General features: G+C 42.6%; 1 protein-coding gene and 1 non-coding gene across 11 annotated transcripts; both read right to left on the reverse strand.

Moving 5' to 3' along the window:
- Positions 1-11,654: 11,654 nt before the first annotated feature.
- On the reverse strand, positions 11,655-100,701 carry SLC4A8 (solute carrier family 4 member 8). Of its 10 annotated transcripts, none has more exons than XR_013521888.1 (25): positions 84,561-84,640; positions 72,322-72,468; positions 71,686-71,821; positions 70,234-70,394; positions 67,376-67,564; positions 66,256-66,347; positions 64,784-64,941; positions 63,629-63,716; positions 62,472-62,618; positions 61,227-61,327; positions 54,990-55,164; positions 54,248-54,381; positions 53,227-53,472; positions 50,307-50,412; positions 49,568-49,729; positions 39,635-39,748; positions 36,644-36,805; positions 35,535-35,786; positions 31,953-32,021; positions 30,653-30,826; positions 28,959-29,096; positions 22,985-23,076; positions 21,167-21,262; positions 19,306-19,387; positions 11,655-11,752 (listed from the first exon to the last, which is right to left on the reverse strand). XR_013521888.1 is itself a non-coding variant. In XM_002752480.8 (25 exons), exons 1-25 carry the CDS (start codon positions 100,542-100,544, stop codon positions 19,375-19,377), a joined length of 3,282 nt encoding a protein of 1,093 aa, XP_002752526.1. In that variant the 5' UTR covers positions 100,545-100,701; the 3' UTR covers positions 11,655-19,374. The 10 variants fall into 10 exon arrangements, 7 of the variants coding, with proteins under 7 accessions (XP_002752526.1, XP_054094508.1, XP_035112625.1 ...); XR_013521889.1 differs by adding an exon at positions 46,318-46,397 and having other exon boundaries at positions 11,655-19,387; XM_002752480.8 differs by adding an exon at positions 100,497-100,701 and having other exon boundaries at positions 11,655-19,387; positions 84,561-84,642.
- Positions 58,392-58,522, reverse strand: LOC118144681 (small nucleolar RNA SNORA24). The gene has a single exon (XR_004729431.1). It is a non-coding gene; the product is annotated as a small nucleolar RNA SNORA24 (small nucleolar RNA).
- Positions 100,702-133,311: the final 32,610 nt, after the last annotated feature.

Consider the following 133,311-nt stretch of genomic DNA (forward strand, 5'->3'; position numbering starts at 1 on the left):
GGTGTACTGATGCCTCAGCTCAGGTAATCGATGAACCAGTGACAGATCAGTCTGAAGTCTGAGAAGCAGGCAAGGGCAGTAGTAAGGATGGAAACAGGAATTCAAGAGGAAGCTCCCAAGGGGTGATCAAGAGGTCCCAGAGTCCCTGAGACTCCCTCAGCAGAGCCAGCGCCTCAGATTCTGTTCCTTGTTTCTGTATCTCAGCTCCGCATCAGCTCTGTTCATACCCAAGAAATGCTTGTGGATTCAATACAGAAGCCCACTCTCTGTGAATGCCACTGGGATGATATTTATGCACCATAAAATAAACATTAAACACTCAATACATCTATTGCATTGTAGCAAAGTAATTTCAGATGTATCATAAAATGACAGGGATAAAATGAAGTGACCTTCACTTCCTGCTTTTTATAGAAAAGGAAACTTATACGAAAAGTATGGAAGTGTCTTATCCAGGATGGGTCATATAGCTAGTGAGTGGCAGAGCTGAGATGAAGAGCTGAGATTGTGGTCAGCTGCGAGTGGAGTTTGGACCCAGCAAAAGGCTCACCTGTGGTTGTGTGGCAGGCCTTGCCTTTGCCCCTCACCTGTGTAGCTGAAGCTGAAAGGAAGTCCTCAGCATGCTCAGTACTGAGGCAGAAAATCTCCTCTCCATGATGAGAAACTCAAGAGGGAAGGGGGAGGTTGTCCTCAAATAAACCAGTGATGTGTGTGGGTGGGTTTTCCCTGAAAAATGTAGCAATTTCCCAGAATCCAGGTGCAAGTTTTCTTTGTTTTTTGTTTTGTTTTGGAGTCAGGGTCATGCTCTGTCACCCAGGCTGGAGTGCAGTGGCACAATCATAGCTTACTACAGCCTCAAATTCCTGGGCTCAAGCGATCCTCCCACCTCAGCCTCCTGAGTAGCTGGGACTACAGGTGCATGCCATGATGGTCAGCTAATTTTTTAATTTCTTTTGGTAGAAATGGGGTTTTGCTATGTTGTCCAGGCTGGTCTTGAACTTCTGGGCTCAAGTGATCCTCCCACTTCAATCTCTCAAAATGCAGGGATTACAGGCATAAACTGCCATGCCTAGCCAGGTTTTCTAAATTTCAAAATATTTACTGAAGTTGCTATTTGTCTTGAAATGCACTTGTTCTGTTCTCAAACAGCAAGTAAAATCTAGATGGTAGGAACCCACTCTTTCTTTTCTCAGTGTTGAGGTGCCTGGAGGAGGCCCTAGCCCAGATTGACGTCTGTTGCTTTTTCTGGCCTGGGGGAAGGCTGTACTTCTCCGTAAAGATTTTGCTCAAGTCCTGGTTGCTGATGAAGAATCTGGTCTACAACTACCTGGTTTGGGAGTTGTGGGGGAAATGAGGGGTCTCAGTCTGGCGAAGAGCTGGAGAGCCTGCTCAGGGCTGCTTGATCATCTCTACTCAACCAAAACCCATGTGGTCTAAACCATCTCCCGCTGCAGCAAAACAGTATGCCCATTCCCTGCCAGGGGGAGTCCATTGGTTCTGTTGGGGAAAGCAGTTAGTTCGACAGTAGTATCAAGAGCTTTACAAATTGGCATATCCTTTAAACAAATCATTACCATTACAGAATCTGTTATAAAGAAATAATGTGACAGAAAAACCTTTACTCACAAAGATATTTGTCACAATGTTGATGATAGGCAGTAAATTAGAAACAGCACAGATGTCCAACAATAGGGAATTGGTTCAATAAGTCATTGTGTATCCCTGGGTAAGAGGCTATCCAGTCATTAATCATGATGTTTGTAATGACTTTTTGATGACATGAGAGTGGCCAAAAAAATCCAGATTCTTACCACCAAAAAATTTGTAAGATAATTATGTGAGATGGTGGATATGTTAATTAGCTTGGTATGGTCATTTCACAGTGTCTACATATATTAGAACATGGAGCTATACACTTTATATGGTTTTTGTTGATTTCACCTTAATAAAGCCGAAAAAAATGGATTCAAGTGGCACATACAGCATGATTTTAATAAACAGAAATATGCTCAGAAAATGACTAAGTAGAAATATATCAAAATGTGGTCTTGAACTCATGGCCTCCTCTGAGCCACCTGTCTTGGCCTCCCAAAGTGCTGGGATTACAGGTGGGAGCCACTGCGCCTGACCAAAAATAAGTATCTTTATAGTTGTATTTAATTTTATAATTTTCAGTAACTTCTAAGTATTAACAGTGCTGTCAATTAGAACTACCTGCAATGGTGGAAATGTTGTCACCAGTGCTATCCAATCCACCAGCCAGTAGCTACACGTGGCTATGGAGCACTGGGAATGTGGCTGGTGGGACTCAGACATGCAACTCTTTAAAATTTCATTTTAAATAGCCACATGTAGCCAGTGGATAGCATACTGGACAACAGTTCTGTACTTCACTCTTATGATGATTTTTTTTTTTTAATCTGGCCTATTTAACAAATTGCAGGGAAATGTCCACTTGGAAAGGAAATGGTGAGAAAATGATCACACCTCAACAGAAGGCATCGAGGTACAGCAGGGACAGCACTCACTGGCCTTCTGGCCCTGAATGTTCTTATCTCTAGAAAGGAAATCACAATACCTGCCCTCAGTTTCAAGGGTCAGATAAGATGCTGCATGCAGAAAGGCGGAGATGAAGTGAGAAGCCAGGCCTTATCTCCTGTCTGGTTCTGGCCAAATTGAAGGGAAGAGAAGCTGCTTTCTGGGGAACCTGGGTGCTTTCTGACTCAGATAGCTCAGGCTAAGGAGACAGGAAGGATGAGCTCCTGTGCTCCATGCTAGGGCCCCTGGAAGCTCTGCTCTCTTGTGCTGTGACTGTGGTTACAGCTGAAACCTGCATGTGTGCGCTCCCTATCGAAGGCACTGGCAGACACCTTTCTTTCTGGATGTGCTCTTCTGGCTGAGTGCAGGGGAATCTTGGCTCCTACCCAACTGGAATCACACTTCAGGGCAGCTCCTGGCCCTCAGGAGCTCGGGTGGGGGTGTCGAGAATCTCTTCCTGTGAATGCTCACAGCAGCCTCTCTGGGAGCGGGTGATGGTGAAAAAACAGAATCAAGTGGGAAAAGCACAGTTATATTATAAAATAATTGTGGCCGGGTGAGTGGCTCACGCCTCTAATCCCCGCACTTTGGGAGGCTGAGGCAGGTGGATCACCTGAGGTCAGAAATTTGAGACCAGCCTGGCCAACATGGCGAAACCCCGTCTCTACTAAAAATACAAAATTTAGCCGGCTGTGGCAGCATACGCCTATAAGCCTAGCTACTCAGGAGACTGGGGCCGGAGAATTGCTTGAACCTGGGAGGCAGAGGTTGCAGTGAGCTAAGATCATGCCACTGAATTCCAGCCTGGGTGACAGAGTGAAGCTCTGTCTCAAAAAATAAAATAAAATAAAAGTAATAATTGTGTATTTGAATGATAAAAAGTTTACCTGTTTTCCTAATACAAGCTACAGAAATTGAAGCTAAACAAAATCTCCTCAGCTGGTGGGGCAGAAGGCTCTGGGAGATAAACAAACGTGGTGGAGGCCAGGCACAGTGGCTCACACCTGTAATCCCAGCACTTTGGGAGGCCGAGGCAGGCAGATCACTTGAGGTCAGGAGTCAGAGACCAGCCTGGCCAACACAGTGAAACCCTGTCTCTACTAAAGATACAAAAATTAGCTGGGCATGGTGGCAGGTGCCTGTAATCCCAGCTATTTGGGAGGCTGAGGCAGGAGAATTATTTGAATCTGGGAGGTGGAGGTTGCAGTGAGCCAAGATTGCACCAATGCACTCCAGCCTGGGTGACAGAGCGAGACTCTGCCAAATAAATAAAGTAATGGAAAGAAAAAAGAGCTTTGAAGGAGATATGCTGCTTAATAGCTGTGTGACCTTCAGAAAGTTGCTTCGCCTCTCTGAGACTCAGTGTCTTCATCTGTAAAGTAATTATACCTACTATATAGTGCTCCACAAAAGGTATATTTTACTTGAAACTATGTCTAGCCCAAGAGCATCCATGTACCTCATCCAATTCCAATCCTCTGGGGAGGACAGGAGCAGTGGGCAGAAGGGAAAAGAAGCTGGCAGACTTACTGGGCATGCACTGTGGGGATCCATGTGAGCAGAGACTTGGGGAGATCTGGAGTTGGGGCTTGACGAGGAGAATGAGGCCCCAAGCATTCCCTGTACATGAGGGGAGCTATGGATGGGAGGAGCCAGTAGTTGAAGATACGGGGAGGGGCTGTGTTGGAGTAGTCAGTGGAAAGAATGGGACCCAGAGGCAGGTGCTTGATTTCTTCCATTGCCTCCTCAAAGCAGGTGGTGAGATAATCATAGTGAGGTATTGGCAGTGAGATATTTGTCATTGGAGACAATGAGAAGCTGATCCCGAGGCCTAGACAGGCCCCTCCTTCCTCTATGGGCTTTCATTTCTACCTTCCTGGGTGGGATTTTGTCCGTGGGATGAAGACTCTGGTTCCAGGGATTTGATCTGCAAGGTCACAGTGTTGTCTGAGGGTGTGGCTTATCTCTGCAGTAACATAATGCAGATTCTCTCTGGTTAGATTTTTCCAATAACTCATTAAAGGACATGCAAAGCTGTGTCTGTGACTGAGTGATAAGATGAATGGAGCTGTCCCTTTCTCTAGGCAAGGGATTGACAACTATGCGAACCCTTTACTTTGGACCTTCATCAATGGCAATATGCCAGAGCTGGGAGACCAGTCAGGGACATGGGTACCAGTCTGCCCTAACAGGGTCCCTGAAGGTCTAGGTCCTGAGGGGCTTCTTCCTCCTGGTGCTGCTGCCTCCAGGTCTCGCCTGCTGGAATCCAGACTCCAGCTTGCCTGGACCCTCCTGAATGTCTCTGGGCCCCTGAGCATGGTTCCCTGGACTCACATCTGTCCAATCTTCCTTCCTCGTTACACCTCTGTGGCTCTGGCTCAGCATACCTAAGGCCCAGGGAGGATCCTGCCAAGCAACTCCTGGCCTTATTATAGACTCAGAGGATATTGGAAGCCATCTTAGTGTGTCCCCTCGTGAGGAGACTGGAGTCCAGAGAAGGACACTGAAGCTAGTAATGAGCAGAGTGAGGACCAGAACCAGAACTGTATCTCTTGACTTCCCCCCGCCAGGGCTCTGTGGCCAACCATCAGTCTAGGGGTCCCATACAAAGGTTTTCTGCACTGTGTGTTAGTGAGATCGGCCTCTTCCTCACTGTAACACACTCATTTTGGTTGCTCCTTTCTGGACTGGAAACTCTGAGTTATTCACCACTGTGGCCTAGGCATGAGGGACTGGGGCTGGCACAGAGCATGTGCTCCATCATTTGTTGATTCAATAGACAAGTCAGTGCAGATATGGCCAAACCAAATACTTAGCTCTCGAAGTGATCTTCTTGGCCTAGAAAACTAGATCAGCTAAACCGGTGTGGTCAGAACAGTGATATATATTTGAGCACAAATGTGCTTTGGACTAAGAAAGACCTAGGTTGAAATCTTAGCTCTGCCATCTACTGGCTGTACATCATACAAATACTAAACTGTTCTTAACCTTAGTTTCCACACCTGTATAAAAGGAGTCACAATGCCTCCTGTTGTGACAGTTAGATGAATTACGCACTTAAAAGTTCAGTGTTTGGCACATCCTGAGCACTCAAAACATATTACAGATGACACTCATTGCCAGTCCTACCCACACCTCCATCTAGGAGCAGCCCTAATTCACAGCCTCCACCATCTGAATGACCCTGACACCGGCCTCCACTGATTGGACCTGGGGGAATAATTAGCAGTAAGGGTCAACCTGCTCGGTCCTCTTCTTTGTGGGACCTGGGCCTTCCAGGCAATGGCTACCTTGCAGTGAACTCTCTCCCTCTGGCCCATTGGAGAAACCACGGCAACTTAGCTCTAGAAATCCACTGGGGCAGAGGGTGCCTCAGTGCAGGGGTGGGAGGAAAGGCTCTTGACTCCTAGATCAGGGAAAACAGCTCAGCACTGTGGCACTGAGGGCCCCCATGAGCCAATGCCATCAGCACATGGGTACTGGCCCGGTGCAGGGTGGAGTGACACAACATGTGGGCAATGAGTGGTGGAGCCAGTGACAGTACAGAGTCTTACTAAGCAATGGGAATGACACAGAGAGCTGAAACTGGAGCCTGGCACAGGGAGGTTGCCATTGAGGTCAGACATTCCCCCCTAGGGGCTTTTAAGAGGGTCTGGATGTCCTACAATGACAGCCAGAGGTGGGACAGTCATGAAAAATACTTTCCTGTGTTTTTATGAAACGCTATTTTTTTCGAGACAGAGTTTTGCTCTTCCCAGGTTGAAGTGATTCTCTTGCCTTAGCCTCCCAAATAGCTGGGATTACAGGCATGCACCACCATGCCCAGCTAATTTTGTATTTTTAGTAGAGACAGGGTTTCTCCATGTTTTTCAGGCTGGTCTTGAACTCCCGACCTCAGGTGATCCGCCCACCTCGGCCTCCGAAAGTGCTGGGATTGCAGCCGTGAGCCGCTGCACCCAGCCAAAACCCTATGTTTTTAACCTAGGCCCACAAAACCTGGGTCCCATGTCACTCAAAGATCCAGCCTCCAAGCAGTGGGGACTCCAAGTGCTGAGGCCCTCATCCACCTGCTGGGCCTCAACTGCAGACAGCCTCATCCCACCCATGCTTTCTTCCCCGCACCCGTCTGCTCCCTTCTCCTAATGCAGACATCTGTTCCCCACCCACTCCTTCGTCACCACCCTCCCATCTCTCATCCTGCTCCCAGGCAGTGTCTGTCTGCTGCACCCTCTCTGTCCCTGTCTTGAAGTCATGGACCCTCAAGTCCCACACCTGCAGCTTCCTGGCATCCTCAACCCTGGACACTTGCTGGTACCAGGGCAGCCAGTTCCTTTCTTGGACAGCATTAGCTGTGAGCTCCTCACATTGCACCCAAATTTGCCTCCCAGAAGATAAGTTGGTCCTGGTTACATCCTCTGGAGCTCTGTCAAATGAGCTTAATCTTTCTTTCACATGACAGCTTTTCTCTCAGACGCAGGACATCGGGGTGCTGTTTTACTCCACGTGCGCTTCCCACTTCCAGTCACACACGGGCTGCAGGCCTGTTGTTTCTTCGTCTCTGTATCCTCCTCTTCCTCTCCATCACCACTGCTCTGCCCTGGCCTACCTACATCGTTTTTCCCTCTTGCAATTCTTCTCCCTTACTGCTACAAGATGAATTTTTCCAAAATACCAGTGAGTACATATCTCCCTTCCGATGGTGCCTGGAGCTTACGGGATAGTCCCCACCCCATAACCTGGTATTTAAGGTCTTCTTTTCTTGGTCTCCTATTTTAAGCACAATTGCTCCCTTATACAAAACGCTTAACTGCAAGCAAACCAGTCAGTTAATGGTGATGCTGCCTGTGAGACCCAATCTATAACTTCTTTTCCTCCAACTCTGTCTGCTCTTTGACAGCCTCCCTGGCTCTGCAAGAGTCCCCTCCCTGATGCTACAGAACCCACAGGCCTCACCACTGTGCTTTGCATATATGGTCTCGTTTTTGATGTGAGTCCAACTGTAAATCCCAGAGAACCCATTTCACCTTCATGCCCTTCAAAACTCATGTCCTCAAACATAAACCCAGCTGCCAGCACTCCCTGTGTCTCTTCCCCATTTCCTTCAGCAGCTCTTCCTCAGGGCAAGCTTTGGGTTTCTCTGTTTTTCCAGCAGCCCCTGAACAGACCTCAGTGATCTCTGTGGGGTCTGACCATGGTCAGGTACAGTGAAACCACGGTACCCTTGAGCACAAAGTAGGGAAACGGATGCAATAAATTATGATGTGACAATTAAGCCATCAACATTTATTTATTTATTTAGGTTACCAAAATATTTGATCAGTGCTTGAGTTCTTCACGTCTTAATGAGTCCTATGTTTTTCCTGGGAAAACTTTTCCAGGACTGCTCAGGAGCAGGGACAACTTCCTTTGCTCATTCATTAAAAAAAAAAAAAATGTTGCATATCTACCATATTCTATGAATACTTTCTGGAACAAATTCTAGAATGTGAATTTGTTGAATTGTTCCAGAAGAATTTGAATTCTTACTCACTTTCTCAACTTCTGTTGCTATTCACAAGTGATGTAACTGGTAAGTTCTCCAATTTCACATTTCCCTACTGTTTTATTTTTCAGTATGCCCTTTAACTTTTCTGTACATACCAGGTATGTGTTTTAGATGCAGCCCTCACAGTCATGATCCTGTAGTCAGAGCCCTTATGGAGTTAGCAGAGAGGGGAAGCCAAGATCACAGATTCCAGACAAACAAACATGGCTTTGCCCTGGGCTCTGCCACTTACCAGCTATGTGAACTTCAGTATCTGACTTACCTTTCTGAGCTTCAGTTTTCTCATCTGTAGAAGGAATAGTGCCCATTGCATAGATGGTGAGGATTAGATGAGAGAATGTATTTGTGACATGCTCATCACACACACACACACACACACCCCAAACCAAAACACAGGTGCTGTCCACTACTGCCAGTGATTCTCCCAGTGAAGTGCTTTGACCCTGCATGGTAGGTTATGAAATGCCCAAAGCAGGCCTTTGACGATGATGACTGTGATGATGAACCTGTTGAAGTGGACATGGAGGCCCTTATGACTCAAAACTAGTGCTAGAATCACACAGCTCAAAGTTACTAGAAAACTGGTTTACTACTGTTTTGCCTGGGTAGTGAAGGCCAAAGTGCTTCCTCCTTGCCTACTGTGGCTATAGGTAAATCTGGTGATGATAATGCATTGTGTAATTTCTAAGAGACTGGAGGGGCTTTGGGGACTATGGTAACAATAATAATAGACAAATGGTCACTACCCTTTAGCGTATAGCACTATTTCCACTCCCACCCTCCAGTCCCAAAAATCAATGGCCAAATAAAGTACTGACAATCTTACAACTTAGGCAAACATTCCCTAGCTCCAAATGAAAGATGTAGGTGGAAGTCACACTGGAGAACGTGGCTTAGACTAGGAGGCCCAAGCAAAGTCTCTCTTCCCATGAGTTAATATCTATAAACCACATGGACAAAGGTCACAGTGACCACAACTTCTTTCCCCTGGACTCCAGGGGTCAACTCCACCACACAGCTGCAAATCCAAGCATCAGAAGGGCAAGAGGAGGGAGGACCTGCTGCTACCAGAGGCTCAGAGGGCACATGGAGAGGGGACTGCCTTGGCATGCGTGGGAATTCACTGACTCTTTCTTATTGAACCTATAAAATAGGTAGTATTATCACTCCTATTTTGCAGATGAAAAAACTGAGGCACAGATGAAGCAAGTGGCCAAGGCCATACAGCTATGGAGGCCGAGCTGAGACTTGAACTCAGGCAGGCTTGTTCCTGATGGGCTTGTTATATATTATACACTGTCCTTGCTAAAGGCCTCAATCATGCACTTAGCCTCCCAACAGAGAAGCTCTGTGCTTCCCTCTATCCGTGACCACTTGTCACAAACAAGTGCAACTGTGTGAAGTGTGCTCTGTCCAGGGAGCAATGCAGTGACTTGCAGGTTGTTCTTGTAAGTATGTGCCTGTGTGTCCTTGTAATTAAACACAAGCAAAAGGTAAAAGGGCTAAGTCTGTAGCCAGGTCTGTAACAGGGAACAGCCTTTGGACATCACTAAGATAATTTAGACACATTGTTACTATGTCTCTCTGGCTCTTCTTTCCTTCTAGGGGAAACTTAAGTCGCAACTCTGACAAGGAACACCCTTCACCTGCCACATTCTTTATCACCTGACTCTCACTCTTCCCCAGTTGGCCCAAAGGTGGCTTCAGAGCCAAAGGCCCCTAACCCGTAGGCTGGCCAGGGACTTACAGTGTGGCCTGCTGAGAAATGACAAGCAATTGCATTCTCAGTCTTGGGAATCTGACTTTGGAAATACAGAGGCAATGAAGCTGTGAAGAGTGAAGGTTGAAGCTGAAAGAATCTGGAGGTGGTTAAGGCTATGATCGTCTAGGCAGGAGAAGCTGACACTGTGGCAGAGCTGAGTATTGTAGAGTGGAGAGTTAGAAGTGAAGCAGACACAGAAAAGCCTGGTCAAGGCAGAGGAGCATTATGGCAGCTGATGTTCAGCTCAGCCTGCAGAGGAATCATCTGGAGAGGGTTTCACAGATATTGGTGCCTGGCTCCCCTCCAGAGAGTCTCTGTAATTGGTGTCGAGTGGGACTCAGATTTCTACTGGTGAGTTAGAAATCTCCCCACTGACCTTCAGAGGAATTTCTTGGCCTCCTGTCATGCCTGCTGCTGAGTTTCGTGGCTCTCTACACTCCAGCTCCAGCTCTGCAGAGGTCCCGTGGTGCAGGTTCTCCTGGGTGCACTGACAGTCACTTTAGGACATGTAATCACTTGCAGCTCCTGCCTATCCTTTGCTAACAGAATCCTGATTTTGTACAAGTATTAGAGCAGCAAAATGGTTAAGGAAGATGGCCCCAACCCCACAGGATTGAGTCTAATCGGTCCAAACCAAACATGGTAATTCCATCCTCCTTTTCCCATCTTAGAGATGGGTATGTGATTCAGTTCTGACTGATGACATGGGAGGAGATGGAAAGGGGGAAGCTGGAAAACCCCCTCAACCTATCTGCATTTGCAAATTATGCTGCAGATGTGATACTTGAAGCTTCAGGAGCCATCTTGTGACTATGAGGGAAAAACCAAGAGAACTGCAGAGAAGCTGACCAGATCCCTGGTAGGATTATTGCTGAATTAACCAACCCAGGAATCACCTACCTCCAAATTTTTTATTGCTTACTATGTGCTTACCATGAGCCAGGTGCTGTTCTAAGCACTCTTCCTGTATCAATTAATGGAATCCTTAACCAGCCTGGGTGTGCGAATGATACATGCCATCTCTCTGCACCTGTACCCCAGCCCCTCCACACCCAAGGCATCAGAACTGGCTCTGTTTCCTGCAGGAGCAGCCTTCCCATACTCTACTCAATGCAATCTAAGCGTGTCTCTCTGTGAGACAAAGGGCATGATGTGTACACTGTTGAGGGAAAGAATAGCCAAAAGATAGCAAAAGGCCTCAGAACTAATGGGCTGTCTGTAGGCCACAGGCCGTGCTGGCACTGGCTGTGTAGTATATGTCCACACGGTGCCACGTGTTCAGGACGTTTTCAGGGGATGCCTTTCTTGGCACTCAGTAAAGCTGCTGCCTGGCTCCCCCACCCTTTCCTTTCGCCCCCTCACTGGCTGCTCTACTCTCACTCCATTGCTTCCCTCTCCCTCTCCTCTCTAAGTCTCCAACAATGGGATATGAGAGAAAGAGAAACACAACACCCCTCCCCGACCCAAAAAAACAATTCTGGAGTGACCGCAGAGCTTTAAAATCTGGATTTCTAGGCAGCAGAGTCCCTAAACATTAACAAGTTCTCTCATCAGCCTCGTTGTATCTTCGGAATAAGCTTTCTTTCCAGGCTGTCCTATTCCCCCAACACAAGCTTAGCCATCCCAAGAGAGAGGCCCTGACAGCCTCCTCATGCTCTGCAGCAGGGAGAGGAACACAGCCCTTCTAGGGCACTCTCAGCAGCCACCACGCTTTTCCTCCCCCATCTTCACACTGTCATTCACAAGCTCTGAAATTGGTCAGCATTAGCTCAGCCCCTTCATTTGGACTCAAAGAACACCACAGGTGCAAACAGTTTATACAGACTTTATTTTTCATCTGTTGAGATGAGCACACAAAAATCTGGGCAGGCAGAAGTCTGTGAGATGCAGTGTCACGGTTACCTGCCCTGGGTTACAGACACAGACCATGAGACTCGGTGGTGAGGGAAAAGGGTCTTGTTCCTACCACAAATTGCTATGGGATTATCACAATGACACATTTATTCCTGGTTCTATTTACATCATGGAGTGTGGAGAGGGTACATTTCTTACACTAAAAATATATACTTTGGAATCTCTAAAACAAAAATATCTCTATCTCTACATGAGACCCACTAGAAAGAAGAACATAGAAAACAAGGGAAATGTACCAGCACCTCGAGTTGTCCCCTTCTGAGGAAGGTTGCTCTGCTCTCCACCTGACACCATTAGCTTGGAAGAGCAGCCAAATCTAACCAATCAGACAGACAGACACAGATAAACAAGAGGGAGGCTTTATGATCCTGGAGGAGTGAATATAGGAGAAATGAAGGAGGAGGAGGATTTTGGCCTCTTCTACAAAAGGAGTAATTGCACAATCAGTTTGGTGCTTCTGTTTCCAACATTATTGCACATATGAAAAGCCTGCAAGTCGAAGTCAATTGTAAACCTGCTAAGAGAAGCCCAAGCTCTGCTGATTTCTGCTGGGCTCAGAAAAGTACCATGGGTAGGTTATCTCTCTCAAGAAATATGAATGCCATCAGCTAGAGAAAAGGTTCTGTATTCTCCAATGCTGAAACTGGGTTAGGTTTAAGAAAAATGCTATTCCTTTTCTCTTTGGAAGGATCAGAAACTATTCCCTTCCCTTTGAGCACAGAATCTCCTAAAAGAATTATGCCTATGGATGAATCATTCCACTTTCTGAATTTCCCTATTGAAAAGGTTCACATAACACCCCTTTCCTCTTTTCACACTTCAGGCAGTAATATAGTTCCTTTACATCTCTTTTGGTTATGAAAATTACCCTCCTTTCTGATGAAAAGACGTTAATTAACTCAACTGCTCATTCTCTACAATTAATATTAAGAGACCAAGGGAGTCAAGAATCATAAAGGATAGACTTAATAGAAAGTCACTTCTATTTGGCTTTGAAATGTGCTTTTCTGCTTACACTGAAATATGGATGAAACTGAAGCCTTGAGAATTCTTAGTCCCTCATCCTAAATAAGGGAAATAACCATAAAGTCCCCTTTCAAAAAAGCCCCAGGACTGTCCAACCTCCTCATCATTCTCACCACCCCCAGCTGGTGGTGGTTTTAGGACCTCTGACCAAGAACTTCTTTCCTCCAAAGAGAACTAGACAGACTGAGGAAAAGGCAGAAAAGACAGGAGAAAGGAGTTCTTGAAAAAGCTGAGACAGTAAAGGAGGGAGGAACTTGGATGATGTCATATTTGGCCATTTTGATTCTGCTCAAAGGACTTCTACCTAATGGGAGGTCCAACACCTATGACCAGGAGAAAGCCAAAAGGACTGAGAGGGTCAATGCAAGGTTCTCAGATGCCCTGCTAGGATGTGGCTTGGGAACCTGAGAAGGTCAAGGAAAACCCAGTAACAAACTGGCAAAGACAACCATCTAGAGGTCCATGAAGGAGCTGCTGACCCCCTTACAAAATAAATTTAGAGAAGCTGATCAAGTGACAGAGAGAATATATTGATAGCATTTCTGATTCTCATCAAAAAGAAAGCCAGGAGCTCTAAGGCCAAGCCTGCTCCTATGCTTTGGGAAAACTCAAAACTCAGAACATGGACATGGAAATCAACAGAGAAGATTCAGGGAGAATCAGGAATTCCTTTACTATGAGGGAAGTCTGGAGAGTTGAGTGGATAGAAAATAAAGTAGGACTAGGAACTATCTTTTTTGGACAACCAAAAACTACAGATTCCCCAAGTCAGAGATTTCTTGAAGGTCACAGCTATCATAGCCTGAGAGATCAACCAACCCTGAGACTTAGCATATACCAGATTTTTATCAAACATTTAGGACTAATTTAAAAGTCAATCACTTCCCAGACAAAGAGAAACAGCGACTTTTCACGTCATCTTTTGGAAATATATGGTTTACTACTCACTACCCCAAATGCGAGTCTCTACACATAAAGAGATAGGGACAGGAGCTGTATGTGGTAAAGACCACATCTCTTGGCAATCCTGTCTTCAGAAGTTGGAAGTCACATCTAGACAATAATAGCCAGGCTGTGTTTTCTGCAATCAAACATATTTGACAATTTCACAGTATATTTCTGCTGGTCTTCACCTTCTCTCCAGACTTCCCCTTCCCTAAAAGTTATGGCTAGCAAGTAATCCACCGATTTAGTAAGTCCAGTTCTTTTCATTTAGAGCTAAGATCCTAATCATCACTTTCTCTAATCTCTGGCCTCCCTCCCTTCCTCCCTCTCTACACCAGCCTATCAGGACATTGGCCTGCCAAAACTCAAACTGTTTCTGAAATCTCCCACTGTCAGGAAAGAGGTGGACCACTTCCCTGGCCCAAGCAAATGTAGGCATGGAAATCACATAACTGCTTGTCTTGCTTTCCACTCCAAAATTTGTTTCTCCTTCATGCTGAGTTTAAACATCTTTTTCCATAGACTAATCTGTATTTGTCCTCAAACTACTCTTATCAGAGAAGTCTGAGATGGGCACCACCTAGATGGGAGAATGGCCATATTTTTTTAATGTTCCTCCAGCTAGGTGTACAAAGACTAGAAGTAACAATGAAATCTTACGGCTATTCTCTCATTTGTCAACAAATACACATGCAAATGCGCGTGCGCATACACACACACACACATACACACACACACACACTGCTGCTGCTTCACCTCTACTCATTTCCTACCCCAAACACTGCCCACCTTGACTCTGGTGCCACTATCACCAGCCACAGACCTAAGCAAGAAAGCAGCTAGGACTCGGGTTGGGTGGTTGTGGGGAGTTGGCAAAGAGGAGGGAGTAAGATAAGAATACAGAATGGTTCCTACCACAGAGATGAAGCAGAAATGAGGCTGGCTATTATTTGAGAAAAATTTAATGGCCTAAAAAGGTTGGTATGGCCTTCAGAAGTAGCTGATAGACCCTACCAAAGGAAACCAAGACAGGCCCCCTCAAGATATGGAGCACGCATCAGTCTCCATATCCATTGAGGAAAGCCTCCTACTCATTCCAGCATGAGTCGCATGTGCCATGCCCCCTATAGCAGAGGGCCATATTCCAGCCTTGCTAATTCTGTACAGTGATCGTGTGCAGCACTGCCATACCATACTAACCATGTGCGCAACGACTGTGTGCAGCCTCATACCATCATTATGGCAACATTTTCCTGTTGATGAACATCTAAGCCAACCTGATGGAAAGTCTGTAAGCTGGTTACTAGCAGGATATGGAACAGACATAAAATTCTGACAATCCCTGATGATGCAACTCACAGGCTTGGATTGTGTCATACAACACTACACATTCTTATTGCTCTTTAAAGAGATTTTGAGAGATAACTCCTGTGAAAGGTCTGCTAAAAGCGATTTAATGCATTCAAAGCTGCTCCAGGAATCAGTGACACACAAATCAATTACCTGCAGCTTGGTGTTTCTGCCTATGTTGGTGTCATAAAACCCTGATTAGAATACTGTCTCAAAAAGTTGGAGGATCTGGACAGCCACTAATGGTTCAGGTTCATCTAGTGGCTCATAAGTCACAGATGACAACACTTGTGGCAATAAGTAACTTTCTTAAAGATTTCGGGCTGGGTGTGGTGGCTCATACCTGTAATCCCAGCACTTTGGGAGGCTGAGGCAGGTGGATCACAAGGTTAGGAGTTCGTGACCAGCCTGGCCAATACAGTGAAATCCCATCTCTACTAAAAACACAAAAATTAGCTGGGCATGGTGGTGGGCACCTGTAGAACCAGCTACTTGGGAGGCTGAGGCAGGAGAATCACTTGAACCCAGAGGCAGATGTTGCAGTTAACCGATATTGCACCACTACACTCCTGCCTGGGTGATAGAGCAAGACTCTGTCTCAAAAAATAAAAAATAAAAAAGATTTTGACTCTGCACTCATTTTAATTCCAGGGGTAACTGATGAAATCCCCAAATTCAGAGATGCCATCAATCCCGTGTGGTTTCCCCATGCAAAGGCAGTTTGTCATCTGGATATATGAAAATCACTACAACAGCCTTGCTTTGCCTCCACAGCACTGTACCATGCCTCTGAAACAAGCTCCACCATGAGAAATTACTACCAAGGAAAACCAGAGGAATTCCTGAAACTAAGCTCAAGGATGCCTCTGCCAAAAGCTCAGACAGGTTAGCCAATCAACATTTACAGACGAGCAATGGGAAATTCTGCAATCATGTGGAGTGACCCATGAAATCGTCCAGGCAACTCTTAAAGACAAAGAAAAAGAAGAAGAGAATCACTATCATTTGCAACACGCAACGGTCCATAGGGACTCATGGATTAAAAAAAAAAAAATCAAACCTCACAAAGAGATCCAACAATCAGCTAATGAATTGAAGGCTACAACCAGTTTCCAGTGAAAAGCAATGTCAGACCATGAGGATGACAGGAAATCACCACGATCAAAAGGACCGGACTACACAAAACCACCCACATCCCTTGAGCACTTGCCATGAAAGATCCTGGTGCCGTCTCTTTCGTTAGCCACACAGGAGGAGGCCTGCACTTCCAAGACAGTTTCAACTGAAGAGTTTACCCTTAAAGTCTCTTGAATGAAAAGAAAGAGAAGGGACAAAGCCAAGTCTGATGTCAGTAGCGACCTGACTGAAACACTGGATTGATCAAAGGACTTTAGCATCTTACAGACAGCAAGTTTGATGCAGTGCACTTGGCCTTCGACACATTAACAAGCACAACTGAGAAAAAAATCAAAATCCTTGATGGACAGGTCAAGAAACTTCAAACTGATATGTCACCCGTGCATTCGAGAGCCATGCAAGGGACACCTCCTGTTGGGAAGTTTTGTCCTGCATCACTTGCAGGGATATGAGACCCTCCTCCAGCTGTCCTCGTACCAGCTGTGCAGGCTGCTGAAACACTGTTGGGACCTACAATCCCTAGAGTGACTGGTAACCACCATGCACAAAGGTGACCTGCAACTATACCAAGGCTACTGAGCACCACACCCACAGAGCCAGGATCATGCAAACCATTAGCGCCAACCCCAGCCATCACCTCATGGCAAAACCACCCAGTCCTTTCCCATCTTCACTCACAGTCCCCCAACAAGTTTACCTCAACAACACACCAAACCACATTTTTTAAAAAGTAGCTCACATTCTTAAGGTGCAGTGATCTGGGAGGGTCTGGCTTGAGAAGTACCCAAAAGTGCACACATGGTCCTGTACCTACACTACACAGAGTTAATGAAGGCTCCTCCTCTCGAGCAGTCAGGCAGCACAAGACATGAGTGTATTAGGAGAGGCATTCTTCTGAGTGATACTGTCACCCAGTTTTGATACACTCCTTACTGTGCTGAGGCTAGGGGAAGAGGTGAAATGGTCATCAACTTCCCCACACACAGGTGGCAGGAAAAGATAGGAGGGGCAAGATAGAGCAAGAAAGCGGGGATATTCTCAGGGAACAATGAAGATGAAGAAGAGGCAAGTTCAAGGAAGCAGTCAGAAAGGGACAAGGGAAAAGTCTGCAAGAAAGCTTACCCTACTGACAGGCTGCCTTTTAATTTTTCCCAATTAGGTAGGCAAATGAGTACAATTATTACAGTTACCCTAAAGTGATAAAATGTGAAGCTTTGGCTCATGGAGATTTTAATGCCCATATAGTTCAAATAATCATGTCCTATCCTGTCTGCACTACACACACACACACACACACACACACACACACACACACACACACATATATGTATATATATATATATGTGAAAGCAAGCTAAGGCTGTCCCCAAAACATCCTTGTGATAGAAATGAGACAAAACAGGAAGAATCCCCACGATTGAAAGGGACATCATTTTAATATCTGAAAGTAGCATAACGTTCAGCCAATAGGCATTGGTACAACCATACATACTGCTTGTTTACAGCAGGCATCCCTTATGAGTGGTTGGCATCTGTCCTATACCAGTTGTTAAATATTTTGAAAATCATCTCTGTATTAAAATAATTGTGGCCCTATGAGATAGGGAATATGAAAGAAATGCAGAATTCCCTTAATATCAACGGTATTTAGAGTAAGACTAGAATACATTAGTATATTTTAAGAGTTTAAGAAATGCAAAATTCAATAAACTGATATAACCAATCCTTCACCTAAGAAAGAAAAACACATCAGGGAACTTCCCACTCTACAAAGATTTTCCAGGATGGGAAACTAACATGATAGGATTCTCTGGGCGCTAATGGGCTTGCTAGTTACATTCTGTGCACAAAGGAGGGAAAGGTTTCTAAGCACTGGATCTCAAATACTTCACATTCATTGTAACATAGAAGAGAAGAGAAAACCATAAATGTAGTTTAAATTAAATACCAAAACTAATTTCACCACTTACAGTTCATTTCCTAGTGTGACTTTTTGCATCTCAGAACCAGAATGTTTGCCAACCAAAAGAAATCCATGATGATGAAGAAACCACATGGCTGAAAGTGATTTTGGTCCATTGAACTGATGATCGTTCACTACTAAGGCAGCTAAGGAGACAGTACATAAGCACTTGGATCTCGCCAGGATGGAATTGGAATATATCCTCAAGAGACAGCAGCAAGAAGTCAAACGGTCCCGCAAAATGGGCAATAAAAACATCACATCCTCCTTTCTATTCACAAACACTATTACCAAATCTTTCCCAGATATCTAGAAAGCAGACACTATGACAAATCTTCAGGCTGGTATCTAAACTAATTCCTTCTGTTGCAATCTAAGCTCAATCTCTCACTCTATCCTCACTGAAAACCAAGAGTAGCTGCTCATCCTCACTTACTATTGATTTTCCCCAGATTCTTTTCCTATCTAAGCCAAACAACTCAAATGTCCCTTCTTGGCCCTTGTATCATCCAAGGTTCTTGCCAGTTAATGCAGGCTGCTGCTAGGGAATGATGGAGATGCACCCAGGTCAGAGGCATCTTCCTGGCTGTGGTAGCAGGCACTGCCAATGCCCAGATCATGGATCTTCCTGGTAGACGACCTCCTGACAACCTCTGGGTCTGACCAGCATCCCCCAGGGGAGGTAATCAAATCAAGGCCCAGGGCTGCCTAGAAGCCTGCAGACACTAAGAACACTGGAGAGCCAGAGAGAGTTTCTTCTCTGTTCCCCTCCTACTACCCACTCCATCCTTTAGGAAAAGGGACCTCACTGAAGGACTCCTCAGTGGCAGAATGAATCCATATGGCTTGGCAGGCCAGCAGAAAATTTCAGAGAAAATGTCTGGAAAATGGGAAGCTACGTCTTCAATGGTGGCCATTCTAAAGAGAAAAAGAAGGAAGAAGAGGAGAAGAACCAACAGGAAGTGGTCTTCTGCTTCCACATTCACATCTGGCGACTGGCTGCTGGTATGGGGATAGCTGGATGCCCTCCAGTGCACACGAAGAATAACTGAATGCTTCGGCATGGCTTTGAGATGACCAAGGACAGGGCCAGATTTGGTCTTGCTTCTTCTCTGAGACACTCACCATTTTCTCTGTAACCAGAACTTCTCTGAGGCACCACATGGCCCAAATCTTCCATCCCAGCAAAGACTCTTAGTTGAAGAGACTGAATAAAAGTGTTACAATTAGACGAAAAGGGAACATATGATTCATTCCTCCTTTTAACACAATACTTTGAAGATGTCACCACAATTTGGATCTGGCTATATTTTAAGTTCATTTACAAGTAGACTAGTTCTCAACTAAAAATAACCATGTGCGTTATACATTTCGACAGCTGCCTGGATTTTCCTCTGAAGGAAACAAGATTCTATATTTCACTCACATTCAGCAGAGATTTATTTTAACCCATTCGATGAAGACATAAATCACCACTACCACCCACTGGTGGCTGTGACTTCTCAGTGCACTTCAGTCTCTCCTCGGAGCAGCCTCAGGAGTGAGACAGTTAGTTATTATTATCTCCATTTTCCTGCTGAGTAAACGGAATGCCAGAAACAGTGGTCTGCCAAGTTATACATGGAATTAAGAGAAGGACTAGGTCTCCTCACTGCTAGCTTTTTGTTTTTTTAACTAGAAAAGTTGACTTTAAGAAGGCTTCAGATTTTGTGTTCAGTTATTTACATATACTTGAATGGTATTTGGACTAAATTATTCAAGAAATTTGGGCATATAGCCTACCTCAATGCAGGCAAAAATGCCTCAAGCTCTTCCACTGTCTTCATTAACCTGACTAAGGTTGATCTATGCTATTAGCAAATGATATACCGTATTTGGTTTCAAAACAGAAGAACAGTTATGGCTGGGTGTGGTGGCTCATGCCTGTAATCCCAGCACTTTGGGAAGCCAAAGAGGGAGAATCATTTTCGTCCAGGAGTTCCAGACAAGCCTGGGCAACACAGTAAATCCTCGTCTCTTAAAAAATACAAAAATTAGCCAGTGGGGGTGACATGCACCTGTACTCCCAGCTACTTGGGAGGCTGAGGCAGAAGAATTGCTTGAGGCCGCATGGCAGAGGTTACAGTGAGCTGAAATTATGCCATTGCACTCCAGCTTGGGAGACAGAGAGTGATTGTCTCAAACAAACAAAAAAAGAAAGATAAAAGTTACAATTTAATATTTCAAATATATTTCTCATATATAACAAGTTAAATAGGTTAAAGAATGTCTCAGTACTATCAACACTATCGGAATATTTTAGCCATTTTCTTGTTTGTGTGGTTGGTTGCAGTAACCAGAGACATGCCCTTTAGATTCTGAAATGAGACTAGAAAGAAGATTAAAGGAAATCAACAGGCAAAGCAAATTTATATGCCAAAATAATCCTATCCTGATTTTGGACTTGCATAAACAGGCTGCTTAAAAAAACACCGTGACCAAATATTTAGAAAACATTTTTACTTTTTTAAGGCTTGTAGCTGTTTTTGTTGTTGTTTGTTTGTTTGTTTGTTTTGAGATGGAATCTCACTCTTTGCCAGGCTGAAGTGCAGTGGTGCGATGTCAGCTCACTACATCCTCCACCTCCCAGGTTCAAGCGATTCTCCTGCCTCAGCCTCCCAAGTAGCTGGAACTACAGATGCCTGCCACCGTGCCCAGCTAATTTTTGTATTTTTAGTACAGACAGGGTTTCACCATGTTGGCCAGGATGGTCTCGATCTCTTGATCTCATGATCCGCCCGTCTTGGCCTCCCAAAGTGCTGGGATTACAGGTGTGAGCCACCATGCCCAACTGGCTTATAGGTATTCTTATGGGATTAGTGGCAATTCCTGGAAGTGCTATTTATGAGACAAATTCCATTTTACAACTAAAACACATTTTATCTTCAATATTGCCATTGTCAAAAGCCAGAAATAAATAAAAATCAGATGTTACAGTTGTCTTTACCTCTTTTCCTTTGCATTTCCAGAATTCATACTGAGAGCTTTCCAGACTGTGGTTTTAGGCATTTCATCAGATATATTAATCTCAGACGGGTCACATCTGAAATCAATGATTAGGACAGTGAATGTCAGACATACAAGTAAAATACATAGCACAGTCTATAATGATCACTGTCCCACCAGAAGGGAAAAGATGGGGTTTGAGACCATCCAGCTAACAGCTCTCAGGAACTCTGGGAACAAGATGGAGTCTGATCTTTCTTCTGCAGCCACTGAGGTCGGAATGGGAAGAGGCAAGGTGGCCCATGAGGTGGTGCTGAAGGCTGGGCTGGTGTGCCAGGTGGCAGCCAATCCTATCCCCAGTTGTGCACTCCTTCGAAAGGCCTCATTGGAGATGCTGATGACAATGCTACGTTATCAATAGTGAAGCATCAGGAACTACCACTTACTGAGCACTTGCTGTGTGCCAGGCACTTTTCATTCATTTTCCCATATACACAGCCAAATCTCTTCTATTCGTAGTTCACAAAGGACTTTCCTAATATCTTAACTATCACAGCAACAGAGTTTATTAACATCCTCATTTTGAAGGTGCAGAAACGAAAGCTCTTGGAGCTAAGTGACTATCCAAGGTCAAACAACAGCGTCAAACAACAGCAAGTAGAGAATCAAGACCTTGAACCCAGCTCTTGGTTTCCTAGAGACAGAGTAGTTTGACGTTTTCTGCAAGCCAGATTATCTCCTTCTAAAATGACAAAAGAAGAGGCAGCATCCTGTTAAAAAGGAAACATTGTTCCTACTTTGCCACCAGATAATTCAAATCTCATGGCTCCTTTCAAAACAAACTGTAGAAAGTTTATTAAGAACCAAGACTATTATTAAGAAAAAGGCTGTCCTAATTTCCCCCACAGTATAAGCCACAACCAACTCAATGATTCAGCAGTAAATTTTTCAGGATCTGAATGACCCAGATATCCTGCTCTCTTCCTTCTCTGCCCCTTCTTGACCGCTAGACTTTTCAGCCTTTGTATACTTCTTCCAACTCAGAAACAAGACGCCAGGAATAAAACTACAAATGCACCAATTAAGCTTCCTGTCATTTGTGATGATGAATAGGTTTGATAGAGGAAGTGGCTAAAATCATTGGCAGAAGTAAGGAATTTTCATGATCCCAGTTCAATTCCTCCTTGCTCCCAGGACTATAGATGCCACAAGCCAAGCTAACATTGACTATTTCTGCCTATCCCCAAAAGCTTGCCCACACATTGGAATTTCATGCCCACTAGGCTGAGAACTCTCTGGAAATAAAGACCACATCCTTTTCATCTTTGGAAGGTGGCAAAGAAAGGCAAACGAGCACTGGTTTAAGGAATAGAAGAAGGACCATGGGGTTTGAATCCAAATCTTTCTACTCAGCATCATTATAACTTTGGATAAAATTACCTAAAACCCTCTAAGACTTAGTTTCTTCACTTGTACAAATGAGGGTAGTGATATTCATATCAGTACAATTAACTGACAAAACATAAGTAAACCTTCTAGCACAATCCCAGCACAAAGGAGGCACTCAGTACATTGGTTTCCTTACCTCTCTTCTCCTTGTGATTCCCAGAACCTGATATAGTATCTGGTATATAGCAGGTATTCAATAAACAATGAGATGGAAAAGGTATTTTCAGAGGGTGGAACTGGGAGGCTCAATGTTTAGCCCTTTATGCTAGAGCTGCATTTGTGACATCGCCACTACCACAAAGCCAGTGTTCTGTAAGAACACTTATAGAATAACCAAAAAAGTAAACTCCTTGGTGTTTGAAAGTTTTACCTGCAACTGTTGTTCTTTCCAGGACTACTTAATAACTTCCTGCTCTCTAAGGGGAACTTGTCTCCCCCAATTTCTAACATTTTCTCAGCCTCCTGGAAGAAAAAGAAATATCATTATATCTTGGACCAAGTAAGACCGTAAGTTCACCAGCCCATTCTTCTACCACCACAGTTTCTACCTAATTTCATTTCACATTTATTATGAAGAATATAATTAGTTTCTTTCATAGATTTGAGTTATCACAAAATGAGAGACAACCAGATATTTATACATGTGGAATAGTATTTTTAAAAAAAGTCAATCTGATAAACCTCTCGATCTAATGACCAATTTACTACAAATATAGAGGACAGAAGAACATTTTGAATGACACCAAGGGAAGGAACATATTTAGCAAAATCTAAATGGTGAGAAGTCCTAGAGGTTTCTTCAATTAAAAAAAAAATGGAAAGGGAACACCTAAAAAGATTTAAGAAAGATATCAACCAATTGCAATATATGGCTCTTCTTTGGATGCTAACCCAAATAACCAAATTATTAACAATAAGTCTTTTCTTTCTACTTCTGTAGGTTTAAAATAATCCATAAGGTAAAAGATCTCTACAAAGAGAACTACAAAACACTGCTGAAAGAGGTCAGGCTGGCCGGGTGCGGTGGCCCAAACCTGTAATCCCAGCACTTTGGGAAGCTGAGGCAGGCAGATCACGAGGTCAGGAGTTCGAGACCAGCCTGGCCAATATGGTGAAACCCCATCTCTACTAAGAATACATAAATTATCCTGGCATGGTGGTACACATCTGTAGTCCCGGCTACTCAGGAGGCTGAAGCAGGAGAATCATCTGAACCCAGGAGGCGGAGGCTGCAGTGAACTAAGAGCATGCTACTATACTCCAGCCTCTGGGTGACACAGCGAGACAGTGTCTCAAAAAAAAAAGGTCTGGCACAGTGGCTCATGCCTTAACCCCAGCACTTTCGGAGGCCAAGGCAGGCAGATCAATTACTTCAGGTCAGGAGTTCGAGACCAGCCTAGTCAACATGGCAAAATCTCGTCTCTACTAAAAATACAAAAATTACCCAGGCATGATGGAAAGCACTGTAATCCCAGCTACTCAGGAGACTGAGGCAGGAAGATCGCTCAAACCCAGAAGCAGGAGGTTGCAGTGAACTGAGATCACACCACTGCGCTCCAGCCTGGGCAACAGAGCAAGACTCCATCTCAAAACAAATGAACAAACAACACACTGCTGAGAGAAATCAGAGATGATTTCTTTTTCAGAGAATTATCTCTGATTTCTTTCAGCAATGTTTTATAGTTATCCTTGTAGAGATCGTTCACATTCTTGATTAGGTGTATTCCTAGGTATTTCATTTTCTTTGTGGCTATTGTAGTTGGGATTGCGTTCTTTGTTGGACTCAGCCTGGGTGTTATTAAAACATAGAAGTGAAAGGGCAAAGGATATGAATAGACACTTCTTAAAAGAAGACATACACGTGGCCCATACGAAAAAATGCTCAACATCATTCATCATCAGAGATGCAAATCAAAACCACAGAGACTCCATCTCACATCAGTCAGAATGACTATTATTAAAAAGTCAAAAAATAACAGACATTGGCATGGTCATAGAGAAAAAGGAGCACTTCTACACTGTTGGTGGGAATGCAAATTAGTTCAGCCCTGTGGAAAGCAGTTTGGAGATTTCTCAAAGAACTAAAAATAGAACTAGTGTTAGACACAGCAATCCCAGTACTTGGTATATGCCCAAAAGAAAATAAATTGTTCTATCAGAAAGACATCTGCACTCATGTATTTATTACAGCACTATTAACAACAGCAAATAAATAGAATCAACCCAGGTACCCATCAATGGTGGACTGAATAAAGAAACTGCAGTACATATACACCATGGAATACTACACAGCCATAAAGAGAACAAAATCATGTCCTTTGCAGCAACGTGGATGCAGCTGGAGGCCATTACCCCAAGTGAACTGATGTGGGAACAGAAAACCAAATAATGCATGTTCTCATTTGTAAGGGGGAGCTAAACATTGGGTACACATGGACACAAAGATGAGAGCAAAAAGCAATGGGGATTTCCAAACGGGGAAGACAGGGGAAGGGTTTTCAGGTACGATGTTCACTACTTGGGTGACAGGATCATCAGAAGCCCAAAGCTCAGCATAACTCAATATACCCATGTAACAAACCTGCACAGGCCCTGAATCTAAAATAACTTTTTTTAGAAATCCGTAATAAAATGTTTGCTTAGAAAATAATCCAACTAATTTGAAGAAAATAATTACAGAGAAAAAGCTATCTGTACAAAGATGTTTAAAGTAATATAATTAATAATAAAACCTAAAACAGTTAAAAATTTTAACAAAAATATTGAAATTAAATATGAGATAATACTATAGGACATTTATACATCCATCTAAAAAACATGATCATGATATAGACAAATAGAAACATGAAAGTGTCTTATGAAATCAGGTTGAGGGGGAAAATCAGAATATATATGTGCCATATATATAGATATAAACTCACAATTATATAATTATCATAGTTATATGAAAACTATGTCAAAAAAATGAAAATAACAAAGAAATGAACATAGATGTTGGATATGAGGTGGATAAATTCTGGGGGACAAGTCTTCATCTTTTTCTTTTCTTTTAGCTTTTAAAATAATTTTATAAAGTAACACAGGTGTTAACAAATACGTGCTTACTTCAAGAATTTTGGAAAATAAGGAATGTAATGTCTACCAGCCACCTCGAACTTAACATCCAAAGGAGATCTCTTGATTTTCCTCCTAAACCTGCTGTTCTCCTTGGTCTTCCTCATCTTAATAAATAGCACAATTATTCATTCAATTGTCCAGCCCAAAAATCTAAGAGTCATACTTGATTCCTCTTTCACTCATGCCCACCATCATTAGCAAAATCGTCAGCTCTATCTTCAAACAAGTACCCAATTCAGCCACTTTCAGCACCTCTCCTTAGCCTAAGCCACCCTCCCCTTTTGCTTGAGCTGCTGCCAGCCTCCTAGCTGGTCTCCCTGCTACCACTCTGTCCATTCCAGTGTTACTAGATTTCTTGGTTTTCCTCAAACATACCAAGCTCATTCTTCCCTTCAAGACCTTTGTGTTTTCTGTACTCCTGGCCTGGAATGTTCTTACTCTCAGATAGTCTCATGATTTGCTTCTCACTTTATTCAGGTCTCTGCTCAGATGTCTCCTCAGAAGTGTCATTTCTAATCATCCTAAACAAAGTAACTCCCTCACTCCTACCTTCTTAAAACATATCACTACCTAAAATTTTACATAATATATATGTAAAAGTATAGCACTATAACCAAGAAAACAAATATATATTTCTTTCTTTGTTTATGGTGTCTCCTCCATGAGAATGTAAGCTCCATGGGGTCGGTCAGGGACTCTCGCTGTCCTGTATACTACTGTGTCTGGTACAGTGACAACAGACTAAGGATTCAATAAATATGGAAGAAAGAAGGAAATTAATCAAAAAATGCATAATCTTACTGCCTAGAAAGATATAGAGAACCACAATAAACATTTTGGTCTATTTTCTTCAAATCTTTTTTGGGTGTGCGTGGGGGGTGGGTGTGCATGCATACATGCATGTATGTGTGTGTGTGTATGATATGTTTATATGTTTTAGTGAAAGTGAGATTGACATTCTTTCTGTATTCTCCATTTTATATTCTCTATGTTTTTCACATAAAATATCAGAAACATATCCACATATCTTTTCTTTGTTTCTTTTTTCTGAGACCAAGTCTTGCTCTGTCACCCAGGCAGGAGTACAGTGGAGTGATCTTGGCTCACTACAAATACCGCCTCCCGGGTTCAAGTGATTCTCCTGTCTCCGCCTCCTGAGTAGCTGGGAGGCATGCACCAACATGCCTGGCTAATCTTTTTGTATTTTTAGTAGAGACGGGGTTTCACCATGTTGTCCAGGTCTCAAACTCCTGACCTCAGGTGATCGGCCTGCCTTGGCCTCACAAAGTGCTGGGATTACAGGTGTAACCCACCATATCCAGCCTCTTTTTTTTTGAGACAGGATCTGTCTCTGTTGCCCAGGCTGGAGTGCACTGGTGTGATCTCAGCTCACTGTAATCTCCAGCTTCCAGATTCAAGCGATCCTCCCACCTCAGCCTCCAGATTCAAGCGATCCTCCCACCTCAGCCTCCAGAGTAGCTGGGATTACAGCACATGTCATTAAGAATTTTTTTTAATTTTATTTTTAAACTGTTGTACAATATTCTATTGGAAAATATTTACTCTAATTTTTCTTTTTTCTTTATGCCACCACAATTTAAATATTGTGTCTACATTGCTAATTATATCCTCAGGATAAATTTAAATGTTAGAGTTACTGGGCCAAAGGGCATATACATTTTTAAGACTCTATGGTTAAAATGCCCTCTAAAGAGATATATGCAACTTTTATTACCATTTTTAGTGTATGAGAAGCCCATTTGAATTACAGTCTTGACAACGCTTGCTTTTATCTTTTAAAAACCTTTGTCAATTCGACAAGTTAAAAAGTGTATTCTCCGTGTTTAAATTTTCATTTTTTTTTATTTTTTACACTTGATCTTAGCTAAAAGGCCAAGAAGCAATCACTTTTTTATTTTTTAATACTGATTTTCATTTCATAAAATCCAGATGCTGCACAATCATTTCTTTGATTATTAGTAAGAATGACATTTTTGTCATAAGGCAACTGGCTATTTGTATTTCTTCTTTCGTAAATTATATATGTCCATTGCTCATTTCAAATTCATATTACTGTTATTAATTTATAAGAATTATTTGAATAGTAATGATATTAGCACGTCTCAACTTATCTGTTATTTTAAAATTTTGTGTACAGAGCTTTGGATGCCTGAAAGCATCACATTTTCCATAATGAATTCTATCAATATTCTCTTTAAAGTTTTCTTCCATTGATTTTATATTTTACAATTGTTGAAGCTTATTTAGAAATACAAGGTTTTTAAAGTTCAACATATTACGGGGAAATAAGTCTTTCTTTTTTTCTCAAGATAGGCTCTCACTCAGCCTAGGCTGAAGTGCAGTGGCATGCTCACTGCTCACTGCAGCCTCGACCTCCTGGGCTCAAGGTAACCTTCCACCTCAGCTTCCCAAGTAGCTGACTACAGGTCTATGCCGCCACATCCAACTAATTCTTTTGATTTTTTTTCTGTAGAGACAGGGTCTCATTATGTTGCCCAGGCTGGTCTCAAACTCCTGGCCTCAAGTGATCCTCCTGCCTCGACTCCCAAAGCCCTGGAATTACAGGGATAAGCCACTGTTCCTGGCCTACAAAAAGTCTTTTAAAAAGTTTTTTCAAAGGACACTATTTTAGGCACTAACTGTATTTGGAAACACTTCCCAGCTCACTCATTTCTTGGTCTGGTATTTTCATTTTGCTACATTTTCTTTCTTTGTATATATAGGCCATTTATTGAGGGTCCATTGACAAGATGCCAAGTGCTGAGGGAAATGAAAAAAGAAAGTCCTATGCAAGTTATCTTTGCATGGTGCCAACCACAGCACCATTTGCATTTAGATACATTACAAACATTCTAGGAAATAATGGGTTTTATATATTTGTCAAATTAGACCTTTTGAAAGAATGGGAGCCACTGAATCTGCTAATAAGCCATGAATCTGCATATCATATATTCACATTCTAGGTATGAACCCGATGAGTTGGTTGTAGACAAAGGAAAAAATAACTGGTTGTCAAACCCAAAAAAGGAAGTACAGACAGGAGCAAGAATCACTAATCCATTCTTAGCTGAGAACATCTTTAGAGTAATCTTCCCAGCTCCTAAATATAACCCTTGAGATTTCAGACATGCTGGCTTTTCATGTGACCCTTCCTATAGTCTGTAATTTGAGGGCCCCAGGTATACAGTTGGTGCAAGGACTCCGACCTCTTCCTCCTTGGCCTTCTTTTTAGCATCATCCAACTTCTTCTTTTTGCTTTCAGGCATGAGATCATCTAACCAGCTCAGCTCTCGCTTAGAGAAACAGAGATCCATGACTTTCCTGACAAAAACCAAGGCCAAAACCTGAAGAAAAAATCAAGAAAGAAAGTGAATGAAAGGGACTAATTTCCTTCCCAGACTTAAAAGCAAAGCCTTATTTTCATGGCAGACTAGGACAGTTCAAGCAAAATCAAACTCATAATAATCATAAGAGTCACCATTTATTGAATGCTTTCTTTGTGCCAGGTACAATACATACAGTATTTTACCTATCATCATAATAGCTCTACAACTTAGAGAGCAGCTATCTGGATTTCATGATTGAAAAGAGGAGCTCATCATCTTCAGATGGTTAGGGGTCAGCAGCAAGGCTACAGGACAGCAGGGGGGTAGAAAGCCTCTTCAGGCACTGGGCCATGGTGGGACCAGCCACAGCCAGCCCAGGCATGCCTCACAGTGGGATGATGGGTTCTTAGAGGATCATCTTTATTCCCTCTGATCCTTTGCCTATTCATTCCCCTATGCACATCCTTGCTTTGGGCCTGCATCATGTATCTCTAGGGGTTTTTGTCTCTGCTCCCTGGCCTGGCTTGACACTCACTTTATAAATGAGGAAACTGAGGCCCAGAGAGAGAAAGTGACTTGCCTAAAATCTGACAGCTGATTTCCCCAGTAAGGGCAGGTCCAGGGCATCCCAACCGCTGCTCCACTTTCTCATGAGGGCCATTTTAGCCAAAGGAAAACAAAGAATTAACCCTGTCTGGGTGGACTGGTGTTCATCAGCTATCCTTGGTGACTGGACAAGAAATGAGGCCATCCAGGCTTCTTAAACTCAAGTACATTTCTCTCTAATAATAGTGACTAGTTTCCTAACATATCTGGAATTGATAGGATCGCTTCTATGAGTTCCCAGTAATTTGCTATTTTTTAACCCATGAACATAACACACAAATGCAAAGCCTTGTATGTATTCTGACAAAATTGAGAAACCCACCAGGAGGGTGTGGATCTAGAGGATTAGAAAAAAATTAAAGATACAATTTCCATATGACCCAGCAATTCCACTCCTGGTATTTACCCCAAAGAATTGAAAACAGAGACACAAACAGATATTTGTACACCCATATTTGCAGCAGTATTACTCACACTATCCAAAAGGGAGAAGCAACTCAAGTGCACATCAACAGGTGAATGGATAAACAAAATGTGGTATCTGCATACAGTGGAATACTATTCAATCTTAAAAAGGAAGGAAATTCTGACACATGTTACAACATGGATGAAGCTCGAAGACATTAAGCTAAATGAAGTTAGCCAGTCACAAAAGGACAAATTCTGTGATTCACTTATATCATGTGCCTAGAATAATCAAATACACAGAGACAGAAAGTAGAATGGTGGTTGCCAGAGGCTGGGAACAGGGGAGAATGGGGATTTAGTGTTTAATAGGTGCAGAGTTTCAGCTTTGCAAGATGTAAAAAGGTCCGGAGCTAAAGGGTGGTAATGGCTCCATAGCAATGTGAAGGTACTTAATGCCACTCAACTCTACACTTAAAAATGGTACATTTTATAGTTAGAACATTTTACCACAATTTAAAAATTAACAATGATAATAATTTATTTTTTAAAAACCACCTTACCATCATTGGGAAAACAATGGCTGCTGGAGAGGCCTTGATGACCCAGAGCAGGACGAGACAGGTCAGCTGAATGAGGGTGAAGAGGTGCACTTTGCGCAGTGGCACATGCCTCAGGTAGATAAAATCTGGCTGGTGCTTTGCGGGCATCCCAAAGAGCTTTAGACGATCAAAGAACTGAAAGGAAGGAACTGGCATTTATTTTCAGGAGGAGTCTCTGGGTCAGAAGCCTTGTTAGACCCATTCATGTCTCTTACATCACCTGCTATGAAAGGCAGGTCACACCATTTCCACTGGACAAAAATGGAATCTGAGACTTTAAAAGACCAGGCAATTTAGCCAAGGTTAGTAAGCGGCAAAGTCAAGATTTGAATCCATCTTTTCTAATTCTAGGGTCAAACTTTTTTCTCCTATCCCACTCTGTGGCTCCTAAGAGAGCTCTTTCTCAGGGACTGTTGAAAACAAAATAAGCCAATTACATCTTTTTGCTTATTATCAAAACCAAATCTCTTACTTGTTCTTTTAGGAGTTTGGAGATATTCATTGATTATTTATAGTGAAGAGATAAAGTGAAACTTCTTAACATCCTAGATACAAAAAAAAATCATCCTTACAAAAAGGAAAAAAAGAGAACCAGAGATTAAATAATCTGCCCAAGTTCATATTAGAACTCAGTATATAAAAATGGCCATTGGACATGCCATTCGAACAAAGAGTAATCAGCCTAATTTATTGTCTGGAGTACCTAAGGGATCAATGGCAAGCTCCTCATTTTTCTGTTTGAAAGACTTAGCGCAATGAGTTGATAGATGCAAAAATGCAGAGTATAACAGGAAGTGACATCTGCTTACCAGGAGCAACTCCCATTATTCCCCCATCTCTTCTGCTAATGTACCCCCAAAGTTAAACACCTCATTTTTACACTTTAGCCTGGCACTAACCTACATCTGTCCATGAGTGAAAGCCAATTTGGTTCTTGATCAGCCTTTCAGATCCAAGCTTACTAGTACCTGGCAAAGCACCTAATATTTAATACATGCCAAAAAATTGTCTGTTAAATAATTAATGAATGACTGGAGCCATGACTTCAAGCCAAGACACCCTGGAAGGTTCTGTACTCTCCTGCCAACATGACTGTTGTCTTCCCTGTATTCAAATAAGTGTCTAAAATAGCCTAAGTGGCAAGTCCAGGAAATAATTTTATCAAGAACTAGTTGTGCTTCTCTTGGGGAGCTGTCCCTCCTGGGACAGGATATGTGAACCTGCAGTGAGAAGAAACTACCTTGACTGAACCACACAATACCTGAATTCCCTGTAGTGAAGAAACTCCCATGTAGAGGAAAACTCCATAGAGTACTGGCATTGGAATAAACTGAAGATAAAAAGACAAGAAAGACCAGAAATTAAATTTGGTGTCATAGTACACTGAAAACTATATAAACTTTTAAACCTCCAGGAATGAAACAAAGTCACAAAATACCTGCAGAAACATTGCATTAGTTTCTGCTGCCTGTGAGTGATTTAGGAGTAGAAGCAAAAGCAGAAGCCGACAATGATAAAAATCATTTTGTTCTGAAATGAAATGATTACATGTAAGTTAAATCACAGGCCTCCCATCTCAGCTGTCTGGCTCTTCCTCCTCCATGGGGATCGGCACACATACACATACACATACACACAAACACACACATAGACACACCCCTTTCTTATAGAAATAATGCCTTTTATATCTTCTGATCTCACAATCATCTCCTCAAGGATTTGATGTATTTTAGCGTGAACCAAAAAAGTTTCCTTTTTTACTGACCAGTGGCTTGAGGGCAAGAGTGGGGAGGTATCTTATCAGAGAGGGAAGGTTTGGGGATAAACACCAACATAATTATATTGCACTTGAAGATCCACACAGTATTTGAGTATGACTTTCCGATCACATCATGTCTGTCAACCTTAATAATTTTCAGATTGACTCTGAGGTAGGGAAATTGGGCCTAGAGAATCAAGGCAAGGAAAGTCTAAGAGCTGAAAACTAAATTGGACTTGTTTCTATTCTAGCGCTAAAGAATATTCCCAAACCTATTTCTTAGAATTAGAAAATCCCTCAGCAAACTAACACAGGAACAGAAAACCAAATACCGCATGTTCTTACTCATAAGTGGGAGCTGAACAATGAGAACACATGAACACAGGGCAGGGAATATCACAAACCGGGCTTGTTTGGGGTGGGGGGCAAGGGGAGGGGGAGCATTAGGACAAATACCTAATGCATGCAGGTCTTAAAACCCAGATGATGGGTTGATGGGTGCAGCAAACCACCAGGGCACATATATACCTATGTAACAAACCTGCACATTCTGCACATGTATCCCAGAACTTAAAGTAAAATTTTAAAAAAAGAAAGAATTAGAAAATCCCCCATTGGATTTTATGTTCCAGCTGTAGAATGACTAGACATCCCAACTGGATGCTGTCTGTGGAACTACTGAATAGTTGTCCTAGAAAATCCCCCATTGGATTTTATGTTCCAGCTGTAGAATGACTAGACATCCCAACTGGATGCTGTCTGTGGAACTACTGAATAGTTGTCCTAAGAGAACTGTCCTGAAGCAGTTAGAGAAAGGCCCGGTGATGGCCACTGCCACACCTTCCGGGTTCTATCGTGGAGAAGCAGCAACGTTTGGGCTCTTCCAGATGGTGCCTTGACCAGGTGGGAGTGGGAGTTAGGCTGGGGACTGGGAATATGAGGGGGAAAGGGGCGTGAGGAGGGGTGGGTGGTAAGGTTGAGTGGAAAGTGAGGGGATAGGAAGATGGTTCAGAAATCCTTCCCATCCCCTCAGTTCTCACTCTTGAAGGGCATTTGTGGTATAGGCTGGGGTGGTTGAAGGTTTGCCAAAAAGAAGGAAAGAGGAGGCAAGGGAGACAAGGCAGTGCTCCAGAATGGTTGGTGCCTGGTAATACAGCTGTAGAGTTTCCTTCTCACCCCAATCTCCCAGATGCAGGCCTTCCACCCACAAAACATTTTTTTAATCTTCAAAGAATCCTCTATCTGTACCAAAGAAATAAAAAATAAAAACCTCTTTTAGCCCCACTTCTCATACTAGCCACTGCCATTTTTCTATTCTGCTTAGCAGAAAAACCTCTTGAAAGATTTGCCTACACTTGTACTCTTTACTTCCTTATCTCCTACTCACTCTTTAGCCACCTATAATTGGATTTCTACCCTATAGTTCCACTGAATTCCTTCTCTGGTAAGGTACCCCCAACTCCTGCCTCAAGTCACTGGACAGTAACATAGTTTCCAGGTTGAAACACACTAAATCCCTAAGGATTTGGAGGATTTTTGAGATTATGGAAGATTTAAAAGGCACCATTTCTGTTAAAGAGGGGTATGTGTGTCTGTCTGCCTGTCTGCCTGCCCATTCCCAGATAGGGATGGAGGAAGAGCCAGACATGGAGGCCTGTGATTTAACTTACATGTTCGTTTCAGAACAAAATAATTGTTATCACTGTCAGCTTCTGCTTTTGCTTCTACTTCTAAATCACCTACAGGCAGCAGAAACTAATGCAATCCACTGACTCTGCTCTTGTCAAATGACCTGAGGCCTCCAATGTTGCTAAACCCAATGGCCTTGGCTTAGTCTTCATCTTCCTAGTTGTGTCTAACCAATTCCTCTTTCTTGAAACACTTTCCTTACTTGGCTTCCCTGATACCACACCCTCCTAGTTTTCCTCCTACCTCTCTGGCAGCTCCTTCTGAGACTCAGTTCTATCTCTTCCTCTACCTAACCTCTAACTCTGCTCTTCTCTTACGTCCCACTTCTCTTTTATGTCTACTTTCTTGGAGTTCTCTCACCGATTCCCTTCACTTTCAATACCACCTATGTGCTGCTGACTCCCAAATTTATATTTTAATCTGGAACCCTCCTCTAGCCTCTTCACTTAGATGACCAGACATCTCATTCCAAATCTGATCACAGTCCCAACCCTCACAAAAATCATACAATCTTTTCCATATTATAAATGCCACACTCTTCACCAGATGGTCAAGTCAGAAACCTAATAGGCTTCTTCGATTTTTCTATTTTCTATTTTCTTCGAAAATAGAAAAATATGTCACCCCATTCCACATCCAGTCAACCATTAAGACCTTTGAGTCTGCCTTCAAGCTATACAGAGGCCATGCCTTTTTATCTGTCCCTGCTACCAGCTTCCTCATTCAAGCCACCATCATCTGTCACCTGCAACAGCCTCACTGGTCTGTCTGCTTCTATTCTGCCCTAGACATCAGCCAGAGTGATCTTTTTAAACTAGCTGGATCATGTCCCTCTCCTGTTAAAACCCTTCAAAGATTACCTTGCCCACTGTCGACAAGGCCCCACATGATCTGTCCCTCCCCCTCTTTCCTTCTCATCGCACTGTGCTCTTGCCTTGATTCAATACCCATGAGCCATGTGGCCCTGATATTTCGTAGAACATATATTACTCTTTCCCACCACAAGGACTGACTAGACCGCTTTTCTCCCCGCCCTCCGTGCTACCTCCCACCATCTATAGCATAGCTGGCTCCACCTCACCTTAAATAGCATCTCCTCAGAGAGGCCTTTTCTGACCATCCTAACTAAAAGAGATCCCTCTCCATTCTCTTTAGCACCAGAAAGCACTATGTATTTCCTTTATATCACTTACCACATTCTGTAGTTATCATGTTTGTTTTCTTAACTAATTTTCTTAACTAAATGTTATCCATCTTACCCCTCTAGAAAAAACTATTTCAGGGCAGAGATTGGCATGTATATCTGTTTGGCACCACTGTATTTCCAGCACCTGGCAGGATTCCTGGCACATATCAGGCCTTTGATATTTGCTGAATGTGTGAAGAGATGATTACCTTTAAGATAGCCGTCATGAAGACTGAGCAGCCCATCAGCACAAAGATCATAAGGCCTGTCACTCTCTGTTCTCGGATGCCTAGGAACTTGGGCTGTTCTCCAGGAGCAGAGCATTCAGATTCTAGCTTGAGGCTGTTCACATGTGTGATGGACAAGACGGTTGCAGCTACAAACCAAGGCAGGCCCATGATGGAGCAGACACCCAGCATGATTGCCACCATCAGTAGGTCCAGGTGGTAGCCACAGCCTTTCTGTGGGGAAACAGAGTCTCTGTCACCATCGGTAGGCTAGCTGTAGTGGGGCACAGAACAGCAAGTTAGGGGTCTCAGGCCCAAAGCAGGAAGGGATGAAGGAAGGGCTCAGGGATTCAAGAGGAGTCTTGTAGCCCCTCCTTGTTAGGAGGAAACAAAGAAGAAAAAGGGGAATCTTAGCCTGTCCTATATATGCCAATATTCATTCTTTTTCCAAGTGTCTCCAGCTTACTCTGTCTTACACATTCAAGGATCCATTCTTCTCTGGAAGAGTAACCAAAGATCATGCCATATCTTGACCATTCTAGATGGTAGAAACTATAGAAATTGGAGATATATGTCCTTATTGGCTTTCTACCACATACTCCCAGATGCTTGACAGACTTGGACGTTGCTTGCCTGCTCTGCTACCCTCCTAGGATCCTAGGGTTCGAGTTTCCATCTGGAAACTATAGTAACAGATATCAATGAAAGAATATCTGCCTCTAGGAAACAGTGGCCCAGGCCCCCACCTGAAGGAACCCCAGGAAGACAAGCGGTACAGTTGTTTGACCCAAAGCATATAGTTATATAGGGACCACTAGGAATTCTACCCAATCACCTTCTCCACAGATGTGAGAGGAGAATAATGAAGTCCACATTTCTTTGATACCATACCGCCATGCTCCACTCTAGTCTCATCTCCAAAGCAATCTTGGTTATTAATGGAGGGAATGGAAACCCCTTATGAACCCCTTCTATGAGTGTTTTTATCCAGATTCTACAGTTTCTGATCTAGATGACCTTACCCTAAAAAAAAAAAAAAAAAAAGGTAACAAGTTGCCATAGCAGTCTTCTAGGTCAGAGCCTCTTTTTACCTTGAGCTTATGTTCCTTTCTGTTAATAATGACGGCTGTGATCTGCTGATCCATGAATATCAAGATAGTGCAGAGAAGAGCTGGGATAATTGCAGCTATCACAGTCCACCAGGGATTGGGGCCAATGGGATTAATAATCCATCCTCGATCATCCCTTGTTGGCTAAGGGGGAAAAGATACTATTTTTATATTTTAAGTTAACTATAGTCATTAGAGTAAAACATATTAAACTTAATCACAATATCCATATTTCTTTTTTATTCTTGAGAGAGGATCCTTTAAAAAAAAAAAAAAAAGGCATAAAATACAGCAACTCCTTAGAAAATCTGTGACCTTGTTCTGAAACCATTCCCCAAAGAGTTAAAGACACCAATGACTAACAGAAATTCTTGGTTTTACAGGATGGTAGATAAGAAAAGAAACAACTTGCTGAAACCCCTTTGGCACATGGGACCAGAGGTAGCATGAAGAGATAAATATGAATGACTACAGACTTTTCAGACCTCCCTTTCCTTCTACCAATCATCTTCTATCCCAGAATCCACCCCCAAAACCTATTCTAATTATTTCAGTAAAGCCAGTGCAGGCAGACAGATTTGAGCTGAATTCCTATCTCCTTGTTAGTAAACTTGAAATAAAAAGCTTTTTTTTTTTTCTCTCAAAAACCTGGTATCATAGTACTGGCCTCTAGCACATTGGGCAGCAATCCCCTTTTGCTCAGTAGTAGTTCCAAATCCCCTTTGAAACAGTCAATCTCCAATTATCAAATTTCTTGTGAAATATTCATTAATCCTGCACTTCCTTCTACTTACTTCCCAAACCTCTGGGTAGAGAAAAAACAACTGCATCTCAACATTAACCCAAGTAACATATAATTAACAACTATATGTGTTGTCAAAGAACTGAATGACTTCCAAAGACAAATATAAATAACTTAGACTATTCTCCTACTACTTCTCTCCAGAGCCATATAATGTGTGTCTACAGCATAAAGGCAAAGTAGAGCCATCTGCATGGAATCTCTTGGGGCTTAGATTAGACTAGATTGCTCTAAGGGCCTTTCCCCATCTGTAGTGAAACAGGGGTCTAGCCATCAGAAACCTGAAAAGGAGTCTAAGACTGCTAAAGTTGGGGGTTTCTTTGATCTAGGGTCCTCTCTAATGCCCCTGTAATAAAACTGTCTATAAATCTTATTGGAGTGTTCATGACATATCTAAACTCACCTAGATCCTTACCCCACCCCTGCAGTGTACTCTGAGGAAGACAAGTTTGCCTTGTTTTGGCAAGTGGTGCTAGAGGATAAAAGGCCAGGGATACCAACAGGCCCAGAGTTGACCCAAACTCAAGAAACAAAGCGTAGACTGTTACATTTGATTTGGTTCCTTATTAGTCATGTCTCTAGGATCCAAAGACTAATAACACAACCAAGTCCAAAATTATGAATGGGTTAGCTTCTAAAAGTTTACAGAATCTATGTTTTCTTACTAACAATGCTCTAAGTGGTAGTTAAGTTCTCGGACCAACACAAAAACTTATTAAATAAACCCTTAATGACATTATACCCCTAATAATAGTACTAGCCTTCAGATTGGGTCTTGGGAGTTGAGTGCCATGTGGTACAATAGGGAGGGAAAGGAAGAAGGAAACTTTTCCTCTTCCTCCTGAAAATGGAGCCTGTCATGAGCAGTATTTTCTTTGACATTCTCCCATTTCTCCCTGTCCTACCTCCCAGAGGCCTTCTTCACAGATGTCCCAGAAATTCAGTGCCTTCTGGCTATCTTAAGCCTATCCCTTAGGGAATCTTTCCAAGGACTGTTTAATGTTCCCAAATTACCTATTTTTACACAAAATCCATTCTTCCTGCAGCGCTGACCTCAGCTAGGTATTAGAGAGAAAACTGATTGTGCTCATTCACACAAAGGCGAGAATGCCATATTCTAGAAGGCATTATATTTACAAGAGGGATTGGTTAGTCCATAAACTTCCAACTGGTGGCATTTCAGCAAATTCAACAAAATTAAATTTTTTCAGAAAATATGGAAGAAGATATTTCGACAGGCCTACTTCACAGGTAGAAAGAAAACAGAGAAAGCAAAGGGACAACTGAAGGGAGCAGTTATGAGTCAGGGACCGCCTTTATACCTCTTGGCCTTCTCCTCACCAACTTCTCCCATCTTCCTACTTCATCATCCTTCCTAAGTCACTGAGTATACGGAAGGTTTTCTCTCCTCTCCACTATGGGGATCTATGGAACTGAGCTCAGCTTTTCTATCTTCTTTGTCTACTTAGTCAGTGCTCTCAAACTGAAATCAATTTGGAGTCCTCATGGATTGATCATTTGTTTTACTTTTTGTACAGGTTGTTATATTAAATACTGTATATTAGAGAGAGGTATAGTTTGTAATATATAAAGTATAAAATACTGTATATTAGAGAGAGTTATACAAACAACAAAATCAGATTGAGATGACTTCAAAAGAGATGTCATGATTACTCTGCCAGGGGTCCTAGACTCCTGACAAGGCTCTCCTTAGTTTCATTCTCCTCCTCCAAGGAAGGGGCGCCTCCTTGAAGGCTCAGGCCAAGTCCTTGACCTTTTTCATCCTTCCCAGTGCCCTTATACAGCCGATGCTCAATGAAAGTGCTGTTGCTTGTTCCAGAAACCCATGTTTCCAGAGTGTCCTGAATATATTTATGTAAATGTGCACATTCCATTGTTTAAATATTAACATATTAATAAGTGGTATTAATAATAATAATAATACTTTTCATTCATTAAACAACCTTGATTTTTCTGTTCTCTGGCTTTTCTGACTTGAACTCAGCCAAGTCTGAAGTTTGCTTTTCTAAATGACAAGGTATGAGGAGTAAGGTTCAGATTTAGAGGACAGCAAAACTCGTGATTAGCATGTGAAAGGGCCTTTGAAATTAACTTGGCATTAGAGTGTATGAACTAACATGAGTGTACCAAGCACTCTGAGATCTGTTTACCTTGAACACACTGGGAACTTGAAGCTTTGGTGATGGAACTCCAATCAAAAAATCAATAATCACCATTGTGAAGATAGTGAGGAAAACAGCAAAGTCACTCACCATGGAACGTACCTGGCATGAGAAAGAATTGGAAATGTGTTTTGGCAGGTTGAATAAAGTAGAAAAGAGGTTAGTATTGTAAAAGGCTTAAAAATCCTCAGAAGAATGTTTTCATCTTACAGTTGAATTAATGCAAACAACAGGAATATGTTAATTGCCCAATTAATGCCCATAAAGTATGGATATGATGAGGCAAAATGAACCCTCTCACAAATGCTAGCATAACCCAGACCAGCCTCTGCAGAGTTCTGTTTAGGGCATTTAGGGCCAGGATGAGACTCTAGTTCTGGGAACTTGGATTTTCTGGGACCAGCCAAGGTCCTCAGCGCTAGCCAAAAACCTCAGCAGCAGCAGCAACACCACTTCTCCTTCATACCCAATATCCAGTCTTTTTGCAAGTCCTATTGGCTCCCCCTTCAGAACATATCCAGAGTCTGCACTTCTTACCACCTCCACTGCTCCCACCCAGATCCAAGTCATCATCAGCTCCTGTTTGGGTAATGGTAGCAGCCTCCTAACTTGCTTCTGCCTTTGCCCTCCAGCCCTGCAGTTTTTTAAATGCAGCCACTGGAGTAATCATTTGAAACACAAGTTAGGTCATGTCACTCCTGTATCAAAACCCTGAAATGGCTTGGGGACTAAAAGGCCTTCTTGGCCTATGCAGCTCACACAGTTAGCATCATCACATCTCCCACCCCAGCTCCTACTGCTCTCCTTCTTTTCCACTCTGCTCCAGACACACAGACCGTCTTGCTGTTTCTTAAACATGCCAGGCTCATTCCCACCTCAGGGTCTTTGTACTTGCTCATGCCTCTACCTAAAATGCCTTTCCTCCAGGTAACCACTTGGGTAGCTCTCTCATCTCCTTCAGGTTCAACTCAAATATCATCTTCTTGAGCTCTTCTCTGACGAACCTACTTAAAATTGACCACCTCCCTCCACCCCAGCACTCCCTGCACTTCTTTACTGCTTTGTTTTCCTCCATAGCACGTATCTTTATTTTGTTGGAGATTCCCATCCTATTTAGGATCCATCTTGAAAGGACTGTCTAACTTTATAGTGTGGCTTCAACAAAATGCAGTGCCTGGCAAATACTGGTGCTTGCCTTAATCTGAGCTTTCAAAAGAGTGAGAGCAAAATGTATCTCAGCCATATGTAATATCACTGGTACCTTAACCTGACTTCACTTTGCTTTGAAGCCTAAGGTTTCCAGCTCCTCCTCCACAGTTTTGTTAGTTCTCTGAATGTAATATACATTCTCTGAGTATCCACTACCTCCCCATCCCCAATATGAAGCCCACTTGACCATCCTGGGGCCCACTGGCCCTTTTCTCCTCTGAACTCCTACGGCACATGCCCAGATGGGCATCCAACTATTTACGACTGTTGCATGTCACCTGTTTCATGTATTTTTCCTTCCTATCTGATAACAGTTACTATCTTTTGAAAGACCTAGAACTTATTTAATATGTGCCTCCCGTGACTACCATGTAGGCTCACTGAAGTCTAAGAATGTGTTCTAGTCATATATGCAGGTACAGTAAATATCTAATTAACTGAGTTCCCCTCCCATTTATGTACCCTGTATTGAAAGTGTGTCTGGATGAAACCTCACTTAAAGGAAAAACTACCATTTCCTTCTGATCTGAGCTCCCTTTCTTTTCTTTTTCTTTCTTTTTTTTTTTTGTGTGTGTGAGAATAGCTTTTTTTTTTTTGAGATGGAGTTTCGCTCTTGTTATCCAGGCTAGAGTGCAATGGTGCGATCTTGGTTCACCGCAACCTCCGCCTCCTGGGTTCAGGCAATTCTCCTGCCTCAGCCTCCCGAGTAGCTGGGATTACAGCCATGCACCACCATGCCCAGCTAATTTTTTGTATTTTTAGTAGAGACGGGGTTTCACCATGTTGACCAGGATAGTCTCGATCTCTTGACCTCGTGATCCACCCACCTCGGCCTCCCAAAGTGTTGGGATTACAAGTGTGAGCCACCACGCCCGGCCGAGAATAGCTTTTAATTTAAAACACTTGAAGCAATATATCATCTCTCTTTCCATCACAGGCAAATACTCTCCCCTCAAAATTTGATATAGTTTAAACAACAACTGTGACTAGTGCAAAAGGAAACAAATACAATCTCTTTCAGGAGGCAGCATCAAAACCTACTGGGCTGGTGGGCGCTGACAACAGGCTCAGCCTCCACCAAGGGTGAGAGAAGCAGCACACTGAGAGCAGCAAGACTTGCATAGTATTTCATCCAGCTTTGAACAGATTCAACAATACCTGGGTTGGGGGAACCACAAAAGAATGATGCCTAAAATGAAATGAATATGCTCAGCTCCCTTATGTGGCTAATATCCTTGGCACCTGGAAGATGGTAGAAAAATAAGTGCAAAGATAGCAGCTCCCAGGCAAAGCTGAGGGAAGACTGTTTCAGGATCATTTGCTTTTGTTTTTTAATTGGGGTCTTATATATACAGTGGTTTTTAGGCAAAAAAAATTTCTGCTTTCTGGGAGGTGTTCTGTGCCACACAGTGCTCCTGATGCCAGCAAAAATATTTGTGTTGTTTCTGTCCATTTGGATGCTTTGCCAAATTACCTTTCCTATCTATGGTATTTCACTGCCTACCCCATACCATGTAAATGTAGAGTAGCATGTCCAATAGAAGTTCATTAGCCAGGCCAGCCACGATGGCTCACACTTGTAATCCCAGCACTTTGGGAGGCCGCGGTGGGTGGATAACTTGATGTCAGGAGTTCAAGACCATCCTGGCCTACATAGTGAAACCCTGTCACCACTGAAAATACAAAAATTAGCCCAGGTATGGTGGTGCATGCTTGTAACCCCAGCTACTTGGGAGGCTGAGGCAGGAGAATCACTTCAACTCAGGGAGGCAGAGGTTGGAGTAAGCCGAGATTGTGCCACTGTACCCAGCCTGGGTGACAGAGCGAGACTCTGTCTCAAAAAAAAAAAAGAAGTACATTAGACACATATCTAATTTTAAATTTTTTAGTGGCCACATTAAAAATATAAAAATAAGTGAAAATAATTATAACATTTATCAGATTATTATTTTACTTAATATATCTAAAATATTGTCATTTCAGTATGTAATCAATATAAAATATTGATAAAATATTTTATATTCTTTTTTGGTACCAATCCTTCAAGACATGGTATATATTTTATGTGTACAGCACAGTCTCAATTTGGCAAGCCACATTTCAAGTGGTCATTTGTGACATGTAGCTATGGACTACCACATTAAATACTGCAGGTCTAGAGAATCTTATGCAAACTCTTTCAGAGTGATATACTGAGTAGGAAATCTCTGTGACACTGTGCAGCTCATTTATATACCAACTTAAGAGTACAGAACCTTGGTTTTTGTTTCGTTTTGTTTTTGAGACAGGTGTCACTCTGTTGCCCACATTGGAGTGCAATGATGCCATCACAGCTCACGACAGCTTTGACCTTCCTGACCTCAAGTGATCCTCCCACCTTAGCCTTCCTGAGTAGCTGGGACTATAGGCGCACACCACCACACCTAGCTAATTTTTTTGTTTCTGTACTTTGTAGAGATAGGGTTATGCCATGTTGCCCAGGCTGGTCTTGAATTCCTGGGCTCAAGCGATCTGCCTGCCTTAGCTTCCCAAAGTGCTGGGATTACAGCCATAAACCACTGTGCTTGACCCAGAACCTTGTTTTAAACCGAGGATTTTTGATCGAAAGGAAAGGATAGAATCACAATTTTATCTAATCCCATCCCCTAGTCCTGCCCCTGCCCCTTGCTGTCTCCCCACCGAAGGCCTGTACTGATGTGATTTAGCAACAATGATACCTACAAGGTGAAAAAGACATCCTTTATGTGATAGACAGCTTTGTCAGCACTTGTTTGGGGATCATAACTCTAGCTGAATTAAAATTTTTAAATATTCTAAGAATGTTACAGATTTAGCTGAAGGGATTGGGAGGCTTTTCTAGGAGGGTGTTTTAAATATATTTGTTTTTGAGGGGGACAGTAGCAAAGTAACTCATGGACTGCAAAGTTGTGAGTTTCAAGAGTAGAAAAGAATGAGATGATTACAAAGAAAGACAAGTGGAGCAGGAATAGAAATGGGGTGGGGACGCTAAAAATGACACAGGTCCTAAAATTAGGTGTATACTCTCTAATAATCCAAAAATATAACATTAAATCTCTAAATGGTCCCTCATATTTCACATGTCTGACCCTAACAGTAACCGCAAGAAAATAAAAATAGAAGAGAATGTTAGGGCAGGAAGGGACTTCTGAGCTCATCTAGTTTAACCCATTGGTTTTAAAGAAAAATGCCCAGAAAGGTAAAGTGACTTGACCCTACCTACCACACTTAAGGTGGAGTCAGGGTACAAACCCAGTTGTTCAGGTAAAGGGAATAAATTATAAAGCAAGCAAAAGGCTCAAACTATTCCCGTTGTACTTCCTGCAAGCCCAAAGTGGGCAACAGAGAAGCAGCAGGCACATTCTATTGTAGATAGGAGAAAACCGCCTCGTCAACTCCAAAATACTGAAGCAACATTGATGTAAAATGTCATTTGAACATGATTCTTCCAGTAGTCTTTTCTGTATTCTTTTTTCCTTTAAAAGAAAATTCCCAATCTGAGACAAACTGGATTTCTGATTAGTTACACAGGCATTTAGATCAATGAACAAAATACAAACTTTGACACATTGTTTTCCAAATATATGTTCATTGGAATTCCATACAAATGGAAATCAAAGATATTTATAGAAAGAAAGTACTATCTTTCACGTGAACATCCGCATACAGTGAGAACTTCACAATTATACCACCATGTCTCACACAGAGGACTCCTAACAGGCTGATCCCCCCCCTAACAGTTGACCCCATCCACATATTATTCCACTTTTCACTCACAGATAATATTGTCTACATATATGTGTAAAATTAAGCAGCACATTCTAGACTCTTATTCCAGGGAAATTTACCTTATATATATTAAGACACACATATAAGTACATTTTTAAGCAAGAAAGAAACTCATTATTTGCTCCAGTTTTCCCCAACTCTCAAACTGAAATAAAGAATAGCACTTGGCCAGATGCGGTGGCTCATGCCTGTAATCCCAGCACTTTGGAAAGCCGAGGTGGATAGATCACGAGGTCAATAGATTGAGACCATCCTGGCCAACATGGTGAAACCCCATCTCTACTAAAAATACAAAAATCAGCTGGGCGTGGTGGCGCACACCTGTAGTCCCTACTACTCTGGAGGCTGAATCAGGAGAATCACTTGAACCCGGGAGGCAGAGGTTGCAGTGAGCCGAGATCATGCCACTGCACTCCAGCCTGGCCACAGAGCAAGACTCTGTTTTAAAACAAACCAACAAACAAAAGAATAGAACGTATACAAAACTGCCTTGTAGAAACAGCCCTCTGTTTTGTGAGGCAGAAAAAAGGGCAGCCATAATACACTTTCTTACAATATGTTTAGGCATAAGAAGGGCTGAATTTCTTTTTCTACTTCATGAAATTAGATAATGTATAGCCTATAATCTTAATACTGATTTTATACCATCGATTTTACAAAGTTTATTTATACAATTTTATTATAAAATGTGTATTTTGCTCAAAATATACATGCTATCTTTGTTCACATTTTTCACTACAGGTGTTTTGAGACTGAGTCTCACTCTATCACCCAGGTTGGAGTGTAGTGGCATGATCTTGGCTCACTGCAACCTCCTGGGCTCAGGCAATTCTCATGCCTCAACCTCCCTAGTTGCTGGGATTACAGGTACACACCATAACCACACACAGCTAATATTTGTATTTTTAAGTAGAGATGGGGTTTCACCATGTTGGCCAGGCTGGTCTTGAACTCCTGGTTTCAAGTGATCCACCCACCTTGGCCTCCCAAAGTGCTGGGATTATAGCCATGAGCCACCGCACCCAGGTCCTTTGTCCACATTTCAATCCAAATACCCAATCATCTTCCATAGTCCAAAAAGGCTTTGTAACATAATAGAGGACAACCCATTTTTGATGCCTGTGTGGAGTCATTATTCTATGGGGACTGGATTTTGTAAGGCTGCTTAGTAGGGGGATTTCCACAGGAGTCAGCAACTTCAGTAACAAAGTGGGGCTGCTTTAGAAAATCCAATTCAACATTAGAAGGTAACACCAGTAGGCACACTTTAGTAGAGAATTATACACTATGAGCTCCCCTCCTTCTGCTATTCCCATTTGTCCCCAAATTGAAGAAGACGTCAGAGAAGAGAAGGCAGGAAGCATGCTCAACTAGGACCCACCATGGCACACCACCTTCTACTCTTGGTTCATCATATCAGATCTCACTGCATGCTTGAAGCAAGACTGGAAAGAGATGGCAGGTGTCATCACATCATTGTGCAGATGAGGAGAGTGAGGCACAGGAAGGATGAGGGACTTGCCCAAGGTCCACAGCCAGCATCCAGGGCTCCAGGCCATGGGCCTTGGACACTGTGTCCCTCGCTTACATTGCATTAAGCTCCTATGAGACAGGGGCCCCAGTCATAACCAGAATCCTGATTGTTCACAACTCACCACATCCTAATCCAGTGTTTGTGCTTTATTTCACCCAGTTGGTGGTTCTGCTTCGTTTTCCTACAGTTTCTGAAAAAATCCTTTCAACCAAACAAATATATGTTAAGCAGACAGCAATAAATCCTTTTACATTCTACTGAATAATTTGAAATAGAAACTCCAGAGACTCTGGAATTTGGTGCAGAGCAGTAGGAAAATTATAGAACGCCATCGTTCTACTTTTTATCACATTTGAAACTCTAATTTAATGCCAGGTTGCAACTAAAATACTGCAATAACCAAAATGGAAAGGATGGTCTTTCATAATATTATATAAAGTTTCTTTGCCTATGAATTATTAAGATGGAGTCTTGCTCTGTTGCCCAGCTGGAGTGCAGTAGAGTGATCTCAGCTCACTACAACCTCCAACTCCTGGCTTCAAGCAATTCTCCTGCCTTAGCCTCCTGAGTAGCTGGAACTACAGGCTACCACCACACCCAGCTAATTTTTGTATTTTTAGTAGAGACGGGGTTTCAACATGTTACCCACCACCACACCCAGCTAATTTTTGTATTTTTAATAGAGACAGGGTTTCAGCATATTGCCCAAGCTGGTCTTGAACTCCTGACCTCAGGTGATCCACCTGCCTTGACCTCCCTTAAAGTGCTGTGATTATAGACATGAGCCACATCTGAAATTCTTAATGTGTCCAAAATAACACTGCAGATCATAGCAGATAAGCAGTGAAGTAAAATCAGGAGGTGATACATGAAAAAAGGTCAGAGATGAGCCTCTGGCCCCAGAAAAATGTAGAAATGGAGACAGGCAAAGAGCTCAGAGATGAGAAAATACAAATTTGGAGCACTTCACATGATACCAAGGAGTTATCATATGGTATGGTAAAACAAGATTAACTATTTTAACTAAAAATAAACATTATACTTTCTGGGGAAATGGCTACTGAGAAATAGAGAATTCATCCATCTACTTTTAGCAAAGTACAATATTACGCTGCTATGGGCATCTGGCGTTGTACCACCAAATGTCACAAACCCAAGTAAATTCTTGACACTTGATAACTCAGCCCTTTTTACTCCTTGAAATCTAAGTGGGAAGCGAATATTTTAAACTGTTCCTGAGTTACAGTTTCATTAAAATATTTACTTGCCTAATACCAACTGCTTAGCCTTTAAAAACCAAACCATCACAGATTTTCTAGTCAACTGTAAAGGTCTCACACACTTTCACACACATTCACAGTATCATCATATGAATTTTGATATGATTTAAGTTAAAAATATCTTTTCTTGAAAATGCTGTATTATACATGTATAGGTCGGAAATTATTTGCATACAATTTTTTTAAAAGCTACAAATAAAGCCCCACCCAATAGCTGATTTTCTCTATGAAACACCAAGAAGGTTTTTCATTTATTGCAGGTCAGGCCACACCACTGGCCACATTAATAGGTTTCTCTGAAGGCCACTACCACCCATTCCCCCAATAGACTGGGAGCACATCCCTATTTCTGATGTGCTGATGGTAGATCTCTTGCCAGCAAATGAATACCCTTTTTTATATTATCTTCTCCTTAAACATTTATAAAAACTATCTAGAATAGTGTATCATCACTAATACAAATTTCTTCTTAGTTCTATTTCATTCAGATGGCATCAAATGATTGTGCTCTCTTTTTTAAAAAATTTTTTTTTTTTTTTTTTTGAGACAGAGTCTCACTCTGTCACCCAGGCTGGAGTGTAGTGGTATAATCTCAGCTCGCTACAACCTTCACCTCCTGGATTTCAGTGATGCTCATGCCTCAGCTCCCGAGTACCTGGGATTATAGGCCTGTGCTACCACTCCCAGCTAACTTTTGTTTTTTTAGTGAAGATGGGGTTTCAGCATGTTGGCTAGGCTGGTCTCAAACTCCTGACCTCAGGTGATCCACCTGCTTTGGCCTCCCAAAGTGCTGGGATTATAGGTGTGAGCCACCACGACTGGCCTGATTGTATTCGTTAAATAAACTACAAATACCCAATGTATTTCTTCATATAAGGCTGTTCTACCTTTTTGGCAAATTAAAAAGGTATATGGGCCAGGCGGAATGGTTCACGCCTGTAATCTCAGCACTTTGGGAGGCTGAAGTGGGCAGATCACAAGATCAACAGATCAAGACCATCCTGGCTAACATGGTGAAACCCCATCTCTACTAAAAATACAAAAAAAAATTCGCTGGGCATGGTGGTGAACACCTGTCGTCCCAGCTACTCAGGAGACTGAGGTAGAAGAATCGCTTGAATCCGGGAGGTGGAGGTTGCAGTGAGCCAAGATCATGTCACTGCACTCCAGCCTGGGTGACAGAGCAAGACTTTGTCTCAAAAAAAGGGTATGTGGCTTCTTTTCACTGATTCGTATGTTTGAGGTTTAGCTTGGTATACTGTGGTAAAGGTATGTGTAACCCAAGTCTTTAGGGGACCTTTCTGTGGCACAAACTTTGTGGTCACTGTACATCACCCATCTTCCTTTTATAGTTTTGATATGACAAATGTAATGGTCATTTATTATAGAAGTTTCCATGTGACTGAAGAATGTAAATAATTCATGTGTTTATTCTTTTCAGTATTAACTTTCTGTGATGAGGTTCCGGTAGCCACTCTCCACCTTCTCAAGCTCCCTTTCAAATAAATGGCCCATGTAGCTACTCCACACTCAGCCTCTAATCTTGCCCTGGCAAAACTGACAAAAGCCTTGGTCATAACACAAACAATGCTATCTGCATCATGGAAAGGTTGCAGAGGCTTCAAACAGTCATACACACTAAGTTAGAGCATGCTGGTCGCTGCAGTCATTGTCATAAGCTATTACAAACGCCATCCCTGGGAGAAGATTTTTGGGTCCTCTAAAGTATCCAAGGTGACGACCACAATTTACTGTATTCAGGAGCCAGCTGTAGCTATTGTGTGCTAAGTGTCTCAGCATTCTGAAAATGAAATGTAACAGCATTCTGGAAATAAGACTTTATTACTCTTAAAAAGCATCACTACCAACTTAAACTTAATTGCAAAAAGGTTTTAAGTATTAACCCTTCATTCCTAACCACAGATCAATGAAAGAGGCTGCCAGACACTAGGTGAGAATGCCAGTGTGGCTCATCAGGACATCTGGAGCTCTCCACCCGGCCAATCAACCCCATAAGAAGGACAGAGGCTGAGAAAAGGTTCTGTTATATTTGATTCTAACATAAAAGAAATTCATGAACATGTTACCTACTCTGGTCGGGAAATAACGGCTCGTCTTAAATGTCTTTAAGGTGCTTGAGAGAATGAAGGTGGTGAAGAAGAGAATACAGGACCAAAAGAGGACATCAGGAGTGTAGGGTCCATGATGACCGCACGCAGATCCCATGAACTCTCCATGCATCTCCTGGCATTCCTGGAGGAATAAACATTCTTGATGAGGAAAGGCAGACACAACCAAATAAACAGCTGTCTCCTCTGAGGCCACCATTCACTGTTATCCCATGGTTGTTGGGAGCAGAGGCTGCAACCTTGACCTTCATGCAGTTGCAGGGTCCTGTCTTGCACAGGCCACTTTCAAGTAGGGTGTCTACTTATGGTCCTAAGACATAGAACCAGAACTGTTCTGAACAAACACTACTTTCAAGGCTCCAGAAGGACCCTGGCAACTTGTATTGTTCTCACAGAGGACCTCCAAACTTGAATATTCTTCAACCCCACATGTCTGGATCTGCCCCCTGTCCTGCATGGTTTCATCCCCACCTATACTTAGCACACAGTCACTGGGTAGGATGTAGGGGGAGAGAAGAGAAGAGTAATCTTCTCCCCTTATGTACAAGAAAAGGATAAAAGAAAGTAAGAATTTTTTTTTAAAAAAGCTTTATTTTGGTAAATGCTAGAGTTTGCCAAAGGGCTACTCCTCCCTTTCACATAGAAGTCCCTCCTAAACCTGTGATCACAATGCTGGGACATCGGGCAGCTCCCAGACTTACACTGACAGTCAGATTAGCCCAGTGGACTTCTGTTGTCACGATGTTGTGGTCCTTCCAGTACTGCAGGGTGTGATTGTTTGGATTCTCTGGGAGAGTACACCTGCAGCTGAGGGGAAAAATTAAAAAGATTCCTGAGGAAAACAGCCAAATACTCAGTTAAATGCTTTTAGACACAACTGGCTTAAAAGCTGCAGGAGCTGCCTTGCTTCTCCTTTGCATACTTCAGACCTGAGGGGTTGAGTTCCCTCTGTAGGCCCAAACATATTCTAATTTTTCAGTTGGTCATTACTAAAGTTGGACGCAAATCATCCCATGGATCTTGGATTAAACTGTGCTGACAACAATGTTTGGTATCTGATGTGCCCAGAATGAGTCCTGAATATTTTTTGGCCCAATTTCTATCTCTTAGGCTCTTGCTATGAAATTTAATCTACATCACAAGGAGGTCTCGATATCCCACTTACTTTTCAACAACTTCCTCCAAGCTTGAATATCTTATTCCCTATACCCTTCATCATGCTCAGAGTCTCCTGGAGTCATGATGTAAGCACTTCCTGACACTTGTTACCTTTGCGAATATCCCGCTACCTTAGCCATTCCCTGGCTACTCATGGTACAGCCAGACCTAGAAGTTCCTTTAGCTTCCCCAGGCCTCCTGTTCCAGCCAAACCAGACCAGACCAGACCACACCTATGCCATTGGCCACCATGTTGCCTCCCAGTCCCAGCATGCTTCATGCCTGACATGGCTCCCAATATGGTCAACTGACACAGCCATCCTCACTAACTTTGTATGGTCTATAAATTTAATAAGCATGCCTTCTAAGATATGGCATGATGGAATTAAAATTCAAAAAGATCTCAACAGGTTAGAATAATAGGAAGAAACTGACAAAGTGAAAAGTAATAGGGAAAGCTATAAAGCTTTAAAACCTATACTTAGGTTTTAAAAAATCAATTCCAAATAAATAAACCATGGTACATCCAGACAATGGACTATTAGTTGGCACTAAGAAGAAATGAACAACCAAGTCATGAAAAAACATAGAGGACCTTAAATGTATATTACAAAGTAAAAGAAGCCAACATGAAAAGGCTACATATTATATAATTGCAACTATGACATTCTGGAAAATTCAAAACTATAAAGACATAAAAAGATCAGTGGTTGTTAGGAGTTGGGAGGAAGGAGAGAGCAACAAGTGAAGCCCAGAAGATTTTTAGGGAAGTGAAAGCATTCTGTATGATATTATAATGGAGGATACATGTCATTATACATTTATCAAAATCCATAGGATGTACAAAACCAAGAGCCAACCCTAATGTAAACTATGGACTTTGGGCAGCAATAATGTGTCAGTGTAGGTTCCCTGATTATAACAAACTTACCACTCTGGTATGGGATATTGATATTGGGGGAGACTATGTGTGTGCTGGGGTAGGGGAATATGCAAACTCTCTCTACTTGCTATTCAACTTTGCTATGAATCTAAAACTGCTTTAAAAAATAAAGTCTGTTTTTAAAAAATCAATTCCATACATATTAACATAAAACCATTTAAAGAGTTGAGGAGTTCTAGCTTCACATCAGCACCACATGAACTAACAGTAGAATGAGACTAAAAAAAAAATTCATCTTGAGCTTTATTAACAAATTTCTTTCTGGAACCAAAGTCTACTCAATCCAGGGTTGGTCACTTTGCCTGTCTTCTCCCATTAGGATATAAGCCTCATAAAGACAGATCCTTTCCATGTTTACCACTATGTTTCCAAGGCCTAAAACAGTGCTTGGTACATAATAGGTACTCAATCAATATTTGTTAAACAAAGAAATTAATGATAAAAAGAGGTCAGAGAATGAACCTTACAGAAATAAGAACTCCAATGCCAACAGGAGCCAATTCACTAGGCATTGAAGATTATACTCCCTGATCATTTACTTTCTAGTAGAATAGAGTTCTAATAAATTTTTTATTAATTCTGATTTTTAAAAGGTTAATGAGTGAATAACTAGAATAGATGAAAGTCTATCTGTTGCTGGTTGGCAGATGCATCCAGGCAGTGTACTCTCTCTTATGAGGCAGTTTTGAACTGAAATTGTCATTTCACAACCAGATCCTCCACATCAGAACTGTACAGCCAGAACTTGATGTACAGAGCTAAGGGAAGAGGATCTTTAGTCATAATTTGGAGAATGCTATTCAAGAGAAGAAATGTTTATAGGACCAGAGTGTCCTACATGGTTGAAAACACAGTCAGATACTATGTTTCTTTTCTAGACGATCCAAACCATATTGAACACATAAAGAAATCCTAATCTCCAGAGTTGAAATCTAGGAAGTAAGTAGGTTTCTAGATCTTTATGATATAGTATGAGATGCCTCAGGATCTTAAATGAATTATTAATAAAGCTTCACCTAATAATTCCTAAGAGTTGCCTGTACATACTTTCAGAAAAAGAGAATCCTTCATTTCAACAAAGGGGCTAACAAAAAAAAAAAAAAAAAAAAAGAAAGAAAGAAAGAAAAAAAGAGAAAAGAGTCCATTCTCTCACTTCATCACATAGTCCAGGGGCTCACAAATCCTTGCAAAAAGAAGTTCCTCCCCATAATTAATTCAAATTCTCCCTGCTACATTTGTTGCCTATTTTTATGTCGGTGCCTAGAACCCAAAGACCTGGTCTGGATAGCACTTCTTGAGTACCCTCTGTGTTTCACTTTCAGTCGATCTTCTCTGCCAACACTTTTGATTGTTCTCTTCTGGCAGCCCTCCAATTCTCCTTATCCATATCTGAGCTCCATTTCCCAAAGGGCAAGACACTTCTTTACTAGAAGCTGTAAGCACTGCCTAGCACTCTATATCAGCAATTAAACTCAGGTCCTTTGCTCAATTTTCTAAAATTAAGCAGAAAGCACACTTACTAATAGAGGCTAAGGTGGTCCAGCTGGCTGTGCATGTGGATGGGATAGGTCTCTGCCAGGTGAATCAGTTTTTCTATTGCTTCGTAGATGAAAATAATGCAAATTAGGGAGGCAAATGCTTCTTCAGTGAAACGGGTAATGTAGCAGACAAGGGAACTGGCATCAGTTGCCACAAGGACAATACACAGGAAAGCGGTCCACAGTCCAATACAAGCTCGCAGGGAGAGGTATGAAAGAGCATAGTCTCTGAAACAAGACCAAAGTTCATCAGAAAGCATGAATTGATGGTATTAAGAGACAAGGAGTCAGAAATGTGGTTAATTCAACTCATCTAAACCAGCACTGGAACCCAATTTATCCTAATTCTGACTGCATGCATTTTACTCCTAAATAATGCTCTGGCACAGTTGTGATACATATTCACTTCACAGGATATGGGCAAGGATAGGAAAACTGAAAAAAGAAATTGTCTCATACATTCCTGCCATTACTACCTAATGTAATTATGATCTTATCCTTGTAGTAAGAGAAAAAGGGGCTGGCCCTAGTCCCATGCGCTGCTACTTGAAATATAAAAGGAAAAAAGAGAAGACTGTATAGGAAAAGTAGGAAAACCAGAGCACTCTTGTGCCCCACTATCGCTAGCAATATATGTGTATGTATACACACATATATACATACACATATATATGAAGGGGGATATTAGGCCAAATTACAAACTGACTTGCAATGGAAATGATGAAGTTTGAAGTAGCTAGGAAAAGTCTTTTTAAAGATAAAAAGTCAACGCTTCAATAATGGCTGAGGGATATTAATCAAGCTCTTTAAGAATAGGAGATCTGCTATTTTTGGTATGGTGCTACCTAGGGGCAGGACAACAGACCAAATGTTGTTATCCTTTCAGGTTTCTTACAATCCAGAATCATACTGCCTGTCTGTATTCAAACAGAACCCTGAAATTTAACCCTGGCAGCATAATCACTAAATATGGTTAGAATTTTCAGAAAAACAAATGTCTTACTTGCAGAATTTGAACAAAATCTTTTCAAACACAAGCACTGGCCCAGTACTTCCCAGGATGGTGAGAGCCTGTCCCGCAAACAAGGAATAAGCAATCCCAGTCATGGAGGCTCCAAACAAGGATTCAATTGCACTCTAAGAGGAAAAAAAAGTCATCACTGAGTCCATAGCCCATCAATACGAGTAACGTTGGCTTAGGTACATTCCTGACTTAGCTCTCCTGTGTGCCCTGATGGCCATTTGCTTATATTTCATCTTAGCAAGAGTGATATGTACACACCATCTAATACTCCTGTAAACAGATACTACTTTAATAATTCAGGTGCCCAGATCTACTGACACATCATTCCTTAACTAACTCCTATTCTTCAGTGACTCAATTCAGTATTTGAAAACATATAGAAAGCACAGTGATACCATTCACACTACAAGCTCACATACAGAGTCACTTTAAATCTTATTTTAAAATGGCTTCAATATATCCATTTTCCATCACTGAGGCAACAGAAAACTCAACTAAGCAACCAGCTACTGAAGCTGATGTTCAAGCAGAAGAGTCTGTTCTAAAGAGAGAACTGTGTTGTTCTTTGGTATGATGTCAGAAGACCATGATAATTCAGAGGAAAAATCCAATCTCTTCAGTCCTATACCGGGTAATTCCCCCTCACCCCCAGTGGACTTGGCTGCCGCCACAATATTTTAGTTCTTGTTTGGGACCATTCGAAGTGGTTAAGGACTCTTACTATGCGTCCCTCAGTGGCTTCTCCAAGCAATCCCCCAAAGGTGATGACAGGTGACATGCAGGCACAGTACAGGAACAGAAAGGAGGCCAAACACTGTAAGCTGAGTGCATCCCGGTAGTCGCTCCAGTACCAGGGGGCCTTCCGCTTGATGTCCAACACCAAGCCCCCAAATAGCCTGTGGAAACACAGTAGACAGGCCTCTAATGCAGTCCTTCTTCCTAAAAGCATGTGAACAGCACACATTTGAAAGCATTTCAAATGCACTCTGTTTAGAGGTAAGACTTTGGCCCAGTACAGATATCACTCTCAGGTCAGCAGAGTCTCTTCGCAACCAAGGGTATAACTTATGGTAAATTTGAATGAATATCCTAAACATACAAATAATTAATTTAGATATGCATATTATCCATTTAATGAAAAAAATTTCAAAAAAATTAACATGAAAGCAAGTATTACCTTCAAACTTTAGATTCTGAGCTGTTAGGAGGAAATGTGCAAAACCAACTTAAGGTATTAAAATTATTAGTTTTATTAAGTGTTTTCTAGATAAAAAGACCCTATCACATGCACTTTCTTACTCTGAACAACTACTCACCTTACTTGTGAGAAATTAGCATAATAATTCATTCATGCAATTGACAAGTAGGAGCAGATACTTGGTACTAGGCACTGTGTCAGGTACTAGAGATGCCGCAATGAGCAAGACATGAACAGCCCTGCTCTCCAGGACCAAGTCTAGTGCAGGAGACAGGCAGTGTTGTGAGGGTGCCATGGTGGCATAGAGCAGGGAGGGGCATTTCAGCCATGACTTCAGGGAGGGACTGGGAGTTAGCCAGATGAGGCAGAGGGGCCAGCATGGGTGACACTTAGAGGCGAGAGTGCATGGTAAGTCAAGGTGCTGAGAGATATGAGTGGCTAATACAGTGTGAAGAGTAAATGCCAACAGACAAGGCTGGAGAAGCTAAGTCAAAAGGGCGTTGTAAATGATTTTAAGGAATTAAAACTTCATCCTAATAGCATGTCAAGTTACTGAAGAACTGTAAACAGAGGGGTGACATCATCAAACACACATTCTGGAAAGACCACTCTTGTGGTAGTATGATGAATGGAGCATAGATTAGGATAAGAAGTGGATGGATTTGAGAGCTAATCAGGAGGTAGGATCAACAGGACTTGGTGGCAGGACTTCAGGGCCTCTTTCCTCTTCTCAAAGATGAGACAGACCAAGACCAAGATCTCCCACACTAAGGAGGAAATGTGCTCCCAGTTCAGTCACTTTTTTTAAGAGTGGAGTCACTGCACCAGGACAAGGGTTGTCAGGTGAATAACAGAAAGAGCCACTCAGCATTTTATAGCACAAATCCCCTGTCTTCTTCTACCAATCAATGGCACAGAAAACAAGGAAGAAGGACTACTACAGAATGGGAACATAATGACCAAACGCACACTTTGATTTACTCCTATGTCAAACAAATGAACTCTAAAAAGATGTTGCTAACACAATCATAAAAAGTTTAATATGAACTGAGCATTAGACAATTTAAAGAATAATTGTTAACTTTGTTAGATTTGATAATGGCATGATGTCCTAATCAAAGAGATACATACTGAAGTATTTACAGGTAAAATGTCGGTGATTTGGTTTAAAATAATCTAGAAAACATAAAAATAAAATTAAGTGGGAAGAAATAGATGAAACAAGATTGGCAGAATGTTGGTAATAGTTGATGGGTACATGAGGGTTCATTAAACTAGTCTCTCTTTTTTTAATATGTTTAAAATTTTCTATAATAAAAAGCTGTTTTTTAAAACCCACAAGCTATTCTCTCATGGAAGGAGGCTTGGTCAGCTCTTTCTTTCCTTCTCTTACCTAGGAGCCTGAAGGAATATGATGAGGCCTGGGATCTGTATGCAAGGGGAGAAGGTCTAGCCAGCAGTTTCCCCTTGAACACTCTCTCTCATCTAGCTAGTACAATGGGTGTGCAGGTGGACACAGGACAGACACTTATCCACCTGCTCTTTCTGGTGGGTGTAGTTGGGATTCACCTCAACTTAAGGCAGTAACATCATAATCTGGGTTTGGGCGTAGGGAAGAGAAGCAAAGCCAGCCTGTGACCTGCCTTAATTTTAGCCTGTCTGGCAAACCTAGCTTAGGTAAAGGAGCTATCTACCTGGTTTAGCCTAAATCATAAGAGTTCTGCCTCAGGGTTTGAGACCAATACTTCAGTTAATAATAAAGCATCAATTTGTCTTTCTCCTCTAGCTAAACAGCCCATCAATAACCTTATAGGCCCCAGTCATTTGTCTGGGGCAAGATTCAAGAATTTCTGGGTTCTTAGCTAACATAGCATCCTATTACCATATGATTATCCCTTCATTACCAGTCACCTTCCTCTGGAGAGCACAATTCTGTGAGAAGAATCTCCTTGTATAATAGTGACTCCCTACACACACACACACACACACACTCTCTCTCTCTCTCTCTCTCTCTCTCTCTCTCTCTCTCTCTCTCTCTCTCTGTCTCTCACTCTCTCTCTCTCTGAGGCTACCTGAGATGCTGCCATGATTACTCAGCCCCTAGACACAGGAGGACAGGAGTGTCTGTGAACAACAGACAAAAGATTTATGTGATTTCTGAGAAGCCATAGAAAGGGAAAGGGAAGACATCTATGCATCTAGCAGTGATTAAAAGCCAGGGAAAGATCTGAGGCTCATATGGACGTTATAACTATAAATTAATAAAATAATTTCTGAACACTTTATGGAATCAGACTCCTATATCATTCATGTATAAAATCAGACTATGACTGCATATCTACAACAGATATTCGTCAGGCATGGATGCTTCTATCTGTACTTGGGATTTCCTTTCCCTTTCAACACTGTCCTTCACATTCAAGTTTTCTGGGGCAGGAGGCACACAGGGATATGAGCTTAATTTAAGCTTGATGCAAGAAAGGACTTACCTGCGTAGAGGGTCACTAGGCTCTGGAGCATTGACTTAAGGAGCCCTTCCCTAGAGGGCTTTAGAAACAGGCCAGCCATCCAGTTGTCTGGTATGCTTTGGAAGAAACCTGTTTGAAGTGTGGGGGGGATCACCGAGATAGCAGCTCCTGATTCTTTTTCCATCGGCCCTTCCCAAAAGTGGCATCCCCAATAAGGGACATAAATCTACCCTGAAAAACCCCTTTCCAGGGCACCCTCCTTGCTGTGGAGCTTCTGGCCTAGGAACACTCTCATCATACTTTCTTCTTTGTAACTTATGGCATCCCTGCCTTAGTCAATATCAGGGAGGTTCAAGATCTGTCTTAACCCTGGCTTGGAGGGTCAGATCATACAGAACTCAGAGTACCATTTAATTTTGTCTCCTTTCCCACCTTCTTTATTTTTTTAAACAGTGAAGAATGTTACTTGTGTAAGTCAGAATCTGATACCAATTAAATGGTGACAGCTTTGCCAATAAACAAGAATATGCTCTTCCATGGCTACGAAGGGAGACTGCCACAGCTGACAGGTCCCAAAGATACATGGAGTCCTTTCCCACCTTCTTAGAGTCTACTTCACCCTGCCTTCAAATACATCTCCATCCAACAAGGATAATATTCCTTAAGATGTTTTCTAAGTTTTGCTCCAATGTTGTTAAGCATGGCAAGCATAAAACAGTTTTACACCTCAAAGAAACACAACTAATAGTCTGAAGAATTATAAAACCCAGGCTAATGTGGTTTTAGTTTGTACAGTCCAGGAAAGTACAGAAACGTAGAGCATGTCCATATGCAAAAAAGGCTCACGTTTACCTCCCATATAATTTGAGACTGAGAAAGAGGCCAGACCTGGCCTGGAACTGTGATCCTTGATGCAGGCATTATGTCACCCTGCCTAAGGTGCTACACCGGGAGGAAGGTCATATGGCTTGAGGCCCTTTACTAAGGGCTCTAAGGAAAATGACAGGAGCTCAGAAAGAGGAAGCATCTCCCATATCAAGCAGAACTAAGCTCTGAGCCTAGAGCTTCCTTTTAGCTTTTTTTGTCAATTCCAGAAGTTCCTGACTTGACATTATGAGATAACTCTTTCAAACTCTATTTGAATTTGTGAATTAAGATACTTGGGGTTTGTGAATAAGCATATGATGATGATTCTAGCAATATGGGATTTTCTTGGGGACATCAGACACCATTTCCAAGATCTTATAACTGTTGAGATCCAATCTAATGGTCTCCCAAACCCCCATGCAGAATTGATTATAAGTGACCCCCTCTTATCTATTCATTTTCTTTGGCACCAATAGCAACCTAAAATCTCACCTCTGCACAGATATTGGTTTGAGGGAAACCTTCTTGGCCCAAATTCTGCTACTTTCAAACTCTAAGTTACTAAGTTGTGGACACCCTTTATGTCCAAAAGATAAATTGTAATTTTGAAATATCAAATCCATATTCAAAACCTTTTCCTGAAAAAATTACCACCTCCTTTAGGACAGAGTCAATCCTGGAACCCCTTCTAAGGACACATGCTTCCCTTGAACTGTCTCTCGATACCCAATTCAGGCCTCCCCACCCAATTCAGACCTCTCCCAACTTTAAAGAAAATGTTTTTTTAAAGGGGAGGCTGCTCCCTCTTTTCAGTGGCCCTTCCATTGCAAGAATACCTTCTTTCCACCCATGCTCCCTTCCAGAGCACAGCCATCTTCCCCTACACTCCAATACATTCTTCCTATCAGAAAACATGCCCCTGTACAGGACAACTGCTAGTCAAGTGCCATTGTCTCCTGTTTCTCTCTCTCCTTTCCTGGCTTTTCCCTGAATTTCTAAGATTGGAAAAATAAAATGCTTTCCACAATTCCAAAACAACCCTGAGTTTCTACTGGGTAGAGTGCTGAGGACAGAAAAGTAAGCAAAGCAGCCTCAAGCAAGGAGGCAGAAAGAAGAAAGCAAGAGGTTAGAGGACATAAAAGCTGCTTTCCATGATCTGAGTCCTGTCCTGAGAATCTCTACCCAGCAGAACCTTCTTAACAGTACAGCTTAACAGAGACACAGCCATAGTCTCAACCTTCTCTCATGATCTGGGGACACCTCTGAATGTCACACCAACCTAAAATATCATTCTCTTTTACCACTTTCTGACTTAGGGAATAAAACCTCCCAGTCTAGGGACCTGCTTCCCTCACCTGCCTTCTCCTCGGACATCTGTCCTTAAAATGTTGGCTTAGAGGCCGGGCATGGTGGTTCACACCTGTAATCCCAGCACTTTGGGAGGCAAAAGCGGGTGAATCACTTGAGGTCAGGAGTTCGAGACCAGCCTGGCAAACATGATGAAACCCCATCTCTACTAAAAAGACAAAACATTAGCCAGCCATCGTGGTACGTGCCTTTAATCCCAGCTACTTGGGAGGCTGAGGCAAGAGAATCGCTTGAACCTGGGAGGCAGAGGTTGCAGTGAGCTGAGATCATGCCATTGCATTCCAGCCTGGGTGACAGGGTGAAACTCCTTCCCCTCCCCCCAAAAAAAGTTGGCCTAGAAGAGCAGATTGCCTATTCTGAGGCACACACACCTAAAATAGTACCTATCTTCCTGCCCTAAGGGAGTTTCTTAACCTAAAATGATCACTCAAAATTTATCATACCTAGTCCATTCCATGCGACAGAACAGACATCATTCTAAAGGTATTCATTCATTTAGCAGATATTGAGAGTCTACTCTGTTCAGGGCACTGTGCTGGGTCCTAGTAATATAATGAGCCCCTTCTGTTTTAGAACAAACAGTCTAGCAGAAAAGACAATAAATCAACTAATAATAATAAAGTATGATAAAGGCTGTAATGTGGAGAAGGGAGGTCAGAGCTCAATACTGTGATATTACATAGCAGGTACACCTGACTTCATCCACAGAGAGTTCTGGAAGGCTTTCCAAAGGAAGTGACACAAGAACTGAGACTAAGGATATGTAGGAGTTAGCCAGGAGATGAGGAAGAGGAAGAGTGTTCAAATCAGAGGGAACCATGGTAGGAAGGACTGGAGGTGAGACAAAACATGGTAGGTGATTTGAGAAACTTGAATGAATGAATATGATATTTGATATATTCATAATATTTCTAGTCAGTGTTTCCATTTGAAAAGTCATTCTTCAGCCAATAAATTCCCACTACAAAGAAGAAGTTTGAAAGAAAGAGGATGCCTCATTTTTTCACATAACTTCTACCTAAGAAGCAGCATTGCTATGAAACATCCCAGGACTTACCGCCCAGTGCGCTGAAGTTCTGGCCCACTGTGACCCCCATGTGGTTCCTGTTCTATGTGGCAAATATTTCCATTCGGAACTCCAGGCATTTTCCTTTTCTCCTTTTAACAGAAGACCACAAAATTAGTAAAGTTAACATCTATTTTTCCCTCCTGCTATCAGAGGGGAGTGGCAATGGGATAACCCAAAAGCAACCAAAAATGCCCAAGTGTAGCTTTCAAATTCATTAACTGAAGCAGTTTATCGACTTTACTGAAACACACACACACGCACACACACACCCGCATAATGTCACCTCCTGTTCCATAGTACCTGACTCCTAACTATGCCTTGCCAGCAAACAGAAAAAAGGGGGCTTTGGCATCAGATATGACCTAAGTTCCAGTTTCAAATCTGCCTCTGTGCAATCTTACTTTACCTTAAAATCTTGCCCTAGAAGGTAGTTTTATTCCTCATTTGTAAAACTAGAAATAACAGTACCTTTTGAGGGATGTTCCTGAGAAGGCTGAATTTGCATATATAAAGCACCTGGCTGGTGTCTAGTACATAGTAGGAGCTCCTTTCCCATCTTTAATATGTCAGAAAAATAACAGATACTCTATTTGCTCTCTCTATACAACTTGCTCTTTTCATTTGATGACTTGCATACAATGTAGTCCCAGTAAATGTTCTCTATTCTTCTCTTCTCTTCTCTGCCATTTCATATCGATCCTTCAAAATTTGGCTTAAAATCCATCCCCAGGTAATCCCGACTGAAGCCATCACACCTGAGCCCTGAGCCAATTTATATCTTTTTCTTTCTTTTTTTTTTTTTTTTAAGATGGAGTCTCACTCTGCCACCCAAGCTGGAGTGCAGTGGCACCATCTCAGCTCACTGCAACTTCAAACTCCTAGGTTCAAGTGATTCTCCTGCCTCAGTCTCCTGAGTAGCTGGGATTATAGGCACCACCATGCCCAGCTTATTTTTGTATTTTTAGTAGAGACAGGGTTTCATCATGTTGGCCAGGCTGGTCTTGAACTCCTGACATCAGGTAATCCAGCTGCCTCCGTGTCCCAAAGTGCTGGGATTACAGGCATGAGCCACCGCACCCAGCCCAAAGTCATTTTTATTACTGTTTTGACATTCTAGGTGCACCAAAAGAGGGCTGCATCTTGATATATTTAGCATATACCCATATGGTCTTTGCTTTGTCCATGGTGGGCAGTCAGTGACAATAGTCACACTGGGTGACGTGCATACATTACCTGGGAAGGGACATTTTTGGGTGGCTCAATTCTAATGGAGGGATCCCACTCTCCTGGAGGGAGCACCGTCACCTGGTCAAGGAACTCGTCAATCCCCGCAAGGAGATCATCTCGCTCTTTTGCCTTATATGCTACGTCATGAAAAATCTACAGAGAAGAAAAAACCCTCAGGAAAGTTAAGAGAAACTTTACATGAAACAATCACCAATGGATCTGGTGAAAAATGGATAAAACCTCTTGATTTTTATGTCTATTAGGGGGATCTGAGATGCAGAAACTTTAGCACTTAGAGAAGTATAAGGATAAAAGGATTTAAAAAACAAGTGTAGAAATGAGATGCATCAAAAAGAACTAAATATACGTCTGCTAGTATAAGAAGAGGTAAGACATGACTCTAAAGGTATACAAATATGTTATCTCCACAAAGGATGGAAGGAAAAACAAGATGTATGAAAGAAATATTTTTTTCATCAGCTTTCCCAGGTTGAGAGGAAAATTTTCTTGATCATAAAGGTTGGAAACACGGGCTAGAATTACTGGTGAAGGTCCTCCATGAATTAAGCCTCTCAATCAAAGAAAGCTGACAAAAAAACAGACCACACCTCCTTCTTCTCCCTAAGGCATATGGCTTGAAAGTCCTACTTTGCAGCTTACAGAGTGGTGCAGTTCTTTCCAGAGGATGCACTGTGGGTTCAATACAATGTCAAATTGTCTGGTTGTTTTGGTACAGACTAGTTAAGACATTCATACTACACTGCCTGAGGTCATACCCATGAGCTTACACAAACTGATCTCATTTAGTGGAACAGGAGTGAGGTTTCTTTATGTAAATAGCTTGAATGTATTTAATTAACCATCTTCTCTTGAAAGTTAAGCCAACCTTAATATATTTCTCTATATATCCTACATGACAGCAATAGTTTCCCCAGAAAAAGATTTCTCTGCATCCTTGATTACTCAAAACATGGGAGATAACATAGGAAGAAAAATCCGCTAGAGCTTGGTCCTTCTACACTAGGCTCTCAGTTGAACTACTTCCCAGCAGACATTGCAATGGAAAGTATTTTATCCCCAACAACTAGCACAGTGCCTGGCACAGAGTAAACATTCAATAAATATTTATGAGATGGGAAGAATGAAGCAGAAGTTGCACATACCTCATCTGTCATGATGGTGGCCATGGATCTGCCAATCTCATGGTACTGCTGACCTTTCCCTACTGGACCCAATAAGATAAACAAAAATCTGGCAAAACACACAGAGGAGGAAATGATGTAAATAAATATAAAGGAGTGCCATCTTAGTCCTGTCTAAATAGCATAAGATTTCTCTCTCCTGTCATACAGAAATCATCACTGTACCTTCAAAAAAAAAGGAGACAGTAATGAAGGAGCACTTTGAGTTGCCTTGACCTAATAATAGCTCCACTATGGGCATTTGATGCTATTGTGTGGCATCATTCAATAATGTAGTTATATCTCTTATGGTTCCTAGCTGTAGAAAAGACGTTTTTTCAAAACATGGCATTGTGGTGCAAATTCAAGGTTATCTGAATTCCATTTATTTTTCTAATAAGAAAATGATGGGGAGAGAAGGTTGAAATGATCAAGCCTTACAGAGGAGTCTAAATTGTGTTCTGGACATCTGAATACTCCCTGTAAGTAGCAGGGCTCTGAATCACCAGCATCACCACCTTCAGAGTGTATGAACAGCCTTTTGAACAAATGTGTGCACATTTGCAAACCATGTAAACCCTGCCAGAATTGTGTAAAGAGAAACAAATACCTTCATTAAGAGGCGTTTCCCTGTGATATGGCTTTATAGAACTGAGAAGATAACACTTGGCTTCCTATTTTAACAAGTTATTGGCCCTTGCTATGTCCTTTGAATGCTCTTCAATTCTCTATTTCCAGGGCTTTAGGTGCTGTGCAGTCACAGCCTCAGAAATCTCAGAATTCTTCTTCATGGCAGTTAATCAAATATACCTCATTTTCTGAGATTACTGCGGTTTTTTTTTTTTTTTTTTAAGACAGGGTCTGACTCTGTTGCCCACACTGGGGTGCCATGGTGCAATCCTAGGATTCTAACTCACTGAAGGCTCAAACTCCTGGGCTCAAGTAATCCCCCTGCCTCAGCCTCTCAAGTAGTTGGGACTAGAGGCACACACCAGCACATCTGGCTTTTCTGCTGAATTGTAAACACCATTCCTAAAATTAATTAATTCTAAATTTCGATATTAACTGGTTTCTTCTACCAGCACTGCATAAATTTGAACTCTGGATAGAATGCATGAGTTTTATCTTTGCCTTTACCTTGTTGGGATTGGCACTTCTGTTAGGCCTGAGAGAAGAACAGCTGGAGACAGTCTCACAAAGGCAACAATGGGACGGTCCAAAATATCCACCTCGCCAACCAGGACATTGGAGGCCTCAGCCCCCGTAGGAATTTTTTTCATGAAATGAAGGTCTACCTGAAAGTCCAAAAGAATCCTCTGACAACTTGGGAACTACCACCTAAAATATCATTTTTAAATTTTTTATTTACTTTTTTTTTGAGACAGAGTCTAATTCCGTCACCCACGCTGGAGTGCAGAGGCACAATCTCAGCTCACTGCTACCTCCGCCTCCCAGGTTCAAGCAATTCTTGTGCTTTAGGCTCCCTAGTAGCTAGAATTATAGGCATGCACCACCATGTCCAGCTAATTTTTCTATATTTTTAATAGAGATGGATTTTTGCCATGTCGGCCAGACTAATCTCAAACTCTGGTCTCATGCGATCCACATACCTCAGCCTCCCAAAGTACTGAGATTACAGGTGTGAGCCACTGCACCTGGCCCTATCACCGTAAATATCAATCACCCTCCTCATACCATACACTCATATGTCATTTTACGGTTAGCAAATGTTTTCTCACACTATTTTATTTAATCCTTACAAAAACCCCAGGAGGAGGATATGACAGATTGTATTCATCCCACTAAAAGACAAAAAATGAAGCATCTGAAACCCAGAGAGGTGAAGTTGACTTGCCCAGAACCACAGAGCTTTTAAGGTATAAATTCAGATTTTAAAACTAGCTATTATGATTTCAATCCCATTCCTCCAAGCTACCTCCAAGAGAAGTGTTTCTGAAGCTCTGGGTCACATTCTTTCCCTTTTTAAATACTCAAATGTTCTGTCAGAGGTTTCAGGTTCTCTAAATAAAATGAAGAGCCTTACAGAGAAAGTGATATGACACTATCTGTGTTTTAGAAACACAGGGTTAAAGATAGACCAGAGCAAGGAGAGGCTGGAGGCAGGGAGACCAAGGCTTGGACCAGAAGCTGCAGTGAGGTACTGCTACTGCAGAAGGCCTCAGATACCAAAGTCACAGTCCTCAAGGAGAGCTTCAACCATGAGTTAGTCTTAGGAGACATCTGTCTCTAAATAGATATCCAAAATATTGTTTTGGCAAAACCCTTGGGGGTGAGAAGAACTGCTGTAGAGCAGGTACCAAAAAAATAATTGAAAAATCCAGAGATCTGTGTTAGGGAAGATTCTCAGTAGCTAGCCTCAGTTTTCAGCATATTAAATCTGGAGGAAGTAACTGCTGAGTCAGCTTCATCCAGGCTGAAGTAGAAGGGAAAAGACATACCCAGATGGGCCTCCTTTATGACGAAAGGGCTCTAGTCTTGGGAAAAGTGTCTTGAAACACTAAACCTTAACCAGAATCCAGAAATTGAACTCTGGATTCCACTAAAAATAACCTTAGGCCTAGAAGCCAATTTCCCATGATTCTGCTCACCTTGCTTAAATCCACAGGACTATGTTCACAATTCACTCCATTTTTTACTTCAAGACTTGTAGTTGGAACAGACTGAGGGGACACAGTTTGACCTATTTGGAGAAAATCAATCAAAATCCTGATTACCTGCGCTTTTCCCCTCTGACACCCCATCTATCCATCAACTGGCTCTGCCTTCTCCTGCAAAGCCTACATAGAGAAGAGGTTAAGATGACTACAAAGTCAAGACCCACATACACCTTTCTCCTTACCTATTAGTTAGTGGTAAAGGGAGGACAGAGCTCTTACTACTTCTGCACCTGCTTTCTGAACACATTTGTGACCCTCTTTTATTTCTCTACTAGGGCAGTGATCCTTAACCAGACATGCTTATGAGAGACATCTATGGAAAACTTTTCAAAAATATAGATTCCCAGGCATATCCCCTGCTCATGGTGCTTCAGTATGGGTAATATTCAGGAAATGAGTGTAGATGAGGCCCTGCCTGGCCACAGGAAAAGGAACCAAACAGCAGCCGAAATTCTGAGTGTTTATCATCCACCATGCATCTGGCTAAGGACCTTACATAGATTAACTCGTTGAAGTTCACAATAAATTTACAGAGTAGGTCCTATCTGTACTCTTATTTTATAGGAAAGAAAGTGAGACTTAAAGAGGCTTAGTAGATTGCCCAAAGGCATACACTTTGTGAGTGGTAAAGCCAGAATCACAAGCCTACAAGTCTGACTCAAGAGCCTCCACTACTGTATTTTGCCTCCCTAACCTAAGACATTTGTCTACTCCTAAAAAGCTCCAATTTACCTTCTCTGGTCTCAAATTATCCCCATTATGGATATCTCTCAAAAGCTACATCAGTTCTGAGGCCACCCTAGGGCATAAGTCCCTCACCTTAGGTCTGCTGAGAACTAACTATCTGAGGAATGCATCCCTAGGGCTCTGAGAGAGAGATGGGCAGCAGTCCCAGCCACCTACCTTACCAGTCTCCAAAAAGTACTAAGTGCCTAAGTGGACATGGAAACATATTAGACAAATACAGCCCCAACCTCTGGTAAGTCAGCATCTCCAACTAGTTCCCAAATTTCTTATTAATAAAGAGAAAAAAATCACCTAATAATCTTACCATGTTTATCCATCAAATGTGGATCGGACTGCTTCTTGCCAACCTCAGCAAAGGAGCGAACAATGGGAATGAGGTTGTTTCTCTTCTTTTCATTCTGATGATGATGCTTTTTGAGAAGGGCTTCCCGCACTTTAACCCTCATGCTATCATTCAGGTCACTGGACAGTTCTTGCTGATCCAGGATCAGGTCTAGAAAGTAGGCACTCACATGAACACTAAGACTGAGGGTTAATAAACCCAAGGAGGCCAACATCAGGTGGAATGGGGTAAAGGCATGGAGTAGGGGGAAGCAGCTCCACTAGAGCTATTGAGGTACAATTTCAGCTTCATGTTGGAAAGTGCTATTTGATGATAGTGACTGTGAAAAGTTATTCATGCAACAAATTATTATGATTAGGCATAGAAACTATTGAGTACTAGTACAAAAATTTTCACAAATGAGGAAACTGAGGCCCAAATGCTAGAAAATTCTCCAAGGTCTTACATCTAGTAGTTTGCAGAGCTGGGATTCAAATTCAGGACTATATAATTTGAAAGCTCACATTATTACCTACTTTGTTCTGTCATCTGCTAAATTTTTCCTACATTCCCTTCCTCCAAGATTTTGACATTGCTGTGATTGTCAAGAAGAATTATAACTGTAGAACTCCAAAGGGCTATTTAGAAGAGGAATCTATAAGAAAAATTAAGTTAACTAACCACTCACCCCAGACAATTACCAATAAGCATCACCTTGAAACCTATCAAGGCCAACGGAGTTGAGGGGAAAAAAATTTCAATACCTAGTGATAAGTGTCAGTAAACATAGAAGTTATCAGTATAACTCCAGTATGTTCTGGAGTTAAAGGCCTACATTCCTTCCTTCTTCCACCACTTTCTAGCTGTGTGATCTTGGGCAAGATACATACTCTCTCTACACCTCAGTTCTTCATCGGTAACATGGAACTCATATTACCTACGTTAGAGGGTATTACAGAAAATTAAATGAGATAATATAGAGAGAGTGCTGATTCTCCTGATATACTTTACTGATCCTTATCACTAAAATATTATGACTATATTAGGTACCTGATGTGAAGAATCATAGCACTTTTACTTCAGTTCTACATAATACTTCAAAAGCCTCCCAAAACTCTCAACCTATCCTCAATTTCTAATTCCATCCATGACTATCCAAGTACTAGAAGGAATAAATGAGGCTAATCTATTCCATAATTAAGCTGAAGAGCCATATTTCTATATGTTTAACCTTTATATGCATTGGTTCCTTCCCCACCCCACCCCAATATTCTAATCATGCTTTAGGACCCTTCATCTCGGGGGAAAAAGAAAGAACATACACCTCATGTCTCCCTCTATCTACTGCCTCCTGTCTCTCTTATCACCTAAAGTTCTCAGGAGAAAAATTAGCCATCTCTTACTATCACTGCCTACAGTGCAGGTGACATCTCACCTGAACTACTGCAATAGCTTAATGCATTTCTCCCTTCAACTGAACTGTCATAATTATCTTTACAATACGCAAAATCTGATTGATCATTACCCTGTCCAAAACTCTCCAGTGGCTGCTGTTGTTTACAAAGAGTTTTAAACAGCTTCAATAGCTCCCAGGGATTCTTCTCCCTAACAAACAACCTTTTAAGGGACATTCATGGAATTTCAGACAAATAGTCAAAAGTTAGCAAAATGGGACTCCAATGGTACACATGAGAATTCCATCTTTCCCAGGCAGTCAGAGCGATACTTCTGAGGCACCTTCTTGAAAAAGAAGGGGACCCAATATCCCATCAGTGCTTACCCTCCCCTGGGTCCTCCTGTGATCCCAGAGAGACAGAATTACTTGAATGCTTGAAATAAAGAAAGGTTTGGAGAAATATTTCTTTAACCTGTCCAGCCAAACAGAACCAATTCAAGGGAAAAGTCCCTCATACGCCCAGGTGTTTCTCTATCCAGGCCCCAAATATACTAACTTAACACTCAATCACTTCAGGAAGCACAATCAGACATCTCCCCTTCACATCTTACTGAAGAAGTAGGGGCACTTTGGCTCAAGCTCCTGCATATCTGCCCTAGATGCTATAATTAAAAGTCTTTAATTCTGTTTACTCTTTTTTCTACACACAACCTCCAGTTGCCCCTTTCCCTAATTACTATCAAGCATTTCTCTGTTGTTGCACTTATTTTAATTGTCATTTCCATGGCTATTCCCCCATTTGAGGGTGAGCTCCTTGAAGGCAGGAACCGTTTCTTCCTTTTTTTTCTAAGAGGGAGGGTCTCACTCTGTCACCCAGGCTGGAGTGCAGTGGCACAATCTCAGCTCACTGCAGCCTTGACCATCAGGGCTCAAGCGATCTTCGTGCCTCAGCTTCTTGAATAACTGGGACTACAGGTATAAGCCACCACTCCCAGCTAATTTTTCTATTTTTTGTAGAGACAGGGTTTCACGATGTTGACCAGGCTAGTCTGGAACTCCTGAGCTCAAGTTATCCACCCACTTCAGCCCCACAAAGTGCTGGAATTACAGGCATGAGCCACTGCACCCGAGGGGACTTTATTCCCCCTTGCCTAGCACGTCATCAAGTATATAGCAGATACAAAATAAAATATTTGCTGAATGAACAGACAAATGAAAATTTAACACCATGTCATTTGAATCCCATAATACACCTGTTTAGTAGGTAGAGTCATATATTCACCTGAAACCCTTCCCACAGCCAAGGACACTGAGGCTAGGAAGGTTGTGGCTTACCCAAGGACATACAAGCCACCGTATTCTTTCTGCCACACCACACTCTTTTTTCCTCCCACACTTCTTAAATGTATAAGAAAGTCTCTCTGTTTTCCCTTCCCCAATTTACCTGAAATTTCTTCTATGCTATTTGCACGCATATCCAGAAGGACTGTTCCATTAATAAGGCAGCTTCTTAGCTCAAACAGACTGTGCAATGAAAGGGTTGCCACGTAAGGCTTACTCCAGCGTTCTCCTCCATCTTCAACATCTTCTTCAAACTTCAGCCACCTGAAAGCATTACAAATAGCTAGATGCCAAAGATAGAAAATGAGGAATTTTCAAGAGAGAATCTTCAACGTAAGCCATAGAGGAAGCTATCTGAATAGTCATACTGAGCACTGTAAAATCTAATCTATATGTTCAGGGTACATTGGTAAGTTAAAAAAGCAGGTAATAGAACACTGCAAGACTGAGTATAGTTTAATTCCATTCTTATTTAAAGAAAAATTTTAAAGTCAAACACATACATGTATAAGACACCAAATATTATACTCCTCATTAACCCTGCAGTTACAGGATTACAGATAATTTTTTTCTTCTTTTTGCTTATCTTTATTCTTAAAAGTTCTATAATGAGCATGCATTACCTGTACAATTAAAAAATAGATTTAATCTCTATTACTTGGACACATTGACAAATCACATTAATAAAATGATATTTTTCTTTTTATCTCTGTCCTGTGTGACCTTTAGTGTTCAGTGTTCTTTGTGACCTTTAGAAGTATGTCAAGACCGAATAACAAAAGACTAATTTCCTTTTCACTTGATACCAGGTCAACTGGCCCATTTAAATCTCTCAACCCATAACATTCACAATACAGCAGGCATTCAGCAAGAGCTGTTTCAGTGAGAGCTAGAGCCACGCTTTGTTAATTACCCACCTCCCCCCTTCCCTGAGTCTCAGGCATAATCTGTAAAGTTCACTGGTCAGTTACTAGAAGAGCCTAGACATGCCTCCTGAGGGCTCTTCGGGGATTTGAGTCTCAGACAAGCAGTTATTCTACAATCACTCCAGGAAGCCAACAGTCAGGCTGGTTATATCCCAAGGGTCTCTATGAGGTTGAATTGTCCCAGAGGAAGTTACAGTCTCAAAAACTCTTGACTGCCAGTGAATTTGAACCCTGTGGTTCACCTGCAGAAGAAGTCTGGACCTATACTATGTCTGCTTAACTAGGTCCCCACCAAGGTGGCCCTGTCCACATCTTCTAAGCCAGACCTACAGTAATACCAAGATAGCCCATAAACTTACTCTGAGCCCCAAACAAATTAGAGGAGACCCCTTGAATATCCTCTGTTTATTTCACCAATCCCATGCTCCAGGTTAACTGGCATAGGTATCACAAAGGCATCACATAAAGGCCAACATCAAAGATTTCCACCAGAGACCCTAGAATGTCAGTCCCCATGTCAGTCACAGCTTCTCCCAAGAAGAAACAAAGCAGGCAGGACTGTCACTTGCTGAAAGGTACACATTTGCCTACCCAAGCAGATCTTGATGCAGGCCATTTTAGGGCCTCACCTGGCTGTTTCCTTCCACTCAGCATCTTCTCCCTCTTTCATACAGATCTCATCCAGCTCTGTAAACAGCTCATGAGGCACATGCTCTTCATCTTCCTCGGTGCCAAGAATGAACTGAACACGCTGAGATGGTGTGTCTAGGAAATCAACCAAAGAGAAAGGTCTGCTCTAGCCTCACACTTAGAACAGAAATATCATTTTGCCTTACCTAACAACTTTAGGGATATATATAGACAGCCACACAAATGCAGATGAAAAAGATTTCTTTATTCTCAGAGAAAAAGCTACTCTGTACAAGTAGTTTCATGGGGAGAAAATTTATGAATGAAGACCATTTGAAGAAAACCCACAAGAAACTGGAAAACTGATGAATTTGATCAAAACGATTGGCTAATTCTCTAGCAAGGGATTTTACCTATTATGATACTGATTTTAGGGGGTCAGAACCATGAAGTTTTCATGAAAACATTTTTGACTCTTAAGAGGCATTTCTTCTTGGAATCAAGCTCTGAAAATCCTACAAAGGGCTGGAGAATCAAGACCAGCTGCTAATGTCAGTCACATGTCCTCTCAGACTCCCCATGCCTCCGGGCCATGGAAACCCGCCCTTCATCTCCCAGTCTCCCAAGGCTGTTACCGTGGGCCAGGGCTTCCAGGCCTTCCTCCCCCTGGCTGGCTCCTTTGCCCCGCCCTCGCCTCCGGTGCTTCGGGCCATGAGTGCGGTGGTGCCGATGACTCTGCCGGCCCAGCGGCATCCGAACTCCCACGTACAGAGTTCTATGACCTGGAAAGAAGTAGAAGGTCTGTGGAGAGAACTCCTTTAGTAGAAAAAAAAACCTAGCATAGTTAAGAAAAAATGTCACAGTTCTTTGGCCTGGTCACAACTCTGAAATAACAAAATTTCAAAGACTTCCAGGAGTAAAGATATAGAGATTTTGGAGTTGAGGGTCTCTTCCTTCATGCTGCACATGCCTGCAGACTTCACAGAGATCTCGTGAAGACTGAAAGAAATAATGTGCTTTGCAAATTGTAAAGGCTGATTCAGATGTTAGTTATTGTTATGACAATGATAATTTGAGTGATTTTCTTTTTTTTTGAGACGAAGTCTTACTCTGTTGCCCAAGCTGGAGTGCAGTGGTGTGATCTCAGCTCTCTGCAACCTCCACCTCCCAGGTTCAAGCGATTCTCCTGCCTCGGCCTCCCAAGTACCTGGGACTACAAGTATGCGCCACCGTGCATACTTGTATATTTTTATATTTTTAGCAGAGACGGGGTTTTACCATGTTGGCTAGGCTGGTCTTGAACTACTGACCTCGTGATCTGCCTGTCAGCCTCCCAAAGTGCTGGGATTGAGTGATTTTTTAAAAAGGCAACACAGTTGCAACATAGTTGCTCTATAACAAGTGTGGCAGGTCTTGGCAGGGAGGCAGAAAAGTGGTTAAGAGCACAGGTAAGGCTCAAATCAGCCCACCTGTGTCCAAAACTCAATTCCATCATTCCCTAGCCATGTGACCTTGAATAATTTAATCTCTCTGTGATTCATCTTTAAGAAGAAATATTAAAAGCTTGTTATTTAAATATTAAATATTAAAAGCTTGGAGTTTTCATAAGTAGTAAATAAGGTTTTACATGCAAAATGCTTAACACAATGCCTAGAATAAGCTGTAACAGCCTCGGATGTATTCATCCTAGGATCACCTTCCATTATTTTATTGTCTGCATTGTAGAATATACAATCTAGAATAATACTAAAAGAGACTAGTTATAAGTCATGAGAAGGGTGAGGTTAGGGTTAAAAAAAAGACATTAAATATTGTACAAAGAGAGGGGAACATAAGAAAAGAAGTGACCCAATAGTGTTCCCTCCTTGGTTCCTCCACTCCTATTCCTTCTTTTTATTCTTGAGACAGTATCTCACTCTGTCGCCCAGGGTAGAGGGCAGCAGCATGGTCATACCTCACTGCAACCTCGAACTCCTGGGTTCAAGCAATCCTCCCACCTCAGTCTCCCAAGTAGCTAGGAATACAGGTGTGTACCACCACACCCAGCTAATTTTTAAAATTTTTTGTAGAGACAGGGTGTTGCCATAGATGGGGTCTTGCCACATTGCCCAAGCTGATCTCAAACTTCTTGCCCCAAGCAATCCTACTGTCTCCACCTCCCAAAGCGCTGGGTTTACAGGCATGAGCCACCACATCCAGCCTCATTCTTTCAATAAGCCTGCTTTGGTTTTGATCCTGATTTCCAGGTCTCTGTCACCTCTACCTGGCTTCCCCTTGCCTTCCTGCCAAACCCGGAGCCCAGAATCAGTAGCTTTGGGGCTGCTGATGTTCCCAGGCCCAGTGCACCGTGCCTTAGTCTTCTCCCATTTCTGCCTGGTTACTGCTGCTCAGCCCTCTAGATCTCAGACCCAGTCCCCACATCTTCCACCAAAGGAGCTGTTCTAATCCTTGCCCACTGTCTTCAAATCCACAACCTTATCTACATTCCTTCCTGCTGAGAACAGGTGACATTCCATCAGTTTTTAAATTTTCTTTTTTTTTTTTTTCCTTTCTTTTTTAGACAGAGTCCCACTCTGTTGCCCAAGCTAGAGTGCAGTGGTGTGATCACCACTCATTGTAGCCTCAAACTCTCAGGTTCAAGTGATCTTCCTGTATAGCTGAGACCTCGAGTGTGCACCACCACACCCTGGAAATTTGTTTGATTTTTAGCAGAGACGAGTTCCTTACATGTTGCCCTGGCTTGTTTCAAACTCCCAAGCACAAGCGATCCTCTGGCCTCGGCCTCCCAAAGCACTGGGATTACAGGTATGAACCACTGTACCCAGCCCTCACTTCAGGTTTTACTGAGAAGAGATGGAAGAAGTTCTTCTCTTCCTCAGTCTGGCTTGCTCTCCTCTGCAAACTGAGTATGTTAATGAGTATGACTCTATCCCATTGCCTCTCACTCTCCTGGGGTCCTGTTGCTTCTGTTATCCTCAGTCTCTCCTTTCCATCCATCCCTGCCACAGGTTTTTCCTGACTTCTTAAAAAGAAATCTTCCCAAGCAGTGCTACTCTCCCATGTCCTCTTTCCTTCTCTATCAAACCATTTCCAAAAACAGTCACACCCTAACTCCCTTTCCTTACCAGTTCCTTGTTCCACAGCCTCTGCATATGGCTTCTGACCCGTCTCTGCTGAAGCTTCCCTCGGTAGGGACACCACATCACTCATTCACCAAATCTCCATCATCTTACATCTCTCTCAGCTTAGTTCAAAAGACTTTCTTGAGAGCCCACCATGTTGCAGGCAGTATCCAAACCACTTGGATGCTCTGGGCTCCCTGAGCTGCGGTGCCACTGCCCTCCCCTGGTTCACTTTCACTTCTCTGACTGTGCTGCTCCAACCCCCAACAAGCCACCAAAGGAAGGCTCCTCAGATTTCTGTCCTTGGCCCTTTTCTTCTCTCTTTTTAGTGCTAAACACACTTCTATTTTCAAAGTTCATGTTTACAAATGGCCTTCAAATCTCTATCTACGGTGATTGAACATGTCACAAAGCAAAGTCACCATCCTCCATCTCAAATCAGTCTTATACTCATTCAGTGTTTCTATTCACAGCCTTGCCATTCTCTCAACTTCCTAGGCTTGAAACCTGAGTGTTACCTTAGATTTTCAACTCCACTTTCTTTCTCCATCACTGTACATTCTATAGATTAAGGCCACTAAACCACCCACTTGGACAAAGCAGGGGTTCCTTTCCGTCTCTCACACTAAATTAACCCTGCAAACAAATCCTCCTAGTTACAGCTCTGATCATGGCTCACCCATATGAATTCAGGATCTTCAAGCTCAGTACTCAACCTCATTTTTAGTCTTTTCTTCTTTTAGTACAAATTATATATTCAGTGGGAAAATAAAATGAAAGACCTCTCAATAACTAAGTAACAAGCTCAAGAGAAATAAAAAGTGGAAATCCTACAAGCTCACAGAAAATCAACATTTTGGAGGGGGGGAATCCAGAGATATGTACCTGTCATGTACCCCAGCAACCGAATGGCCTGGTTTTGACTCCATCTCCTCTTCATGGCCTTGGCTGCTGTACCCACCATCACCTCATACTCTTTTCTCTATCAGAACCAAACCGCTATTCCACAAATGTGCCAAGGCTTTCTGGACACTGACTTGGCTCACTTACTCAAGATGCACTGCAAATGCATCTTCCTTCTTGGTATTATTTCTGATCTCCCCCATCAGATGTGCTTCCTCATTCCTTTAAATTCCCAGTGCCAGTCCAGGCACAGTGGCTCAAGCCTACAATCCTAACACTTTGGGAGGCCAAGGCTGGAAGACTGTTTAAGGCCAGGAGTTTGAGACCAGCCTGGGGAACTTAGTGAGACCTCATTGGTGCAAAAAAAAAAAAAAAAAAAATTAGCCAGGTGTGGTGACATGCACCTATAGTCCTAGCTATTTGGAAGGCTGAGGTAGTAAGATCATTTGAGTCCAGGAGTTCAAAGCTGTAGTGAGCTATGATCACACCACTGTACTCCAATCTGGGCAACAGAATGAGACCCTATCTCCAGATAGATGGATGGATGGATAGATAGATAGATTCCCAGAACCCTTGGTTAGTGCTTTTCTCATGTACTTATTTCTGCTTTGTATTAAAGTTAAGCAGCTATCTCTCTTATTCTCCATTCTTCATTTGCAAGCTCCTCAGTGTCCCAGGTTAGACCTTTCTCTCAGAATGCCTATATAATGAAGTACAATGTTTCACACATGGTCATTGTTCCACAAATGTTCAGCAAATAGAATATCTCTTAAGTATCTCCCTGCAGAGCATAAGCCCTTACGACCTCTTCAGGAGTATATAATCTGACCTAAGAGGGCCTCTGCCTGTGACCTGAAAGAGGCCACAAAAGGAACATGTAACCAAAGTGAATGTGTTTAGGGTAAATAAAGTACACACCATAGGATGGGAAGATTGATGAAGTCCTAACTGACCTGAGAATGGAGCGCTTCATCAGGAAGACTTCCCCGAGAAAGAGACTTTATGGGAAGAGTTGCCAACTCTTTATCTTCTTCTTTTCCCAGTAATGGGGTTTCCTAAAGCTGCACTCAACTTTTTGGACAGTGCTCTCCACTTCCAAATCAGGTTAAAGTGCCTTGGGTACCACTCTAACACCTCTTTCTCTATTTGTCTCTCCTTTTATTTGCTCTCCCTGTTTTCCAAATTCCAAAGTGATAAAGCAAAATAAAAAAGAAACAGTGAGGATTAGAGGAGAAGATGATCAGAGATCTGCTAGAATCTCTAGCAGATGAGAGGCAGGAGGATAAAATGTTTAGTATCTGGTACAATCACACTTCTTACTCTCCTGCCTCAGGAGAGTCCTCTGTTGCCTCGTGCATATCTCAGGTCATTTTTAACAGGCAGATTCCCGAACATAATGTAGTCATCTGTAGGGAGGAGATTCCATAAGCACCAAGGCTGGAGCAAAAGGCCTCAGCCTATTTCCATATAAATAATGAAGAAGAAAGTAACTAGAAATATAACTGTAGTAGTTATTAGCTATTCATATGTGATCTTGGTTATTCATAGGTGATCTTAATTCTTTTACTAATGCCTCTCAGGTCAGAAGTGTGAACCTGGGGGTGACATTGTGAAATTAATGACACTAAGGCAAGATGCTCTAAGCCCTCTGTCATGCATGCATAAGGGCTGCTGGAGGATGCCTCAGATGTGCGGCAGTGCCAGTGCTGTGAAAGCGCCCACTGTTTAGCCAGCTAGGGAAGGAGATGTCCAAAATGGCCAAGACAACTCCTTCCTGGGGAAGTTTGGCGAAAACTCTGCTTCTCCGGGCTCTTGTGGTAAGGCCTGATGGCTGTCAGGTAGACCCACAGATATCCAGGGGCTTAATTGTCTCTATGTGATGCTGTGCTTCAGTGGTCACGTTCCATGTTTACTCTTATGTTCTACTTCTGTACCTGGTTCCTTTAGTCTTAGAAAAGATAATCAGCAATAGTAATATAAAACTTAAATGTTTTAGTTCTTTCTTGATAAGTATGGAAAAGGTGCTGATGCATTATGTTCCTTACCTCACTTTGGGGGCCCGAAATTCCTGAGTCCTTACCTGAATGACACGTGATGTACTTGATCCTATCACTGCCATGCACTATCTACGCTATCCCCAGTCACCGACCACCAAGGCCATGCCCTACCTACCCTGCCCCCAGATTGCAACTCAATAAAAGTGAGAGCGTCCAGGCATTGGGGGCCACTGCTGGTCTCCACGATTTGGGTAGCAATAGACCCCTGGGCCCAAACTCTCTTTTCTCTATCTCTGTGTCTTGTGTCTTTTATTTCTATAATTTCTCGTCTCTGCACCAGACAGGAGGGGCTCACAGAACCCTGTAGGGCTGGACCCTACAGTCATCTTGCAAATTCATAGAAACAAAAACATAGAGCCAGAGGAGGTTCTGCTAAGATGTAGGATTCCAGACCCTGACATTATCGGTATAAAGAGCATAAAGCGTGAAAAGGCTAAATTGAATACCATCTTAATAAAATACTATTTGTTAACTCATTATGTTCCATTACAGTATGTTATCAAAATCCCTGTAACACTGAGACCAACACAGGTGGCATTAGCAGCAGACTAGAGTCACCTAATTGTGCCAAATCCTGTCCCAGGGGCTGGGGATACAATAGTGAACAGCACAAAGTCTTCAGGACACATATTCTTGTTGGGGAGGACAAACATGAAAACAAAAAAATATTATTTAAATATTATTACTATGAACCAGATAAGGTAAAATGCTAGAGTGTCTAGGGCAAGGGGTAGGATGGAGAAGGGAGAGTTTAAGAAGATTAGAAGGGACATCTGAGTGATAAGGAGAGAACATAAGAAGACCTGGGAGAAGAGTATTCCAAGAAGGGGGAAGATCAAATGCACAGGTCATAAGGTAGGAATGTGCAGAGCTGGTTCTGAGGCAAAGAATAGCTAGTAGGGCCAGAGCAAGGCAGAAAAGGGAAGGAAAGAAGATGAACAAGGACAGAAAAACAGGCAGGGGCAGGTCATGAAGAATCTATGGGCTATGAAAAGCATAATTTCATCCTGAACAACCACTTCTGGCCAGGCACAGTGACCCACACCTATAATCTCAACATTCTGGGAGGCTAAAGAAGGAAGATCACTTGCATTCAGTAGTTCAAGGCCAGCCTGAGTAACATAGCAAGACTCCAACTCTACAAAAAAACAAAAAATTAGCCAGGCATGGTAGTGCATGTCGGTAGTCTCAGCTACTTGGGAGGCTGAGGTGGGAGGATCACTCAAGCCCAGAAGGTTGAGGCTCCAGTGAGCCTTGATCTTACCACTGCACTCAGTCTGGGTGACAGAGTGAGACCCTGTCTCAAAACAAAATTGAAAACTAAATAACCACTTTGGCCTCTAAAATGATGACATAGGTGTTGTAAAATCTAGTACATCTAGACAGAGCTGGATTTAGGTTAAGAACAGCCTCAGTGAGAAGTGACTTTCAGTTCTTCAATAGAGCCATCCCAACCATGGGTTTCTTCTCCCCTAAAACCCCACAACGGATTACTGGCCAGGCTAGAACCTCTACTTTGCCTTGCTCCTTGAGCCCATTCCAAATACTTCCACTGGGCCGCTGCTGGTATACTGCTAGTATTATCTAATTTTATAGGAGAAATGAAAGAGGCAGTGATTGGATATTAGAAACTGCATTATTAGATTTCATCTTATTGGTTAAAATTACTCACTGTCACTGTTAAAGTAAAACAAGGAGGACGGACCAAATGGCTTCTTGAGCTTGTCCAGATGATGGCTACTCCAGGTTCTAATGTTCGAGTCCTATGAAAGTTTCAGGCTAGGTCATTCTTCAAAAGACATGATGATTCAATTGTTCTCACTGCCCTGACTTATTACTGCACAAAGGGACCCCAGAAGGGGCTTAGTAAATGTTTGCTGAGTGAATAATAAATGGTTTTGCTTGATATCTAAATTCCTACTAGGTAGATTTGAGGCATAATGGGGAAGACATCCATCCTACAGATGCCTTTGATGGTTCTGTAGGAAGTAAGGTAAAGCTTACTTTAGTACAGTCAATTCGCACAAACATTAGCCAATCACAATGCCTGCCTTCTGAAAATATCAGAGATAGGCAAAAATGAAATCAAGTTCAGCAGGGGGTCAGAGCTAAGAAGGACCAAGTGGCTGTGAGAAAATCAGGCATCAGTTTCTCGTCCTGGGATTCTGAAGCAAGGATTTGAATTTTCTGAGTAAAAACTGGCAGAAAAGATGACAAACAGACACTAGGAAATGAAGATAGCACCAATAAAATCCAGTCCAACTAACTGGATTCTGGCCATCCAGTGACTTCATTAAACTAATTCTGTGGTCACTTTCTTGGCCATTAAACCGCTCTTTGCCTGCCTCTTGTACCTACCAACTCACCCAAATCCCATTTTTTCTCATCTAATTCCCCATTCTTTTTTCAAAAAAAGGTCAAACCTAGTCTTTTGGAACTATCTGTGTGCAAATAAAGCATTCTAATTTAGTAAAAATTGTGGGAAAGATGTAATTTTAGTGTATATTTTTAAAAATAAGTATATATTCATATGCAGAGAGCAATCTTTAGTAAACTGGCTATGAATCATGTGAAGCAGGACAGGAACCCTAGATGTGACCTACCCTGCTGATGGTGATTGGTACAATGCAGTACATGTACATTGTTTACCCAGCACCCACGCAGAGCTCATTAGCACATACAACAGGGTGCTCTGCTCCTCTGGGCTTACAGGTTAACTCAAAGTCAATAACTGCAGAGGTGAATCTCACATGTAGAGCAGATGTAAGCCTTTTTTAAAGTTATAAATATGACTAAATGGCTCTTACCTCTGTTAAAAACGTATTAGAAGGCCTTAAAGTTACTCCACAGTTCATTAATCCAGTAGTTAATCAGGAATAATGATCTGCCAGAAAAAATGGAAGAAGCCATTCCTCTAACTAAAGCAACTGCCCTTGTTCCCTGGGACTAGGAAACTCCACTGAAGCATATCATGGACTATTGCTCTTCTTGAGTTTATCCAAAGATAAACTCAAGTTCTAATGTTTGCTTTTGACTCTTCCCACATCTTAAAAAAAAAGCAACATAATAACTTAATATGGGAAGAAAGTTGCCCAGGTGCCACAGCAAGAGACTGAAGGCACAATCTGTCACAGTATAATAAATAACTGATTACTTAGATATAGCAATAATACCAAACATATTTACTGATTACTTAGTTACAGAATGACACCAATTAGACTTAGATTCAATCACATCATCAATTATATAATTAATCTTATTACATCATTATTCTCCATTAATCTTTGCTTTAGTGTAGGAACATTTCAGTCTTATAGTGTAGACATAATCCAGTGAAATATAATTCCAAACTGAAGGGACATTGTGAGAAGTGATCAGGAGGTGAGAGTAAATGCCTTGCGGTGATGCTGGCACCTGGGAAGGTGCCTGTTCCTTAGCAGGCAGGCCTTGCTGTAACGCCAGCGTCTGGGAAGGTGCCTGTTGCTTAGCATAACGCCAGCGTCTGGGAAGGTGCCTGTTGCTTAGCAGACCGTAAGGGAGAGTTTCCCTTTCACTGGGGAGTTTCAGAGAAAGCTCTGCTCTGCCAGCTCTTGAAGAAGTTCTGTCACTAGCCAGGCCGGCCCACAGACATCCAGGGGTTTTAACACCTCTCCGCGGTGCTATGCTCCGATGGTCACCATCCTGTCCACTTTCACGTTCCATTTTCCCACCCAATGATCGCTTGTAAATTCTTAGAGGCTGTGAGAATTAAGAATAGAGGAATCCTAAAAGCTTTTGATCTCTCTGATAAGTGCATAGAAAGATACTGACATATATGCCTCCCCTCCTTGCAGCAGCTAGCTGAGAGATCGGGGCCCTCTGTACTGTACCCATGTGACCCACTGCATTATACCCACATGATCCCTACACTGTACTCACGTGGCCCCTGTATTGTAAGAATGTGATTTGCTTGACCCCTAAGGATCGCATCAGATGAGTTACTCTCCTGGCTCTGCCCCCTTGCCTGTATACAATAAATATCAGTGCGTCCGGGAATTCGGGGCCACTGTTGGACTCCGCCCCTTCGTAACAGTGGCCCCCCAGCCCAGCTGAATTCTTCTCTTATCTCTGTGTTCTTGTGTCTTTCTTTTCTAAGATCTATCATCTCTGCACACAAAAGAACACCCACTAGACCCTGCGGGGCTGGAACCTGCAGCTTAATGCACAGTCTCTTACTGACAGAATTAATTTATCCAAAAAGACGCACATTTATAAAATTTCTAACAATGTGCACAGACTGAGTCTCAGAAATAGTTCTTAAAATGGGGTAAGGATAGCCAGGCATGGTGGCACGTGCCTGTAGCCCCAGCTACTTGGGAGGCTCAGGTGGGAGGATCACTTGAGCCTGGGAGGTAAAGGCTACAGTGAGCCAAGGCTGGGTCACTGAACTCCAGCCTGTGCAACAGAGTAGGACTGTCTCAAAAAACAAATAAAAAACTCATATTCTTGGACTAGAGGTTGTTGTTTAATATTAATAAAATAGGGTAAGGCAATGATTTATAGTTTATGTCATCTGGGCAGAAGGTATGAAATATGGGAAGGAAAATCTGGACATTTTTTTGGCAGCCACAGAACCTTCTATTATGGCATGCATATTGAATCTGAACACAATTTGTTTCTGTGTTCCATCAAAATGGGACTCATTCTATTCTATGCCTTCAAGAGATAACATTAGCTTGAGTCCAGCCTCACTGAGTCCTAGGATGGCCCTTCAGAGTGAGTCTGGGTGGAACCCACAGCATAACCAACCCTATGGCAAATCCCAACTCTCTCTTCTCTTCTCCAGAGCTGCTCTAGAACCACATCAGGCCTGAGGTCAGGTTCTAGTTCATCCACCATTTGAATTTAATGTTTTTTTGTAAAAGTGTTAACATAAATAAGATTCTAGTTTTCAAAAAAATTCTATGTACAAAGGACCATTTTCCCAACACACTATGCGCTAGTAAGGCTGTCATCATAGGCGGCTTTCTTTTTTAGCAAAGTAGAGCATGCATAAAGAACAGATGATGTCATCTGGAGAAGATACTCCTGCTGCCAATTACTCAGCTGATCTCCATGGATGGAACCAGATATCAAGATTCAAGAGAGCTTGCCCAGGTTTCTTATTCTACTCCCAAGTAGACAAGAGTGTTCATAAATGGTTACCTCCTTGCTGAGGGCAAAGGTCCAGTGGTGCTTGCTGTAGGACAACTAAACTGACAGCAACATGCTCCCAAGATGCAATGAGAGGGTAGAGAGACCACAGGATTATCATAACAGAAGAAGAGGCAAGAGCAACATACAAAAATTTTATATGATGGAGCAAGATATTGAGGTTGGGTGGTTAATGCTAGTTGCTGTCCTCCCTTGCAGGCTGTGTGGCAGAATGAATAGAGCAGGATTCTCTCCCCAGCCTCACCTGCTATTATGCTCAATGACCTTGAGCAGTTTCCTCATGCGTAAAATAGGGATAATGATACCCACCTGCCTGGAGTGCTATGAAGATTAAAAAAGACAATTTGTATAAGGTGCCTATTCTAATGCCTAACACACAAGGGGCATTCAACAAATGTTAGCCTCCTGTTCCACACCCTTTCCTTCTCCCACTCTCTCCCAAATGCTGCAACTCACATTTTCTCTTCTTCCGTCTGGTCAAAATACCTTGGAAAACTTCACCTTGGTATACCCAAACACCACTGACCTCCACAGAGCCACCCACATCAGTTCTCATGGTAACAGACCCAGAGGCTGAGTCAGCCTCTACAGCTTCCGCTCTCCCCATCAAAAGGACAAGTTTTCTCTGGAGGTTGTACAACTTTGATGAAAAAAACTGTCATGGGAACAGGCAGTACAGAGAGAACATTTCACATGCTGTCTCAGGCATCAGAAAGTTGCTGTATCATAGCCTTCAACATTGCAGGGGATGCTGCAGAGATTTCACAAAGGCTTTTGAGTCAAATGTGGCTTCTCATTAAAGCTATACTGGATGCGAGCCTTCCTCTAATGAAACTGAGCATCAACACTAATCAGGAAACCATGGCCAGGTGTGGGTCCAACTCCTAACACACCAGCTGGTTCCCAGGGGAAGAAGGAAAGCAGGTCCTCCCTATATGAATGGTCATATAGCAAGCTGCAGGTGAGGTGCAGAGAAAGGAAGAGCTGAAACAAGGCAAACTGGACAGAATGGGTCATCCAAAATGCCTCTTCCTTTCCACTTCAGCTGGGCTTTTATATAACTTTGGTGTTATGAACTCAAAAGTATGTCACAGGTGTGTTCCTGTTTTCCCTCTTGTTTAGATGAAAACACCAGGCAGAAATGGGTATAGTTAGAATAGAAACAGTAAATATTGGAAATGGGGTAAAAATAGGGTTTTATAGCCAAACTGAGTTTTTAAAACTATTTGTATTTTATTTTCTTTTTAAGTTTTGTATATATTGGTATTTCCAGGCAGTTGTCAAGAATCAGTGCACTGAACTGAGTACAACACATTCTCAAAGAACAGATTATTTGTTAATATTTATACCGGACTTCACAGTGTCCAAAGCACTATCTCCCATGTTGGCAATTAGATCCTAATGGTATCCCTATAAAGTAAGACAGGGATTAGTATCCCTACTTTTATTTACCAAATGAGAAAAGTGAGGCTAAAGAAAATTAAGTGATTTTCCCCAAGGTCTGACAGCTAGTGAGAAAGTTAGGACACAGAGCCAGGTCTTCCCACACCAGGCTGCCTCTCACTAATTTCCCTGATCACACAGCATGGCAGTTCTTACCTTCCAGCTCTTCTTTTTCATAGTGAATGTTGAGAATTGTACTGGTCCCACCCTGATCCACCACAGCTTCTTCATCTGGTCTCTGTTTAAACACAAATAAATAGTCACAGTAATACATATACATCATTCGAATATACAAACCTTGTGTATGCCAGATCCTTTTGAGATACATAGGGGGAAAACACAATGGTTTACATGTATTTTTACATTTGAACTTCACAATACCTTTTAGAAGTGAATATGGCAGCCATTCTCCTCCTCATTCTGTAAATGAGCAGACTGAGACTCACAGACATTAAGTAATGATCCCAGGGTCACAAATGTCATAAAAGAAAGAGCTAAGACTGAGCCTAAGTCTTTTTTTTTTTTACTTTTTAGAGAATGGGTCACCCAGGCTATATTGCAGTGATATAATCATAGCTCACTGCAGCCTTGAACTCCTGGGTTTAAGCAATTCTCCTGCCTCAGCCTCTAGAGCAGCTGGGACTACAAGGAGATGTCATGAGTCCAGGTCTTGTGGCTGTAAATCTCATGACTTTTCCACCTCCCCACTCCATCTATATCTCTGTATAACATGCTGGCATTTTGCAAGTGCTGTGAAGTAGGTTGTCCCATTTGGTATAAATTAGTCTCTCTGGCCTCTTTGCAGCATTTGAGACTGTTTGCCACAGTGTCCTTGAAATTCTCCATCCTGCTCCTCTTATCAGGTCTCCTCTGACTCATCCTTGGCCTTTTCTTCCTCTGATAATTTCAAAGAAAGAGCTCTCTACCCTTTGTTTTCCTCACTTGAGACTTACAGTTTCAACTGTAGTCTGAAACTGTGGTTCACTCATTGATAAGCCACTAGGATGCCACACCTCAAGATCCATGTGTCTAAAACCAAACTAACTTGCCTTCCAAAACTAACACCCTGTGCTCATTTATTTATTCCTACCAATGGCACCATCATTTCTTAGCCCACAGATGAAATTTCAAAGTTACTTATTCATCCATTCCACGTGTATGAGTGCCGACCATATGCTTTCAGTAGCTAGTTCCCTTTTCTTACCAAGTCCTCCTTTGCAATTTCTCTAAAAAATTAATTTTCATCTCTCATCCACTCTTCCCTACACTCTCCAACCCTTTAAATCATATTGGGCATTTTTTTTAGTTCTGGAACCACACCCACCTTCTTTACTCAGTGCTGCTCTCTCTTCCTGGAACTACCATTCTCTTCCTGCCACTCCCACCCCCACCAGCAGAAGCTAATACTTATTCATCATCTCTGATCTCAGCCTCAACACACTTACTTGAAAGCCTTTCCTGATTACCCACCCCTACTTCCAAACTAAGCTAGGTCCCTATTTACATATCTTCAGAGCGCACTGCAATTCTGGTAGTAATAAAATGTCTTGGCCACTGAGCATGGTGGCTCATGCCTGTAATCCCAACACTTTGGGAGGTCAAGGCTGGTGGATCACCTGAGGTCAGGAGTTCAAGATTGGCCTGACCAATGTGGTGAAACCCCGTGTCTACTAAAAATACAAAAATTAGCTGGGCATGGTGTTGTGTGCCTGTAGTCCCCCCTGCTCAGGAGGCTGAGGCAGGAGAATTGCTTGAACCTGGGAGGAGGAGGTTGCAGTGAGCTGAGATTGCACCACTGTACTCCAACATGGGCAACAGAGCAAGACTCCATCTCAAAAAAAAAAAAAAAAGTCTCTTCTGTTCCTTGAGGGAGGGACTACATCTATCTTCCTCACCACAGTATACCAGCACCAAGCACAGACTTTTCACATAATAGGTGCTCAATAAATCTTTGTTAAAAGAATGAATACATAATTCTCAAAAGATAAACAGTCAACAAATATATGAAAAAATGCTCAATGTCACTAATCATTAAGGAAGTGCAAATCAAAACCACAATGAGGCATCATCTCACTCTAGTTAGGATGGCTGTTATCAAAAAGACAAAATATAACAAGTGCTGGCAAGGATGTGAAGAAGAAAGAACACTCATACACTGTTGGTGGGAATATAAGCTAGTATAGCCACTGTGGAGAACAGTGGAGTTTCCTCAAAATAGAACTACTATATGATCCAGTAATCCCACTACTGGGCATTTATCCAAAGGAAAGGAAATCACTATATTAAACAGACATCTGCATCCCATGTTTATCACAGCGCTATTCATAAGAGCCAAGATATGGAATCATCCTAGATGTCCAACAGATGAATGGATAAAGAAAATGTGGGCCAGGCGCGGTGGCTCAAGTCTGTAATCCCAGCACTTTGGGAGGCCAAGGCAGGCGGATCACGAGATCAGGATATCAAGACCACCCTGGCCAACACTGGTAAAACCCCATCTCTACTAAAAATTTTTAAAATTAGCTGGGCATGATGGCGGGCACCTATAATCCCAGCTATTCAGAAGGCTGAGGCAGGAGAATCGCTTGAACCCAGGAGGCAGAGGTTGCAGTGAGCCAAGATAGCACCACTGTACTTCAGCCTGGCAACAGAGCAAGACTCCATGTCAAAAAAAAAAGAAAAGAAAATATGGCATAAATACACAATGGAATACTATTCAGCCATAAAAGGGATGAAATCCTGTCATTTGTGGCAACATGGATGGAACTGAACGACATTATGTTAAGTGAAATAAGCCAGGAACAGAAAGTTAAACACTGCATGTTCTCACTCATATGTGGAAACTAAAAAAAGTTTATCTCATAGAAGTAAGAAGTATAACGGAGAATCCCAGAGGCTGGGAAGGCAAGGGGAACGAGCGTAGGGAGAGATTTGCTAAAGAATAAAAAATTACAACTATAAAGGAAGAATAAGTTTTAGTGTTCAATACTACTGTAGGATGACTGTAATATAGAGTTTCAAACAGCTAGGGGCAAGATATTGAGTATTCTCAACACAAAGAAGTTATAAATGTTTTAAATGATAGATATGCTAATTACTCTGATCACTATACATTACCTGTATTGAAACATCACTATGCACCCCAATGAATATGTACAATATTACTTAAATATTGTCAATTGCAGAATAAAATTAAAACCTTTTAAAAGAATGAATATAATGATACCTATCTTATTAATACCCTGAATCACAAGACTCTGAATTAATTCAAAAAAACTCTTGGCTGATTTCCTTGCCAATCTATCTCCCTTCTCAAACCTGCAACTCCAACCAAGCTGACTGATCCTGAGCGCACTGTGCACATTCCTACCTTCATGTCTTTGCTCATATTGTCAGGTCATCTAGTCACCTAACATGCCATTTTTCCAAACTCTCCAGCACACTATATCCTCACCTTCTGTATTAGTCTGTTTGCATTGCTATAACAGAATACCTGAGACTGGGTAATTTATCAAGAAAATAGGTTTATCTTGGCTCAGAGTTCTGCAGGCTGTACAAGAAGTGTGATGCTAGCATCTGCTTTGGGTGAGAGTCAGGAAGCTCACAATCATGGCAGAAGGCAAAAGGGAAGCCGGTGTATAACATGGCAAGAGAGGGGGCAAGATAGAGGGGAGGGCCCAGACTCTTTTAAACAACCAGATTTTGTGTGAACTCATAGAGCAAGAACTCATTCATTACTGTGAGGATGGCACCAAGACATTTACAAGGCATCTGCCCCATGACCTAAACATCTCCCAACAGGCCCCATCTCCAACACTGGAGATTACATTTCAACACATTTGGAGAGGATGAATAGCCAAACCATATTACCTTCCTTCTAGATCCCACTTAGATTTCCAGCTTACTGTTCCAAAGTGACTATTTTGTAGTTTTCATCTATGCTCCCAAATAAGGTAACTCTGAACATAAGGCAATCTATTTTCCCAATGAGAAGATTCAAATAAAGTTTTTGAGTAAATAACTTTATAAACAACTTGAATAAACAAACTTTTAGGAAGTAAATAAAATAGTCTAATGTTGGCCGGGCGCGGTGGCTCATGCCTGTAATCCCAGCACTTTGGGAGGCCGAGGAGGGTGGATCACGAGGTCAAGAGATCGAGACCATCCTGGTCAACATGGTGAAACCCCGTCACTACTAAAAATACAAAAATTAGCTGGGCATGGTGGTGCACGCCTGTAATCCCAGCTACTCAGGAGGCTGAGGCAGGAGAATTGCCTGAACCCAGGAGGCAGAGGTTGCGGTGAGCCGAGATCGCGCCATTGCACTCCAGCCTGGGTAACAAGAGTGAAACTCCGTCTCAAAAAAAAGAAAAATAGTCTAATGTCTACTTAGAATATTTTATTTATTAAATTTTATTTATTAATATGTAATTTTAAATAAATATAAATATTATAAAAATTAATATTTAAAATTATATATTACTAAAAATTCTATATTATTACTACCATGGAAAAATCTCCAAGATATAATATTAAAAAGCAAGGTGGGGAAAACTGCTTAATTTGCTACCTTTTATCAAAGAAAGGGTGCTAGAACATAAGTATTTTCTTACATTTTAAAACAAATAGGTCAGGCTCAGTGGCTCACACCTATAATCCTAGCACCGTGGGAGGTCAAGCCAGGTGGATCACTTGAGGTCAGATGTTCAAGATCAGCCTGGTCAACATGGTGAAACCCCCATCTCTACTAAAAATACAAAAATTAGCCAGGTATGGTGGTACAGGCCTATAATGCCAGCTACTTGAGAGGCTGAGGCAGGAGAATCACTTGAACCTGGGAGGCAGAGGTTGCAGTGAGCCGAGATTGCTCCACTGCACTCCAGCCTGGATGACAGAGCAAGACTCCATCTCAAAAAATAAATAAATAAATATAAAACAAATAGAAGAAGAATAAGTAACAAAAGATTTTTTTAAATAGTTACCTATAGAAGAGGGAGGGAATAAGATAGAAGACACAAAGATAAAAGCTAGACTTTTAAAAATATATCTTATTGTGTAAATAATGTACATATTGTAAAATTTAAAAATTTAAAGCAATTCCCCAAAATCAAAAACAAAATGAAAACAAAGGTCAAGTTGATGGTATAAATTCCAAGAGAAATTATTCCAAGTAACATTAAAACATAATAAACTGACCAAACATTCTTAGTGGCATATACTCTAAGGACAAAGAAGAATTTTAAAACATCTTAAACTGCTTTTTGGTTGTCCTACTGTTGCTTGTAGTGTTGGTGTTGGTATTCTGAGGCTGTTGTATGTTGTGAGATAAAACAAATGAGTAACTATGTGAACTGATTCTGTCACTCCCAATATGGCTGAGGACTGGGATTTTCGGCAAAGGAGAAAGGAGCTACAGTTTTAAGACAAAAGGTAAATAAGAGCCATGTAGTCCTAAATCTGAATTGGAAGTATCAACAATAATATATAACGTGTTTTTATTTTTAATGTTTTTAAATTTACAAATTTATATTTTCTAGCTCTGCCCATTCAAAGACTTAGAAAAAAATGATCAATCAGTAGCAATGAGTCTAATTAGCACCTAGATTAGTCTCTTAAAATACTATTTTGTACTAAAAGGAATCAGAGCCCCTTGAAGAAATGGCTAGTCACAGGTCTCAGTCAGGAAATGTACAAGGTAAGTCTAAAACATCTTGTTATGTTAGATAGTAAGGAAGCACTCAAAAAGAATTAGGGTTGTGTCCAAAGGACTCAGAAGCCAATTTAAAGGGGTCACTTGCCAAAAAAAAGACAATTTGAGTATCAGTAGGGTAATACCGACAACAGATTGACCATGTCAATATGTTAAGACTGATTGAGTTCACTTGAAAAGGTCATTTTTATTTTATTTATTTATTTTTAAAACAGAGAGGTGGGGGGAGGGGGGTCTTCTCACTATGTTGCCCAGGCTGGTCTCGAACTCCTGAGCTCAAGTGATCCTCCTACCTCAGCCTCCCAAAGTGCTAGGATTACAGGCATGAGCCACCACACCTAGCCTCATAAGGTCACTTTTAAAATTAACTAATGGTCACATTTGGAGGATAACACTAATAAACCAACTCATTACTTTGAAAACTGGCAAATAATTTATCTGGGCTTTCCTAGATAAATTGTACCATAGAGTGGTGCCACAGAGAAGATAAGAAAAGCTTCTCATTATGGAAGAGAATAAATGAAAAGGGATTAATGGAACAAAACCATTTTGAAATCCCTAATGGATTGCACTGATTTTCAGCAGCCACTAACATCGCAAAGGAGAGACAATAAGACATTGTATGCCTCCTAATGGAAGACGATATCACCACCCTAGAGGTAATCTTACCAAATAAATTGTCCCTGAATCTGATCAAGCCTCTAAATCCAAATACCAATTTACTGCAAGTACAATAAAACAGCATTCCTTGAAAAACAACACCATGTGAATACAATCAGCAAAATGCAGACTCTGTCCCCTCAAAAGTTCTAGGAGGATGAGTATTGTGTCTTATATTCATCAATATGTACCCAGCACCCAGTACAATGTCCAGCACATGGTAAGTATCCAATACATTTCAATGAATGTTTATTAGTTTTTACAAACTCTTTGATATTTGAGCAGATTTTTCTCAGAAAACTATATATATAAATAATTATATATGTGAATAATTATTCATGTTGGCTCACCTACCGATTTTTAATATTCAGAGGATAGGAATCAATTAATTATAATACTTGGTACTGTCTTCAGACACCTGACATGACAGAGTACACAGTGGGAATCTAGAGGAACAGAGGGAGGGACAGAAGGAGAGATGGTTGATTTCTTGACTCTAAAATTGTAACTGCAAAATATGAAGAGCAAGGTCAATCATCTGAAAAATTCAGGTTGAAAAAGTGACTTGCTATTTGTTAGTTTCCTTAATTTAGATTGGTTAACCACAGCCTAAATTCACTGAATAATTGTTCATCCACTTTCTTTGTCTTGCCAAAGAAAACAGAGCCACTGTCAATAACCATTAGCAAAAGCATTTGAAAGGTCAAGCTTGAATGTGAATGTGTGGACTTTGTTTGAATCCTGGTTCAAATAAAGCAAGTAGTTTTTAAAAAAACTATAAGGTACTCACATAAATTTAAACAACTGAATGAACATTTGATTATATTAGGAAACTACTGGTTTTTTTTAAGTATAATAATAATCTTTCATGTTTTGGCAGTTATGTTGTTGTTTAAAATCTTTAGGGCTGCACATTGAAATCTTTACTGATGAAGGCCAGGCGCGGTGGCTCATGCCTATAATCCCAGCACTTTGGGAGACTGAGGCGGGTGGATTACAAGGTCAAGAGATCGAGACCATCCTGGTCAACATGGTGAAACCCCGTCTCTACTAAAAATACAAAAATTATCTGGGCATGGTGGTGCACGCCTGTAGTCCCAGCTACTCGGGAGGCTGAGGCAGGAGAATTGCTTGAACCCAGAAGGCGGAGGTTGTGGTGAGCCGAGATCGTGCCATTGCACTCCAGCCTGGGTAACAACAGCGAAACTCCGTCTCAAGGAAAAAAAAAAAAAAAAGAAATCTTTACTGATGAAATAATATGTCTGAGATTTTAAGCATTGATGAAGACAGATGAAACAAGATTGTGTGGCCAGACTCTGTGACAGATGCCTATAACCCCAGAGCTTTGGAAGGCTGAGGTGAGAGGATGGCTCGAGGTTAGGAGTTCGAGACCAGCCTGGGCAACATAGGGAAACCTTGTCCCTACAAACAGTTTCAAAGATTAGCTGGGCGTGGTGGTATGTGCCTATAGTCCCACCTACTCTGGAGACTCAGGTAGAAGAATCGCTTCAGCCCAGGAGTTGGAGGCTACGATAAGCTGTGTTTGCACCACTGAACTCCAGCCTGGCCAACAGAGCGAGACCCTGTCTCAAAAAAATAAATAAACCAAAAACCAGATGATGTGTTCATTGTTGAAGCCAAGTCATGAGTACGTGATGATTCACTCCCCAAAATCTCTCTACTTTGCTATATGCTTGAAATGTTTCATGAGGTTCAAGCAAATACAAAGTTTATTTGAAATCATTAAAAATGAAAAGAAAGGAACATCAGGTCTCTTTGGTCTGTGCTTGCTGCAGATTCCTCACCAACTGGCTATTATTTCTTCTGATACTATCATTTATTTATGGCAAAAAGGATCTCTCACTTGGGGTCCATGGATTTCTAGGGTGCCTGTAAATGGACTTCAGAGGACCTGTGGGAATATGTGTGAATGTGCACTTTTCTTGGGAGAGGGTCCATAACTTTCATCAGATTCTCACAGGGGGCTTGTGACTCCGAAAAGACTAGAATCATGAGAAATACATTATATAAGCTTAGGAGAAAAAAGGAAAAGAAGGAGGGAAGAAAGGGAGGAGTGAACTAGAGAAAAAGCCCTATTTCTGGGTATCCCTCTTTTCTAAACTTCCTCTTAGTTCACTGATAATGAATGACCCACTATGTAAATGTGAATTGACTTGAGTGCCTACCTCAAGGACTAGATAGATAAAAAGAACTAAGAGGGTAAATACATATTAAAATGCTGAAATTGCAAGGCAAGCATTGAGAGAGAAAGCATTGTTATGAGCCTTGAAAAATGAATGAATTATAACTGAGTAGCAGACCAGATTCTCACTTACAGTAAATGGACAAATTAAAAGGCAGGGGCAGAGCTGAGTCTTACATAATGGCCCCAGCTCCTGGAAGCAGCCACAGAGGCTACAGGGAACAGGGAAGGTGGGGCGCAGAGCTTACCTCAAGCTCTGTCTCTAACATACTTCCCCTGATGCTCCTCTCTGGACCTGCGTGGTGGTGGACCTGCCCAAATGAATCCCACCTCCTTTCCTGCAGTATGTCTCAGACTTTTTACCTCAAAGAACCCTTTCATCTTTTTCAGTATTTTCAGACAGTATATACAATACCATTCTACTTCACTCCCACTGCTATCCCTGCTCAGACTCCCGCAAAAACAGTCAAGTGTTTATTAAGTTCCAATACATTCAACCATTTAAAAATCAAGGAATATATAGATGATTTCCAGCAGAGGGGAAGGGTGTTGTTGTTTGTTTGTTTTGAGATGGAGTCTTGTTGCCAGGCTACAGTGCCATGGTATGATCTCGGCTCACTGCAACCTCTGCCTCCTGGGTTCAAGCAATTCTCCTGCCTCAGCCCCCCAAGTAGCTGGGACTATGGGCATGCGCCACCACACCCAGCTAATTTTTGTATTTTTAGTAGAGTCGGGATTTCACTGTGTTGACCAGGATGGTCTCGATCTCCTGACCTCGTGATCCACCCACCTTGGCCTCCCAAAGTCCTGGGATTACAGGCGTGAGCCACTGTGCCTGGTAATTTCTAGGGTTTCTAATCAGAAAACCAAGGTGATACATTTATACACCTAGCATTGTGTTTTACATATATTGCTTCACTTAATCCTCAAAACAGTTCTAAATTAAGGCTAAGATATCACAATAGCTAAGCAGGATAAGAACTCTAATCAAGTCTGTGTTCCTTACCAATATTAATAAGCCAGTATTCTAAGATTGCCAAAAGCAAAGAACATGGTCATTTAGTCATATGGACTAATCATGGAATAATGCCCACAGTAAAAATAAGAATAGCTTAAGATCCATATTATATTACCTTCTTAAATCCTTAGTCCTCCAGAACCCTGCTCCCAAAAATGCCCTTTACTGACCAGACCTCCAACAGTTCTTCCTCTCCTTATTCATTTCTATCTTCCTCTTCATTCAGCAGAGCCTCTGAATGCTGGCCCTTTGGAGAGCCCATCACTGAATCTGACCCATGCGTCCCCAACTCTCCAATGTTCTCAGTTACTTTCTCACTGAATGAAAATACTCTATAGCAAAAAAAAAAAAAGGTTCCACGAGGACTCATGAAGCTGTTCCAGACTTCCTCTTCTCAGTGGCCATGAGCTCCTGAATACCCATGAGCTTCCCATTCTGACCCTTCAGCAGTCTGCTAAGGGGCCTAAAATTCAAAAATGGCTCTGGTTTCTCGGTGACTCTTTTGTTGAACCCCACTTGGAGTCACTACTATTCAGTATAGATTACTAGGTAGCACACCGTGATAGAGAGATTAGTAGTCCTCTAAAGAGATGCACATCCTAATCCCTAGAGTTTGTGACTATGTTCCCTTATAATGGCAAAGAGGAATTAAAGTTGCAGATGGAAGTAAGGTTGCTAATCAGCTGATCTTACAGTAAGGAGACCATCCTAAACTATGAAAACCATAATGTAATCTCAGTGTAATAACAAAGATCCTTAACGTGGAAGAGGGAGACAGAAGACTAAAGACAGAGAAAGATGTGATGACAAAAGCAGGTCCTAAGAGATGCTATGTTTCTGGCTTTGGAGATGGAGGAAGGGAACTATGAGCCAAGGAATGCAGGCAGTCTCTAGAAGACAGAAAAGGTGAGGAAACAGATGTCTCCTAGAACCTCCAGAAACAAACAGTCCCACCAACATTTTGATTTTAGTCCAGTGAGACCTTTATCAGATTTCTAAACTACAGAACTGTAAGATTATAAATTTGTGTTTTTTTAAGCTACTAAATATGTGGTAATTTGTTATGCAGAAATTGAAAACAAATACATATGACTTCCTGACTACCAAGACCAGGACCAGTATACTTGTTACTACCTATGGGAAACAACCAGCTTCTCTATTATCTAATATCTCTTGCTTTTACCTGGCAGCAGATTTAGAATAGACACGATTGCTTGTCTGTGTCCTGATTACTACCATGACCCTGTCTACCCTGCCAAGGCAAACCATAAGCTAAGACGATTATCTACAGATTTTGAAGGAAGTGAATTTGCCATCTGAATTGTCCCCAGTTCTCTGCTCAAGTCTCTGCTTGGCAAGTCAGCCCACATCTCTCCTGCTGAAGCTCCCCAGTAGATCTGGGAAAACCAGATAAAAAAGGATGCCCACAGGTTCCCCAATTCTCACATATGGAGAGAATACCTAGTATGTGTGAGGAGAGGGTGGAGGGGTATGTGCAATGTGGTAAGAAGAGAAACTGCTATCTACAGTTGATATTTTTGTTCAATAACATTGAGCAAATATTTACTGACTGCTTACCATAAACTGACCCTCAGAAAAGTTGACCCACTGCCTACAGGGCCATTCATTCATTCGCTCAGCAAATATTTACTGAGCTTCAACATGTGCCACAGTCACTGGGCACTAGAATCCAGGTCTCCTCCAGAACTCTTCTTAGAGCTTTCTCAGGTCCATCATAAGACACGGGGTGTAACTCTATTCCCATCAGCCATATTTCTCAATTATCACCCACTTACCTTCAGAGGTTATGATTCTGAAGATTTCTGCAAAATTTTCCATTCTGAGCAGACCTGATCCACATAAAAGCCTTGGTAATTGCCCAAATTTACTTGCTTCCTCATCTACCACTTTCACCCTCCCTGAACTTTCCTTCAGTTCCCAGCACCACTTGCCTCAAATGCTGAGGGTTCCAACCTCACCAGTTTTCTCTTTCAGCACTTCCTTCTGCTTGGTTCTGAAAGTGCTATCAGGAGAACCATGAAGCTATTAGGTGTCCCCAGTTCCAGTCCAAAGTAGAGGCTTTCCTTAAAGCTTTCTGACCTCCTTTCTCTATTGCTACCCCCCATTAAAGCTCATTGACTCTTAACATTTCAATAACCAGCTGGGCATGGTGGTCATGCCTATAATCCCAGCACTTCAGGAGGCCAAGGCGGGAAGATCACTTGAGACCAGGGATTCAAGACCAGCCTGGGCAACACAGTGAGATTCTGCCTCTATAAAAAAAACTTTTTTAAATAGCTGGGCATAGTGGTTCGGGTCTGTAGTCCCAGCTACTAGGGAGGCTGAGGTGAAAGGATCACTTGAGCCCAGGAGGTCAAGGCTGCAGCGAGCCAAGATCACAGCACTTCACTCCAGCCTGGTGAACAGAGACCCTGTCTCAAAAATAAATAAAAATTCCATAACCATCCTCAGAGATCTCATCAAAATGATCAATAATGCAGGTCTGCATGAAATCATCCTGAATTACACCACTGGGCTCCCTCATTCCAGTCTCTTCCCATTCTGTCTTCCCAAACACTTAGTAAGAGCTTATTCAAAGCCAGGTACTGATAGAGGCATCAAAGACTCAGCCCCACTAATGCACAGTGATTAAGGGCACATCCTTTGGAGAGACACAGCCCTGGATCTGGCAGGGCCACAAGCAACTCTGGCATTTAGAATTACTTAACCTCTTTATTATCTTTCTTTTCTTTTTTGAGACGGAGTTTTGCTCTTGTTACCCAGGCTGGAGTACAATGGCAGATCTCGGCTCACCGCAACCTCCGCCTCCTGGGTTCAAGCAATTCTCCTGCCTCAGCCTCCCAAGTAGCTGAGACTACAGGCGCGCACCACCATGCCCAGATAATTTTTATATTTTTAGTAGAGACGGGGTTTCACCTTGTTGACCAGGATGGTCTCGATCTCTTGACCTTGTAATCCACCCGCCTTGGACTCCCAAAGTGCTGGGATTATAGGTGTGAGCCACCGCGCCCGGCCTTATCTTTCTTTTCTAATTGGAAAACAATAGCAAAGTTGCATAATTCTCAGGTTATAGAGAGCATTAAGTGAGGCAATGCACGGAAAACACTTAACGTGGTGCCTGGCACATGGCAAGCACTCAATAAAGTTAACAGTAACAACAAATGAAGCTGTCAGGTGAAAAGCAGAGATGAATATGTATATTCCATAAGTAAGAGTTGGGGGAAGATAGCACTTGGTAGGTGTTGTGAGCAGAGGAGAGCGAGTGACGAATATAAGAGAATGATATGGGGCCAGACCTTGAAGGTTAAAATGGAATTTTCTAGGCGGAGAGGAGGGGAAAGATTTTCCAGCTTGAACGCCTGAGCAAAGGCACAGTAGCATAGAGAGACAAGATGTTGTGTGATGAAGGGATGACCGTCTGTCACTCTGTGCCAATCCTGACTAGACCATGAGCTCCTCAAGGGGAGGCACCTGGCTTTGGATACCGGAGCACTGTTCATTCACTCATGCAATTGAGTACCAATTTTATACCAGGCATTATGCAGATGATAAGATTTTTCTGCCTGTCTCCTGCCCTCAAGAAGCTTCTAACTGAGATGATAATAAACAAGAAACCAAAAGAACATTTCAGATAAGTCATGTGTTATAAGAAAACAAGATCATCTTAAAGAGAGTGACTGGGATGAAGGTCAGAGAAAGCCACTCTGAGGAAATGACATTCCAGTTGAATCATGAGAAGTCCTTGGTAAAACAGCATTCTAAGCAGAGGGGATGACAAGAACAAAGCTCCTGAGGTATGCAGGGTTTGCTATATTGAAGAAACAGAAAGCCAGAGGAGGTGCAAGAAAGAGTGGAAGAGAGGCAGTCCTGGGAAGGTGGCCCTGATTGGATTCAGGCTTGGTAGGCCATGATAAAAGAGTTTGGATTTTATTCTAAAATGCACCAGGAAGCCACTGAAGGGTTTCAAGATAAGACATGACATGATCTGATTTGTGTTTTTAAAAGCTCCCTGCAGCTGCCATGTGGAGAGCAGACTTACAGAAAGGCAAGAAGGAAAACAGAGGGAACTGTTAGAAGGCCAGGGCAGTAGCTCACATCTTACAAAATAGCGCAGCCTTATGATATTTAGATGTGATGTCTGGAACCTCTCTGTTTACATCAAGTTACATAATCTACTCACTTTACAAGGCCCATCTCCACACAGCCTAGTTGGCACACAGAAGGCTTAGTTGGTCATTGCCAACCAGTTTACTGTCACTCCCCTGAGTCATCCCCATTTCCCTTCCTCCTACCGTCATTCTCTTTTCCTCTCTATCTCTCAAGTTCCCATTTGCCCATTACCCAACTCCAGCCTTCATGAGGTCCTACTGTTCCCAATGTATTCCTTTTTTTCTTCTCACCCTACCACCCATGTAAGTTTTATAAACTAGATATAAAGGAGATATTTTCTATCCTACTCCAGAAGTACTCAAGAATTATTAATTTCACACAACACTAACAGAAACCTAAGGGTCACCATGCCCTCAGTAATACAACCTGTATACATTCTGCATGTTAAGAACACTGTGTCCTCACTTCTGTTCCAACCTATTCTCCCCACCACAGTCAGAAATCTTTCAACAGGAAAATCTGTTCATGATCTCATTTGCTCTCTCGTGCCCTCTCTCTTTCTTCTGATTAGGAGAGGCCCCTCTCTTCTAGACTTAACCCCCTCCAGTGGCTTCCCCTTGTTCCTCAGATAAATGTCAACTTTCTTGGTATGGGCTCCAATTGGCCCTGTGTGTTATGACTCCAGAATATATCTCACATACCATTCCCCTCATTGCTCCTTGTGCTCCACCACACTGGCCTTCTTTCAGGTCTCTAACCAGGTGTGTCCCCCTCTGCCACAGGTCTTTTGTGTAGCTGTTCTCTTTGCCTCTCGGGCCCCTTGATCCCCCTCTTCCCTCAGTTAACATTTATTCATCCTTTAGCTCTTTGCCCAGATTTTCTTCCTTAGCAAAATCTTCTGTGAGACCATGGCTGGAACAACTGTTATATACGCTCATAGCACTGCCTATCTTTCTTTCAAAGTGCTTATCACAGTTTATAATATTTACCTGTGTGATATTTGATTAAAAATAGTACTTGTCCCTTCCCCGATTAGATGATCTGCTCCAGGAGGGCAAGAACATCGCCCATTTTTTCTTACCATTGCATTGCAAACAGAGATTCAATACATCTAATAGGCTTTAAGAGAATTAGATATGGATTTTCTAAAATTTTAGATATTGTTCTTTTTTGACAGAGCAAGCAAAGAAGGATATGCCTTCTGTTAATAGCAGCAAACTATTAACCAGGAAGAGGAAGAGAGAGTCAGTGTCTGATACTCATTTTGTTGCAAACTCAGGATATTTCCCCCACCTCCTCTGGGAACCCATCCCAGGTCAACAATGGCAATTGTTTCCAAGACATGCAATCCTTCCTGAGGTGGCCCATCACCCTCTTCAGAGCCCTCCACTTCAGACTTGCCTCCCCTCCCAGCCCTCTTCCCAGGGCAGGAACCACACCATCTGACTGCACAGTAGAGGAGTGAAAATTCAATGGGCTGCCACTCACTCACTGTCACACAATAAACATTACTTCACAAAGCCCTTTCACAAGTAGCACTTCGCTTGATCCTCAGAACAACCCTGTGAAGCAAGCAAAGCAGACATTACCGTTACCATTTTAATAGTTGGGGAAACTGAGATTCAAAGAGGCAAGTGACTTACTCAAGGTCACCAAGTCTGTGTGAGGCAGAGGTAGGATTTCAACCTACAGACTCTAACACATAGTCCAATGTTTTTCCTTACATTAGCCACCCCAACAGTTCTAATATCAGTTACTTTACCCTGCTTTTCTCATCACCTGTTCCTGACCCCTCCACACATCCTCAGCCCAGTTTGTAGTCCCTACCCAGAAGTTTTCAGGTGGCTGTGCAATGGGGAAGTGGGAGTCACAAACCGGGTCACCCTATCAGGGATTGGTCCCAGCCTCCACAGTCTTTTCTGGCTCTTCCTTTGAACCACTGAAGAACCAGAAACCTCCAGAAATAAAAACACAAAGAGAAGACGTGCCCCACCAGAGCAAGGTCCCTGGTTATCATTTCTGCCCACGTTCGGGCAGGACCACGAGAGGCCAGACGCCGCCGCTTCCACAGACAGACGCGAGGAGAACAAGAGGTCGCCGCCCGCCGGCTGTCAGGGCTCCTGGGCAGGCGGCGCTAGGGATGCAGCAGAGATGGGCCAGCTCCCAGGTTCAGCCCAAGGTCACCCTCTCGCAGCCCCGGCCCGGTCCCCAACCGCCCAGAGCGCCCCCTGGTGTCGCGGGCTGGCCTCCCCATGCCCTCAAGGAAGGGCCTGGGAAGCTGGGCTCGGGGGCAGAAGGGAGGAGGGTGGGCAGAGGATGAGAAGGCTGCGCCCCGGGGAGGGGCGGGAGGCGCGGGAGGCGGGGCCCTACCTGATAGCTGAGGACGCCGTCCGGCTCGTTACTCCCGGCGGCCGGCATGGTGGAGCCGAACTAGGTCTCCCCCGCGGGCTCCAGGCTGAGCGTCAGCAGCCCGCGCCCTCTGGTCGGGTCTGAGCAGATCACTCGAACCGCGACCCCTACCCCGGAGCCAACGGTCAACCATCAACCGCCGCCGCCTCCATAGCCACCGGCCCGCGAGGCATCGTCCGCAGCCAATCAGCGAGCGGCCTGGGCAGCCAATCAGGGCGCGGAGCACAGGAGGACGCTGTCCGGCGGTACCCTGGGCTACCGCGGGGGAGTGGGAGGAGCCGGGGAGCCAACCGCTCCCGGGCCCGGTTGCCGAGGAAACCGCCTCCCTCCCTTCTGGGGCCTCGGGGCGTGAAGGTCCTTCCAACTGCGTGCTAGAAGATCTCTGCTTCTATTTGCAGCTGCACCTGACCCTTGAAAACTGAGAAAGTGTCGGTTTTGCCTATTCTGATTTCATTCCTTGGGAGATGATGGTTAAATTCCAGGGAAACATCCTTCGCGATTGCAGGAGGAAGTAATTGCGGATGAGGGTAGAGGGTCTTCTAAAATTAATTGTTTTTCCTTGAGCTAATAGCCAGATTAAAGATCATTAAAGTGAAGAAGGCAGGCAGTGTCAGGCCCCCTCACAGACTTACTATGACTTAGGTCTTCTTCTTGAGTCCCAAGTCAGAAGCAAAAAGCACAGAAAGGGTTCAGCTAAGGATGATTGCTGAAGCGATTCCGCAAAAAGACTTCCAACTTTTCCAGGAAATGATCTAAGGCAAATTATTATTTAACAACAGAACTACTGACCTAACAAAAGGTTAGACTATCATGAATAATGCGTTCAATTTGATTTGGATTTATAACAGAGGCTGGCTAAAATTGAAGCAACCCTCTCTCCCCAAGAAAAAGAAATAGGCCTTTTGTTTCACATGCACTATCATACCAGACTTCAGGTAGGTCCACATTTGGGGGAGTGGAGGGTGGGGGAGGAATTGTTGCAAATAATGATCAGCCTCCAAAGAAGCTATGGGGAACATAGTCCGATACATGTTAAAAGTTTCCATCCCTGTTTACCATCCCTTGCATTGGTCCTGAAATTGGAAACAAGGTTGGGCTTCAGTATCCCTGAAGCCGAATTGTATTTCTGATGTCTTATATAAGCCTCATGTCTACTCTCTGAGTTTTAGTGTTCATTGCCACATACTCCATGCATCTCTTTACTAATCCTGTCATCTTGAATCTGGAATTTGCATTCTACCTTCATCCCCATTTTTCCCATCAAAATGTTAGCCATCCTTCAAAGTTAATCTCAAAAGCCACCTCTTCCAAGAAGCCTTTCTTTATTCTCCTGTCCCTGACACCCCTAACAGATGTTATCTCACCCTCCCCAGAATTCTCAAAGCACTTCATATCTTTCTTAAAGCAATTGCCATGCTGTGGTTATTCAAGTACTTTATATGTTGACATTAGTTTACTAGAATATTGCAAGTTCTTTGAAAGCAATGATTATTTTGTATGCCCTTCTGTATACTCAACAGAACCTCAAAGACTGCCAGGCACATAGAAAGTACCTAGTAAATAAGTATGCTTTTAATTCAATCTAATAAAAAATGTATTGAACACCTACTAATGAACAGGCCCAAGTAACACTGTAGAGGCAGAGAAATCTAAACTATATATCTCCAAGGGAGCTTAACAGGCTAATCAGGGAAACAGGATATATGTTAATGAGTAATATATATAAACCACAAAGATTACAGAAATTCGGAAGAGAAAATATCTTCATGAAGGTTTCACAGAGGACACGGATTTGAGCTCAGTCTAAAAACATGGGTAAGATTTAGTTGACCCAAGGTAAGAAGAGCAAGCATCTCAAATCTTAGGCAAAGACTTAAGAATAATAATGCACAATGGCCCATTCAGGGTAGCCACAATTTGGGCCAAAGCAGAAAGTTAATAAGAAGAGTAGTGGGAAGTAAAAGTTGTAATAGAAAAAGGCTGTGGGTTGGGCACGGTGGCTCATGCCTGTAATCCCAGCACTTTGGGAGGCCAAGACAAGTGGATTCCTTGAACCTAGCAGTTCGAGACCAACCTGGGCAACATGTAGAAACTCCATCACTATTTTTTAAATACAAAAAAAATTAGCCAAGCACGGTGGCATGCACCTGTAGTCCCAGCCCCTCAGGAAGCTGAGGTGGGAGGATCACCTGAGACCAGAAGAGGCTTCAGCACCACTCCACTCCAGCCTGGGTGACAGAGGGAGACCTGTCTCAGGGGGAAAAAAAAAAAAAAAAAAAAAAAGGAAAGGCTATAATCAAATTGTGGAGATCTAGATAACTCATTCAGACTTTATTTTTCTTTTTTCTTTTTCTTTCTTTTTTTTTTTTTTTTTGAGACGGAGCTTCGCTCTTGTTACCCAGGCTGGAGTGCAATGGCACGATCTCGGCTCACTGCAACCTCCACCTCCTGGGTTCAGGCAATTCTCCTGCCTCAGCCTCCTGAGTAGCTGGGATTACAGGCACGTGCCACCATGCCCAGCTCATTTTTTTTTTTTTGTATTTTTAGTAGAGATGGGGTTTCACCATGTTGACCAGGATGGTCTCGATCTCTTGACCTCATGATCCACCTGCCTCGGCCTCCCAAAGTGCTGGGATTACAGGCGTGAGCCACCGCGCCCGGCCCACACTTTATTTTTCTTATATGATAAAAAGTAGGACACTGAAGGCTTTAAGGAAAATTTCTACACACCGGAACATGGGTTTAGTGGTATAAAGGCATTGTATCATTTAATAGTCGTCATGTCTCTACTCTTTTTCTATGACACAGGCAAGAAAACTGAGGCTCATTGAAGTTAAGCAACTTTCTCAAGGTCAGGCAGTCATGAAGCTGGGATTCCGTCATTCACCTATTAATTCAAAACACTTGCTGAGAACTTATATATCATGCCCTGTGTTAGGTGTGGGAAAATAGCAATGAAGACAAAAAGTGTCCTTGGCCTCATGAGTCTTACAATATAGTGGGAGAAAGTAAACAAGTCATCAAACAAGATAATCACTAGTTATAATCACTACTATTAAGTAAATAAAGGGTTATGTGATAAAGAGTAACTGCCATGGGATAGGGAGAGCTTCTCTGAGGAACTGAGGAAAGATTCACCTGAGATGAGTTAGGGCAAGCTCTCTGATTCTAGAGTTCTTGACCACTATGTTGTATTGGCCTGTAAAAATGGTACCATCTACCAGGCACGGTGGCGCATGCCTGTAATCCCAACACTTTGGGAGGCCGAGGCAGGCTGACCACCTGAGTGATCAGGTCAGGAGTTCGAGACCAGCCTGGCCAACATGATGAAACCCCATCTCTACTCAAAATACAAAAAAAAATTAGCTGGGCGTGGTGACACATGTCTGTATTGCCAGCTATTTGGGAGGCTGAGGCAGGAGAATCGCTTGAATCTGGGAGGCAGAGGCTGCAGTGAGCAGAGATCACGCCATTGCACTCTAGTCTGGGCAAGGAGAATGAGACTCAGTCTCAAAAAAAAAGGAAAAAAGGTACCATTTCCAAATCTGCCATTAGGGGACAATGGATTAGAGGGGAAAACCTGAGGCAGGGGGTCAGAAAGACTTACTCTGGCAATGTGGTCATTCAGGGGGAGCCAAGGACAGTAGCCAAAGGAAAGATGTGCCCACATCCCCCACTCGCCTAGAAGGCAGGTCCCAGTCATGGCAGAAGTAGAGTAGGTAGGGTAGGGAAAGGAATTGAGTAGAGGTGATTCCTGTGAGCTCTGGTGGATCTGACTTCTCTCCAGTTCAAATGTGAAAAAAGTCAGAACCGCTGGCCCTTGACTCCAGGGTCAAGAGCCCCATCTTCTGGCATATTGTGCAAATTACAAAAGGAAGTAGGCCACAAAGGCAGCAGCTCAGGCTGCTGCTATCTGGGGCACTGCAGAAGACAGGCTCTACCCTCCCAGGGAAGATTTGGTCTCTTCTTCCCAAAAAAAAAAAGCTGGTTAGCTTGGCTCTAGGCACAAGGCTCCTAACCTCTACTGTTCCCTACCCTGGTTAGAAAAGCACAAATACGTGATTCTCAGCCTGGCCAGCAGACAGGTTCTGGAGGAGCTGGAGGTATTCAGCCAAGGACACCACCTCACACTGATGATTTTTCTAAAGAAAGCAGAAAAATTTTTAAAAAAACAAACAGCAGAACAGAACTCAGAGCCTTCTGGAGCCTTCAGTCATCCTAGAAAGAGTCATAAAGTGGAAAACAAAATGGAAAAAAACATATGTAGAGGCAGCAACCCCCCCCCCCCACACACACACACACACCATACCAACAGGAAGGCAGGGAGGCATGCTACATGGATGGCCTCACTTCGTCCTTGCAACAACTCTTGAGGTAGGTACTATCATCCCACTGTATAGATTAGAAAACTGAGGCTTAGAGATGTAACTTCCCCAGGTCACACAGCCAACACAATTAATAGATAGAGACTCTAAACCGTGAACTCAGGGGAAATGATTTACAGAGTGCATGAGCTTCACCACCCTACTACCTCTCATGGGGATGCTTGGGAATTACATCATTCTCCAACATTTATAGACTCCATTCTCTCTTTGTGGCTTCCTGACGTGGCCATCCTTCCAGATTTTGTTTTAGACCCATTCTCCCTCTCTCTCTTCTTTTTTTTGGAGATGGAGTCTTGCTCTGTTTCCCAGGCTAGAGTGCAGTGGCACAATCTCAGCTCATTGCAACCTCTGTCTACTGGGTTCAAGCAATTCTCCTGCCCCAGCCTCCCAAGTATGTGCCACCATGCCTACCTAATTTTTGTGTTTTTTGTAGAGACGGGGTTTCACCATGCCGGCCAGGCTGGTCTCGAACTCCTGACCTCAGGTGACCCACCTGCCTCGGCCTCCCAAAGTGCTGGGATTACAGGCGTGAGCCACCACGCCCGGCCTCTTTCTCTTCCATAATATCAGTGGTTCTTAAACTTTGGGGGAAAAAATGGGTCTTGAACTCCCTGGAAACATTATAAAATCTATGGATTCTCTTTTTCAGATAGCTACCCAAAGCCCAAATTTTTGCATATAATTGTGAGGATATGTTCATAGACTTCTCCAGGAAGCATGAGGCACCTTACGTATATGATCCTTAAATATCCTGAAAGACAGTGAAATTCTTCTGTTCAGAGACAGACACAAATATAAGAAACTCGAAAAGTCTGAGAAAATGATCTTAAATAATTTGCAACCAATTTTTTCATCAAAAGCATCTAAACTCCTCCATCAGTTTACCATGTCTCTTATTCTGTGTGAACTGTCCACAGGGCCACCAGGGCCAGGGTCTTAGGCTTTACTTGCCATGAGATAGCTCCCGATTTCCATCTGCAACTTATATCTGATTTTATTTCTCCACTTTCCTCTTACATACACATCTAAACCCAAGATGTGGTTGGAGGACAAGACGTCAGGATCCGAGGAAAGACTTAATTAGGGCTTGTTCATGCTGTTGTCTGGGAGCATTTCCTGTGGAAGGGAGGGGCAAGAGGGGGAGTGAGATTCTTTGTCAAGCTGAAAAGGTTATGCAGGTGCATGATCTGCTTTCAGCCCTTGCCAAGTCACAGCATATTGAAAGAGACTACAGAATACGATTTTCATTGTTCATAGCATGCTGCCAGCCTGGAACACTACACATCCCAGGGAAGAGTCTGAGGCGCCACAGAAGCCGAGAGCCAAGCTCCTGGCTGTGAAAATCACTCCCCACCATTCGTCATCATCAACATCATCCACAGAACTTCGTTACACCATGCTCAGTTACACTTTGCTTTAGACTGAGTGAGGCTCTGGGGTGGAATACGAGTGAAATGGCAAAACGTGGCTTCTGCCTTCTTTGGAATCACTATTAAGATATTTGGACAGAGGCAGAGGTAGGGGAAGGGACCTCCAGAGGGAGCAGAACAAAGCAGAAAAGCAGGCTATAAAAAACTGTTGTCATCTGCAAGTCAAGAATAGGCCTTGGAGGAAAAAAGCTGTAGGACTTCCAGATCCAGATGGGAAGCCATTCAAAAATTTGAAAGCAGCAGGTGTTAACCAAGGACCACTTGCCAAGTCCTTGATACCAGAGCTGAACACATTCCTAGTCAATACATTTATCTTATCCACATCTAACCAAACCTACCCCTGCTTAGAAATCAGGTCTATTTAAAGTGATTTCACTCCGCATCTTATCTACTTGGGGATAAGACCTCCTGAGCTTGTTATACTAAGTATTACACTAAGTAGGGAAGTTCTTACTTCACTTTGAGCCCATAAATCTGGAATAGCTTTAAGGTGGCAGCAGATTCAATACCTGACATGTGTAATCACTGCTATCTCATTTATCTTCCATGGATCTGTAAATGTACACAGAACATTTAAAGTCTAGGAAGTGGAAATGTAGCTAGGTATAGGGACTTGCCCAGGCCAGTAAATAGCAGAGCTGGGTCAAGAACTACTAACACTTTCCACTTAATTCTGTGGCTTCCTAGAAATATAATTCCATTCAGCCATTTCCTGCATAAAATTGAATTGCCTTCAATGAAACAGTAAAAATGTAAATCTCCTTTAGAACTGACATTAACCCCTCCCCCACAAGCAAAAGCCCAGGATTTCTCTTCTGTAACCCTTTCCCATAATATGAGAGTTTTCATGTAATTTCCACTTTGGAAAGCTTGACACCCATTCATTAGTTTACTGAACAAACTCCCATGGAGTTCTGAAAATAACTGCTACTGAAGCATATTATCTGACATACATATAAATTCAATCCAAGCTACCATTACTTCCAGTGATACTTCCCTTGAGGCCTTTTATTTTGCAGTTAATAAAAAAGAAAATATATCCATTCATACATTGGGACTGGGGCAAAAAGAATTAGAGATAGAGGCCGGGCGCGATGGCTCACACCTGTAATCCCAGCACTTTGGGAGGCCGAGGCCAGCGGATCATGAGTTCAAGAGATCGAGATCATCCTGGCCAACATGGTGAAACCCCATCTCTACTAAAAATACAAAAAATTAGCTGGGCATGGTGGCACGTGCCTGTAATCCCAGCTACTCAGGAGGCTGAGGCAGGAGAATTGCCTGAACCCAGGAGGCGGAGGTTGCGGTGAGCCAAGATCGTGCCATTGCACTCCAGCCTGGGTAACAAGAGCGAAACTCTGTCTCAAAGAAAAAAAAAAAAAGAAAGAAAGAAATAGAGATAGAATGTGAATTTATTTCATTTATCTTTTTTCTATCTCTAACATTTTACCAAACTGAAAAGGCCAGCCTCCTCCCCAAAGAAGGCAAAATTATTTGGTCCTTTCTGCAAATCAACAGAAAATATAAGAAAGAGTATTTGCTAGATTTACCCAAAACCAGAGCTATGAGATGGCTAGCCAACAAAAAGCAGAGAAAAAATGCAACTTTAAAACACATCTAAGGATAATCAGCTTTGTTTCAGGTAGGTAAAATGAACTGGAGCCATTATAATTAGATTATAACCTGTATATCGTTTTGGGTCTCTCTGGAACCTGTCCCTGCCCCCTAATAATTCTTGGAAGAAACTTAAAAGTTCTATAGACCAGTTCCTATCCAACACAATTCCCCTCCGCTGCATCCCAGATAAGGAGCCATATGATTTTCCTTGGATATTTCTAGTGACAGAGTACTCACCATTGAATGAGGCTGGCAGCCCTATTCCATGTTCAGTTTGCTTCCTTGAAACTTCCACCCTTCGGTCCAAATGCTCTCCTCTGTAGCTCCAAAGGCAAGTCTGCTCACTCTTCTATATGACAGCTCTTCAAATTCTCATAGCCCGTTATGATATCTTCCCTCTTTCTCTTATTCCTGAGCCAGGGCATGACCAGGATGAGATTACTGTCTCCAGCAAGCCACTTGCATCCCTATAATTCCAGACTGCCAGGAGAACTTTTAGCAATGGAATGCACAATTTAAAAAGACTTCCAGCCAGGCACTGTGGCTTATGCCTGTAATCTCAACACTTTGGGTGGCCAAGACAGGATGTGATTGTTTGAGCCTAGAAGTTAGAGACCAGCTTGGGCAACATAGGGAGACCCCATCTGTACAAAAAAATACAAAAACTAGCAAGCTGTGGTGTTGCACACCTGTAGTCTCAGCTACTCAGAGGACTGAGGTGGGAGGATCACTTGAGCAAGGGAGGTCGAGGCTGCAGTGAGCTGTGATCATGCCACTGCATTGGGTGACAGAGCAAGACCCTGTCTTTATTTATAAAGAGATAAAAGCCAGGTGCGGTGGCTCACGCCTATAATCCCAGCACTTTGGGAGGCCGAGGTAGGCGGATCACGAGGTCAAGAGATTGAGATCATCCTGGTCAATATGGTGAAACCCCGTCTCTACTAAAAATACAAAAATTAGCTGGGCATGGTGGCACGCACCTGTAGTCCCAGCTACTTGGGAGGCTGAGGCAGGAGAACTGCTTGAACCCAGGAGGCAGAGGTTGTGGTGAGCTGAGATCAAGCCATTGCACTCCAGCCTGGGTAACAAGAGCGAAACTCCATCTCAAAAAAAAAAGAAAAGAAAAAGAAAAAGACTTCCACCACGATTAATTTTCATATGTGATGATGGTAATATGGTTATGTAGGAGACAATTCTTTCTCTTTTTTTTGAGAAAGGGGGTCTCACTCTGTCGCCCAATCTGGTAAGATCTTGCCTCAAACTCCTGGGTTCAAGTGATCCTCTCACCTCAACCTCCTGGATAGCTGATTCTACAGGCACACTCACAGCCAGCTAATTTTTGTATTTTTTGTAGTGACAAGGTTTCACCATGTTACCCAGGCTGGTTTTGAACTCCTGAACTCAAGCAATCCACCTACCTTGGGCTCCCAACGTGCTGGGATTACAGGTATAAGCTACTGCCCCTGTCAAGAGACAATTCTTACTCTTAGGAGATGCATGCTGCAATGTTAAGGTAGAGTACCATGATGTCTATAACTTACTTTTGAATGATACAGCAATACAGATATAGAAACAGATAGATATGCCTAAATAGATATATAAAAAGAAATAAAGCAAATATGACAAAATGTTAACAATGTGGAATCTAGTGGAAGATTTACAGATGTTCATTGTCCTTATATTGTTTTGTTTTGTTTTTTGTTTTGTTTTGACACAGTCTCACTCACTCTATCGCTCAGGCTGGAGTGCAGTGGCACGATTTTGGCTCACTGCAACCTCTGCCTTTTGGGTTCAAGCTATTCTCGTGCCTCAACCTCCCAAGTAGCTGAAAGTACAGGTGTGCACCACCACACCCAGCTAATTTTTGTATTATTAGTAGAGATGGGGTTTCACCCTGTTAACCGTGCTGGTTTCAAACTCCTGGCTTCAAGAGATCCGTGTGTCTCAGCCTTCCAAAGTGCTGGGATTATAGGCAAGAGCCACTGCGCCCAGCCTATTGTCCTTGTGTTTTAGCATCTCTTTGTTTCAAAATTTTTACAATTAAAAGTTGGAAAATAAAGGGCCAGAAAAGGTGGGACAGAATGAAAGTGAAATAGAGACATTTTCAAAAACACAAATTCTAAAAAAAAAAAAAAAAAAAAGACCTCCATGAAACAGGCAAATTCCAAATTCCCTGGGTCAGTAGGTACTACTCAGGACATCACCAGTCCTAAACTGGCAAAATGCCAAAAGTACAGATTATTCCCAGAATATGAGTCATGGCTAAAACAAGGTAACTCAGAAAGTTTGAAAGATAAAAGAATGAGCAAAGGTATACCAAGTAAATTTTAAAAAAGAAAGAGAGGAGAGGTCATGTTCTTACCTTCTGGTAATACTGATTTCAAGGCAAAAATTATTAAACTAGACAAAGATAGGCACTTTATTTTTATACTTAATTTTATTTTAGATTTGGGCATTATTTGCATATTGTTTATATGGGTATATTGTGTAATGGTGGGAAATGGGCCTCTAGTACGTCCATTTCTCAACTGGTGAACACTGTATCTGATAGGTAAATTTCAATGCTCGCTTCCTTCCCACCCTCTCCCCTTTTGGCATCCCTGGTGTCTGTTATTTCCATATTTATGTCCAAGAAAGGTACTTTATAACAGCAACGGTTTTCATTACAATGATGATGTAACAAATATATGAGTAAACAAATAACATAGCAGCAAAGATATAAAACAAAGTTTACTGTACATACAAGGAAGAATCAGCACACATTATTCTGAGAAGGACTTATTTTACCTCTGTCAGCCTGTGACACAGCAAGAGAAAAAATAAGTAAAGCTTGCAAATTGGAAAACCTGAAGGAAATGGATAAATTCCTGAACACCTACAACCTACCAAGATTGAACCAGGAAGAAATAGAACACCAGAACAGAGCAGTACCAATTACTGAGATTGAATCCGTAATAAAAACGTCTCCCAACAAAAAGAAGCCCAGAACTGGGTGGCTTTACTGCTGAATTCTATAAAACACTTAAGAAGAACTAATATCAATTCTCCTCAAACTATTCAAAAAAATCGAAGTATAGGGAATTCTCCCTAACTTATTCCATGAGGTCAGCATTACTGTGATATCAAAATTCGGTTGGTGCAAACATGATTGTGGGTTTTGCCTTTTTTTCCTCCCAGTGGCAAAAACCACAATTATTTTTGCATCAGCCTAATAGACGAGGACATAACAACAACAAAGAAAACTATAAGCCAATATTCCTGATGAACATACATGCAAAAACCCTCAACAAAATCAAATCAAATCCAACAACACATCAAAAAGATAATGCATCATGATCAAATGGGATTTATGCCAGGGATGCAAGCATGGCTGAACATATGCAAATCAATATACATCACATTAACAGAATGAAGGACAAAAACCCATATGATTATTTCCAGAGGCTAAAACAGCATTTGGTAAAATCCAACATCCTTTCATGATAAAAACTCTCAACATATTAGACGTAAAAGGAACATACCTCCCTATAATAAAGGCCACATATAACAAATCCACAGCTAATATACTGAATGAGGAAAAGCTGAAAGCCTTTTCTCTAAGAACTAGAATAAGACAAGGATATTCACTTTCAGCACTTTTTTTTTTTTTTTTTTGAGGTAGGATCTCACTCTGTCACCCAGGTGAGAGTACAGTGGTGCAATCACAGCTCATTGCAACCTCAACCTCCCAGACTCAAGCGATTTTCCTACCTTGTTTTATGATTTTTTGTAGAGATGAGAGCTCACTACGTTGCCCAGGCTGTCTCAAACTCCTGGGCTCAAGTGATCCTCCTCCTTGGGCTTCCCAAAATGCCAGGATTACATGTGTAAGCCACTATATCCGTCCCACTCTTATCAGCATAATACTGTAAGTCCTAGCCAGAGCAATCAGGCAAAATAAACAAATAAAAGGCATTCAGATTAAAGAGGAAGTCAAACTTTCCCTCTTTGCAGACGATATGATCTTAAATATAGAAAAACCTGAAGACTTCAGAAAACCCTTAGAACTGATCAACAAAGTCAGTGAAATTGCAGTATACAAGGTAAACACATAAAAACTCAGTAGCATTTCTATAGACCAATAATGAGCTAGCTGAAAAATAGGTGAAGAAAGCAATCCCATTTACAATAGCTACCAAAAAAAAAAAGAATAAATTTAACAAAGGAGGTGAGAGATTTCTGCAAGAAAACTACAAAACGCTGCTGAAAGAAATTGAAGCGGGCACAAACAGAAAGACGTCCCATTCTCATAGACGGGAAGAATTAATATTGTTAAAATAACCATACTACACAAAACAATCTGCAGATTCAATGCAGTCCCTATAAAAATACCAATGACATTTTTCACAGAAACAGCAAAAATAATCCTAAAATTTGTCTGGAACCAAAAAAGATCCCAAATAGCCAAAGCAATCCTGAGCAGAAAGAACACAGTTGGAGGCATCACACTACCTGACTTCAGAATATACCACAGAGCTAGAATAAGCAAAACCAGCATGGTATTGTATAAAAACAGGCACACAGACCGGTGAAACAGAATAGAGAACCCAGAAATAAATCCACATATTTACAGCCAACTGATTTTCAACAAAGGCATGAAGAACATGCACTGGGGAAAGAACACCCTCTTCAATAAATGGTGCTGGGAAAACTGGCTGTCCATATGCAGAAGAATGAAACTGTACTCTATCTTTTACCATATACAAAAATTAACTCAAGATGAATTAAAGACTGAAATATGTAAGACCAGGAACTATAAATACTACTAGAAGAAAACATACAGGAAATGGTTCAGGACATGGATCTAGGCAAAAGATTTCATGGCTGAGACTTCAAAAGCATAGGCAACAAAAACAAAAACAGACAAATAGGACTATATTAAAGTAAAAAGCTCTTCACAGCAAGGGAAACTATTAACAGAGTGAAGAGACAACTTGTAGCATGGGACAAATTATTTGCAAACTCTTCATCCAACAAAGAACTAATATCCAGAATATATAAAGAACTCAACAGCAAGATTTAAAACAAATAACCCCCCCCGCAAAAAAAGAAAAATCTGGGCCCAGTGGCTCACGTCTGTAATCCCAGCACTTTGGGAGGCCGAGGTGGGTGGATCACAAGATCAAGAGATCAAGACCATCCTGACCAACATGGTGAAACCCCGTCTCTAAAAATAAATAAATAAATAATTAATTAAAATAAAGAAGTCAGTATTGTCTGATTGGTATTGTCTGATTATCAGCATATATTGATACATTATTCCAATAAAGATGCTTGCTTTAAAAATAACAAACAGGGGGCCATGGTGGCTCCGGCCAGTTGTCCTGGCGCTTGAGGAGGCGAGGCCATGAGTTAAAAATAACAAACAAACAAACAAATAATCCCATTAAAAAATGGACAAAAGATCTGAGTAGTCATTTCTCAAAAGAAGACATACAAATAGCCAACAGGCATATGAAAAAATGCTCAGTATCACTAACTGTTAGAGAAATGCAAATAAAAACCACAATAGTATATCATTTCACACCAGCCAGGATGGCTATTAACAAAAAGACCAAAACAAACACACACACACACACACACACACACACACACACAAATGTCAGTGAAGATGCAGGGAAAAGGGAACTCTTATAAATGGCCAGTAATAATGTATACTAGTGCAGATATTATGGGAAAGAGTATGGAGGTTTCTTAAAAACAAAAATAGAGCTACCATGTGGTCCAGCAATCTGATCACTGGGTATTCATCCAAAGGAAAGGAAATCAGTATTTCAAAGGGATGCTTGCATCTCCATGCACTATTCACAATAGCCAAGAAATGGAATCAACTTAAGTGTCCATCAGTGGATGAATGAATAAGGAAAATGTGGTATTTATACCCAATGAAACGCTATTAAGCATAAAAAAAGAATGAATTTCTATTGTTCTCAGCAACATGGATGACATTGGATGTCATTTGTTAAATGAAATAAACCAGGCACAGAAAGACAAATATCGTATATTCTCACTCATGTGGGAGCTAAAAAAAGTTCATCTTATGGAAGCAGAGAGCCAAATAATTACTAGAGGCTAGGAAGAGCAGGGACAGGTGGAGAATGAGCAGAGATTGGTTAATGGCTGAAAACCTAGATTTAGATAGAAATAAGTTCTAGTGTCCAATAGCACAGTAGGGTGACTACAGTTAACAGCAATTTATTGTATATTTCAAAATAGCTAGAAGAGAAGATTTGAAATATTCCCAAGACAAAGAAATAAATGTTCAAGGTAATGAATATCCTAAATACCCTGATTTGATCAACACATATTATATGCATGATTCAAAATATCACATGTATCCTATAAATGTATGCAATTATTATGCATCAACTAAAACATTTTAAAAAATAAAGATATACATACAAATAACAATTCATTTTATCTAATTGATATATATTAAATTCTATATTTTAGAAACAAAGAATACATCTTTTCAATGGTTCATGGACTATTCATCAAAATTGATTATTAGGCAAAAAATAACCTCAATAATTTTGATAGTGTGAAAGACATCCTGTTGTCATAAGTTAATAAGTCTTGAAATCAGTAACAATTTTTCCTTTTTATGAGACAGGATCTCACTGTCACCCAAGCTGGAGTACAGTGGTGCCATCACAGTGCACTGCAGCCTGGAAGTCCTGGGCTTAAACAATCCTCCCACCTCAGCCTCCTCAGTAGCTGGGGCCACGGGCACGTGCCACCATGCCTGGCTAATTTTTGTATTTTTTGTAGAGAAGAGGGTCTCAACCTCCTGGGCTCAAGCGATCCTCTGGTTTTGGCCTCCTAAAGTGCTGAGATTACAGGAATAAGTCGCCATGCCCAGACAACAAATTTTTTTTTTAACTCTACTAAAGAGAACTTCTTAAATGCTTAAGCAACTCTTTCAACCAAAACTGCAAAAGACTAGGACCAAACATATTTTATAGTTTTAAATAATTACGTACATAAATATGAAAATGAAAATAAATGAATTAAGCATCCAACTCAAAAAGTTAGAAAAGAGCCACACAAAAAAACTTTTAAAAGACTTTTGTTGTTGTTGTTGAGGCAGGGTCTCGCTCTTGTCATCCAGGCTGGAGTACAATGGCACAGTCATGACTCACTGTAGCCTCAAATTCCTGGGCTCAGGTGATCCTCCTACCTCGGCCTCCAGAATAGCTGGGACTATAGGCACGCACCACCACACCCAGCTAAGTTTTTGTATTTTTAATAGAGACAGGATTTTGCTATGTTGCCCAGGCTGGTCTTGAATTCCTGGGCTCAAGTAATCCACCCACCTCAGCCTCCCAAAGTGCTGGGATTACAGGTGTGAGCCACCGCACCCAGCCTAAAGAAAGACTTTTTAAAGATAAATGTAGAAATTGTTAAATTAGAAACTCGAGAAGCAATAGAGCATCAGGAAAGATCAAAGCATCAGCTAACCAAATCATTGCATAGGAGAGGGACAGGAAGGAGAAAACGCATAAAAGCAAATAATAAGAAAGGAGAGTGTGGGTGTGGTGGCTCACGCCTGTAATCCTAGCACTTTGGGAGGCCAAGGTGGCTGGATCACAAGGTCAGGAGTTCAAGACCAGCATGGCCAAGATGGTGAAACCTCATCTCTACTAAAAATACAAAAATCATCTGGGCATGGTGGCATGTGCCTGTAATCCCAGCTATTTGGGAGGCTGAGGCAGAGAACTGCTTAAACCCAGGAGGCGGAGGTTGCAGTGAGCCATGATTGAGCCACTGCACTCCAGCCTGGGCAACAGGCTTTTTTTTTTTTTTTTTTTCCCTGGGCCCTGCTTTTTCCCACCTGATCTTATATAGACAGTGTAGGCACCCCCATACAAGAAAACAGCCAAGGGGGTGACACAGCCCCCTTCTTTGTGCAAGGCTTGGGTCCTGCTATGCTTTATGTTATAGAGTAGTCAGAAGGATAAGGCTGCTTGATGACACAACATTAGAGCTGAAGTGCAGGAACCCTGGTTCCTGAATAACAGATAGTCCAGCATGGGGGGCCTGCTGGGGAGGCAAAGACCCATGTGTGCCCAGCTCAGGTGCTTCAAGTTAACCAGGACACTTGGGTGTAAAATCTTTACGGGTCTTAGGTCTCATTTCCATAGCTGAGACCCTCTGTTTACCCTTCAGGCTGAGGACTAACATCCCATGAGATCCCTGTACCATGTTTGCTCTTGGTAGGGCCTACTACAGGACTGGGCCTGCCTCGCTCTCAGAAAACTCCACTCAAAAAAAAAAAAAAAGAAAAAGAAATGAGAATAAACTACCTCCACTGATTTAAAAAAAAAAAAAATTGCTCAACTCTGTATAAAGAACTGAAAAACTAAAATAGATAATTCCCTATTGAAAAAAATAATAATAGAATGTGTGATGTTTGGCTGGGAGCAGTGGCTCACACTTGTATTCCCAGCACTTTGGGAGGCTGAGATGGGAAGATGGTTTGAGCCCAGGAGTTTGAGGTTGCAGTGAGTTATGATCCTGCCACTGCATTCCAGCCTGGGTGACAAAGTGAGAGCTTGTTTCACAAAAAAAGAAAAACTATAAAAGAAGAAGAAATCTAAACCATGGGGTGTGGGAAGGGGGACAAGAAAGTTTTGAAGAAATCCCCTCTATTTAAAAAATGATGGGCCAGGTGTGGTAGCTCCTGCCTGTAATTCCAGCACTTTGGGAGGCCAAGGTGGGTGGATCACCTGAGGTCAGGAGTTTGAGAGCAGCCTGGCCAACATGGTAAAATGCCATCTCTACAAAAATACGAAACAATTAGCTGGGCATAGTGGTACATGCCTGTAATCCCAGCTACTCAGGAGGCTGAGGCAGGAGAATTGCTTGAACCTAGGAGGAGGAGGCTGTAGTGAGCAGAGATCGCGCCACTGCCCTCCAGCCTGGGACACAAGAATAAAAACCCTGTCTCAAAAAATAAAAATTAAATTCAAGATCAGATGCATTAAGGATGACTCTAACCAGAACAATCAAAGCCAGCATCATACTTAATGGGAAAATAGAGATATATTCCCAGTAAAGTAAAAATGTAGCTAAAGATGACCAAAAATACTACTATTACCCGTTAGGTGGGAAGGGTAATAGGTCAATGTGTAACCGAGTATCTTAGCTTCAAGATGCATTTTAAAACTTTTTTTCTCTAAACTCAAAATATAGCCTTGAAATGTACTTTAAAACTCTTTGTTTTCCTCCTTTTCCCGCCAGGCACTCCCATGCACTATGCTTGCTTATCTAATTATATGCTTGCTTAGAAATTCCAGGGACCAATTCTGAAATAAGCCAGGCATAGAGACCCAGCTGCAGAATCCTCCTGCTTGGGGAAAGTTACAAATGATTACTCCATCACCATCAGGCCAAAGTCAAATTGACGCCAACCAGGACTCTGGAGGGGCGATTACTCAAGAGAGCCATTGGAACAAGACAAGCAGACTCCACACCCAACATTCCCGTATGTTTCCCATACCACATTTTCCTTCTTAAATCCCCTTAGCCCAAAAAGTTGAAATGATTTTTTGGAAGCATGAGGCTGGCCATTTCCTCAACTGCTGGCGCTTCACCATACCTCACCTAATAAGTATTTGGCTTGTCAGGCAGCAAGCAGCCTTACATTCGGTTACAAATGGAACTTGACAACAGAAAAAAATAAAACGTATAAAAATCAGGGGTGCAGTGGTGCACACCTATAGTCCCAGATATTAAGGAGGCTGAGGCAGGAGGATCCCTTGAGTCCAGGAGTTCAAGGCTGCAGTGCACTCTGATTGCTCCTGTGAATAGCCACTGTGCTCCTGCCTGGGGCAACACAGCAAGATCCTATCTCTTTAAAAATATCAAAAAGGAAGAGATTAAATTATATTATTGTAAAGCTAGAAAAACCTAAGAGAATCAACTGAAAACTATTGCAGATAGTAAGAAAGTTCAGAGAAGAAAGTGACTGAGCAAAAGAATATTATGCAAAAATCAATAGTTTTCCTAGAACACAAAGCACAACTGATTAGAAAACAAGATGAGAAAAAAAGATTCCTGTTATATTAGCAAACAGAGAAAAGATCTAGCAACCAACACATATTGTGCAAGAACTATAAGAAAAAAATCATTAAAATACTACTGAGTGGCACAAAACAAGTCTTGAATAGATTGAATACTGTGTATATGGTAGGAAAAACTCAATTTTATTAAAGATGTTCGCCAGGTGTAGCGGCATGCACCTGTAGTCCCAGCTACTCGGTAGGCTAAGGCAGGAGGATTGCTTGAGCCTGGGACGGCAAAGCTCAGTTAGTCATGATTGTGCCACTGCACTCAGCCTGGGCAACAGAGTGAGACCCTGTCTCAAAAAAAACATATACACACACACACACACACACATATATATATATATATACACACATATATACATATATATATATATATATATATATGTTAATTCTCCTTTCAGCCATCTATCAATTTCAGGACATCACAATAAAATTATAAACAGGATTTTTAAAAAATTAATGGGCAAGCAAAATACCCAAAATAACTCTGAAAGACAAAAACAAGACTGGATAGCTAGTCAGATGCATTCCTTACTCCTTCTCTGTTCTGAAAGGAAGATGCTCTGGAGTGAGCATCACACTGGCAGTTTCCCTTTCTTGAGGAACAGCTGGGAGGGGGCACAGCAAGTGCTCCCTTGACAGGTGTTCCACTCCACCCTTTCCTCCAGGTGCAATATCACGGCTCTGTGGCTCAGGCAGAGCCCCAGCTCCCTTCAGCCACACTCCTGGGCAGCCTCGGGTCATCAAGCAGAGAGAGGTGAACACCATGCTCCTGAGCCATCGCCCCTGAGAAGCACCTTCAACTACTGGGAGACTGGTCTTTACCATCTCAAAGCTCCACCATCACATCTCACAGAAAACCCTTCATAGGCTGGGCACAGTGACTCACGCCTATAATCCCAGCACTTTGGGAGGCCAAGGTGGGAAGATCACCTGAGATCTGGAGTTTGAGACCAGCCTGGCCAGCATGGTGAAACCGCATCTCTACTAAAAAAAAAAAAAAAAAAGTACAAAAAATTAGCTGGGTGTGGTGGCACACAACTGTAATCCTAGCTAGTTGGGAGGCTGAGGCAAGAGAATCGCTTGGACCTGGGGGACAGAGGTTGCAGTGAGCCAATATCGTGCCACTGCACTCCAGTCTGGGTGACAGAATGAGACTCCGTCTCAAAAGCAAATAAACAGCCGGGCGCAGTGGCGCGTGCCTGTAGTCCCAGCTACTCGGGAGGCTGACGTGGGAGGATCACTTGAGCCCAGGAGTTCTGGGCTATAGTGGGCTATGCTGATTGGGAGTCCAGACTAAGTTCAGCATCAATAGGGTGACCTCCCAGGAGCGGGGGACCACCAGGTTGCCTAAGGAGGGGTGAACTGGCCCAGGTTGGAAATGGAGCAGGTCAAAACTCCTGTGCTGATCAGTAGTGGGATTGCTCCTGTGAACAGCCACTGCACTCCAGCCTGGGCAACATAGCAAGACTCAGTCTCTTTAAAAAAAAAAAAAAAAAAGTAAAAAACAAACAAGCACCCATTATAGGTTGAATTGTGTCCCCCAGAAAAAGATATAAAGTCCTAATCCCTAACCCCCAATACCTGGAAATGTAACCTTATTTGGAAACAGGGCCTTTGCAGGTGTAATTAGTTAAGATGAGGTCATACTGGAGTAGGCAGGCTCCTAATCCAATATGACTGGTGTCCTTATAGGGAGCCAGCCATGTGAAGACACAGAGTGACAGGGAGGACACCATATGAGGATGGAGAATCGGAGTGCTGCCTGCACAGGCCAAGGAACACAAAAAATTGCCAGCCAGCCACCAGGCACTAGGAAGAGGGAAGGGAGGACTACTGTACAGGCTTCAGAGGGAACATGACCTTGCAGATTTCTTCAGCACTATGAGGCAATGAACATGTTTGGAGCCACCCAGTTTGTGGTAATTATAGCAGCCCTAGGGAACTAATACAGATGCCTGTGGTCAGAATCTGTGCACCTCCCACACAGGGCAGGCAGCTGAGCACCCAGCGGAAGTGGTCTGGTGGAAAAACCAAGAGTGTACACAAACAATTCCGAGTCATTCTCTGAGGGGCATACTTCTGGGAGAGCAAGGAGCCTATGCTTTAGTGACACACCACGCTATGGTTTGAATGTGTCTCTCCAAAATTATGTTAAAATCTATGTTGAAGCTGGGCATGGTAGCTCATCCCTGTAATTCCAGCTCTTTGGGAGGCTAAGGTGGGCAGATCACTTGAGCCCAGGAATTTGAGTTCTATGTTGCCCAGCTTGGGCTACATAGAGACGTCCCATTTCTACCAAAAAAAAAAAAAAAAAAAAGTTGTTTTTATTTAGACAAGTATGGTGATGCTTGTCTGTAGTCCCAGCTACTTGGGAGGCTGAGCAGGAGGATTGCTTGAGCCTAAGAGTTCCAGGTTACAGAGAGCTATGATTGTGCCACTGAACTCCAGCCTGGACAACAGAGCAAAACCTTATCTCTAAAAAATGAAAAAGAAAGAAAGCAATTTATATTGAAATTTAATCTCCAGTGCAACAGTATTATTGGTAGGCCTTTAGAAGATGAAATACCTAATGTAGATGACGGGGTGATGGATGCAGCAAACCACCATGGCACGTGTATACCTATGTAATAAACCTGCACATTTACCCCAGAATTTAAAGTGTAATAATTTTAAAAAGAAGCTATAAAAATACCAGAAAAAAGAGAAGAAGCTGATTAGGCCATGAGGGCTCCTCCCATCAGTCAGGTTCCCCTTCCGCCTCCCTCCATGCCAGGACACAGCAACAAGGCACCATCTCGGAATAGTAGAGCATCCCTTACCAGACCCAAACCTGCCAGCACCCTGATCTTGGACTTAGCCTTCAGACTGAGAAATAGATTTCGGTTGTTTATCAGTTACCCCATCTCAGGTATTTTGTTTTAGCAGCAAATGGAGTAAGACACACCCCCAGGACAAGATAACACTCCAGTATCTACTTCCTTTCACAGGCCTCAAACATTGCCCGGCTTCTGCAGGGAAGACTGCCTGGCCTAGGCTGGCTCCTCCTCATAGCTGCGGTCCCTGATGCAATGAGCCCTGCCAGCCAGAGCCAAGCTCCCCTCAACACTAGTAACCCCAATGATCTGGGGAAGAGGGTGAAACCTCAGAGGGCCACAGACCCATTATCACTCCATGTGGGGCCTAGGGCACTAAATAATGAGAACTAACAGGGGCATGTAATTTGCTCGACAAATTGTCGGGGTCACCAATGTCACACAAATGCCCTTCACTCTATTTGCTCTGTCCCAGTTACCTACCTGGCAAACTTCTACTCATTCATCACAAACCAGGTCCTGTCACCTCGAAAGCAGCAGATGAAGTTAACCACTCCCCTCTTTGTGCCACCACTGGGCCTCCTACATACACCCCTCTGTTAACATTCATATCACATTCTAGAGTAACTGTCTCATAGACTAGAAGCCCCTTACAGATAGGGACCATGTCTGTCTTATCTGACTCCCTAGCACCTAACACTCTACCCGACACCAATAATGCTTTATGGCTTCCACAGTACTTTCAAATGCATTAACCTTTCCAACTGTGAAGAGACTTAGAATGTTATTTATATCAATCCAAAATCTCTCCCTTGGGATAATTTTATTTGCAGTTGGCAATCTCTCTCATTAGACAAAGAGTTCCTGAGAGTGAAAGACTAGCTTGCCCTCCTCTGGTCCTAACTCCATTTACACAGAAGTAAATGCAACTATAGCTGCCCCTATAGCTGCCTCTGCCACTGTGGTTACCGCCAAGCTTCCTACTACTGGGATACTCTCAAGGAAATGCCCTGATAACCCCATTACATCATCTCTCTGGTGTGCTTGTCCTATATATCTCCAGGGAACTAGACAGTCCAATTTGTTTAATGCCACATGATCTGCTGCACTCACACCCTATTTTATGGCCTTAATTTAATTTATTATAGGCAACCATGACATGGCTCTGTTTTTCTGAAAAACAAGTCACCTCTTATGTGTGGTATTTGATGATCATCACTCTCCTAGTTGACAGGGGCTGGAACTTTTTACATCTCTTTTCTAGTAATAGATAATATTTCTTCCTGGAATGAATCGAAAACCTTAATAATGTTCATAACCTTTGACCTGGTAAATTTCATTCTAGAAGTGTATCCTAAGAAAATGGCCATGGGGCCCTGCAGGCACGGTGGCTCCTGCTTGTAATCCCAGCACTTTGGAAGGCCCAGGTGGAAGGATTGCTTGAGGCCAGGGGGTTGAGACCAGCCTGGGCAACACAGCAAGACCCCATCTCTACAAAGAAAAGAAAAAGAAAGAAAATGGCCATAAATGAACACAAACGGGGTTTACCACAGCATTATTCATATATAATGGGGGAGACCCCCACGGGGGAATTTGGGTACAACCTCTTCAAAGCAAACATGAGGGACATGGTTAAGGACAAAACATCAACAGGCTGGAGCCTAATGCTGTAATGAAGCAGAGAAATGGTGACCTCCCAGTGCTCAGAAGGAATGAGGTGCAGCATGTCCTGAAGTGCTTGCAATAGGCCAGACACTAACCAGCTTCTTGCCTCTCCATTCTTGGGATCACCTTCTCTCCCAAAGGGAAGCCTTCCAGTTTCCTGGGCTTCTATGACCTCCAAGACCTACCTGGAAACTGCATGGTTCAAGGCCATCTCACAGGATGAGATGGATGGTCCATCCCTTCCAATCCAATGTGTTCCCACCTCCCCACTGTGAGTCACTGCCCAACTCCCTTTCTCTGCTCCCTGGAGAGTTAGAAGCATCAACTCCTAAGCTTTTCTTGGAAGTTTCTCTCTGCTTCTTCCCTGCCAGACCTGGGTTTTCATGAACATAGACAGCCCTTTGACCTTAAGCCCTTTTTGCCCCTTATAGTAATAACTTAATCTAGTGCATTATTTATTTATTAATTGGATTCTTTTAGCTAAAAGTGACACAAACACACCCAAACAAATTTCAACCAAAACAAGAAAAAAATAAGGAAAGGAAAAAAGGGAGAAGAGAGAAGGAAAGGAAAGAAAGGAGGGAAGGAGGAAGAAAGCAAAGAAAGTGGAAGAAAGAGAAGTCTAGGAATAAATGACTTCAGGTACAGCAGGATCCAGGAGTCCAAAAGATATCACTGGAGTGCTATCTCACTCTTTACCTTTCTCTACTTTCTCAGCTTTGACTTCACAGTCAAGTTAACTCTCCTGCCTCATGTAATAGCAAAGATGATCTTTAGCTACCCTAAACATACATATGTTCCCATCTAATTATTCCATCAGTGGTCGTGTGGGGATAAAGGAGAAAAGATGGGGGAGGAGTTCATTTTTTTGCTTGCTCTAGGAAATGTTTCAGAGAAGGCTCTGAGTGGCCTGGTTTGGGCAACATGCCTAACCCTAAACCAATCACTGTGGCTGCAAGATTACAGATCCACCCTGCTGGTGCTGGGGAGTGAGGAGGGCCTCATCTGAATTTCATGGACTAGGAATCAAAGGAAGGTAGTTCCCTAAAAGATGCTAAAGGAAAAAGCAGGTTCTTTGTATTCGACTGCCCCGTCCTAATATCTGCCAATCCCTGTCCACAGTCAAGCTCCCCAGCTTCTCTTGCATTTAGTCAGGAGTCAATTTCCAGACTGACAATTTTATGCTCACCCGGCAGCCCAAGGTTTCAAAGCCATCCAGCCCCTTCATGTAGCTCCCAATGTCTTACTTGCGTCTGCTCTTGTGTTGCACTGAGCAGCAACAGTGGCCACACAGTAAGAGTCCTGTGATTTGCTCACAAGTCTGACTTCCCCCTGAGTGAAGCCTACTTCCCTTACCTACCCTAAGGCAGAGATCACCATGGCCAGGCCCCAAACAGAAATGGGAACTCCAAGGCCCTGAAGCCACTGACACCACCTGTGGCTGTGCAACTTGTGTGCTCTGTACACACTTAGCTTGTCAAGCAAGCATCCTAATGTATAGCTCTACATCTACCCAATGGAAAGGATGCCTTTTAACAATGCACACAAGGCTCGCTATGGGCTAGCAACCGCCCTGCTTACAGCAAGGGTGCAGATAAGGGGTGACTGTCCCAAGGCTGACACCGGAAGAATCTCAAGGCTTAGACTTTAGACCTGGGTGACATGGCTTGATTAACAGAATTATTGCCGGGTGTTAAATTAAACAGGTGTTTTTATTCCTTCTGGATGCCACGTGGCTGGGGTAGCAAGGCAGTCAACCTGCAGTTCTGTGCTCCTCCAGTCTGGCAGACATCTTGCTCCCCGCACTGAATGGTAACATCACCAGACTCTGAAAGGTGCTTCTCTGTGAGTTGACAAAAAAGGCCATGGGAAGCAGCAGCCACCCACCTAGATGTACCCTTGTTTCATTTCTATCCCGTGCATTGCTTTCAGCTGCTTTGGGAGTAAACTTAAAATGAAAGAGCCTTGAGCAGGATCCAAGTGGCCATTCTTGCCCACCCTCAAACCCAGGCCAAATTTCCTGATTCAGCCAAGTTCATCAACAGGCCGTCATGGCTCCTGCTCAAACTCTGGAAATGAGTGAGCAACGCTTTCTGGTGGAGTAACAGGCACATATCGAGAAACTCACAAGTTGGCTCCACTGATCCTTCTGTTCAGGCTTGAGTGGCCCCAGCTCAGTTAGTAGAGTTCAGGTACCCTGGGTCTCCCCGGAGGTAGCGAGGAGCGCCTGTGTGGTTGTTGCTATTTTTCTTGTTGAACACAGAGCACTTATTATGTTCCAAGCACTGTTCTGAACAGATTACATCTATTACCTAATCTAAACTTCACAACAGACTCTATATAATTGTCCTTTAAAAAAAAAAATGAGGGCCAGGTGTGGTGTCTCATGCCTGAAATTCCAGTACTTTGGGAGACCGCAGCAGGCAAATCACCTGAGGTTGGGAGTTCGAGACCAGCCTGACCAACACGGAGAAAGCCCATCTTTACTAAAAATATAAAATTAGCCAGGTATGGTAGCGCATGCCTGTAATCCAGCTACCCGGGAGGCAGAGGTTGCAGTGAGCCAAGATCATGCCATTGCATTCCAGCCTGGGCAACAAGAGCAAAACCTCATCTCAAAAAGAAAGAAAGAAAACAGGTTAAACAACTTACCCATGACTACAGAACTGCCAGCTAACTGGGGGACTTTATGCAGTCATTCTCAGTGTCTCCTTTCACTGGGGGGATCCTATCAGGGACCCCCAGTCCCATACTGAGACATGCCTCTTCCATAGCATCTGGCCATGGGATAATGCTGCGTAGAGCAGGATAAGTGACCAGCACTACAATGCTCCCTGGTCTCCAACTCTCTGGTTCCAAAGGAAAGAAGTCACAAACTCCGGCTTCAGGACTTCACTCCTCTGCAGGGCTCAGAGCAGCTCTCATGTGGGCAGCAGGCTAAGCCTGCCATTCAGACATGGCTTTCTTGCCCATTAGAGTTAAAAGATTAGTTCATATCAGCTCCAAGTCTCCCCAGGTAGAACTATTTCCACCGTTATATTCCAAGTTCTGCAGAAAATTCTAGTTTTTGCAGACCCATAGCAAAACCTTAATGGGAGGAGGTCTAAGTCTTCGGGGCTAGTGCACCCTATTTTCCCATTGGTCCCTCTGTTGGCTCCAGAACAGCCCACTGAGTTATCTCACATAACAGACACAGGGGTGGGATGGACTCCATGACCAGTATGAGCTCCAACTCAACAAGGTCAATAGGGCCCAGGTTCTGTCTTCCCTCTGCTCCACTCTGCTCAGTGTATGAGCTCTGTCCTCAGCTGGGGCTTCTGAGGGACTGGCTTATTCTTATATCTGTTCCTTTTAAAGGAAGGAAAGCTTTCCCAGGGAACCCCAAACCCCTCTTTGCCTATCACTGGCAAGGAGAGTGGGATCACCATGTTGCACTTAGGCTAATTGCAAAGGGACCAATAAATAAATGCCTAGAAGTCAGCTACCCTGACCACTTTCACCTTCATTTTTTATTGTTTGAGACAGAGGTTCACTCTTGTCACCTAGGCTGGAGTGCAATGGTGTGGTCTCAGCTCACTGCAACCTCCACCTCCCAGGTTCAAGCGATTCTCCTGCCTCAAGTAGCTGGGAGTACAGGCACGCACCACCACATGCGGCTAATTTTTGTACTTTTAGTAGAGACGGGGTTTCACCATGTTGGCCAAGCTAGTCTCGAACTCCTCACTCAGGTGATCCAGCCACCTCAGGCTCCCAAAGTGTTGGAATTACAGGTGTGAGCCACTGTGCCTGGCCTCATTTTAGCCTTTAAATTTAGCACCTGTGAGTTAATCAGGCTGGCAAATGCCAGGACAAGATAACATATTACAGAGCTCATCAGGGTTCTAAAAGTCGAGTCTCAAGCTCAGCACAGCAGTGCTTCTTCTCCCTCTAACCTTTAGGCATCCTTGCTTCGCATCCCTTAAGCCTGGAATGGTTTCCCTTCAACCTCTCACAATAGCTGAATCCCAGGATATTCCATGATAGCTGAATTCCAGGATATTCCAAGTCTTGATGATTAGTAAGTGAAGCCAATATCTTTTCAACGTCTGAGCTCACCCCCTGTTGTAACAATATACGCCTTCACATCTTACTCTAGTCTTGCAGAACACACGTATATCAAGGCATCACTTCAGGTCTGTTTCTCCTGCTGGTTAAGCTATGAAGGGGCCAGGGGCCGTGGCTTATGCCTGTAATCCCAGCACCACTTTGGGAGGCTGAGGGAGGAGAATCACTTCAGCTCAAAAGTTTGAGACCAGCCTGGGCAGCATAGGGAGATCCCATCTCTACAAAGAAAGAAAGAAAGAAAAATTCGCTGTGTTGTTACACGTGCCTGTAGTCCCAGCTACTCAGGGGGCTGAGGTGGGAGGATTGCTTGAGCCTGGGGAGGCTGAGGCTGCAGGGAGCAGTTGATATATGAGGGGGGCAGGGAAGTGCTGGGAAGGGAAGGGCAGATCCCTGGCTAGGGCTCCACCTCCAGGACTGTGCCTATGGACCTAGGTGAGGATAGCCATTTCTGTTTTCCTGCCCACATGTTGCATTTCCCAAGACCACCCTGGCCCACCACACCCCCATCCTGTGCCTATAAAAACCCAAGACCCTAGTGGGCAGAGAGACAAGCCGCTGAACATCAAGAGGACCATATCAGCAGAGGAACGCACCAGCAGCTGGACATCGAGAGGAATCCACCAGTGGAAGAGCATACCTACAGGCACCGGCAGATGCAGGCAGGCTATCTGCCCACGGAACCACACAGAGTTTGCCTGGGGCAGTGGGAGGAGAGCCCAGCTGCTGAGCCGCCCAACTCAGAGGAAAACCACCTTTACACTCCATCTCCCTTCTGGCTCCCCATCTGCTGAGAGCTACTTCCACGCAATAAAACCTTGCACTCATTCTCCAAGCCCAGGTGTCCTCCCATTCTTCCGGTACACCAAAGCAAGAATGCAGGACACAGAAAGCCCTCTGTCCTTGCGATAGGGCAGAGGGTCTAATTGAGCTGGTTAACACAAGCCGCCTACTGACAGATGGCAAAACTAAGAGAGCACATGGCAGCGCATGCCCACTGCTGCTTCAGGAGCTGTAAACACTCAAGCTAGATGCCGCCATGGGGTCAGAGCCCAACAACCTGCTGTCTGTGTGCTCCCCAGAGGTTTCAGCAGCGGCACTGAAGAAGCCAGCCACTCCCCGCGTTGTACTCCCTGTGAGGGGGACAAGGGAACCTTTCCCATTTCACTGTGTCAGTGCCACTGCACTCCAGCATGGGCAACAGAGGGAACCCTGTCTAAAAAAAAAAAAAAAAAAGGATATGAAGAAGTTTATTCACACTCCTCTCAAGTACTGCTGGAAAAAAGATGTCATATAAACTAGACAATCTATATCCCTAGTGGCCTTTTCCATTGAGTGGTTAAAGGGAGCACAGATTTCTGAGATAGTCTAGTGTGAGTCCAGCCCTACAGGGTTCTGTGAGCCCCTCTCTACAGGTGTGGAGACAAGACACTGTGGAAATAAGACACAAGACACCGAGAAAGAGAGAACAGTTTGGGCCCAGGGGTCCACTGCCAATCAAAGCGTGGACTCTGGCAGTGACCCCGAGAGCCTGGACGCTCTGACTTGTATTGAGTAGGAAGCAGCAGGCAGGGTAGGTAGGGCCAGGCACTGGTGGTCAGTGACAGGGTCAAGTCAGTCACATGTCTTGGAGATAGGGGGCCAGGACTTTCAAGTAGCCGAGGCGAGGAGAAAACCTAATGCGTCAGCACTGTTCTCATAGGTCAAGAAAGAACAAAGACATTAAGATTTATGTTACTATTACTGATTCTTATCTTTTAAGAAAAAGAGGAACCAGGTGCAGAAGCGGAACGTGAAAGTAGACGTGGAACGTGACCACCGAAGCACAGCACCACGGAGAGACAATCAAGCCCCCAGATGTCTGCGGGCCTCCCTGACAGCCGCCAGGCCACCACAAGAGCTCGGAGGAGCGGAGTTGTCTCCTCACTCTCCCGAGGAAGGAGATGTCTCGCACGTTTTGGACGCCTCCTTCCCTAGCTGGCTAAACAGCGGGCGCTTTCCTAGCGCTGGCGCTGCCGCACAGCTGAGGGGCCCTCCAGCAGCCCTTATGCGGGCGTGACAGAGGGCTTAGAGCATCTTGCCTTAGGATCACTTTGTTCACAGTGTCACCTCAGTTCTATCATAACCCGATAAGCAAGATTAAAATATTATATTGAGTATATATATTTCTGTGATTACATATGAGTACGTGATCATTCATAATTATATCTATAGGAATAATTAGGTATCTATATCTCTAATTCTTTTCTAGTTCTATATTCATATGGGAATAGACTGAGGCTTCAGACCCTAGCCCCAGCACTTGTGGGGTCTCCCACGGGGTTTCCCACCCACATTCTAGGGTATCCCCTCAAACTGATATAACTATGGGCAACTGAGAGTGTTTTTTGTTTGTTGTTTTTTCCTCACTAACCATGGGTTTTTTTCTTAGTACCACTCCTCCCTAAACAACAGCATCAAATACCACCAACTCCCTACCTGGCAGTGGGTCCCAACTCTGAGAAAATCTATACACGTTACAATTGTACTTAACTATCTTACCCACTACCACAGTGAGGGATTTAAAGGACTTTGCTGATAGTCAGTAGCTCTTCAAAGAGTTTCTGTAAATTCCTGATTTCAAACAATAAAATCTATTTTCATCTGCCCTCAGCAAACATAACTCACGTTCCATTCATGGAAAAAGAAAAGGTTATTCTACTTCAGGGCTTCCTTTGCAGTCTTTCCTCCTGATCTCTGGGTGATTAGAAATCTGAGATCAAAGGCCTCTGGTTTTATCTGCACATCCAGGTGGAACAAACCCAGGAGAGGGCAAAGGGGCAGTGCTTGGCTCTGCGTGGCCTCTGCCCACTCCACCCACCACATCCTGGAGGGGGGACCACTTTGTACCTCTGTGCTACCTTTGGACAGTGCCAACATGTTTTAAAGGCTGGATTTAAGATCAGACAACAGAAGAGTCAGGATTCAACCCAGGTCTCCCTCCAAAACTGTTTTCACTTTGCCAAAATTGAACGCTGCTGATATGTCTGTCTACCTAGAAAATTAAGAGAATCCTCTGGAAATCTAGCAGAGCCACAAAGAGAGCTCAGTAAGTTGACTACTTCTAAAATAATTTTAACCATTGCAGGCAATATAATAATAAAAAAAAAAGCTGCTATTTAAGGTACTTGCCAAAATCAGATGACTCCTCTGTACTATATTTCTAGAAATAATCAAAAGAAATCAGTAACAGTGGCTGCCTTTGGGGAGGAAAACTAGGTGACTGGGGATGGGAGAAGGAGGGAGACTCACTCTTCCCTATACTTTTCAGCTTTAGATTGTTTTGCCATATGCACATATCACCTATTGAAAGCAAGTAAATAAGATTTCATGGGAATTAATAAGCAATGAGACAAAAATTTTAGGATATTAAGAGGACATTAGACATCTGGACTCATCTGCCAATGAGGTTATTCTGTCATCTCTCCTTTACTTAAAAACCAAAGTAATATAACCTTCGGATGCTATCAGATAGACTTCAATCCTAATGAAATGTGTGATTTTTTTTCAAATGTCTAAGAAAACAGAAACTTCGGCCGGGCACGGTGGCTCACACCTATAATCTCAACACTTTGGGAGGCTGAGGTCAGGAGTTCAAGACCAGCCTGACCAATATGGGAAACCCCTCTCTACAAAAACACAAAGATTAGGCGTGGTTGCACAAGCCTGTAATGCCAGCTACTCCGGAGGCTGAGACAGGAGAATTGCTTGAACCTGGGAAGCAAAGGTTGCAGTGAGCCGAGATCACACCACCACACTCCAACCTGGGCAACAGAGCAAGACTCTGTCTTTAAAAAAAAAGAAAAAGAGAAAGAAAGAAAGAAAAGGAAAGAAAACAGACTTCCCTGTTTTTAGGGGAAGATAACAGGTTTTGCTTTTAGCTGGAGAATTGTTTGTTCTGCGGAGTTAGTTTATTGCCCCTTTTATTTCTTCCCTTTGGGCAAAGCAGTTGTCAGACTGAGATCCAATTAACTGTTTCAGAAGGTTAAATGTGAATATCTTTCTTTTTTTAAAGAGAGATATTAAATAATAAGATATCATAATTTTCAGCAGAAAAAGCTCTCACAGCAAAATCTTACAAGCATTTGAATGTTTTATTCATTGCAATTAGGAAATTTCTCTATTGTAGAAAGTACAGACAGATCTTGGGCACTTGATTGCTTTCTTCTTTTTTTTTTTCTTTTGAGATGGAGTTTCACTTATTTATTTCCCAGGCTCACTGTAACTTCAGTCTCCCAGGTTCAAGCAATTCTCCAGCCTCAGCCTCCTGAATAGCTGGGATTACAGGCATGCGCCACCATGCCCAGCTAATTTTTGTATTTTTAGTAGAGACATGGTTTCTCCATGTTGGTCAGGCTAGTCTTGAACTCCCAACCTCAGGAGATCTGCCCACCTCGGCCTCCCAAAATGCTGGGATTACAGGGGTGAGCCACCACACCCGGCCACTTGATTGCTTTTAAGGAAATGATCTTGTGTGGTTTAAGTAGAAAGTCTGTAGTTACAGTCTGACAATCCCGTATGTCTCCCAAGAGAAGAAAAATTACTAATCGTATGGTATTAGGAGGCTTCAGTTATACAAAAGAAAACCTGACCAAGAGTCCCCGAAAATCGATAATATAAAATGCCAAGGAATCATTTTAACACGAGCTGTAAAGATTAGGAAGAGAGAACACTAGAAAACTTTTCTGAAGGTCATAAACTAGAGACTTGAATAAATGGAGAGGCAGACTTGCAGAAAGTAGTGGCTAAGTGCTCAGACTGCAGTTACAGGGACCTGCTGTGCTTATAAAATTGTCACTTGTAAAAATAAGGATGCTCGGGCGGGGCACAGTGGCTCACACCTTTAATCCTGGCACTTTGGGAGGCTGAGGCAGGTGGATCACTTGAGCTCAGGAGTTCGAGACCAGCCTGGGCAATATAGCAAGACCCTGTCTCTAAAATACAAAAATTAGCCTGGCATGGTGGTGCATGCCTGTGGTCCCAGCTACTTGAGGGGCTGAGACAGGGGGTTAAGATTGAAGTGAGCCAAGATTGCACCATTGCACTCCAGCCTGAGTGATAAAGTGAGACCCTGTCTCCAAAGGAAAAAAAAAAGGATAGTCCTGGTACCCACTCCAACAGACAGCAATAGAGAAATGCTCAGTCCTACCCAGAAAAGGGGTGTTGTTACTTGTAACTGTTGAAAAAACTCACATTTTTGGAATGAAGAGACCTTCCAAACAGGATTTGTGTGAGCAACATGGCTGTTTATTCACTTGTGTGCAGGTGGGCTAAGGCCGAAAAGGGCATTAGCAAAGGGCAGTGGGATAGGAGTTGGTTTTATAGGTTTGGGTAGTTTTTTGGGGGCCAGGGGTGTTGCAGAGTAAGTCCAGTTACAGTGGTGGGGGTAGGGGCAAGGAGTATACATGCAGTTACAATGGCAGGGTTGGGTGAGAGGTATTTACATTATCATAAGAACAGTTAAGATGGCAGGGTTGGGTGAGGGGCTTGTTGGGGAAGCTCTGCTGGGCAATCAGGGACAATGGCGAATGCAGGCAGGGGTGGGAGACATCAGCCAGCCGGGGCAGGCAGGACTTCAGACTTTCAGGCTCCAGGTTTGCAGATGCAGACCTGACAGTAACGTTATTTGTGTTACACCAAGCTTCATGAAGCATAAAGAAACCAGCATTTTCTGCAATAGAAGGGACAGAGGCCAGGACAATTTGGGCCTAAATGTGTGACAAGGTGTATTTTCTAGTGCAGGCTCCACTGTGAGAATGTGCTTAATGTCCATGGTCTTACCTCATGCATGGCTATAGTGTTAGTCAAGGTTATCTACAGAAACAGAGCAAACATTCCCTCTCTAAAGAAAGAGGGAGAGAGAAAGAAAGAGGAGAGACTAATTTTAAGGAATTGGCTCACAAAATCATGGGAACTGGCAAATCCAAAATGACAGGCCAGCAGGCTGGAAATTCAGGTGAGGATTGACGTTGCAGTCCTGATCTGAAATCTGCAAGACAGACCAGCAGGTTGGACACAGAAGCAGTTTCTGTGTTGCAGTCTTGAGGCAGAATTGATTCTTCCCCAGGAAACCTCAGTCAGCTCTCAGGGCGTTCAACTGATTGGATGAGGACCTTCCATACTATAGAAGGTAAACTAGTTTACTTAAAGCCAATTGATTGTAAATGTTAATCACATCTACAAGTACCTTCGTAGCAACACCTAGACTAGTGTTTGTCCAAATAACTGGGCATCATAGCTTAGCCAAGTTGACCGGTAAAATTAACCATTACAGCCACCTCCCAGTTATAAGGGGCCTCCTGGACCCACCACTTAGACCATCTTTCTTTCCCCTGTTCCCTCTAGGAATTTAGTATTTCTCCTTTCAGACACTCCAAACACAAAAGGGGTGATAATCCCTCACTTTCCTGTAGGCTACATCCGTATTTACAGTGGTCTCCTCAGTGCCTTCCAGGGAAATTGTCACACTCACACACACCCCCACTTGGAGATAAGTGGACCTAGAGGTGATTTCTCCTCCAAAGGCTAACCACAGTGACATTCTGGCTCCTCTTTCACTTGAGAATGGACAGAAAGGGAAAGAAAACATGTACATAGGCTTAACCTCTAGTGGA

The sequence above is a fragment of the Callithrix jacchus genome, chromosome 9, assembly GCF_049354715.1.
Source record: "Callithrix jacchus isolate 240 chromosome 9, calJac240_pri, whole genome shotgun sequence".
Lineage (NCBI taxonomy): Eukaryota > Metazoa > Chordata > Mammalia > Primates > Cebidae > Callithrix > Callithrix jacchus.

What these genes read in the sequence shown, in the direction of transcription:
- SLC4A8 (XM_002752480.8), bottom strand. Translation starts at nt 100,544, where the DNA reads ATGCCGGCCGCCGGGAGTAACGAGCCGGACGGCGTCCTCAGCTATCAG. An exon ending in GAACTTCAGCGCACTGGGCG is followed by an intron (nt 55,165 to 61,226) that starts GTAAGTCCTGGG and finishes GTGTTTCCACAG; the next exon opens with GCTATTTGGGGGCTTGGTGT. An exon ending in ATTTTGTTCAAATTCTGCAA is followed by an intron (nt 53,473 to 54,247) that starts GTAAGACATTTG and finishes GTCTTGTTTCAG; the next exon opens with AGACTATGCTCTTTCATACC.